At 35.1% G+C, this 107,533-nt stretch overlaps 14 protein-coding genes across 23 annotated transcripts; 6 read left to right on the top strand and 8 right to left on the bottom strand.

Moving 5' to 3' along the window:
• The first annotated feature begins 1,222 nt into the window (after nucleotides 1-1,222).
• LOC114727826 (origin of replication complex subunit 5) lies at nucleotides 1,223-4,991 on the top strand. Of its 4 annotated transcripts, XM_028914591.1 has the most exons (6): nucleotides 1,223-1,305; nucleotides 1,421-1,593; nucleotides 2,588-3,589; nucleotides 3,679-4,098; nucleotides 4,470-4,785; nucleotides 4,917-4,991. In XM_028914591.1, the coding sequence occupies exons 2-6, from the start codon at nucleotides 1,586-1,588 to the stop codon at nucleotides 4,965-4,967; spliced, it is 1,797 nt and encodes a 598-aa protein (XP_028770424.1). In that variant the 5' UTR covers nucleotides 1,223-1,305; nucleotides 1,421-1,585; the 3' UTR covers nucleotides 4,968-4,991. The 4 variants fall into 4 exon arrangements, with proteins under 4 accessions (XP_028770424.1, XP_028770426.1, XP_028770427.1 ...); XM_028914593.1 differs by lacking the exon at nucleotides 1,421-1,593 and having other exon boundaries at nucleotides 1,286-1,305; XM_028914594.1 differs by lacking the exons at nucleotides 1,223-1,305; nucleotides 1,421-1,593 and adding an exon at nucleotides 1,348-1,420.
• A 7,274-nt stretch (nucleotides 4,992-12,265) lies between these two features.
• LOC114727783 (cytochrome P450 86A8-like) lies at nucleotides 12,266-15,010 on the top strand. The gene has a single exon (XM_028914519.1). The coding sequence runs from the start codon at nucleotides 13,015-13,017 to the stop codon at nucleotides 14,614-14,616; it is 1,602 nt and encodes a 533-aa protein (XP_028770352.1). The 5' UTR covers nucleotides 12,266-13,014; the 3' UTR covers nucleotides 14,617-15,010.
• A 4,255-nt stretch (nucleotides 15,011-19,265) lies between these two features.
• LOC114727816 (signal peptide peptidase-like 4) lies at nucleotides 19,266-27,669 on the bottom strand. The gene is made up of 14 exons (XM_028914573.1): nucleotides 27,396-27,669; nucleotides 25,613-25,771; nucleotides 25,344-25,455; nucleotides 25,012-25,131; nucleotides 24,695-24,846; nucleotides 24,041-24,220; nucleotides 23,426-23,460; nucleotides 22,685-22,847; nucleotides 21,852-21,905; nucleotides 21,539-21,631; nucleotides 21,273-21,415; nucleotides 21,053-21,123; nucleotides 20,646-20,729; nucleotides 19,266-19,995 (listed from the first exon to the last, which is right to left on the bottom strand). The coding sequence occupies exons 1-14, from the start codon at nucleotides 27,531-27,533 to the stop codon at nucleotides 19,874-19,876; spliced, it is 1,626 nt and encodes a 541-aa protein (XP_028770406.1). The 5' UTR covers nucleotides 27,534-27,669; the 3' UTR covers nucleotides 19,266-19,873.
• A 3,085-nt stretch (nucleotides 27,670-30,754) lies between these two features.
• LOC114727839 (uncharacterized) lies at nucleotides 30,755-31,585 on the bottom strand. The gene has a single exon (XM_028914608.1). It carries the CDS (start codon nucleotides 31,583-31,585, stop codon nucleotides 30,755-30,757), a length of 831 nt encoding a protein of 276 aa, XP_028770441.1.
• A 232-nt stretch (nucleotides 31,586-31,817) lies between these two features.
• Nucleotides 31,818-32,540, bottom strand: LOC114727840 (ankyrin repeat-containing protein At5g02620-like). The gene has a single exon (XM_028914609.1). It carries the CDS (start codon nucleotides 32,538-32,540, stop codon nucleotides 31,818-31,820), a length of 723 nt encoding a protein of 240 aa, XP_028770442.1.
• Nucleotides 32,541-33,905: 1,365 nt separating this feature from the next.
• On the bottom strand, nucleotides 33,906-36,200 carry LOC114727774 (ankyrin repeat-containing protein At5g02620-like). Its single transcript, XM_028914511.1, has 2 exons — nucleotides 35,419-36,200; nucleotides 33,906-34,994 (listed from the first exon to the last, which is right to left on the bottom strand). Exons 1-2 carry the CDS (start codon nucleotides 36,028-36,030, stop codon nucleotides 34,128-34,130), a joined length of 1,479 nt encoding a protein of 492 aa, XP_028770344.1. The 5' UTR covers nucleotides 36,031-36,200; the 3' UTR covers nucleotides 33,906-34,127.
• A 1,452-nt stretch (nucleotides 36,201-37,652) lies between these two features.
• On the bottom strand, nucleotides 37,653-40,383 carry LOC114727841 (uncharacterized). The gene is made up of 2 exons (XM_028914610.1): nucleotides 38,977-40,383; nucleotides 37,653-38,552 (listed from the first exon to the last, which is right to left on the bottom strand). Exons 1-2 carry the CDS (start codon nucleotides 39,043-39,045, stop codon nucleotides 37,653-37,655), a joined length of 969 nt encoding a protein of 322 aa, XP_028770443.1. The 5' UTR covers nucleotides 39,046-40,383.
• Nucleotides 40,384-41,411: 1,028 nt separating this feature from the next.
• On the bottom strand, nucleotides 41,412-47,779 carry LOC114727819 (U-box domain-containing protein 33). 3 transcript variants are annotated; one of them, XM_028914579.1, is made up of 9 exons: nucleotides 47,001-47,779; nucleotides 46,438-46,559; nucleotides 46,237-46,358; nucleotides 45,930-46,034; nucleotides 45,166-45,619; nucleotides 44,852-44,989; nucleotides 44,065-44,592; nucleotides 42,649-43,413; nucleotides 41,412-41,805 (listed from the first exon to the last, which is right to left on the bottom strand). In XM_028914579.1, the coding sequence occupies exons 1-9, from the start codon at nucleotides 47,173-47,175 to the stop codon at nucleotides 41,623-41,625; spliced, it is 2,592 nt and encodes an 863-aa protein (XP_028770412.1). In that variant the 5' UTR covers nucleotides 47,176-47,779; the 3' UTR covers nucleotides 41,412-41,622. The 3 variants fall into 3 exon arrangements, with proteins under 3 accessions (XP_028770412.1, XP_028770413.1, XP_028770411.1); XM_028914580.1 differs by having other exon boundaries at nucleotides 45,208-45,625; XM_028914578.1 differs by having other exon boundaries at nucleotides 45,166-45,625; nucleotides 47,001-47,778.
• Nucleotides 47,780-54,240: 6,461 nt separating this feature from the next.
• LOC114727755 (protein PAIR1) lies at nucleotides 54,241-59,854 on the top strand. Of its 2 annotated transcripts, none has more exons than XM_028914472.1 (12): nucleotides 54,241-54,435; nucleotides 55,210-55,369; nucleotides 55,931-56,075; nucleotides 56,258-56,392; nucleotides 56,872-56,924; nucleotides 57,023-57,217; nucleotides 57,450-57,515; nucleotides 57,605-57,654; nucleotides 58,213-58,348; nucleotides 58,586-58,676; nucleotides 59,313-59,421; nucleotides 59,486-59,854. In XM_028914472.1, the coding sequence occupies exons 1-11, from the start codon at nucleotides 54,377-54,379 to the stop codon at nucleotides 59,417-59,419; spliced, it is 1,197 nt and encodes a 398-aa protein (XP_028770305.1). In that variant the 5' UTR covers nucleotides 54,241-54,376; the 3' UTR covers nucleotides 59,420-59,421; nucleotides 59,486-59,854. The 2 variants fall into 2 exon arrangements, with proteins under 2 accessions (XP_028770305.1, XP_028770304.1); XM_028914471.1 differs by having other exon boundaries at nucleotides 59,495-59,854.
• A 9,196-nt stretch (nucleotides 59,855-69,050) lies between these two features.
• Nucleotides 69,051-74,916, top strand: LOC114727817 (uncharacterized). The gene is made up of 6 exons (XM_028914574.1): nucleotides 69,051-69,862; nucleotides 70,360-70,617; nucleotides 71,098-72,717; nucleotides 72,831-72,964; nucleotides 73,178-73,349; nucleotides 73,722-74,916. The coding sequence occupies exons 2-6, from the start codon at nucleotides 70,467-70,469 to the stop codon at nucleotides 74,360-74,362; spliced, it is 2,718 nt and encodes a 905-aa protein (XP_028770407.1). The 5' UTR covers nucleotides 69,051-69,862; nucleotides 70,360-70,466; the 3' UTR covers nucleotides 74,363-74,916.
• Nucleotides 74,917-76,771: 1,855 nt separating this feature from the next.
• On the top strand, nucleotides 76,772-90,816 carry LOC114727806 (mediator of RNA polymerase II transcription subunit 12). 3 transcript variants are annotated; one of them, XM_028914557.1, is made up of 13 exons: nucleotides 76,772-77,012; nucleotides 78,482-78,676; nucleotides 80,175-80,234; nucleotides 80,453-80,558; nucleotides 81,300-81,368; nucleotides 81,521-81,574; nucleotides 81,717-81,824; nucleotides 82,405-82,554; nucleotides 82,673-83,005; nucleotides 83,179-85,517; nucleotides 86,157-88,709; nucleotides 89,170-89,500; nucleotides 89,831-90,816. In XM_028914557.1, the coding sequence occupies exons 2-13, from the start codon at nucleotides 78,549-78,551 to the stop codon at nucleotides 90,248-90,250; spliced, it is 6,651 nt and encodes a 2,216-aa protein (XP_028770390.1). In that variant the 5' UTR covers nucleotides 76,772-77,012; nucleotides 78,482-78,548; the 3' UTR covers nucleotides 90,251-90,816. The 3 variants fall into 3 exon arrangements, with proteins under 3 accessions (XP_028770390.1, XP_028770392.1, XP_028770391.1); XM_028914559.1 differs by having other exon boundaries at nucleotides 80,178-80,234; XM_028914558.1 differs by having other exon boundaries at nucleotides 78,526-78,676.
• A 2,147-nt stretch (nucleotides 90,817-92,963) lies between these two features.
• LOC114727770 (rop guanine nucleotide exchange factor 3-like) lies at nucleotides 92,964-96,613 on the bottom strand. 2 transcript variants are annotated; one of them, XM_028914503.1, is made up of 8 exons: nucleotides 96,326-96,613; nucleotides 95,505-95,857; nucleotides 95,302-95,421; nucleotides 94,993-95,144; nucleotides 94,828-94,902; nucleotides 94,443-94,739; nucleotides 93,426-93,770; nucleotides 92,964-93,248 (listed from the first exon to the last, which is right to left on the bottom strand). In XM_028914503.1, exons 2-8 carry the CDS (start codon nucleotides 95,821-95,823, stop codon nucleotides 93,126-93,128), a joined length of 1,431 nt encoding a protein of 476 aa, XP_028770336.1. In that variant the 5' UTR covers nucleotides 95,824-95,857; nucleotides 96,326-96,613; the 3' UTR covers nucleotides 92,964-93,125. The 2 variants fall into 2 exon arrangements, with proteins under 2 accessions (XP_028770336.1, XP_028770337.1); XM_028914504.1 differs by having other exon boundaries at nucleotides 95,302-95,418; nucleotides 96,326-96,612.
• A 5,522-nt stretch (nucleotides 96,614-102,135) lies between these two features.
• LOC114727842 (S-protein homolog 29-like) lies at nucleotides 102,136-102,570 on the bottom strand. The gene has a single exon (XM_028914611.1). The coding sequence runs from the start codon at nucleotides 102,568-102,570 to the stop codon at nucleotides 102,136-102,138; it is 435 nt and encodes a 144-aa protein (XP_028770444.1).
• Nucleotides 102,571-104,395: 1,825 nt separating this feature from the next.
• On the top strand, nucleotides 104,396-105,166 carry LOC114727843 (uncharacterized). The gene has a single exon (XM_028914612.1). It carries the CDS (start codon nucleotides 104,396-104,398, stop codon nucleotides 105,164-105,166), a length of 771 nt encoding a protein of 256 aa, XP_028770445.1.
• The last annotated feature ends 2,367 nt before the right edge of the window (nucleotides 105,167-107,533 follow it).

The raw sequence follows: 107,533 nt of genomic DNA on the forward strand, positions 1-107,533 counted from the left end.
TGAGGGCAAAATTGTACCATAAATTACTTTAGGCCACCGGGTGCACCTGACAAAATACTTGGAGGTGCTGGGTGCACCTTAACCCTTTAAATTATACTAATTGTGATACCCGACCTGACCCACTTGAATCTCAACTGGATATTACAAGATTTTAATTAATCATAATAAATGGTGATATGATTTTATTAATAACATACCAAGTAATAATATACTACCAATTAGGAGAAATTTTGGGTTATATTCTTAAAAGTATACATTTAAATTATATTAATTGTGACACCTGATCTGATCTGTTTGAATCTCAATTGGGTATTACAAATGCCTGTTTGACAAATACCTGAAACCATGGTTTTGAGACCCAAATTATGGTTTGGGTTAAAAATTCGCCAAACAGGAAGAAAAATCAGGAAACTATAGTTTTGGGCTTAAAATCACGGTTTCAAAAGAAGTGAATCAACTCTGCTTCTAGTTCAAATTAGATGGTGTGATTGTGCTTGTCAGAGTAGATCCTAACAGTAACACCCCTCAATTATTTTTCCTATAAACATATTTAATCTTATATTTTATAAATATACATACATATTAATTATTTATTAATTACATTATCCTATATATTATTAATTATGCTGGTAAAAACTATATTATCAACAATTTTATTCCTTCAAATTAAAATATATTACAAAATCTATCTTTAATATAATTATTATATTAACTTATAACCTTTTTTAGTAATTTGTAATATAAAAAGTGCTCATGATAATAATTATTCAAACACTCTCACTTTATCAGAATCACTTTTTCACAAAATTTATTCTTCACAAAATCAATTCTCCTAAAATTAATTCTCCAGAAGTTCTTCTTCAAATTATTGTTTGGTCTCATCCAAACACCCCTAATATTTCAAGTATAAAGTTAGTTGATTAATTAACTATGATTTTAATTTTTAAGAAAAACCAGCCCTAAACCCCCCAATATTTTTCACAAAATCAATTCTCTCAAAATTTATTTTTCAGAAACTATTCTTCAAATCATGATTTGATTTTATCTAAACACCTCCCAGTATTTCAAGTATAAAGTTAGTTGATTAATTGACTATGATTTTAATTTTTAAGAAAAACCAGCCCTAAACGCACGAATTACGTGCGTTTCATGAGGCCCTTCGGTCCCTCGCACCCGCAGTCTTAAAACTTTCAGCGTCTCCCTAGTTTTGGCGGCATAACAATAAATTTCCCGCTTCCTCCAGCTTCTCGTTCCCCGAGCTCCCGCGGCTAAAATTTCCGTTGGTATTTCCCTCCTCTATTCACCGTAAGCAGCTCTCTTTCTCTCTCTCTCAGAGTCATATTCCAAAGTTACCTCTCGGTCTTACGAAGTTTTTTTTTGGTTCTCCCATTCTCGTCGCCGTATTCGGTCCCTCATTCAGGTGAGTATCTGAGTTCGTTCTCTAGATCTGATTGATTGTTATGTTCTTCAGCTTTTTGTCTAGATCATCACCATTCGGTCTATCCTTGTTCTTCAGCTTCTCACTACGTTTTTTTTTAGCCCCGAATGCTTGCCCACACAGATTTTGAACTGCATCAGACATTCCATGATGCGGTACTTTTCAAGTCGATGTTAATTGTTCATGCATGTGACAGTATTCCAGCATCAAAGATAACCCTCTGCAATTGTGAAACTCAGTTAGGCAGGATGATTGAAATCTGATTTAGCACGCACTATCACAGAGATCGTTTTCAGTTCGTGTATCTTTAATCCTGAAGAGTTAAGGAGTATTCAGACTTTAGTTGGCAGATTTTGTATCACCTGCGCAGTGCATCTTTCATTCTCTGTTCTCTGTGCTGCTGTAATAACTCGCTGATCATGTCATTAAAACTCTGAAACAGCCAAAGCTATTGAGTTATGATTGTTTATCTTTGTTGGTTAATTAAATTGCTGTGCTAGTCGTCCAGAGTCCAGTTCTTTGGTGACACAGTGCATCATATCGGTACCACCGGGTTGATTGAAATTAACGTCATTGTGAATGAAAATCATAGTTATGCTTAGCTATGCGGGTTAAAAATATACTAGGAGAATGTGAATTTCTTCTGTTAGAATTAAATTAAGTTCTGTTAGAATTACTGTGAATATGGGTTCAAGCAGTCTTTGACTGTTAGAATTATTCCCCATAACAATCGGATGAATCCACCAAACTTCTATCGGTTAGCTCTATTTATTTGACTTGAGTTTCTGTCATACTTCCATGCGGTTGGCCATAGTTTAAGCATCTAATAAGCCAATGGGTGGTATCTAAAAATTTCAGGGATTTGGGCGAAATTATTGGAAAAATTTAGTGCAACAAACTCATTATTTATCAATCCTTGTATCATTTTCCAAACTTTTTGAGTTGGCGAAATTATCTATCAAAGTTTTACAACCAATAAATTCTAATACTTCACTCTCCAGATAAAACACCCAATCCATTAAATTTTTTGAGTTAGCGAAATTATATATCAAACTTTTTGAGTTAGCATATTCTTATTTCTCTGTTGAACTATCCATTTTGCTTGATTCTTCTAATTTCAACTAACCGATGATCCCCTCATTGGTTTAGAAGTAAAACATCATCAGTAGCTGATTACATGGATAAGGAGCAGACCCCCAAAATTACCAGAAGAACAACTAGATCTTTGGCTTCGGCAACCACTTTGGATAACCCCGTGACTGAAGTAACTAATTTTGGTCCTCCTTCAGCAGCAAATCATCCCATGGTTGAAGGAGATCCAGAAGTGGACAAGGAGGGAACCCCACAAATTCCCAGAAGGACAACCAGATCTTTTGCTTCAGCATTCAATTCAGATAATATAGCAACAAAAGTAACTAGCATTGACCCTCCTACAATAAATGACCTTTTAGTTGGAGGAGATCCTATTAGTCTGGATGATTTAATATCTGCTTTTCCTGGTAGACGTAGCCAGATTGTTGAGCTTATGCGTCTTTTGGGACCTTTGAATTCACCAACATTGCCTTTATTTGTGTATGGTGGTCCTTCTACAGGAAAAACTAGCATCATTCTTCAATTGTTTAGGCATCTCAACAGGCCTCTTGTTTATTCAAGCTGTAGTACATGCTATAACCAGCGGATCTTGTTTGAATCTATTTTGAATTCATTGTTTCTTCATAGAAAAAGTGCTGCCAATGGTTACTCAAATGCAAAACGATGTGATAGACCATCTGACTTCGTCAATTTTCTTAGGGATGCATTGGCCAATGTGATAAATAATCTGAAGTCAAATTCAGAGAAATTGACATCAAATAAGATGGCAGCAAGGGGAACTGGAAATATGATTTACTTGGTATTTGACAATTTTCATCTTGTTAGGGAGTGGGATAAAAGTTCTACTATAGTACCCTTTCTGTTTAATCTCTATGATCTGCTAAATATGCCAGAGGTGGGCTTGATATTTATTAGCAGTACTTCCCCGGATACCTATTATGCTAATATGGGTTATGTGGAACCTGTCCCCGTCTTCTTTCCTGATTATACGGAGGTTGATCTTCATCAAATATTCTTGAGAAACCAAGCAAACCAAAAGTTGTATTCTTCATTTCTGGAGTAAGACATTTTTTTTCCCTGTACAAGTTATGAATTTCTTTTTGTTATACACGATTTGATCTGTTGAAGACTTGTTTCTTCTTGTACAGTGTAGTTTTGAGGCCTTTCTGTAGAGTTACAAGACAGGTGGATGAATTGTTTACCGCCTTCAAGTCACTATTTGAAAAATACTGTGAACCTTTAAGTGATCATAGTGTTGCTCCTAGTGAAGACATGAAGAGAAGGTTATTTAGCCATCTGAAGCCTCATATTGGTTCCTATTTGAATGAAATATTTAAGATTTCATCTCTTCCTTCACTTGAAGTTGAGATCCATAAAGAGACCAAAAGGAAGGGGAATCCCAAGAAATTGGAGAGATCTGAAGAAATTGAGGAGCTGGAATTTCACATGTCTACTTGTGCTAAATATCTCCTTATTTCTGCATTTCTTGCATCCCGAAACCCTGTGACCCTTGACGACTCACTTTTTGATCCGACTGGTGGTTTAAACAATCGAAAACGTAAGAGGAAGTAAGTCTGACAATTAAATATTTAATTTGTGCACTGACAACAAATAGAATGCTCACGAAGCATCAAAGGATTTAGTAAATATCCATTTTTTTTTAATGTGAATTCAATACTCAGGTTACAGGTTTTAATGTTTATTTCATTTTTAGTTTTGGACTTAATTTTATGTTTCTGTGAAGCCTTCTCTGGTTTTTAAATTTATTTTTTCTATTTCTGATTATCTTTATAGATTCTGTGTTATATGATTTTTAACTATTATTTGATTGGATTTGTTATTTCTTTGTCATCGATGTTGGGAATTCGTTCTATTTTCCGGAGTGCATTTGGATCTTGCTTATTTTTTGTTTTCTGATACAAGCTTTTATCATGCATAGGACCTCTGCAAAAGCGCAGGAACAGAAACAAAGTGCAGAAGAGGAACTAGTGACGAAAGGACCTGGAACTTTTCCACTAGAGAGGTTATTAGCAATCTTCCAGTGTATAGTGTCGGTTGCAGAAGATCCATCTGATGAAGAGGAACAAAGGAATGGTGGATTAGGAATCGAAGGTGGTAAGGGTGGGCTAATGTCCGACGTTCTTTTACAGCTATCCAGTCTCTGCAATGCTAATTTTATTATCAAAGGAGGAAGCTGTCCTATAGAAGGCTCGACTCGGTATCGATCTGCTATATCTGAAGGCCTGGCTTTGAAGGTAGCCTTTTAATGTCATTGCGTACTCCACCAAATTCATGGCTCTTGCTTATAGAAGAAGCAACTATTTGTTAAAATTAAAGAATTAGGCCCTTTTAATCTACTCTTAATCTTGTAAATGTTGTTGTGCAGGTTGCAAGGAGCCTCAAATTCCCACTGTCAAAATATTTGTATAGAAGATAGTTTTTTTATGCATGTTCCTCCGCAAAGCTTGGTCATCTAATGTTTCTGGCTGACCATTCAAATGAAATCAGAATAGAAGAAATTATTTTACTATGGAAAAAAGTGTAGATACTGTGATCTCTACTTATAAACGTGAAGTGCATGGAGGAGGAAGCTTGAAATCTAAGTAAAGCTATTGAGTTCATCTTCCCTTGCAGTTCATTGGATGTACGGTCTATGTAATGTTGAGGGAATCAGATGTAAGACTTATTTAGGCGTCTGAGTTAGTTATGATTTGCTCGTTGTTTATTTAATTTTGATGTTGCTGCAAAGGAATTTGTAATTTTGCTGATTGCATTCAGCACAAACCTCAAAATCTTGTTGCTCTCGGCCAATTTAGGAATGTGATGTGGCACGGAATTGACTCTGTCCTCCTGTACTATGTTATGAGAAACCTGTCGTCTCAGCAGGATGTCTTCCAACGCAACAGAGTTGGTGTTGATGACTCCAAGGTTACGTTGAAATATGTCCGCAAAGGTAAGAGTTTTTTTTATTGGTACCAAAAAACAAGAAGGTAACAAGGTTAATAATTTCGCGATGTATGTATGAAACCTTTCATATTTCTTGAATGTCCCTCCAATCACATCCTTGTATTTTTTTATGCTAGATGCTTGTATTCTCTTATTGAAAATAATACTCCTCCGGTCCTTATTATAAGACTCAATTTGACTTTTTATTTGGTCCTAATTATAAGACTCAATCCATTTTATCTCTTATATTTATGCATTTTTTTCAAAAATAATCCTTCTAATAATGATAGTTTTAGCCAATATACTTAATTAGCAAGGATATTTTAGGAATAACAACACTTATTTATTATAAATAATCAACTTAACTTACTTCCTTAATCTCCTCAAATAAGTCAATTGGGTCTTATAATTAGGACCGGAGGAGTACTAAATATAGGTACTTCTCCTAACGGGAAGTTGAATTTTGATTTGTTATGTTATGGGGGGATTAGTTCATTCCATTAGATTCAATTCTTATTGGATCACATCCTTGTAATTATTTAATTGGGTGGGATGATGCGTACCAAGCATTGGGTGCTTAGAATAGTCACTCATCGTGGCTGCAGAAGGCATAGTCACTCATCGTGGCTCCAGAAGGCATGGTCCTGTTAATTCTCACGGAGGGTCCATGTGTTTTGCTGGGAAGTGAGTTGCATATAAATGTAATGCTGTAAAAAAGAGAAAAGACCATACTCCCGTTTTATGCCAGTCGCTTTCATACAGCCTCACATTCTTGCAATGATTTCTTAATCGACCCACTCGACATCTTGATCAGGACGCACCAGGTTAAAATTGAAAAAAAAAGAAAGGGTCATATTTTTAATCAGAAATGACGGTTTGGAGTCAAATTAATATAGTGAAAATAATTACCAAAAAAAAAATATATATGTGAAAATATGGCGTGGGCAAGTACCAGTAAGGTTTGTCCAGGGATACATAGACCTCCTGAAATGATTAAAGAAATGATACCATCATATTGAAACCTGGAAAAAAAAAATCATTTCGTAGGTACTTATATTTTCGTTCAATTTTTAGTTTGATACTTAAAGTTCTAAAGCTAATAATGCTAACAAGACAAAATTAAAAGATTTAATAAAAAAATATATAGCAAAATTAAAAATTGAGAAAAAAATATCGATCGTCACGTAACACTACCTCTAATTTTAATTATAAGATTTCGTTTATAGTTTATAAATAATATTTTATAATTAGGAGAGGGGTAGTAATTGAAAACTTAAATCAAATTGTGGATACACTTTAACATCCAAACCAAAATGTGGAGGAGGACCAAGTCCAAGCTAAAGATAGAGCTACACTATATAGGTACCTAAAAGCTGTAAAATGGGGAGCAAAGTTGAGTTGAGAATTTGAAAAGGGGATCACGCTGAGTTGACGAAAACGCAATGCAAGTAAATAGCAGAAAGCTCCAAATGAGACAGAATGAATATACAACAACTGCCCCAACTACGCTTCATCAAGTTTTCACCTAATAAGTTGCCCTTCTCCTTCATACACTTCATTTCTCAATACACGCCACCCCAATTATTTTTCATTTCTTATCCCCACTCCTGCTATTTTATTTCTTTCCATAATTATTGCATTTAATTTCACTGTCCTCATCGATGTGTTTTTTTTTTTTGGTGTTTTTATATAATCTAGATTTATGCCCCCCTTTACTCGGCTCTAATTAATTAATCTCTTTTTTATTCCATGATTATTCATACTACTATAGCTCACTGACACTTTTATACATTGAAGACAGTAAAAATATTAGTGGGTGACCCTATTAAAAAGAGACTTAAAATAATTGATACAGTGCTGGGTAGTATATATTCTGATAAATATTTGCTATTCTGTGTGTTTAATTATCTGTGGGGCGGGGCACACAAAGAGAATTAACCAATGATGTAAAAGAAAAGCATGAAACAATTAATAATTTAATGAAATAATTTTTTGTCTTGCTATTGTGCCTGTTTTTTGATGGAAAAACAAAAGAAATGAAAAAGGGCTTATTTGGATTTCTTCTTCTGTCGTATGTCAAAATGTGCTTGAGTATGTAGATGAGTGTGTGTATTTTAGTATTTGTGCGTGAGTGTTAAATTTAATCTATTTTTTTCTTTAAAAAAAAGGGATTATTGTCCTTTTTTTTTCAGAGTATACAGACACCGTATCCAAGTGTGTCAGTGATATATGCATTAAATATATTAGATATATTATCCAGCATTTTTTTTCAGGTTATATGTTTTTTGAAAACAAATATATTCTACATAATTACATATTTCCGCCGTGTATTGCATATTTGCATGGTATACTTTTTCTTTTTTTTTGTCATTCTTGGCTTGATATTAGGAGTGAAAATAGACTAGCCATTAGGCTTCAACTAAATAGACTTGAATTTGCAAATGAAATTTAAAAAAAAAATTGAACTTGCATACAGGTTTTTTCTATGTTTAAACTTGAGCCTTCAAAAAGGCCTAACAATGCCCTTGAACCTTTTTATATGCATATTTAAAATGTAAGTCTTTAAATAGGCTTGAAAGCTTATATATTTAAATTTATATATAAACCTTCAAGCTTATTTAAAAACTTGCCTTATGTCTTAAAAATTTAGAATTCATTCTCACCTGAAATGTAAAAAGATTAGTAGGGGGAAAAAAAGGAATACCTAGTAAGTACCAATTGATTGAGTAAATAGGAGTAAGAAAAACTGATGGGGATAATTTTAATTTTAAAATCAACCAAGCATAACAAGTATCACATATATCAAAATTGTATTTTACATCTTTTGTTTTTCCCTCTTAATTTAGGACAAACTTGTCTTACTGAGATTATATGTAATATTTCATTTGGACATCATCAAAATAAACATGCAACAATTATTATGTTTTAGCAAATGATGCAAGAAGTGAGCTAGTATTACTATCTTGAGCGATCAAAGAGAATAGAGATAGATCGAGGTGAATGACTGATGAATGAAAGGGTTGAGCTCTTGTGTGTGAATAATGTGATTTGAAGCCTACGAATGAGATCAAGTACGTAATTTTAGAAATAATTTGTGAAATTAATTTCTATTATATTATATATAATAGTTCAAATTTAAAATAAAAAAAGTCAGGGCTGTAGGTTTGTAGCCTAGTCTACTTCTGTGACCCTGCTTGATATAAAAAGAGTTTACGTACTACTAAAGGGATTGGGTCTAGCAGAAGGGGCTAATCCGTCATAATGTAGCAAATTAAGGTTCGAAGAGAGGCGTTCACATTTAGTGCCTGACAGTGCTTCGAATAGGATTGCTTCCAATAGAAAGATACGTATGCTTTAGCAAGAAAAAAAAAGAGTTTATGTACTTATTGTATTCATGGAAAGCTGAACACGTAATTTTATGTTTAAGCAAAATTTAAGGAGGTATTAGTTGAATCAAATGGCTGGATAAAATGGCTCCGGAAAGAGCAGTTATGGAATGAGAAAGAACAAAGGGTTGAGAAAGGAAGGGAGGGGAGGGGCCAGGGGGAGAGAGTAAATGGGTCGGTGCAGGTGGCGGGGGATGACGAGAAGAGACGTGTGACTACGTGAGTGAAGGAAGGAAGAGAGAGCGCAGAGCACACCGTCGTAAATGCATGAATTAATTAAAAAGCGCAGGGAGGTCACCGCTTTTTGGTTTTCCACATTCACTGCCTTCGTTGACTTCCCTTCTTTTTTTCTCATGTTATTCTCTTCATTAATATAAAAATTAGTTTGATTTTTAATTTAATTTTAAATATAATATTTTTTTTATATTTATCTATTTTTAAGATAGTCTCTATAATAGTTACATTTATAAAATGTTTCATCAAATGACATTTGATTAACAATAGTATTTTAAAAAAAATAATATTTATTTATTACAAATAACTAACTTAACTAATTTTTTTAATCTACTTAAATTAATCAACCAACTCTTATATTAAAGACCGGATGTGATACTATACATCTCTCCTCCCCTTCTACATACCGTACAAAATTTTATTCTAGAGAGGGGGCCATAGGTTTCACCTCCAAAAAAAAAACTAAATATATACTCCTTCCTCCACAAAAACTATCGATATCCCAGTAATCTGCATATGATTATGATACGATCCATAAGGACATACGCGAAGAATATATATGGATGAATGAGGATATGGCATACTTATACTTTTGTAAGGGTTTTCAAATGATGGCGCAAGGAATATACTATGAGAATGAACACACACACGCACGCAACATTATTTAAGAAAAGCATGGGGTTCTAAATACGTAGAACTTTTTAAATCACCCCGCTGGCTACTTGGAAAAACCATCTCTATATATATTTTCTTTGCTTTGTCGTGTTCTCCCATCTCTCGTAACTCGGTTGGCTGCCTACCTATGCCCTCTTGAATTTTTTTGGCCAAGCCTTTCTTAATTAATTGATCATATATACATATATAAAATTTCAAAATAGTTGACTTTAGCTTACACATATATATACCCCCTTTTTTTTTGGCTAGAAGATACAGACATATATACACTCCTCTAATCCTATTTATAGGACAGAGAGAGAAGATTTTTTTATCCTATTTATAGGGTACTAAAAGAAATTTTTTGTATGTATGTACAATCTTGTCCTTTATTTATTATTGTATTGACTTTATTTACATGAGATATGATATATATTAAATACAGATAAAGTTAAAATGTTATTGAATTTTAAATGAAAGATAAAGTTTAAGGTTTTTCTTGATATGAAACATGTTAGAAATGACTCACAAATAAGACTAGAGGAGTATTATTTTAAAAGGATATTATATATAATATCTGATTGCATATGAATTAGTCCCAATTTTTTACACCAATATCTCTCTCTTAAAATTTTTTATCCATGTGTGTTTGTAACAGTAGATCGCTTATTAGATTGATAGGAATACTAACATAATAGTATAGGAATTGATTAAATTTAAAAAATTTATATACATATATTTAAATTTAATTTTACATACGTATAAGGGTCTCATATAAAAATGAAAGATCTGCCAACAAGAATTGGTTCAATTGGTAAAGAACTAATTCATAACACATAAAGTTGTGAGTTTGAATCTCGCCGCCAATATGAGGATTTTATTGGTGAGTGATTTGTAAGTACTTCTGTAAGCATTTTTTAAACTTGAAAACATACCCTAACTTAGGTGAGCCCTTGAGACCAACTCACCTAAACCTTTTTGTAAAAAAAAAAAAAAGGAAAGATCTGTTTGTTGTATTATCAATATCCTCGCCAGCAATTTTTAATTATGTTAGGAGTTAAGAATGAATTAATGTTACTCATTCTGGTACTATATATAAGTTTTACTTTTAAAGAGGAGTCTAGTCCAGAATATAAGTTTTATTTTTTAGTTTGTTTGAGCACTTATTACTTTGTTTTTCCTATTTTGTCCTTAGCTGACTATATTTGGTATTCTATTTCATTAATATTATCTCCATATATTCTCTTTCATCATTTTTTTATTTATTGCCTTTCTCATTTATTCTTTTATAGTAAATAAGGGACTTTTAAAAAGAAATATATTTATGATACATTTATTATTTTTAACTAATTTTAGCTATTAGTTTCTTAAACGTGATTTGATTATTTGAAGTTTATTTATAGAACTGGAGGGAATATATGTTAAGAAATGTGTTCATTAAATACAATCGATGAATTGAAGAAGTACATACACGTGGAATTAAGAGACTTGCAATTAAGCTCAATGATTACAGATTTTGGGTTGCTAAACTCGTTTATATTTTCTTTTTCCTTTTCGAAGTCTAATAGAATTGAACGCCTGATCAACATGTAATATAATGCCTAAATAGACCATCCGTATTTTTACAAATATACTCTATAATCATATCATACATAGATACTATTACTATATCCGTATTGTTTCTTAAGCTAGGATTCTATTCCCGCTTGCCATGTTCTCTCCATCTTATTACTCTCCTATTCTCAAACCCATTAAACGAGCACAACAAAGGTCAACTCCTACCCACGATTCCTTGATCATCTTAGTTCTATTTCAAAATAATTAATTATCATCATAATAATAACAACTGAAGCTCAAATAGTACACATAAATACAATTTCTTTGGAGAAAACATATTTGAGTATCCTATGGATTGAAAATTAGCCAATCTCTTTCAAAGTATGCAGATCACAAAGGGTAGACTTCTTTTACCTAGATTTTCCCTGTATTAAAAAAAAAAAAGGATTGAGAATTGAATTCCAACCATTTATTTAATTTATTTCTGCCATAATTCACACACCTAATTACGTAGCCTTTGTAAAAGGTTTGACTTACAACTTCACGTCTAAGAGGTGTTTGATATCGTTAACCTTAATTGACAATTACTTTTGAATATATATGAGAAATATCATGATCAACTATCGCAAAAGTTAGCTTAATGACATGAATAAAGAATTTTGAGAAATATATAGCATGAAATTCTGATGATGAAACACAATCATTTGATATATAATTGATAATGGCTCCGAGATTTTGAACAAGAAATTAAATAGCGGTGTCTGCCATTTAAATAAAAAATTCCAGTGATGAATATATAAGGAAAAGGAAACAGTTGAGCTCACCTAAGTGGGTGCTATAAATTGAGGAGGCGTTCGATCGCTCACCAAACGCCAGATATAGGAAGGAAGCTTCATGTGGCAAGTGGAATTTGACGTCCAAAACCCAAAATTTTGGTTAACAAGGAAATTCGATTTATGATACTAAAAAAGATTATCATGTTTGGGTGATACCCCATTAACCCTACACTTTTCCTTCTCTGATCTGGGTTTCTTCAATTCTCTCTGGCTCTCCCCCTTCCCACGTTCCTCAACCAATCTCATTTATTTCCCTTCCTTCATTATTAGATCAGCAGTTTAGAGAGAGAGAGTAACCCTACCGCTCTCCTCGTCTCTCTAGGGTTTCTCTTCTTTACCCTTAAAAGTTTCAACAACCCAGGCCAGCCTTCCTTAATGCTGCATTTGACGATTTTAGTATGAGAGAGAACTTGTGGGGGCATCGCCGTGCACCAGTCTGTCCATATTAATGGCTTCACTCTGTCTTTTCACCTATAAAGCTCTATCCTCCATTACACTCTCCAGCTGTACTATTTTTCCGCTCTCCTTCTTCATTCTTTCATTTCATGCTCCTCCTTTTCCTTACATATCTTCCCATGCTTCTGCCCATCTCTCCCTCTCTACCATCATCCACCACCTTTTTCTCAGGAAGATCTCAGCCTGAGTTTGCTTCTGCATTTCTCCGAGAAAATAATAGTTTTGCCCGGGAATGACTCTCGCCCCAGAAGTTATCATTCATTGTAAAGGTACGGTTTTGTTCTCCTTCTCTTTACCCTAGCTATAGTTTGCTCTCCGGGAAAGAAAGAAAACTTCCCCACGAATAGCAGGGAATTTTCCCGGAAAGTTTTGGTGGTTTGATTGTCAGCTTGGTTTACGTCCGCGGCCAATAGAAATGGATACTTGTACGGCCCTTCTGCTTTTGACGGCTATTACGTTTTACCTTCTCTGGTTCACGTTTATCTTACGGTCGCTACGAGGTCCACGTGTGTGGCCCTTATTGGGTAGCTTGCCGGGGTTGATTGAGAACATCGAGCGCATGCATGAGTGGATCTGCGACAACCTTCGCGCGTGTAACGGCACGTATCAGACCTGCATCTGTGCAATTCCCTTCCTTGCTAGGAAGCAAGGTCTCGTGACTGTCACGTGTGACCCGAGGAATCTAGAGCACATCTTGAAGGTCCGGTTCGACAATTATCCCAAGGGCCCGACATGGCACGCCGTCTTCCACGATCTGCTCGGCGATGGCATCTTTAACTCAGACGGTGACACGTGGTTGTTCCAGCGTAAGACTGCCGCCCTGGAATTCACCACCCGGACGCTGCGCCAAGCCATGGCTCGCTGGGTCACTAGAGCCATCAAGGATCGGCTCTGTGTCATTCTCGACTCGGCTCAGAAAGATTCCAAGTCCGTTGATCTGCAAGATTTGATGCTTCGGCTCACTTTTGATAATATCTGCGGCTTGGCTTTCGGGAAAGATCCTCAAACCTGTGCGCCGGGCTTACCCGAGAATGGCTTCGCTACGGCTTTTGACCGAGCCACTGAGGCGTCGCTTCAACGGTTTATATTACCAGAGATATTGTGGAAAATCAAAAAATGGCTTCGGCTTGGGATGGAGGTGAGCTTGAGCCGAAGCATAACCCACGTGGAGGAGTATCTATCCAGTGTGATCGACAAGCGGAAGCTCGAGCTGCTTGGTCAGCAAAAAGATGGGAATCCACATGATGACTTGCTATCAAGGTTCATGAGGAGAAAGGAGTCCTACTCGGACAAATTCTTGCGCCACGTGGCGCTGAATTTTATCCTAGCTGGACGTGACACGTCATCAGTTGCTATGTGCTGGTTCTTCTGGCTGGTTATGCAAAACCCAAGGGTGGAAGAAAAACTACTGCGTGAAATATGCACGGTCCTGATGGAGACACGTGGCGAAGATGTGGAAAATTGGTTAGATGAGCCTCTGGAGTTTGAAGAAGTTGACCGTTTGGTCTACCTGAAAGCAGCCTTGTCTGAGACACTCCGTCTCTACCCTTCAGTGCCGGAGGACTCAAAGCACGTGGTGGCCGACGACGTGCTCCCAGACGGAACATTTGTTCCGGCGGGGTCGTCAGTGACGTATTCCATATACTCGGCCGGAAGAATGAGAACCACCTGGGGAGAGGATTGCCTGGAGTTTCGCCCCGAGAGGTGGTTGTCAACGGATGAGACGAAGTTCACGATGCATGATTCTTTCAGGTTTGTTGCATTCAATGCTGGTCCCAGGATATGTTTAGGGAAAGACTTGGCATACCTACAGATGAAGTCCGTCGCAGCGGCGGTGCTCCTCCGCCACCGGCTCTCATTGGTGCCGGGCCATCGGGTGGAGCAGAAAATGTCACTCACATTGTTTATGAAAAATGGGCTCAAGGTCAATGTGCACCACAGGGATTTAGGAGGAGTTCTGGAGAGTATGAAAAAGGAAAAGAAGGTTGAAGGTCATGGAAAGAGTCTCATGCTATGAGATGCGATATGACTTTGGGGGCGTGTGGTTCTAGTATATAGGAGCAAACAGAATAGATTTCGATTTCTATATTCATGATACCTTATGAATTCTTAATTTATATATTATAATTGCGGGAGGATTTCTTTTTGTCGGAGGGTCCTGCTGGGATTTATGAGTGTTCTTCAATCTATATATATTTTCCTTGTAGAAACCTTGAAAATATTCACATCATTATTTCTCTCTAGTTTATTTGATTGTTTCAAGACAGTTTGCTGCTTACTATAATATTTGTCTCGAGGGTTTGTGCAAGTGTTGACTTCAGAGGTGGTTTGTTAACACAGATGGGGAAATAATAATGTATTACCTATGATCAAAGTTCAATGGTGAAAGTTGACTGTTTCTGTTTTCTGGATGAAATATCTCTCTGATGTTATGTTTGTCGTGTCTTTTAAATGGCTTGCCTGGTAAATTGAAGAAAAATTGCAGAACTGACCTCCACAAATCATCTGTCATTCATCCATCGAAATGCTGCATTTCAGTGAATATGATTCCTAGAATGCTTTATGGTATGGGAATATTTGGTTTTTGCAAATCAAATACCCTTAAAATTCTGAACTTATTTCTTAATGAGTCTAGCGCCTGCGCGCGCGGGCGCGCCTACACACACACATAACAAAGCCAGTTTCAATTTCTGAGTCAACTCCATGAAATTAGATGTGAAAAGTGTCTGCAAGAAAAATCTGGGATTGACGAAGAAGCACGGGAATGTAAGTCAGGTCGTGAGACAGGGCATTTTCAAATGGTGCCGATTTGATCCTGGATTTCTGCAGAAACTAATGTCTTTTCGCCATTTTGTTGGAGACCTGAGTGGCGCCGAGTCAATATTTGATTGTCTGATCAAGATTTCTTTGACTGAAAAAGCAACTTTTTCCTTAGCAATTTTGGTTTAGTCCAGGACTTTCTCCCCAGTTGAGAGGAAATTGCAGACCAATGTGCCAATCAGACGCAATGCTAGGCAACCTTAAAGACATCTTCCCAATCTTCTGCAATGTCAAATGTCAGTTTTTCCGAGATGCGTGCCTTTCAATATGGCAAGCTTACATGTCTGTATATGATTAACCTGGACATCTAGGTCAATTCAAAATCTTAGTTTTTACAACCTCTGAAGGAATGTACTTTATTTTGAAAAGGACAAGATGTAGATTTGTAAAATACAGCAACCAATAATCAGGAAACCGTTTAGAGGCGTAGCTGAAGGAGTTACAGATGGTCAATGAAAGAGACTTTCATGTTTCTTGGCAACTTTACCCTTAAGTTTGTTAGTCTTGGTGATGATGATCAAATTAGTGTCAATTAAAAATAACTCAGGCGACGGGTATGTATCAGTCTTCAGCTTTACCATGGTAAACTGCTTTCGTTTATTGATATCTTATTTTCTCTTTTATCATTCGAACACTTTTAAGCCCCCCTTTTCATTTGCACTAAAAATTTGCTATCTTATGAACGTTTATATCTTTTGGAATTCATATATATGTAAGCATGAACGAAAATAAAAAAGGATTTTGATACCGGATGACGAGGTAAAATCATTGTTTATTCTATTCGTTCTGTAATTTAAGGAGATCTTATCCTCTTTCATCACTAAATCCCAGTTATATGATTAAAAAAAAAGGACATTAATAGCTCACCGCGCAGTGCGGTCCAAGTGTTGGGGGTTGAAACAGACCCGATAGGGGAATGCCTCAGATTCCTGCCAAGAAAACAATAGTTCATGGTTCCAACAAGGTGAATGTATAAACGTGTTTTATAGGAATGAAGTTTCATGATCAGTATGAGAATTATTTACTGTATACAGTCATTCAAAATACAAGAAATCATGACTTGGGAAAATATATATATTTACACAGCAGAAACCTGACTGCATGCCATGTATTATAGTACTGCTAAAGCAGATGTTCTGTTATGGTTCAGTTGTGTAAGAAAGAAAGCCGGTCCCAGAAACACAAGTGATTGTATGATCTGCCGAAGAAGGTAAGATAAGCAGCAGAATTGTAACAGAGATAAGAAATCTTTAGGTGAAGTTTCAATCAGTGAAAGATAGGTAGATCAAGCCAATCATGAAAAGGCATGTGAAGATGTCAGACACACTTATTGATGATAGATACCTTTAACATACTTCCATGTGTCATAATTAGATTTAGACGGTTTACCTATCATTTGTAGGTTAAAAAAAAAAATTGTCCAAGATCTGCCATTGTATGTCAAACGTTTTATTTGAGAGGAATATTCCTTCATCAAGGAAAACATGCGGGGAAAATTTGGCCTTGGAAGAATACTGACACAGGTGTCATTCCTATTGTTTAGTCAAGATGAGTTCCTCATAATAAAGTCTCTTGGCATTGGATTTTGTTGCCAACTCAATTGAAAGAGGAGTATGCTCTGGGGGATAGTTTGTCTTTATTGTCTCGAAATAATGATCCTTTTTCATCACTTTCCCTGATCTATTTTCTGGGAAAAAAATCAATGATGCTAGATAAGTGGAATCAGTCATTCAGCCTGTGTAGTTGAACTGGCAATTGATTCTGCATAACAAAAGGAAAGCTGGGTAAGTGCTTATATGAACTCAGATATTTGTAAGGCTATTATGTTTTGCGCATATCAGTGAAGCGTGAGTAAGCAAATGGCCCAACACAATAAAAGTTTGCAAATAAAAAGTCTTTCAATATTGCAGACATTTAGATTTTGCTTCCTGTCTTGGTCTGTTGATAGAAAAGGAAAGAAAATTCGGTCATTATTATCTCTGATCGATCTACAGTATCTGATTTTGTATTTGAGGTAGCCACTGACTATTGAGTAGTAAGAAAAGGAATATGAAGATACCTATAATGAAAGTGAAATATGGTTAATTAGGAAGGCTGCGGTGTTCTGCTTGGTATGCAAGAGACTTCAAAATATTACCAATACTTCAATAAAGTTGAATTCAGATTTGAGATTTCAGACATCCACTTGGAATCATCTATTGCCGTTCGATTTACAGACAACTTCGATTATCCAGAAGAACATATAAAGAGCTTGGCATTTAATTGACGTTGAATCAAAAGACCAAGGACTGTACCAACATGTTACAGATGCCGACACCAAGAGCATTAGGAGATGAGCGGAAATGACGTGAGGAAAAATTCATATGGACCTTGTGTGTGTGCACGAAAGGTGGCATTAATCATGTGTCTATCTTCAAGTTCGACGAGTATCTCATTTTCAACTGAGATTAATAGACAAAGCTCACCAACCATTAGAATTGAAAAGATATCCCTAACTGTCCCTGTATTTAAAGCTCTGTAATCTGTACAAAAATGGCAGACAGTTGTCATCATTTTTTCCTTACCAGAATGGCTAGGGAAGACAAAGGGACCGGTCTGCTTGGCTGAATGATGACCCATGACATTATGTCATTCACGATTCTTTCAGCTCAATTATATGCAATCAGCAATCTCTTCAAATATGAGAGTAATCTGTTAAGGATAACTTGTTGACTGCGTTATCTATCATGTTTGAATGAGGCTTATTAACATGTTTATGTGTATGTGTGGGTTAAATTGTATAAAATCCAGAAACAAAAAAACAAAAAACAAAAAAAGGTCATCTCTTTTGTGTTCTATTACATTTTAGACTTCTCCTGTTGCCCTTACACAACACAAGTGCTTCACAGCCAAAAAAAAGGTGTTACGCTCACATATTAGGACATTAATGATCCCAAGAATATTCCTTACACGACAATTGCGTAAGAGGATTGTGATTCTCAAACATGCTTCTGTACATATTTAGTTCAATAAGAGTCATAGACATTTGATTTGATATGAAAATAAATTAATTTTTTAATAAGAGATTTTACAGTTCCAACTTCCGGCATCAATTTACATCCCTGAATTTAGAACATATGTGCATCTTTTAACTTGGAGGGATAAACTAGTAAGTGGACAGGTAACTTTGTCATTGTTTTTTATCCAGAGGGATAAACCTGGTTTTGGTAATTCCCAACCAAACACCCATACTTTAATTAAATCAATTATAAAACCCTCAACTAACCACCCATATTTTGGTTAAAATCAATTGAGACTATCCACCATGTTTCTCATAAGCAGTTCCCACCCACGTGTTGTGTACATTTGGATTAGCGTTAGACAAAACATGACTTATAAAATTGATTCATAAACATTAATTAGTGTTCGGATAAATTTTAAGAAAATAAAACTGAAGAGTAGGTACCAATAGCTTATGAGATAACCATGACTTTTTTGGTCATAATTGATAAACCCGAAATCATCTTATAAATTAATTTTACAAACCAATTAAAACCAAATCTATCTATTTTCAAAATCATAATTATAAATAGATTTCATTCAAAATTTATTTTCCCTCGCTAACCCGAACACTCAATCTTGACCTGAATGAGTGTATGCAGTTCCCTGAAAAGTGCCTGAATTTTTGCAGTGTACTCCCACAGACAGCCCTAACTGCAAATTAATTTTCAAATCACAGATTACATCCCAGTTTATGCTCATACAATATGTTGCTCGGAACTAGCTGTTAAATAGTCTATGATTAAGTAATGTGGAAGCCAATGTTAAACAGACCCTATTACTCAATATTGAGATGTAAGCATTAAATTAGTTCAGTGAGCAATCAACCCTTACATTTACAGTAACCATATAACAACTATTTGGCTTATGTAAGCAACTGTTTTGAGTCCAAGGGGGTGCTTCAGTACCATAAAATTCCACAAATCGAGATAAACACATCCATATATTTACTTCGTATATCGCAAAAACACTTTTGTATCTATGGTTTTCATTCCATCCAAATACTACCTGGGGTAGGAGTGCCCTTTTTCCAAACTTCATTTATGGGTGACTGAAGTCCATTTCTGCCACTACCTGCCATGATATTGTTCTGCTTCTTGAACCAATGCTTGCAGACATACTTGTTTGTTGACGATAGCATTACTTTGGCCTCATCAGCATTAAAGCAACTTCAAAAGATGACCAGTAACAAAATATTGTCTCAACATCTAACCTTCATATTACAATTACGTCTCTCTAAACCTCGCTATTGATCCCAAGACCTTGTTATCAAATGATAGCTCAAATTCTTCGGCATTATTATCGCATTGTTAATACGATACACAGTGACAACCACGATTTTACTATAAGATACAATTATTCTCTAAAAGCTGTCAACTACAAAATAATACCTAAGATACAGTTCTACTGGGGGATTAATGGTTCATTTGTTGAGGGTCCTCTTGGACTAGGATGTGTGGGCAGGGCCTTTCTGGTTCCCCTTTTGTCCATAAAATCTTGAGTTCACCTCTCTTCTTTCCCAGCGACAAGAATGTTCCTGTGTTCATTATTATAGGATAAGATTTCAACAGGCATCGGAGCAAACTCAATTATACTCCCCTTAATTAAAGAACTTACAAATAAACCTCCCAAAGCATGAAACTTCAACAAGTCACACTTAAATTACTACAAATAATGAATGCTGCATTTAGATCGAAACTAATATATAGATATCACGCAATACCCTGTATTTTCCGCTCACCTGAACTATCTCATGATAATCATGTGGCTTCTAGTCCTAGATATTAGTTTTAACTTGACGATGCCACGTGGAAAAAAAAAATGAAGACGAAAAGAACCTTCTTTTGGTGATAATTTTGGGAAGATAATGTTACATTTTAAAAGTTCATAGACTAGAAATATAATTCCTTAATCGGGCCATAATTCAATGCAGTTATACGCAGTTTCCTTTGTTGTTGCTGTTGTTATTTTCTGAAGGGGTATTATAAAATGGATCTCAGTCTTTTAAGAATTTTTCCTGCAGAGATATAACAAAAGTTGTGATGCCAGGTTATAAAAAGTATCCACGTATTATGCTTCTATTATGGTAAGCACCTGAAAATCGCAGAGATTTTTTCTTAATTGCAGATGCATTGCTACTAAAATGGCAAAAATTACATAACAGCTTGACATACTGATAGTGCTTACCAAGTGTGAATGGGACTATATAGAGCAAAGCCGGTTGTCCATGCCCATCCATCAAGTTCAAAGCCACGTATGTGATGAGGAGACCTGATGAACCGCATTCAAATAATGATGCCAAAGAACAAGCCAAATAGCCAATGGTCACCTCTTCCATACATAAAGATTATATAAAGAAAGAAGCACCAAATTTTTATTAATTATTATGTCACAGTTTAGCATATCCTAATTTTGTTCTTTCATTGCCATGTAATGAATATATTTATAGAAGAAGGCAGCTACCTAGAAACCAACATAGTCTAATTTCGATGCATAAATTACCAAGTAGTCTTATACATAAATAATATCAAATAACTTGTAATAGGTCAAGACATTTCAAGGACATATGCTCTGATGAATCATTTATATCATACCTAATCCATAAGCACTCATTGCCCACAAGAAGTATCCAGCCCAGAGTCTCTTCCTCGCCAGCCAATCATACCTGAAAAGTTATGGATAGAATAAATAGGTTAACAAGCTAAGTAGATTTTCACATATTTTATCATAAGTAATTCTGAAAATTAAAAGATCAGGGAAGACAGATCAGAGAATGATGAGATTGTAAGATCTGAATATGGCTTCCAATTAAACCTTAATGAAAATGCTACTAGCAAGCCTGGTAAGATTATGTCCCCGAAACCAATGATGCTGTAACCACCCCAAGGATCAAACAAACGTGGTATCTTGAGAAGCATGGGGATACCATCTTCTCCACTCTTATCACCCCGAGCGACCTGTACATATTTAAAGCGTTAAATTTCCTTTTTTTTTTTTTTTTAATGCGCAATGTTTGTGAGGCCAGATTCAAGCATTGCAAAGGCTGATACAGAAGTGAAAGCATTATTTATCACACTCACCACTATCATCACACTCTCGTGGAACCACCATTTAGAAACAAAAACCCATAAGATGTCATAAAGGAAGGCACAACTGAGAAGAACAGTTCCAACCTGATAACATATAGAGCAAAATGTTTATAGTAGATGCCCTAGTCAATAATAAGCAATACCAAAATCGCATAGCCATTTTCACAGTTTCACTGTACATAAAATGCCCACACGGGCTTCCATATTTAATTCAAGAATATCACAAACACCCTGAAGGAGGAGATTAAGCTGTTGACAAATTAATACTGGGAGATGGGGAAAAACAATAGATATAAATAATGACCTTGAGATTTGGTATCCGGACAATCTGAAGAACTGTTATTATCAATGCAATACCCTGAAAGGAGATAGCAAAAAAGAGGAAATTACGTTCTTGATTCACCCTTCAATATCCTAGAAGCATAAGAAGTTGACACTCAGCAAACCAAGTTCTCGATTTTAAAAGCTACAGGTTTAAACAGGGATGTAAGCTCTGTGCAGAACTTTTCAGGGCAAAACAATACCAAAAGGAGACAAATATCATCATCTAAAATAATCAATAAAGAAAAGAACATGGAAAAGAGAAAGGAACCAAAAAACATGAAAATGTAAGCCATACAGTTTGTGCTCCAACCATGTTGCAGTAAGAAGTCAAGTGAACCAGAAAATCCTAGTCTTTGGCCTAATTTCTAATGTAAAATGAAAACCAATCCATATTACAGGATCGTAGGCAGAACCAAATATGTTGTACCAAAACTTCACATGAATCAGAACAGCTAGGCCTATGGTAACAAGCTAGGACTTGTTCACAAACAAATTTTCAGTTGGTCACTGGTCCTCTCTTCAAATCTATTCTAACACTCCGCATCATGGAGATGATACTTATGAGGGGAAAAATTAAAAAAAAAAAAAAAAAAACTCCAGGATTTCAATTTACTTTACCAAACACTACGAAACATAAAGAAACATGCATTGCAAGACAAAGAGTGGGTATAATCATATCATTGCTTAGGGTGTTAATCATAGGATATCAAATTCTGTTCTAATTTAAGAACAGTCCAAGTTGTATAACACAAATGATCTTGTCAAGAGTAATCTGTCACATGCAGCAATAGAAGTGGAAGTAATGGTTCTCACGAGAATGTCTTGGCCAATCCAAGCAAGAGAGCTGTGGCGATAAACTGCCCAAATCACAGCAAATGCTATGCAGAAGGGAGTAACAGCAAGTGTCAAATATGAGACAGCTCCCAGCAAGGGCACTTTAACAAATGTTTGCCCAGCAGGTTGAAACCATCTGAAACTATAACACTTTGATGTCAATTACACATCATAAGAAAGAAATCTAGTGGAATAAACATTTATTTGTCTACAATAAATGGATGAAGTCATCTCAAATATTCAAAAATGACCGTCAAATCATCTTTGACTGATGCCAAGGAGAAAAATGCGTATAGCTGGATCTGGTTTGTAGAATTAACTTTCTTTCCCTTTTCAAAGTTTAGACCTTTGGAGAAAGAAGTGCAAGGAAAAAACTTGACAACTAGATCAAATTATTTCCCTCCGAGTTTACCAGAATTTATACCCACAATAATGATAATAAACAGTCAATAATTTATTTGAATTTTAAGACTGGAAAAATTGAAGCTAGCCAACATAATTTTTTGTCTTCAGAAATTATTCTAGTCTTCTCTTTTAGAATCCTCAAGTATGATAACAATTAACAGCATCATAAGATGCATAGTGTCACAGCTCAACCACAGTTCACTGAACAGAAAAATGTTCAGATAATTGAACCCTCCAATTTGACACGCATGGACTTGTCTCAGAAAAATTATACAATCAAAAACTGCATAGAAAGCAAGCATTAAGGATTTGTACCATGATAACAGTGCCACCAAACAAGTTTGCAATCCCTGAAAGATCATGAAGAGTATAAAGGTTTAGATATCATAGCAACAACAAAATCAGATGCAATCATCTGATTTTAATTATAACTACAAATTTCATGCAAAAGTTATCACAGAACAATTGATGCGAGTCAATGAATAAAAGCGGGCATGCACAAACAAGACTTCATACATCAAAGCACCAATGGGAATCCCTAACCCAGTGTACTGGGAATTACAAAATCAGTCAAGCATATGACTTCAAGCTAGAAGAAATAGTGTCAGCAATTTGAGTGGAAAAGGATTATCCCCAACCAACTTCAGTATTTTTTCTTCTGACACATGTTAAGGCTCACAAATTCTCCAGCCACAAGAAAATAATGGCAGATATTATAATCACATTTATAGAATAAGCATATAATATCACTTCAATTTTGGATTAGTAATTGTCATTTAAAACTTTTAGTTGATCCATAGCCAACCAATATAGTTAGACACTAAAGGAAAAGACCTATGATTTTGCAGCCGTCTCAAAGTATATGAAAAGTTTTGTGCACTTGATCTAGGTTACTTATAATAGAGGTTAGATAAAAGCTAAACAACTCACCTCCATCCCACCAATGGAAAATAGAATCACCAGAACTTCAACAAACCAGAATGACATCAGCTTGTAAAGCATAACCAAGAAACATGAGGCAAAGACAACAAATAAAATTGCCGCTGCAGTACTGATTTCGACATAGCCAGTGGAACCAGGATTCTCCACATTCTCATCTTCTGAGGCATCCTGCATGCATAAAAATTAACCATCTATCAGTGACTAGATAAGTAAAGTTTCATATATTAAAAAGTTAAAGAACAAAACTAGCTCATGTCAAATAAGAATAAAACTTTCTGGGAGGGAGTCTCCCCAATATACATGCAAAGGAACATGGGAGCTTTGTTCTTCGGTGAGTTTATTTTTCTTCTGTCTTTACTAGAAGAACATCATATCCTCATTTTTTCATTTTGATAAACGAAGAAAATTTATTGGAGAAGATTGGAATGAATAACAAGAGCAGGGGATAAGAGCATCAGAGATACAAAAAAGGAAGGGGGGGTCCAGGCAGCAGTAGTCACCAATTTCTCTGCATAACAACCCCTAAAGAAACCCTACTAAATACCCTTAACTGCCTCCACTTTTTTGTATGCTTCTCTTCTAATATCATTTCATATTTCTTTTATAAAAGAATAAAGTAGGCATGGGAATAATCTGGGCAACCTTTAATAGCTTCTCCTGCTCAATTGCGGATTCTCTGGCAGTCCACGCAGACCAATAAGAAGCACAGAGAATGGTACCAACAGCCATGAGCCATAAAAACACTTCGGCAACATCAACCAAAGGACGCAGCGGAGAATACAACTGCACAGACACTTAGGAGCAGGAATTGAACATGCAGCAGCACAAAGGATACCAAGAAATACATAAATCAGTAACAGGAAAAGCATTTCAAAATTAAAATCTTGAGTGCTGACAAAAAGCCATAACCAATTACATAAAAATATGCATATATACATTAATATATACGTAAATCATACCTATGGAGTTGTTTTTTATATGCTCTTCCAAGTTCGCACCAGCATCTTGTGGAAGCATAACAGCAGGTATCTTGATATCAACATCAGTTTCATTCTCTTCACAAACCATCTTAAAAAGTTCTGCCCAACAAGGAAATGCCACAGTCTCTTCAATCAAATAGAATATAAAAAAGTACTACTGGTTGCAAGAATATATTTTAAATAAAATATTTAAAATTCTCTGCTAATTTGACCCCATAATCACCCCCCAAAAATGAAAATCAGTCATGGAAAAATGAAAATAAAGTGAAATAGAGGTCAAAATGTATTTAACAAGCAAAACAGTCAAACACCTGTACGGTAATTTATAATGAGGATGGCTGAAGCTCCAGCATCGTCAGCTATATTTGCCTTGTCTGTGAAGCTACACTGTCCCCGGCGCACCAAAATGACCTCACCAGTGAGCTACCAAAAGTTCGAGGCAGTCCAAATTACAAATTAAAATTTAATATTAATCATTAATAAATATCAGAAACATTCCAGAGCTTCTAACTTGGACATCAATGCCTCACAGGTAGGTGAAGTTGCACTTGGTAAGTTCAGAAGCTTAAAGTTATCATACCTTATTCTTAAGCTTGGTACAACAATCAGGAGGATCAGCAATGGCAACTCTAGTATGGTTGGCACGTTTTTCTTTTGATTCCAGTGTCGGGCCAAATCGTGCGCCAACACCAACATATTCTTTGTTTTCTACACCATCAATCCACGTAGGAACTTTGACCTAGAAAAAGAATTTGCTCAAGCCAATCAAAGATAAACTCCTTCATTCCTTTTTCCTTTTTCTGTAATAACATTGAAGCAACAGACATCATAATAGTTTTCCAAGTGTCTAGGAGGAAGGAAAAATCGAAGATTAGAATATACTTCATCTAGTCTAGTCTTAAATGTAAATCACAATCTATGTCACGATTATTAAGAAAGGCTGTTGAAGGTAGTTTAACTTCCTTAATGTGTCCCAAATTGCAATTATTTTCCAGAATTGACCCTAATAAATGGTCTACCTTCTAGCATAAATTTAGGGTCAATACAATTTTGTCTTTCAAATTTGTCCTTATTTTGGTCTTGGTCTCTCAAGTTTTAAACCATAGATTTTGGTCCTTCAAGTTTTTTTTTTATTTAAAATATTGGTTCCTATAAATCAATAAATACTTGGACCATTTTGCCCCTTGAAAGACTAAAACCTATTGTTTGAAACTTAAGGAACTAAAACCAAAATGAGGACAAACTTGAGGGATGAAAGATTATATGAACCCTAAATTTAATTATCCTTAAGCTCTTCTCTGATCTCTCTCATTTATGATCCAGACATTCTACCATATAACTTATACAGTAACTTATATTTTGGACCATGCGAACTCTCCATTAAGAGATCTATATTGGAAAGCAAAGGCAGTATGGTTTTTCAGAGTTCAATCAAGCATTTCCACACAATCCCATCAATTTTTTTTTTTTTTTTGGGGAACCAATTTCGGTTTAGTTCTAAAAGTCAGTATTCCCCCTTTTCTCCACAGCTAAGTAGAACGTGGAAGAGAGTCAGTGAACAAAAAAGTGAATGGCACTTCAAAACAAGACGAGAGATATGACAATCTCCAAGTAGTACCCAGAAAATAAGCTCACCCTGGATCAATCTCAATTGCAAAAGAAACAAGCTTGCGTGATCGTTTAAAATAATTAGAAGAAAAAAAAATGATAGCGAAATCAATGTTACCATGCAAAAGGTGTTTGCTAAAGAAGGCTGTTCCTGAATCACATAACCTAGATCTCCATAAAAACATTACACCTAGGCATAAAAAGAACAATTCTCCTAAAAATAAATCCTGCGCCGCAGAATTACTCTTTCTCACGATTTTATTAACAGCGTGAAAACTTCTCGAGAACCACATCAGTGAAGGGGAAGCTTATACTGAACAGAGTCTGATGCAACAAGCCGTTAAAAATTACAAGAGCATTTCATATCCCAAACAGAAAAAGAGCATCTTTTTTTTTTCCCGCCGACCAGAAAAAGAGCATCTTAATTGAGAATACACAGAAACAAAAAAAAAAAAAAACCATCAAGGAACACAAAAGACAGCGCTTCAGACAAATCTCCTTCCAAAATTCATTTCGACGCAACTCCCCAATTTACTTACAAAAGAGGAAAACGGGAAGGATCGGATTTTCCCATTCTTTCTTAAAAGCCTCTCTGTGATCCTTCAGTTTCCATGAAAAGAAGCAAGAAGTCCAGGATCATAAAGCACAGAGCTTGGCACTTTATGGCTACCAAATAAAACTAGAAATCGAAGTTCAGTACGAGGACAAAGACACTTTATGGCTACCAAATAAAACTAGAAATCGAAGTTCAGTACCAGAACAAAGTTGTTATCACAACCAGGCCTCCTCGGAGCAACCCGATCAGGATGGACTATATCCCCAGCTATTACCAGAGTCACAGAGAGCAGAAAGACAGATCCTACAGTGTATAGGATAGCTGATAGAGAAGCCATATCGGATTTTTTGGGAGGAAATTTAGGACAAAACTGGTTTAGAGGGTGAGTAAGAAAGATAGAAGGGGAATTTCTGTTATCGTGGGAGAGAGAAGCAGTGAGCAAGACGAGAAGGCAATTGATGCAAGCAGTGGAGGCTGGAGAGAGAAAGCAAGCCAAAAAAAAAAAAAAGGATTTCGTTTTTCCGTAAGTCACTGTAACTGATGAACGATAATTCCTTCACCGTCTTACGTGATGCCCACAAGGTGACACTGCGCCCGACCACCACACGCCATGTGAGGAATGGCCTATCGTTAATTGGTAGGTATAAAAAACCCTTATAAATACGTTTTATATCAATTTAAATAAAACTTTTTTTCGTATATTACCTTCTATTTTTAATATAAGGTATTATTTAATTTTTATTTTGATCAAAAATATAAAATTTCAATCTATTTTATTTTTTATATTTATTTATTTTTTTCAAGATAATCCTTCTAATAATAGTAGTTCTAGTCAATAAATTTAATTAGTAAAGATATTTAAAAAACAAAACCTATTTATTAAAAATAACTAACTTAATATATTTTTTAATCTATTTAAATTAATCAATTAGTTATTATATTTAAAACTGAAAATAGTATTTAATTTGTATTCTGTATTAAAAACGTAGTTAGAAACTGTCCCATGGAGCCTTAACGGAGAAAGCGGGAATGGGAAGCATAGACTGTAGAAGGGGAAATGACATTGATAGACTACGGAAGAAAGTAAATTACAGTCCAGAACCACAAATCATTAAAACGCTACTATGGCTTGATTCAGGCAAAAAAAAAAAAACGCTACTATGGCTTGAATCTTTTTTTGAAAAAATAACAATGAAGGACTCGGATTTTCAACTAAAAATGGTAAAATATGCTAAATCCTCTCTGTGTCAATTTAATTACATAAATCTCAAATTTTAATTATATAAATCTCCTTTTTATTTTCAGAACTTCTATGAAACTTCTGACATTCTTTCTATTTTAAAAATTTTATCTAACATTCACCCAACCTTTAATTCACTATCAAATCACATATTTTGGATCTTCTTTAATATAAATATTGTCCAAAAATAATTTAGATTAAAAAATTAATGCATATACTTTTAACATGTATTGATCATAGTTTAAAATTTTTAAATACGTAAATGTATTATTGATTAATTTTTTTAAAAGTTAAATACATAAGTTTGCCAGGCCAAAAAAATTCATAAGTTGGCTAAAAGCCTAAAACAATATTTCAAACATGTATGTGGAAAAAAATAATGGAATAGGGATTTGATATAAAAAAAAAGGATAAATTAGTCAGTATAATTTAAGTTTATTTTCAAATTTTATTGATTTCAATACAATATTTTTGGAAAACAAATATTTATCGAAATATTACCATAATTAATTATTTAAAGCACTTTGAACCGGAAAAGGAGAGTGCATAATTAGATTGCGAGGGTTAATTGGGCCACTAAATGCATTAAGTCCGGTGATAGCATTAATAGCAGACCAATAAATTAACATAATATTAACATTAATATCAACAAATTTATACAGAAATCAGTTATATTTTTAAAATTTATGAAATAGCTCGTTTGCCTTGCACTATGTTTGGTACGGGGTTTTTGGAGGAGAAGGGAGAGAATTGTTCCCCTCTTCTTGTTTGGCTGGTGCAATTTTTTAGAAAGGGGAAGCAACTCCTCTCCTCTCATTTGGTTAAGATATTTTTTAAAGAGGAGAGGAGCTCTTCTCTCCTCCTCTTCCCTTCTAACCTCCCCTCCAAAAGTGATATTTTTTAAAAGGGAGATGAGAGATAATATTTTAATTCTTCATATATCTTTTCAATTTGTTAAACCCTTATCAATCGAAAACATTTTTATATAAGAGAGTTCTTTTGAGCATCTAGCAAGAGGTTATTGAGATAAATGTCTCCAAAATTAGTGAGCATCTATAAGCCTTTTTTTTTTTTCCTCTTCTTCTAATTCTAAGAGGCCGTTAGTATTTTCTTTCACTTTCAAGGTCTTTTCTCTGATTGAAATCTATCATTCATGACTTTTTATCTTGATATTTTATAAGTGTGTGACTGTGTCTTTTAAATCAAAATTGATAAATTGCATTATATATATATAGTTATATCTTAACAAAATAAAAGAGTGAGAAAATTTATTTAAATTTTATGAGGTTAAAATAGTCAATTTTCTATTAGAACAAAATAAGGTATTATTAAAATTACTTCCCCCCTCCTCTCCCATTAATCCAAACAGGAGATCATTAAAATCCCTCTCCTCCCTTCCCTTTTTCTCCCCTTTCCTTTGTAGCTATCCTCCCTTTTTCTCTCCTTCCCTTCTCTTGATTAAAATTCATCCCTTCCCATTCCTTCCATCAAGCCAAAGACAGCGTTAGACTTTCAGGCCACTTTAATTATTTACATAGAAATTCAAGTATGTAAGGCTGATAAATTTATTATACCAAAGTAAATTCCCCAAAAGGTTCCTATAAAATAGGATGGGAGTGGGGAGTGGTTGAAGAATTAAATATGGTGAATTATATGTTGGCAAAAAAAAAAGTAGTGATATAGGACCCAGACAAGCAAGTGAAAACCATTGATTATAGAAATATACAGAGCATAATGCCTATGTCTAAACACCAACTATCAGAGACCATCTAAACCTAGGTCTCGTTAATATTTCAATATTAATTTTATACAAATACATAACTACTATGAAAAACCTTTAACTTTTTTTTTTTCATTTGGAAAAAATATCACGACAAATTAAACGAGAAAATGATTAAAACGGGAAGATAGATAGTTACCAAACCAAAAAAAATTCTTGGAGAACGCTTACATTGAAATACCATAAATTGCAAAAACTGTTCTCAAATATAGAGGCAATCTATTCTTAATCCAGAAGCATGTAAGTAAAGCCATGCCCTACGGATCTGGCAAAAACGCAAGATATTTATATATTTTAAACTATTAAGTGTTTAGAAGACTTGAGTTGCCCCAGCTGAGACGTAAGAGCTATTATCGCCTTATCTGTCACAGATCTTTCTTCTTCATCTTTCCTCGCTGTATTACTATTGGTATATTCAGTGTAGCAGCATCAAGATGAATATGAAGTTCTGTTATAACCAACAAGAGAGACAGTGAAAATATGAAAAAGGGAAAAAAGAGCAAATCAATCTCATGCACACACAGTTTTAATTTCATCTTTATATACAGCAACAACCATTTCCATATGATCTGTTCCTCCCACAGTACGTTAGCATCCAAATACGCTTAATTATCTTGCTGCATTTCTTGAAAAGCCATATAAGAAAGGTCACTAAGATGTATCCAGCAACAAGTGCAAACAGTGCCTCCCAAATCCGATTCACTATGTTGAGCATTTTACCAGTTGAATCCCAGAGTTTGTCTGGGGTTATCATGAAGAAGGCACTAAAGTAGGCCTGTCCCAGTTGTGAGAGACTGATACACATCCCCATAGATAACATCCAAATCACAATCTTGTTCTTCAAAGGAAGTCCACTTATGAGCAGCAGGTTCACCCCCAGAGACGGAACCAAAGCTACCGTATTGTGAATTATGAAGTAGCGAAATTTATCTGAATCTCTAAAAGCAAGTACGGCTTTTCCAGGGGATGCATAGTCATCCTCCATTTTCAAGCAATCTAAGGGTGAAGAAGTAGTGTTGTTTGAATTAGATAAGCCTTGCTGAATGAAGCTGCCTGGAGGGCTGATGACAGATTGAAAGGTTATGGTTGATATGACAGTTGCCACCAGACTCAGATTCCCTCTCATCTTTTCTAACCATTCTCCATTATGCTTGAACCATTTTCCCATATGCTTCACCATCTTTCTCCAACACTTTTTCTTCCCAGGTTTCACTGCTTCATTAATAGCATCACTAGTTGGTGCTTGTGTAATTATATCTGTTTCTTTCTTGCAACTTTTGAGGCCATTGTTCATCAGTATGACTTGTATTTTAAGACTCTTCAAATCCTCTGGAACCCCCTCACCAATGTCACTACCTGTAAAACCCATCTTATTCTTCAAGATTGATGCTTCCCGTATTTTAGGAATTGACACCAGCTACCTTATAGTCTGGCAAATAAACAAGACGTGTGATGTTGCAAGAAACATATTGAAATAAAGATCACTCATAAAATAATCAGGAAATTTAGATAAGCTACACCGTTTTACAGCTACGGAAGGAAGGATTAAGGTCAGTGGAGAGGTGAACTTTGTTTGAGTTTGGTTCGATCCGAAAATCTAGTCAGCTGGTGGTGCAGAAGTAATTACATGACCAAAAAGAAGGGGGGGAAGGTAAAACTACCTCGACTTGCTTCAACATGATGGCCAGGTGTAGAACGGTGTTGTTGCCATCCCGTTCTCTCCAATTGAGCATCTCATCACAAATCTCAATGCTTGAATCCAACAAAGCTTTGAGGATCTCCAAGTGGTTATATGTGACGCATAAGTGCAAAACAGTTCTGCCGTTGTGAAGGATCTTCAAAGACTCTGGCTTTGCCCTGATGAACTCTGCCACAACCTCTAGTCTGCCTCTGATTACAGCTACGTGCAAGGGAATTCTACCTTCTTGATCAGGAACCAAGCAAGTCTGCTCATAAACCGCCAAAAGCTCCTTCACAATGTGGATGTGGCCTTCTGCAGAAGCTATGTGGAGGGCCGTGCTTCGGAAGGAGTCTAACTCAAGGGCAAGTTTAGGCTTGTGCGCAAGAAGGACTCTTGTGAATTCAAGATAGCCAAGTGAGGCCGATATGTGCAAAGGTGTGTCAATGAAAGTAGTTCTGGAGTTGATTACGTGAAGAACCAGAGGGTGTTGCCGGATCAGTGGCCTCAAAGTTGAAACACACCCGCTGTGCGGTGCTTCATAAAGAACTCTGATCATTTTCTCTTCTTCATGATGATTAGAATTCTCCATTTCCTTGAGCGACTTCAAAGTCGGAGCACACCCTTTGTACGATGCTTCATACATGACTCTGATCGTTTTCTCTTCTCTTACTGGTGATGAGAATTCTCCATCTCCATGAGCTCTGTTTCATGGGAAATGTTCATCACTTCTAATTTGATTTTGCATACGCTTTATATTTTTTTTGGACTGATATATACTTTATATTATACTACCTCCGGTCCTAAATATAAGAGTTAGTTAACTAATCTAAGGAGGTTAAAGAAATAAGTTAAGTTAGTTATTTGTAATAAATAATGTTGTCTTCCTTAAAATATCCCTACTAATCAAGTGTATTGGCTAGAACTACTATTATTAGAAGGACTACCTTGAGAAAAAATGCATAAATATGAGAGACAAAATGGATTGGGGTCTTATATTTAAAACCAAAATAAAAGTCAAATAAGGTTTTATATTAAAAAGAGAAGGTAATATATATTACTATCTCATGTCCTAAATAAATAAAAGAGTTAGGCGATGTTTTAAATGTTGTGTATAATCATCTGTCATTTTCATATTATGCACCAGTGGGTTATGAATTAGACAGCCATGTTACATTTTTGTCCTCCAATCTATTATTGCAATCTCCATGAAATTAATCAATCCTTAAAACGTTGCCCGTGTTTCTCATAAGAGAGTAAAAAATCTTCTCAAGCTTTAGTAATAGAAATTTTGGTATTAATTACTATACTGATACTAATGATTGATTCATTTTCAAAATATAATTAAATATGGATCATAAATAAAATTATCCTGTTTTTCAATTTATATAATAACTAGTATGCTGATCTTCTCAAAATTGATCTTTTTTAAAAAAAAATTGAGACTTTCGTTTTTTTGTGCCCAAAGTGTGAAATCTGCTTGGTAAGAGAAACGGAGAAAAGGCCGTGGAAGCCAAAGCATCCAAAGTATCCTGCAAATGCATAATCACAATACGAAAATCAACCATAATAGCGCAATCCACTTTCAACGCTGCTATACTGATAGTCAAAGGCCAGTGCTTGAATCATCAAGAACTCGTCAAATTTGTTTTATCACCATCTCTACATATGATATTATTTCATGTTTTTATCATAATAAAGTCTATTTTCCACCTTTCCTAACATAAGATCCTTGATCTAAAACATTTCTTTAAAATATTTTTTGCTTTAATTTGACAATCCCAACAAATTAAACAGCACCCTATCTAACAGGACAAACTTATCTATTATAAGAGTTTAATCTTTTGATGCAGTAATAGAAGTATTAGTTCCTTTTATTAGCATTTCCCTCTCCCTATATATACTTTCAAGTTCAAAAATAAATTAAAAAAGTTATTATCAAGATGTTGATGAGAACATAAATACTTTCCAATAGTGATATAAAATTTCTTTACTTCATACTCATCCAAAGTATTAAATTTCTTAAATTCAAATAAAAAATATAAATAGTTTTCTATTCTGAAAATTCTCGAAATATGATCTTAAAAGAAAGAAAAAAATTAGAGTGATCTATCTGATATGCGTAAAAATATTCAATACGAAAAAAGTTAGTTAAATATGTAATAGCATCGCTTAAATGTGCACGGGACACTGGCATTGCTAGCATACACTACAAAGAGGCTCGTTGAGAGGCTTAAGGCAGGCGCCTCACAGGCCTATGCCCACACATCGACATGGCAATACGCTTAATAAACCTGATGAAGTACTTGACAAGCCAAATAAGAAAGGCCAATAGGATATATCCACCAGCCAGTGCAAACAGTGCCACCAAAATCCAACTCGCTCTCTCGAAAGTTTTATCAGTCGACCACTGGACTTCGTCTGAGGTTATCATGGAGAAGGCAGCAAAGTAGGCCTGCGCCAATGCGAAGAGAGTGATACACATCCCCATAGATAGCATCCACATCACCACCTTGTTCTTAAGAGGAAGTCCACTTATGAGCAACAGGATTACTCCCAGAGACGCAACGAAAGCTACCGTATTGGGGATTATGAAGAAGAGGAAGTCATTTCGAGGTCCAAAAGCAAGTACGGCTTGCCCAGGACTTCCATTCCCCGCCCCCGGGGAACTTGAGGGTGAAGCAGCTTTGTTTGAATTAGATATATCTTGTTGAATGAAGCCGCCTGGAGGGTTGATGACACATTGAAAGGTTATGGTTGAGATGACAGTCGCCACCAGACTCAGATTCCCTCTCATCTCTTCTATCCATTCTCTATTATGCTCAAACCAACTTCCAATGCACTTGATCATCTTTGTCCAACACTTCTTCACAGGTTTCACTGCTTCCTCAACAGCATCACTAGTTGTTGATGCTTGTGTAATTATACATGTTTCTGTCTTGTCACTTTGAAAGCCGTTGTTCATCAGTATGACTTGTATTTCAAGACTCCTCAAGTCCCGTGGAACCCCATCAACAATGTCACTGGCTGTAAAACCCATCTTATTCTTCAACGTTGATACCTCTTGTATTTTAGGAATTGACACCAGGTACCTTACAGTCTGACCACCAATAGAAAAGACAATATGTGTAATATTGTAAGCAACATATTATAATCCGGAAATTTAGATTTGTCAAGCATGGAGTTAATTTGATAATTTTGCCTATATATTAATTATATTGATCTTTGACGTTAAGTTTTATTCCTCAGCGGCAATTAATTTTCTTAACTCAATCCTTTCCTCGTTCGCTGATCTACTGCAATATTCCTATGTACTGATCTTAATTAAATGTTATCGCTAATTATATTAACTATGAATACATAGTTGGAGTTAAGGGGGTAAACTCGTAGATATATGTATCTGGTAGGGAGCGGGAAGTGATATTTTAAGCATCTCAAGTGATGTAAATTAAAATTTACTTTGTGTGTTTTTTTGGATCTGAAACACTAACCAGTCACATGATCATTAAAGAAAGCAAAAGTACCTCAACTTGCTTCAGCATGACGGCCAAGTGGAGAACGGTGTTGCCATCCAAATCCCTCCGATTCAATAGCTCAGCAGAAATCTCAAAACGCGAATCCACCAAAGCTTTGAGGATCTCCAAGTGGTTATACGTCACGCACAAGTGCAAAACAGTTTTGCCTTTCTGAAGGATCTTCAAAGACTCCGGCTTTGCCTCAATAAGCTCTGTCACCACTTCTAGTCTGCCTCTTATTACAGCTACGTGCAACGGAATTCTGCCTTCTTGATCAGGAACCAAGCAGGCCTGCTCGCCAGCTGCCAAAAGCTCCTTCACAATGTGGATGTGGCCTTCTGCCGAAGCTATGTGGAGGGCCGTGCTTCGGAACGAGTCTAACTCAAGGGAAAGTTTAGGCTTGTGCTCAAGAAGGACTCTTGTGAATTCAAGATGGCCAAGTGAGGCCGATATGTGCAAAGGTGTGTCAATGAAAGTAGTTCTGGAGTTGATTCTGTGAAGAACCAGAGGGTGTTGCTGGATCAGTGTCCTCAAAGTTGAAACACACCCATTGTGCGATGCTTCATAAAGAACTCTGATCATTTTCTCTTCTTCATGATGATGAGAATTCTCCATTTCCATGAGCCACTTCAAAGTCGGAGCCCACCCTTTTTACGATGCTTCATACATGGCTCTGATCATTTTCTCTTCCCTTAGTGGTGATGAGAATTCTCCATCTCCATGAGCTCTGTTTCTTGGGACAAATGGATGGCGCATTTCCACGATAGATTCGGAATTTTCATCACTTACAATTTGATTTTTTTTGTCATAACTTATAATTTGATTTTGTATATGCTTTATATTATACTACTTCTAGTATTAAATATAAAAATTAGTTGACTAATTTGATGAGATTAAAGAAATAAATTAAATTAGTTATTTGTAATAAATAATGATATCTTTCCTAAAATATCCCTACTAATCAAGACTAGAACTACTATTATTAGAAGAATTACTTTGAGAAAAAATATATAAGTATAAGAGACAAAGTGGATTTAGATCTTATATTTAGAACCAAAATAAAAGTCAAATAAAGTTTTATATTAAGGATTAGAAGTACTATATATTACTATCTCATGTCTTAAATATAAAAGCTTGACGACATTTTAAATGTTGTGTATAATCATTTGTCATTTTCATATTATGCACCAGTGGGCTATGAATTGGACAGCCATGTTACATTTTTGTCCTCCAATCTATTATTACAGTCTCCACCGCATGAAATTAATGAACTCTTAAAACGTTGCCCGTGTTTCTCATAAGAGAGTAGAAAATCTTCTCAAGCTTTAGTAATAGAAATTTTGGTATTAATTACTATGCTAATACTAATGATTGATTCATTTTTAAAATATAATTAAATATGGATCATAAATAAATTATCATGATTTTGAATTTATATAATAACTAGTATGCTCATCTTCTCAAAATCTATCATTTTTTTAAAAAAAAAAATGGAGACTTTTGTCGCCCAAAATGTGAAATCTATTTAGTAAAAGAACCGGAGAGAAGGCCATAGAAGCCAAAGCATCCAAAATATCCTGCAAATGCATAATCACAATACGAAAAGCAACCATAATAGTGCCATCCACTTTCAAAAGTTCTACACGAATAGCCAAAGGCCAGTGCTTGAATCATCAAGACCTCATCAAATTTGTTTTATGACCACTCTACATATGATATTATTTCATGTTTTTATCATAATAAAGTCTATTTTCCACCATTCCTAACATAAGATCCTTGATCTAAAACATTTCTTTAAAATATATTTTGCTTTAATTTGACAATCCCAACAAATTAAACAACATCCTATCTAACAGGACAAACTTATCCATTATGAGAGTTTAATATTTTGATGTATTAATTTCCTTTATCAGCATTTCCCTCTCTCTATATATACTTTCAATTGCAAAAATAAATAAAAACATTATTATCAAGATGTTGATGAGAACATAAATTCTTTCCAATAGTAATATAAAATTTCTTTACTTCATACTCATCCAAAGTATTAAATTTCTTAAATTCAAATAAAAAAATATAAATAGCTTTTCTATTCTAAAAAATCTTCATATATGATCTTGAAAGAAAATTTTTTTTTGATCTGTCTGATATGCATGAAAATATTCAATACGAAAAAAGTTAGTTACATGACACATGTGATAGCATCGCTCGTATTTGCACTGAGACAGCGGCATTGCCAGCATACACTACAAAGAGGCTGGTTGAGAGGCCCAAGGCAGGCGCCTCACATGCCTATGCACATGGATCGCCATGGCAATGCGCTTAATAAACTTGAAGAAGTACTTGACAAGCCAAATAAGAAAGGCCAATAGGATATATCCACCAACCAGTGCAAACAGTGCCATCCAAGTCCAATCCACTACGTTGAGCATTTTATCAGTTGAATTCCAGAGTTCCTCTGAGGTTATCATGAGGAAGGCAATAAAGTAGGCCCGCACCAATGCTGAGAGTGTGATACACATTCCCATAGACAGCATCCACATCACAACCTTGTTCTTAAGAGGAAGGCCACTTATGAGCAACAGGGTTACTCCCAGAGACGCAACGAAAGCTACTGTACTGTGAATTATGAAGTAGCGAAAGCTAGCTGGATCTGCAGAAGCAAGTACGGCTTCCCCAGGACATGCATAATCATCCTTCATCTCCAAGCAATCGAAGGGTGAAGTGGTGTTGTTTGGATTAGATATATTTTGTTGAATGAAGCCGCCTGGAGGGTTGATGACAGATTGAAAGGTCATGGTTGAGATGACAATTGCCGCCAGACTCAGATTCCCTCTCATATCTTCTAACCATTCTCCATTATGCTCAAACCAACTTTCTATATGCTTGGTCATCTTTCTCCAACACTTCTTCTTCCCAGGTTTCACTGCTTCCTCAACAGCATCACCAGTTGTTGATGCTTGTGTAATTATATCTGTTTCTGTCTTGTCACTTTTAAAGCCATTGTTCATCAGTATGACTTGTATTTCAAGACTCCTCATGTCCTTTGGAACCCCGGCAACAATGTCACTGGCTGTAAAACCCATCTTATTCCTCAACGTTGATGCCTCTTGTATTTTAGGAATTGACACCAGGTACCTTACAGTCTGACCACCAATATACAAGACAATATGTTTAATATTGCAAGAAACATATTATAATCCGGAAATTTAGATCTGTTAAGCATGGAGTTAATTTCATAATGTTGCCAAAATATTAATTATATTGATCTTTGGCCTTAATTTTTATTCCTCAGCGGCAATTAATTTTCTTAACCCAATCCTTCCCTCGTTCACTGATCTATTGCAGTATCCCTATGTACTGATCTTAATTAAATGTTATGGCCAATTATATTAACTACGGATACATAGTTGGAGTTAAGGGGGTAAACTCGTAGATGTATGCATTTGGTAGGGAGCAGGAAGTGATATTTTAAGCATCTCAAGTGATGTAAATTAAAATTTACTTAGTGTGTTTTGTTGGATCTGAAACACTAACTAGTCACATGATCACTAAAGAAAGCCAAAATACCTCAACTTGCTTCAACATGATGGCCAAGTGGAGAACGGTGTTGCCATCCAAGTCCCTCCAATTAAGCATCTCATCACAAATTTCAAAGCTTGAATCCACCAAAGCTTTGAGGATCCCCAAGTGGTTATATGTCACGCACAACGGCACAAGTACAAAACAGTTCTGCCTTTGTGAAGGATCTTCAAAGACTCTGGCTTTGCCCTGATAAGCTCTGCCACAACCTCTAACCTGCCTCTTATTATAGCTACGTGCAATGGAATTCTACCTTCTTGATCAGACACCAAGCAAGCCTGCTCGTAAGCTGCCAAAAGCTCCTTCACAATGTGGATGTGGCCTTCTGCAGAAGCTATGTGGAGGGCCGTGCTTCGGAAGGAGTCTAACTCAAGGGCCAGTTTAGGCTTGTGAGCAAGAAGGGCTCTTGTGAATTCAAGATGGCCAAGTGAGGCTGATATGTGCAAAGGTGTGTCAATGAAAGTAGTTCTGGGGTTGATTCTGTGAAGAACCAGAGGGTGTTGCTGGATCAGTGTCCTCAAAGTTGAAACACACCCGTTATGGGATGCTTCACAAAGAACTCTGATCATTTTCTCTTCTTCATGGTGATGAGAATTCTCCATTTCCATGAGCTCTGTTTCTCGTGCCAATTGATGGCGCATTTGCTTCCTAACTACACACCATGTCATTAAGAAGTCATGAGATGTCACTGTGTTAAAAGAAACACAAAACCCGAATGAAGAGTGGCCGACGACTGTTTCAATCAAATCATGAGACAATGCCCAAGACAACGTATAAAGTTTGGCTATGGGGACAGATGCTCTAGAAATGTCTGGTTATTATAACTTTATATCTTGAGACTACGTATTTTGAAGAGATCCCTGATTGCATTAGAGCTCTGTGGACTCATCATGCTTGGGATATTACTTGCATGAGAAGGTAAAAATGTTAGAGCGAGCCGCCTCATTGTTCACGGCAAATTACGTTCAACATGTCAAAGGATCGTATAGGCTTCATTTGCCAGGATATATGAGATAGATTGGGTTGGAACTTGACTGTAAAGTCTAAATGAATGCGCTTCAAAGGGCCAGGGACTAGCAAGCCACCGTACTTCCTATGTCATTTTCAGATTAAAGAAGCCTATTTTTTCCCCTGCCGAGACAAATCCTTTGGAAAAGAAGGATAAAGAAGTATATCTTACTTTAACAAAAGTGTAAAGGATGCCACAAGCAATATCATGCAGTGCAAAGGAGCTTTCGACGCGGACATAACGTCTGGTGTTGGATTGAACGGAGGAGGATCAAGATCTACTTAACTGAAGAAAATTGATTGGATTCAAATACTTGACCAATTATGACCGAAACTCTTTGATTAAGCCGCGAATTGACTCCATTTTAGACAGGATGTGATTAATATAGCAGATGCAAAGAGAATAGATTTCATATGTACGTACAATAATTATCTTATATTAGCTCCGGTCAGAGCTAATTAACTAATTTGAGTAAATTAAGAATATAAGTTAAGTTATTTATTTGTAATAAATAGATGTTATCTTTTTTAAAATTTCTTTACTAATCAAGTGTATTGGCTAGAACTATTATCATTAGAAGGATTATTTTGAAGAAAAAACGTATAAATAGAAGAGATAAAGTAGATCAAGATTTTACATTTAGAATCAAAATAAAAGTCAAATAAGATTTTATACTAAGAACCAGAGGTGGTATTACATAAACACATAAGTTGAGAATTTTATTTTGATCTAAGATGACGCAACAACCATTTCATATCCGTTCCTCCGACACATTGGCATGCAACATGCTTAATAGTGTTGATGCAATTCTTGAGCACTTCAAGTGGAATCCCAAAGTTTTTTTAGGGCTTACAATGTGGAAGGCCCTATAGTAGGGTCGAGCCGATGCTGTGATCTTAGATTAAAGCAACAAACTTTCTACACTTATTTATCCGGATGATTAAGAATGCCTCAAGAATGATGAAAAAATTTTCCCAATGGAATTCGTTCTTTCTGACATTTTTGTTGGGTGAAAAAATACGTCGAAGAGATGTTTTCCCCGGATTTTCGAGTTTTCTTATTAATGTTTATCCATGTTAAGCTTGCAGTTTCGGTGTTGGTCACAGCATTCCGGAACTAAAAGGATGGAAAGATCATGATTGGGAAATCGAGGAAAAGGAGAAAGAGGAGAGCTAAGAAACAGTTGAAAAGGTCGTTACATGGGGCATTATCAGTTGGTAAAACCACACTGGTTTAAGGATACCAGGATAGCATGTACTGTGCCAATTTTAAAAATTACGTGACGGTCTTTATATTTACGGAGCATGACGGTGTTTTCCTTTCTTTTCATCCTTTAAATCATCTTCTTTCCCTTTTTTCATTCAGGTTGTAATACAATTAAGAATTAAGCTGTCGCTAAGAAGACACAATCCTATATGCTATATGGTATACACCTTTGGCATGTGTTTGGTTACAGGAAGAAGCGGTTCAATGAAATCATGGCTTCATTACTATCATTATATCATTTGAAGGAAATATGAGGTGCTGATCTGACAAAAACTAACCTAAACTTCACGGGGGATAAATCTGTATAAGCAGCATGCAAATTTACAGAAGAAAGGAGAATTTATGAGTATAAACAACAATCAGCGGTTTTGAAGCCAATCGTGGATTGCAGAGCGAAGGGCAAGGTTAGGGACAAGATTGCAGTGTGCAAGTTTATCATTTGTCATTGGAGAGGCCTCATGACCACTGTCCAGCCATCCTCGTATTGCCTCTGCTTCGTAAGTAAATCCATCCGCAGCAACATGCGGATCTTGCATGACTTCCTGCCACGTTGCAATACAGATAGCACAATGCTTATTACAAACTGAGACATAGTAACTTAGCTATAGGACTAAAATTGGATGCTGGATTTTTCACAGATGACTGATTTCCTATCGAAGCTGTATTTTTCATACATCCGTGGACTGGATATCATACTGCGTGCAGAGATAAGATAGCTGGAGAGTGTATTGATGAAAAATGAAGGGCAAAAAGGGCCAAAAAACAGTCAGGCCGAATGCACAAAGTATACCAATTAATGTAGGGTAACCATTATGACTCACCCAGCAGCGTTTTGACCTACTCTGCTATTAAAAATAAGAATTCAGATGCATTTAATTTGCCAAAAGATGCGTCTATTGGTTATGAGATCCGTAACGATAAGGGGAAATGAATGGCTAGTTAATAGTTTCCCTTCATCTTGTTTTGATATCCCCTCTCTAAATCTACCAAATTGAAAATCCTTTATTATCCCTCCCTTCAATTGACTCCAGAAACGAGGAAAGGTTTCAATGGGACCTTCCTCCTTCTTGTTTTTTATGGTATGAACCTCCTCCGCTTTTTTTCACTTCTCCATTATCTCAGATACAATTAAAGAGAAATGGAATCTAATGGAATCTATTTTTTTGAAATTCCTTGATTTCAATCTAAATATATACATGTTATACTCTAAGCTATGTTGTTTAGATTGAGGAGCATGTTGCGACGAGAAGAAAAACGTTCAGTGAAAACCATTAGCTAAATCAAATGTCTAAATTATAATTTCACTTCTCTTCTCCTTTTTCCCTAATTGAGACATACCAAGATCTGAGTGACAGAAAAATGAAGATGGATGAAAGAGAGTATACCTGGAAGATTGGACAAATGAAATACGAAGGGGTTTGGTAAAGCCCTCCAGAACCAACTCTGAAGACATTTGTGCCTCCAGAAGAAGCGCTCATTGGTTCCAGAATCCTCCAGACATCTGAATAGAGGTCTGGCCGGCTCTTTCGGTTCATCTCACAGCATCTCAATGCCAAGTGACACAACTGTTCAGCCTGCACAAATGGCCAGTCGCCAGCCAAAGGATCCAAGAGGGATTTCAACTTTCCAGCATCCAATGCACTTTTCACTTCCTGCCTTATTCCCAAGGCTGGTCTCCCGGTCAACAATCTTAATAATATGATTCCAAGTGAATATATATCTGACTTTGGAGTAAGTTCCCCTGAAGCAAGGAATTCAGGATCCATGTAGACAAAAGTGCCCTTTGGGTCAGTTCTCCAGCACTCTGTAGTATTGTTACTTGAACTCCCGTGACGAGATAATAGACGACTGATTCCAAAGTCACTAAGCTTGCTAACAAGGTTTGCATCAAGGAGAATATTGGAGGGTTTTAAGTCACCATGCACAATGCTGTGAGGTTTACTAGAATGAAGAAAGATGAGAGCAGAGCACTGCTCTGCAGCAATGTGAATTCGAGTTTGCCATGATAATGGGGGTGTGTTATCCTTGCAGCTGAGCCTATCCTCCAGGCTTCCATTGGGTAAATACTCATAGACAAGAGCCCAGGACTCCGGACAGGCTCCAATGAATGTAATAACATTGGGATGCCTTAACTTACTCAGTATGTCAACCTGATACAAACCAAGAGAGGTCAGACAGCTCTATTTCATTACATCTCGGGATAGTCTTTGCCTAAGTTCATGGAGTTTAAGAAATGGGGCCAATTATAAATTACGACAAGACACAATATAACGACAACAACAATAACAAACTTTGTCCCACTAGGTGGGATCAGTTACATGGATTGCACGTTATTGTGCAATAAATGAGAAATTAAAAAAGCAGGTGAGAAATGAAAACTTGTCTCTAAGAAGAAATTGACATCAAATAATGTACTGCCCATTCTTGTCACAGTTTTATTCATATTTTTATCATCTACATCGTCAAATCTTCATACCATTTTATTCCTCAATTTCACACTAGAAAAGTCAAGGACAGTTCACTTCGCCATTGCATCTACATCAACTCGCAAATTGCAATCAGTTCAATGGTATTTTAGATTGTTAATGAAACAGGCCAAATTATCAAAGGAAAAAAAATGATGACATGCTCAAGAGGCCTGGGGTCAACTAACGCCACCCCTAGATTTGAGTGCACAGTTCCCTCTCCAACTCCCCTTTCTTTCCCCACCCCTTATGCCTCCTTTATAACCAAAAAAAAAAAACAAAGGGAAAGAGAAACAGTGGTCTTGAAAATGCAACACACAAATTAAACCATTGTACCTCCTTTTGAAACTCTGAAGGCCCTTGCAAACTGTTAAGGTTCAACATTTTGATAGCCACCTCAGTGTGACGCAGCACACCTTTATATATACTGCCATATCCACCTTCTCCAATCCTTCGGGATGGATTAAAATTATTCGTTGCTTCTTCAATCTCTGGAAAAGAGAATTCTAAGAAAAACTGAGGCACATGTATACCAGGGGCCTCAGCTGGTTTTTCCCTCAATTCTTCAGCCTCCCTCAATGCATTATCACGCTGCATCTCCAATTCATCACGTTCTTTCTTGTAACTTTGCAGCAGACCCACAGCAGAGATAATCTTCTGCTCCAACTCCTTTGCCATTAGTTCTGAAGATGAAATTTGACTCTCTAGTGATGATTTCTGATCTAAGGCAAGCCGAAGTTCTTCATGTACTTTATCTCTTTGGATCTTCATCGGTCCAAGTTCTTCCCTTGTTTTTGCCAGTGCTTCCTCTACCTCTTTCCTCAGTTTCAACTCCTCTTTATATGAGATTTCAGAGGCTTTGGCCTGTTAAACGGGGCCATTTAGGAGATTAGAGGGTTTAGAAAGTTTCAATAACGTAAAACAAATAAAACTCAAAAAATGATGACCGAATGTTCAAATCATCTTTAGCATAAATTAGGTTGGATCACATATTTCCCACCTTTATTTTCAGGGAAAAATATATAAACTAAAGCATGGGGTACAAAGAATGCACAGTTAATTATTCTCAAGATCATTTGCACATTTCAGAAGTAATAAGCAGCACCCAACAATAGAAAATTACCCTGCGTATAGCATCAAGGGCATCTTTTTCAGCTTTCCCACGTCTAATAGTTTCTTGGCATGCATCCTGCCTAGCATCATCAGCCTCACCCGTGGCCTGTTCAAGTTTATCATACAGAGTATAGTCCATTCCTCCATCCTACAATTGTTCAGTAGATCAGTAAAACAAGGCATAAGTATGCAGACTCTATCAACGCAAAGAAAAAAAAATTCGACATTAATTACAAAAAATCGACTCACAATAGCATCCACATGCTCCATAGTAGACACAAAAGTTATATAAAAGATTTAAAAAATAATCATAATTATGAGTACCAGCACACTAGGAGGAGATGAATGAGAAAGATCCCCCTTAACTGAAGAATGTCCATTCAAGTTTAATACATTCTCAAACCGTGCAGTGATCAAATCTGAGGTTGACCCTGCTTCAACTGCACCACTATCAGAGAATGTTGAGAAAACTGAAGAACTTCTTCCAAACAGTCCTTCCGACTCATCAGAACTCACTTCTGTACCCAGCCTGATATGTGGAGTTGACAATCCTTCAGTGTCATCTGGAGAAGAAACAGTTGCCATGCTCCCTTCATCTCTAGCATTGCCAGACCTCACTCTTCGGAATAGATCTTGAGCTGGATTTGTGAGTCTTGCCCATTGATTCCGCCCAAGTTCAATAGATTGAGATCTCAAGAAGTGTACCCGTCCAGCATTAGGTTGTGACTTTCGCAGACAGACAGGAGATGCAGCCTCTCCTTTACTTTTGTCCAAACTACTGTACCTACATAAATATGGCAATTTATATAGGTGCTCAAATTAATAAAAACATTTTGGGCTGCTTTTTGCCCCTCGATTCACCAAAAATGGTTAACAATTAAATTTAAGTGCGATAAAATATCTATTCACAGAGAGGGAGATTATACAAAAAACTTAAGTAGATCACCAGGAAGCAAGCTTTTTAGTAATTACAATTGAGCTTTGTCATTATTGGCAACTAAAGCTTCCTTTTTCACTTCATATAAATCTTTATGTGATGCTATACACCACGTATATCAGACGGCATCAGTATTTAGAATGCAACAGACCTTGTGTATATATGATGCCCTTTGCAGATAAATTGTATATGACAAGAAGCTGAAGCTTGTTCTCGTACATAGATGGCTTTCTTAGATCCCAAGTCCATCATTTTCCTGCAAATCCAGGTAATTGCAGAAAAGTTCACTGAAATGATGCAACCAAGAAGATAAAGCAGAGCAACTTGCATGGTGCATAGTGTGCATTCTCAGATTAGCGATCTATTCTACTGTTGCATTTGAAATACTATCATCTCATCTTCAACACTTGTGTTTTTGTCATTGAATTTTCTAGCAAAAATTAAGAATATATTTCTACCTAAAATAGGACTTATCAGATGCTGCTCCCATAACAAGCTTCCGAATGTCATACTCCGACACAAGTTCCACGATTCCTTTCTCAATGCAATCCCGTTCAATATGCAGTTTCTCTGCTCGCACCTACATCAAAAGTTATTTGTCTTAAATAACTTCAAGATAAACCCTGCCTCTACTTGGACGTATGATTGATGGTCATTACCCCCATCCGCTGACAAATTAGAAGATACTCATTCAGAATTTTATGCATGTTTTGCCTCTCTGTTTCCCTATATGCTTCAACTTCCTGGTCTTTCAGTGCACTTGCTGGAAACTTTGTACCCACTAAAGCATTAAAAGGAAAAAATCAACAAATAAATAGTGAAGAACAACATACATAGTGTGATTGTATAAATGAGAATGATAACACAACAAAATAAGCAATCTCAAGAGTTACTATATTTTACAGCAAAAGCTGGTGATTGAAAATAATTGTTCAACTGATAACCTAAATCCCATAGTATCAAATTAACATAAGCAGCCAAACAAAGTTCATTAAGCAGTCCAGTAAATCCTTAAGTACAGAACTTAAATGTAACCAAAAAAGAAATGGAATTGTTCTTCTAGGTAGTCTGAAATTGGACTAGTTGGGGTTTATGCATTTCAAATTCAAATAACCAAAAGCACATGGAAGTTTCAATAACAGTGGCGATCAAAGAAGCTTATTCCAAGCATTGACTTTGAAGCTATAATGATTTAGCTATTGCAATTACGTCGCAAACTTACTCAGGGGGATCATTGTTGCAGGCTCATGGACGTGGAGGATGCAAATCTTCTTTCCCCCGGAATTTTGTATCGCCCATATCAGATTTAATTTGCACCCTTTTACATCTTTAGACACAGCAACATAGATTTTCTCTTCAACCGCCTCTGGGTTAGGCTCCCCTACAAATTCCCCCATTCCACCACAGCGATTCTAAGATATCAAGGATTATCCAATCACTAAAAACCCGATACTCTTCCCGAAAGATACGTAACCTTGAAGCAATATTCCACTCAAATCAGGAGCCACTACAATCGGAAACTCACACTACCCACATCAACTTTTTCTCGGCCTACATTTAATATAAAATTGATAATTCTCTCTATAAACGAAATCATCAAAACAGCTCAAACACAACAAAGAATTTAAAAGTCTCTCGCTGCAAAAACCAAAATTTTCCTCTCAAAGGCACAGCAAGAAAACGAAATAAGAAATCCAGCTTTCTCTATGCACCATTAACAAATATCTTCTTAGAAAGAGGGGGATTCGCCAGGACGATGAGCCGGAGAGTAGTAGTGCAAGCGGCGTGACAGGGCGTTTCCGACGAGCGTCTCCTATGCAGGTATGAGTGTACGACTAGAGAACAAGAGTGTCTTTGGGCTCTGAGCTCCAATCGTCAGAACGAAGGATCAAAAAAGGCTCGTAACTATTAATAGATTATTTGACAAGACAAAAACATATATCAGAACTCGCACTAACAGTCCTATGGTGGGGTCTCCATTTGCTCTATTTTCGCTACATCCACATTCTCTCCACCCTGTCTCAGTCCGAGAGGCTAAGCCTGCTTCAAGGGGAAGCATGTGGGAAACTTGCGTGGGACCCACTGGTTTATTAGTTGCAGAAATGACAGGAAACGCAGGTGGGTAGGACTTCCATCTCGATGGTCAATGATCAGCGTATTGTTTAAATTTAATTTAGATTATATACTGTTCTTGATCATTAATTATTTGGTCTGAGAAATGATCCCCCAAAAAATTAATGTGGTGAAATAATATTAAGAAATTCTGCATTGTATGAATCATTACCAATCTATTTACCGGTCTACTGCCGCGCCACCAAACAAGCGCAAATCTCACCGGCAGCAACAACCGCCACCGCCATTAATATAACAAATACTCCTATATAATTTGACTGAACAATTGTACAATTATATTTTAATTAAGAAAATTAGTAATAATATAAATATTAAAAAGGATAAGATATAAATAACTGCCCCTTAACTTTGAGCTAATTGCATCAAACTTCATGATATTTCAAAGTTGATTAACTCTCTTAAAATTGTTTTACTAAAATCACCCTGTTGTTATCCTTACCGTTATCTCTCCAATAAAATTGCCGCATCATATTAATAAACAACACGTGGCATCTTCGGAATTAAGAAAAGGACAAAAATGTAATTCTGTCACCGGTCTTAACGCAACTTTGTACGCGATTATATGATGATTCGGCAAGCGGCCCGAGAATTGTCGTTGACCCCATTCTCTTTGCATCCTACTGAAGCTGAAGCACAGCATAAAATAGAAGATTTATTTTATTTTATTTATCGGTTTTCATGGTCTTCTAGAACGTGAAAGATCCAAATAAACCCTTAATAGTCAATTCTGCTTATGCTGGTCTCTGATTGCCTTGGGACGAGGGTAGGAAAGCGAGATGAAGACTAATGCGCATTCATGTTAGCTATTTTAAATAAAAATTTTACATGCTTATATGAGACAAATTTTATCTCATCAGATGTAAAAGAGTTTTTTTAAAAATAACTATTATGGTTTGCCAAATAAGCAAAATTTATACACAGAAAACTATATGATTATATGAATGTCAGATATTCCATATATAAGATGCCATGTGGTCTTAATTAATCTATCATGGCCTTTTTCACCGGTGAGATAACTTCATAACAGAGATATTAACAGCACCATAATTTTGGTCAAAGAATTAAAAAATTAAGGGAGTTGATGATCGTCTTTGAAATGTTGGGGGGTAATTAATATGCAATTAGTTTAAAGTTAAAGAGAGTTGTGCATATTTTCATTATATTAAAAATTAAAAATCATCTGTCATCAATATAGCAAATAAAAAGAGAAAATTAGTAAAAAAAAATTTTGTTTGAAAATTTAATTTGCTGAAAAGACTTGAATTTAAGCGAATGTAACTATAATCTGTGCATGCAACATATCATTAATGATATGCGACAATCATCAATACGGAAGTCATTTGTACATAACAGAAAATATGTTACATACAGTGGAAAATATGTTGCACTCATATATTATATTTGTACACGTTCAAATTCATATTCTTTTAACTAATTAAATTTTCAAACAGAAATTTTTTTATCAATTTTCTTAAATAAAAATGTGGGGATCAACGGGATGTAATATATATTTTTCACTTTGACCTTCTCTCTCCTTACAACTTTCAAATATCCATTTTTTTATAATTATAGTAAGATGATGTTTTTAATTTTAAATAATTCATTTTGAGGTCTGAACTGAACCAAACGACCACATATGTAAACTTTAACGTGACAAAACTAACATTGCATTGTTAATTCATTACAATTCATGAGGTTCAATTCTATCATTGTGAGAGAATTTATAATGCCTTTATTACGCATCGAAAAGAAAATCCGTTTGATGTGCCAATATTATCATGTAAATTTCAGATATTTTCGTGTTATTATGATTAGCAGAAATGAATTCATGCCTTTCTATATTGATCTATAAATACAATAGTCGCAGCCCATCCTATAGCCAGTCATTAATTAAATTAAAAGAATGATATGTATATAAAGAAATTTTGACAGCCATAAAGCTCTTCAAAAGTCGAATGTCAAAGTATATTATGAAACAGAAACCCCCGCACACACGCATATTTATGTTGCCCATAAAGCAGTGACTAAAGACAAATGTATATGTGTTTTAAAAAGCATTGTATTGATTGATGTCTATTATAATGTTTTACACTGTTATTTTTGGTCTTAAATATAAAAACTAGTTGAAGGTATTAAATATAAGACTTAAATCTATTTTGTCTTTCATATTCATAACATGTTCTTAAAAATATCCCATTGATTGTAAAATATTTCTATTTAAGTGTAATTCTAATGTACATAATGAATAAGAATAATTTAAAAAATCAATGCATATTTGTTACAAATAACTAATTTAACTATTTTTTTAATTTTTTCAAATTAGTTATCTAGTTCTTATATTAAGGATTGGAGGTAATACTATTTCTTAATGGAAGAATTTGATCTTAATTATATTAATCCAAAGAAATTTTCATGCAACTATTATTTATTCTTTTATGTAATTATCTAAGTAGATGGTAATATCAAATCATCATTATCAAACATAATAGAGTGACCCTCTAAGAAAACTTTCATTTTTCTCATACACATAATTTTAAACCTCAACCCCACATGAATGGAATTGAGTTCATTTTATTCCATCTAATTGCTACTGAACAAGCAACTACCGTTTGCTTTTTCCATGAAGTGAAAATGACAGAAAAATCAATGCACAAATACCGTTTTTGGTGACAATTACATAATAACTAGTCTACAAAAATTAATAAATTTAGGTAAAGTTAGGTTTTCTAATATCAAAATTATATGCTTAATAAAAATTATTAGTTAGAAGAATTTACCCAATTAATTATGAAGTTTTATGATTAACAAGGAATATTATGTAGAAATAATTAATGTTTTAAATAAAAGATGTTATATTATAAAATATACTGGAGGTCTTTATAATAAAGACCAGATAGAGTAATAATTTAGCACATAGACCAATAGATGTGGGAAATATTTTCACTTCGACACATTCTAATTAAATAGGCATGTTATATATAAGAACATCATAAATCAAATATATAAATTAAAACGTTAAAATATATTTATAATTATTTCATTTATAGATTTGTTCCAGAATAATACTACGGTGCTCCCATGCCGCATACTATATATATCATGTGCTTAAACTTGAAAGTCATTAGTCAACCATGAGTCGGTGTCGGGCAAGCTGTTGGGTTGGGACTTGCCGACTTGGGGGCTGGGAGTGGGACTTTGCAGTTTGGACTTCCCGGACAGATGAGGCGTTCATTTTGACGCCACGTGGATTCAGCCAGGGCAGATACCAATGACGTGGCCACATCTGACTCGCTGTCCCTACGGTTACACCTACCGATCATGTATGGCTGAATGATTGCATATAAATATTTACTATTATAACTATTATCTACCAGAATAAATGTGAGTCATTTAGCGTCCAGCTATACTCTTGCATTATTCTCTTTAATATCTACTACTACTAAACAACCGTCTTATAACATATTTAAATGACATCATTTTCAAGGTTTTTTTTTATGCTACATATAATATTATTTCCGGTCTTAATATAAGAGATAATGATTAGTTTGATAGATTAAAAAATTTGTTAAGTTAGTTATTTGTAATAATTAGGTATTGTCTTTTATAAAATACCCTTACTGGTTTTGTATATTAGCTATAACTGTCACTTGATGGAATCTTTAATATATGCACCTATTACAAGGACTACCTTAAAAAAATAAATAAATATGAGAAATAAAATAAACTGAAATCTTATATTTATATGACTAAATTAAAAATTAAACCAACTGTTATGTTAAGGATTGGAGGTAGTATCAATGAATGAGGTGTTTAATTTTGCTGGGCAAAGAGGCAACAAAAAATATCAACTGCATCCAAATAATTTAAGCTATTTTTTATTTGCTGGAAATGTGATGATTCTCTATGCTCCGTCCCTAATCCCTTGAAAGTTGAAATAAAACATGGTTTTTCCTTTTCATGTTTCCAACCGCGTTAGGAGTAATGCTTCAATGAAATCACTTTCATATTTCCAACACGCCATCTAATACTAGTAGGCATTTTAATGTCTAATGATGTGGCTTCTATTTATTATTAATTCATATTTGTAAGATCCAAAACATCCTTTTCTGTTGTGAAAGATAACGAAGTCCTTTGGTTTTTACCAAAGCAACAATATATATGTCTGAATTTGTCACCCATTCTAAGCATGACTCGCTATCATAATTCAATTAATTAATGACGTGGCTTTATTTTTATTTATAGAAATTATATCTAACAAAATTATCAACAAAAGATATTTTTATAACCTTAAGACTGAAAATTATTTCTTGGATGAAAAATAACGTTACTTTGACAGGGACTTAAGGATTAGAACAGTACATTTCCTACTACCCCCGGTTTTATTTATAAAATTTCATTGACAGACTATAAACGAGATCTTATAATTAAAACAAAAAGTAGTATCTCTTATTATGACAAACAATGCAGGAGAATGTTGTGGGGTCATGCATTATGTTAATTATTATCAATGGCCTAAACCATCAAGCTAGCAAACTAGTAACCGATCGCAACTTCTCGTAGCATTATTTGTTCTCATTTCATTAGGGATTTTTGAGAGACGAGTGGGAACTGGGCATGCTAGTGGGAGGAAGTGTGATCGCTACTCGCTGGTGTTACTGAGAATAAAATTACTAATTGTGTGGTTTCTTTTTGTTTTGGGCTTCCGCCCCATTGCGTACCACAAAATAAAAACATTGTCTGAACTGAACTCCAAAAACCGTAAAAAAACAAAAGAAAAAATTACAAATAAAAACCTCCTAATATGTAAAATTATGATTTGGGATCCTAAATTTAAAAAATAACAAATAAGGACCCAGTTCTACTTTTGTAAATATGAAATCATAGTGAAATGTCTGAAATGCCACTCAGCCAAATGACAAGTTGACTATAAGAAATGACAAATTTACTTTAGTGAATGATAATTTCAATAGATCAAATCACAATTTGATTGAGGGGTATGTCAAATGACAAGTTGATTATGGAAAATAACAAGTTCACTTTAGCGAATGGCAATTTCAACAAACCAAATCACAATTTGGTTGAAGGGCATTTTAAACGTTTCACCCACGTTTCATATTTGTAAAAGTGGGACCCAGTCCTTATTTGTTATTTTCCAAATTCAAAATCTCAAATCGCCATTTTACATACTAAGAGTCTTTATTTGCAATTTTTTTCAAAATAAAAAGCCAGCCTAAACGAAACCCAAAATTCAGTTTGAAGCTTCTTTATGGGGTTAAATTGGATTTTAGATTTGTTCAATTCTTTTTAGGTGTCTTTTCATTACTTCACTTTGGCTATTAGTTTGCCTATCCTATTTTTTCAGTGATCAATAAAATTGACTTGTCTTGAGAAAAACAATTGTAATCATTAAAAAGAATACCTGCAAATTATTTGTAAATCATGAAAATTTTAATTTTGAAATCTTTTTAGAATTTAGAAGGTTGAAATTATATATAGTTATAAATCATTAAAGTTTTATTAGAAATGGTTGGTAATCCAATTCAAATAGACTAGAAATTAATCAATTGATTTTTTTTTTTTTATGAGCAGTGAGTTTTAATGTAAAAATTTACTTGTGCACTGCACGCACCTGTTATACTCCTCCGGTCTTTAATATAAAACCTATTTAACTAATCTGATTAGATTAAAAAAATTAGATAAGCTAGTTGGCTATAAGAAATATGACATGTTTTTTCTAAAATACCATAATCATCTTCCTTAATATCTTCCTTCCCTCTTCTACTTGATTATGGTTGAGGAAGTATCTATAAGAGTAATTTAGAAAAAATTGATAAATATGAAAAATAAGTCTTATATTTAGGATCAAGATTAACTCAACAATTATATCCTATATTAAGGACCCAAGGAGTACTACTATTTTCTAGTTAGAATAACTTCACTAAAAATTCTAAAACCGCACTTTAAAAAAAAATTAAGAAAGATAGCCAATTGAATTGGAGTTTAATTATGATTGAATTTAAAAAATATGTATTTAGAAATGGGATTGAAGTATTTCTTAATTTTTGAAGCTTTGATAGATTTCTTTTTATCAATGATTCATTTGTTCGCCAGCTTTTATTAATAACTCAGAAATTTATGTATGGCATCAGGAGACAGAATTTTAAGTTGAGCAGTTTGGCCCGAATATATGACCCGTGATTCAACCCCTTGGCTCAAACCCGAAAGGATTGTTAAATTCCCGCTCCCGCCTCCCCACTGATTATGTACTCACTCACTCAGTTCAACTGCTTCACTTTCCTTAGCCTCTCTCCCTCCTGGCCCAAAGCAAAACCTCTTTCTCTCGCAAGAAGTATTCGGCATTGATTATTTGAATTCACGACAGATTCTCATGACTTATTAAACTCTCGTCTTCGAATCGGCAAATCATTCTCTGGTTTCCACATTCACCGACTCATTTAAATATACATGAAGATCAACAAGGTCTCCGATCTCAGCTCCATCTCCGTCCTTCCTCCTCACACAAGGTTCGAATTCTTATCTCCTTCCGTATGAATCACAAGAAAATGAAGGAAAGTTGACAGGAATTCTATACTTGTCGCACAAAATGCTAAAGGAAAGAACAATAACAATAATAATAATAAAAGGATTGCGAGCCATCCATCTTGGTTCATCTCGGCTCCATATTCATTATTCTTACTCATAGTTTTTTTTTTTTTTTGGTTCCGCCTGATTTTACTATTTTGGTTTAAGATTAAGTTCAGTTGGTTGGTTTGGACGTGATCAAACGCATTCCAATCTAGAGAGAATGCTTTGGTAGCGTTGGATTCAGAACTAAACTACCTTAAAGAAATGTGCTATGCTAAATGACGGCTTCGCTCATGTTTGGCCGTTTATTCCGGTTTTCTTTCTGATAATAAGAAGTTAAAAAAGACCAAAAAAGAAAAAAATGGAGAGAACTTGTAGATTTGAAGTTTCGATGTGTATGTGTATTTACATTCGTGGATCTTTCTTTTTAACTGAAAGTATGCCTCGTTTGATTGTTATTTGTAATAATTCTGTGGAAGTTTTGTTTAGGATCCTGTGAAAGCACAGGATGGAGGAACAAGTCACTTATAATGCAAACTCTTATGAACTGTACCTGTGACATCATCTACTTTAGAAACCATCGCTCTTCAGTAATAACTTTCTGACAATTTGAAACTCTGTCCGAATATGATAAGATGTCAAGTTCCTGCGTAGAACGATGGTATTTATAGTTTTGGCAACTTACGCTGTTTGGTTGGAAATATAACCTAAAGGAAATCAAACACCGGGCCAAGTGGATTGCAAGGACCACAGCTTCGCTCACAACCATCTGGTCACTCTCAACAATCATTTTCTCATGGACTTTCATCACAAAATGCATTGTTATCCCAGTTCTCTCAAAATTCCCTCGATGAGGCTGTGACAAATGATCAGGTTATATTTTGTTTCCTGAATCCTGCCATTTCTATTAATTTGATCTGTAATGTAATCTTTAATTATATTTACTTGAGTTGAAAATTTCCTATCGAGCATGAATTTCACATAAACTTACACTTTGTGAGTTACATTTGTGACGTTGGAAAACCTTACTGTTAAACCGGAAGAAAGGAGCACACATTGTGAGAGGAAAATTAATCATGCCGTTGCCGCACTCTGTAATGCTCAATTTTTTCTTATGGGATCCGGTTAACCCTGGGATTTGTCTGTCTTCTCATGCTAGGATTCCATGATGCACAGCCCTGAGTAAGAATTATCAATTATGTCCACAAATTTGGGAAGAAAAACCTTTCTACGCTGTTTCTATTCTCTAACTATTGAAAAGCGTCATAGGATTTACCGGTTACAATTTTCCCTAATCCAAGTTTAACATATCTCAAATGAAATGAACATAACATCTTGTTTAAGCTTTATATTCATTTAATAAGTATATAATCATAAATATATGCAACCCAACATTTTGCTTTCATGTTCATTGTGCTCTTTTTATTCTTTCAGAGACTTGGTTCTCAAGAACGTGAGAACTCCGTGAAAAGGCTTTCTTGCTTCCCCGCACTTACATATGGACGGGAAGAAAGTCAGCCACCTAACTCCAGATCGTCAGCCAATCTCATGCGCAAATGGAATTCTGTAGAACTTAAAAGTATGGGTTAATCCATAAAGTTACAAGTCTATTGCTCGAATCTTAAGTATCCATATTTGACATATTTGGAAGTGATGTGCCTTCATTTAAGCTTCGTAAGAGCAGGCAGACCAATTAGTTCAGTGTCTTGTACATGTGTATAAGCCTTTACAAAAGATTCTTACTGTCATCTGCTCTGGCAGGTCAGTTAAGTGAAGGACTTGAACACCGAATTGGAATAATGGAAACTTCATTGAGCAGGTTCGCGATGATCTTGGATTCCATTCAAAATGATGTAATGCAAGTAAACAAAGGGACAAAGGAAGTTACTTTGGAGAGTAAGTGGTTAACTCTTTAGATACAGAGAATATTTTGAAAAGGATTTATGAATGTGATACTTTGTGTTTGCAATTGGAACCAGTTAATTTAGGGTAAATTAATTTGAAGGTTAGATTATATCTTCGGTAGCTTCAAATTTTTGTCGGTATAATGAATTTTTCCAACATTCCGGATAAAATCTTGCATGTCCTTTGTCTTTTTTCTTTCTCCATTTTTTCAATCGTCTTCCGGCCAGTCCTTAGGTCACAGTTCAACCAAATGCAGGTCTCTGATTTCTAGCCTAGAAAATATTATGTCTATCTTGATTTACAATTCAGCATGTATTTAATGTCGTGTTGCTAAAACTGGACTTCTGTTGGTCCTGTTGTATATATGATCCAGTTTCAAAACTATCATAACCGAAGCATATTTTCTGGCTTCATTAGTCAACGACATCTATAACCTAGTATACGTTGTTCATTTTTCATTTTTAATTCAGTGGAACATATGAGGCAGAAGTTGATTGCTCAAGATAGCACACTTCAGTTAATGGTAATAACCTAAATTTCAACTTGAGATCTAGAATAGTATGAATGTTTAAGCATCAGCCTTTGTAAACACCTAACTTAGAGATCTCGGTTTTCAATCAGACCAAAGGACAAGAAGAAATTAAAACAAGCATTGATGGGAGTTTGAAATCTTTATCTGATCAAGTGAGCAAGGTCACGAGCCAAGACAAGTTACAAGAAACATTTTTGGTTGTCTCAACATTGCCACAGTTAATTGAAGCATCTCTACAGAATCTACAAAAGGAATTACAGAACAACTTTTCCAAGGAAATGCAGGCACGTAAGATGTGGCAATGAATGATATCTGAAACATGTTAAGATAAAAGTTTTTGACTTTGTTTAGGGTAAATTACAGATCTTTATCCAATACGAAGAGTGCTCAAAGTATTCTTGTCTATATTTTTCATCCCCCCCCCCCCCGGCCCTGGCCCTTCTTTGTCTCTCCTTTCTTTTATATAGAGATTTCAGTGCTCATTCTCCTTGATGCTTTGTCAACGAGTACTTTCAGGTTGTTTCTTGCAGCTTAAAAAGCCTTAATAGAAAAGATTTGGCTCCAGCTACTATATCGAACAAGGTTATTTATTTCTATTACATGTTGAACCTGCAGTCATTTTTTATGGTGAGAAGACTAGTAGTAATAACTGATACATTGTTGGATTGCAGAGTATCGGCAACCCAGTTACCATACCAAAAAAGCTTCAGGTTCCTGTTAGGTTTGTTTGCCACATAACTATCACTACTAGTGTTTCTGCTCAATCAGAAAAGATATATTCATTTACCTGCATTATAAGTTGATCAATCTCATTGGCAAGCATCTAATGAAACAATTTGAAGCTTTTCTCACAGAGACATTTTCATATGGTTTTCACTTCTTAAAACGAGGGAAAACATGCTGCAGGATGATTTTTATGTTTTATGATGTTTGATCTGAAAGAAATTGGGCAGGGACAGATGGTGATCACGTGGTGTTTACATCTCGATCACATAGACATAATTCAACATGCTAATCCTGTCACAGCAAAAAAAAAAAAAAATGATGATATTTATCAACTGAATTTTTGGATCCGAATAATGATTGTCGGTTATAAGCCATCTAACTCCACAAATTGGCAGCAATCCATATCCCTGTCTATCGAAGTGTAATGATACATTTTATTGCATCCTTCTTCGATCTGCCCCAGTGCGTTCATGCTTCTATATGCTGCTAGAGTAGTTATTCTGGAACTCACATGGGGAGAATGGAAGCTCATGGGTATTTTTCTTGACTTCAGTGGTGTTAAAATTAATGTACAAGCTACTAGAGCTCCAGAGGTAGGAAATGAAGGCTGGAAATCGGTCAAAAAAGTTGCTTTTTCGGATAGATTGTCTGACAAAGAGCACAAGCAAAAAGGGCCTTGCTTAGAAAAGGTATTTCTAAAATTAGTTTCTTTTGTCATATATTATTCTAAGCTTCTAACTCAAACAGATTTTTGTGTCCTGGCTTCCTGTCAATCATCAGTATGACATGAGGACAGTTATAATAAATGCACTTGACGTTGAAATTTGTCTCTTTTTATTTTCTCGCTAAAGAATCTCTGCTTGTTACCTTGCAAAGGCATCTCTGCCTTTCTAATTTTCCAGCTACTGTTTGAAATTTTATGGCAGCATGATCGGGGAGAAAGAGACTGTAAAATTATCATTGAATCGGATGAGGAGACTGATGGAAGTTTTTCGTGCCTGTCCGAAAAATGCACAGGTAGTTGGCAAAGCTGGAGTGATTGTCCGCTTTTGTCTATATTTACTGGCTAGATTTTTTTCCCTTGAAGCGTATCTTATAGAGGTTAACATCACCTTGTCCGCCTATGTCATCTAAACAATCTCTCTTCAAGTTCCGGTATAGTTTGAAATCGGATGACCATAAATGTATAATCAACTCCATTTTCAGTGCTAGGTTCGGGAGTCCACTTCTAGATTCATGCTAGTTTCTAGAAAACAACAGCCAACAGATTAGTGGCTGTTTAAGCTAGGTGATAGCTGCAATTCAAAATCAGATAAATAAATACGACAAAAAATCTTTAGAATCTGACTTACATTTCTGGTTACTTCATATTATAGGACACCTTGTAATTATGACTTGTCTTTATATTATTTTTTATTTTAATTGTTTATGAAGTCTCCATAAATAACCAAGCTTCATTTGAATGGGAATTAACTGCTGGAAATATGTTTCCTTGGGAAGATCTCAATTGTGGTTACTTCATATTATAGCACACCTTGTAATTATGACTTGTCTTTATATTATTTTTTATTTTAAGTGTTTATGAAGTCTCCATAAATAACCAAGCTTCATTTGAATGGGAATTAACTGCTGGAAATATGTTTCCTTGGGAAGACCTATATGGGAAATGGACAAAGGAAGCGAAGGAAGAAAGTGAACGGATTTTGCGGGAAGCAAGAAGGCGCAAGAGAAAGCACTGTAATACCATAATTATCAACTAAAGGTACATTTTTAGCCGTGATTTCAATTTATCATCTCTCTCGTTTACAAGAAAAATAATACTACAGCAACGGCAGGCCCAGTCTCTGAACAAGGAGGGGGAAACGATGAACCAGCCCAAGCAAGGAAGCCCAGAACCAAGACCAAACCCAGAAAGTTTAGTGATTACATGCTAATGTTACCAAAAAAAAGCATAACAGGCTACATTTCTGATTACATACTAATGTTACCAAAAAAGATAGCAGACTACCTTTCTAAACAACCCTTAATTTGACGGGCACAAGCAAGTAAAACATGAGAGTCGCTGTACCTGTTAAAACTGACACTTGTTATTATACTTTGTAGCTCTGTTGGAGGAAGTTATACAAGTCAGAAGGTAAGTGTAGTAATATTGCAGTCTAACACTTCGTAAGGAGCTTCTGGGGTCCATTATAAGAGCGTTTTTTATTCAATAATACTGGCTTACTTTTCCTCTCATCCCTTGCTGTCTGTCATCCAACCGTAAATATCCTAGTTTCGTTATGCCTAATGCAGGCCCAATCCTACTGAATAAGGCTCCGCTCTAGTTTACAGGCATTGCCTATAAATTTAAGTTCGTTGGGTACACTGACTTGACTAAACAGCTTATTCTGTAGCATGTAGTACGAACTGAAGAAAACAACTTACTTGGAGTAACAGACATAAATTTAATTTTCCCATGACGCTTCGTTGAAAGATGGACTGCCAAAAAAATGTCCATACCCGCACACAACACTTAACATGCTCTATGATGTGTATGGTGGAGAGTTTCCGCTCAATAGTCATTAACAATAAAAGTGTCCGAACTCTATAACTCTACATCATGTCCTCCAAACCTGATGGCTAGTGGTAGATCAATTAATTAACTCGTCCCCTTCTTAGATCTTCAATCATAATTTCTTTTTCTTTTTCTCATTAAATGAAAGTCTTGGTTTAGACATGTGAAGCATGTAGGCAGAGTTAGATGAGGAGCGTCACCTAAGGCTGCTTTTTATTCAGAGTTCGTTGTGAGGGGTGATTGCCTAACTTTTACAAGTAATAAAGCAATATGGTGAATAAAGTGGGGTTGAGCTCTCTTTTCTTCTGTGGTTAAGGTAGGGCACCCTCCTGGACAGACAATCCCATTCTCATCAAAACAAAACATGGGGAGGGCTCACAATGGAGAGCGACAGCTCCACTCCAATACTACTTTGTTGAAAACTAATTGCATGTAAGCAAGTGGAATGCTCTCATGACAACGGCTATTGCTCTTGTTTTCTCATTTGTATCAATTTAGTGGGTTTTCACCTTTCTGTATTGAATGGAGAGCGACAGCTCCGCTCCAATGCAAGTTTCTCTCATTGTTGGCTTATATCTTGTAAAGTTTGCCTAAAATCTGAGATTAAAGTTTGTAAAGATTTCATTGCTTTCTGGTATAAGCAGAAATTTCGCGTCTATAAAATCAAATGAACTGTTTGCTCAAAAAAAAAAAAAGTGAACTGAGGTAACACTTTGTTAATGTACTGAATTATTGGTTTAATATTTTAAAATTTTTGTCAAAGTATAATATATTTATTCCAAGTATGAATGCCAACACTGGATGTGCGGTCAAGATTTAAGAAGGCAAATAAATTATGTGAACTTTCTTTAAGATAATTTTTTACGGAATACATATATTATATATTAAATGAAAAGAATTAATTAAGTATAAAATATTTTGATGAAAAATTATTTTAGAATTAAAGGAAAGATAATTTTAATTTCTTGTTTCAGGCAAGATATTTGTAATTTCTCCAAGGGTGTAGATTTTTGTAATTTATATCACATTTTATATCTTCAGAGACATCTGCTTAAAAAATGAAGATCAAATCACATTTAGTCACTCAGCCAAAAATTACATTCACTCACTATAATCTTTATTTATGATGCCAGTTTCTCTTCGGTTAGTTAAGTTTGCAGTTAATTTATTTGCCTGAGTGTAAAAAATTAGTCTCAAAATATTGTAATTGAAACACATTGCCATGATAAACAAACTGTATTTTTCTTGGAAACCTATAGATGGACTTACTTTTTTTCAGATAGAAGAAGACATGTAATTTTCATCGTTGTTAAGAATCTTTTGATTTGGCAAAGTATTTTTGATTCTTTGATCATTAAATTGTAATTGAAAATGAGAAAATCAGAGAGAGGAGGAACAAGCACACACACACAAGTCAATGACAAGAAACACAGAGGATGAAGAAATGAACTTGGTGGGTTCCCAACGCTAAATAAAAAGGAACATGATATATAATGAAGACAAGGTGTGTCGGCGTTGAAATCCTAGCATCGCCATATATATGGCCTATCCCTCTACCCAATATATATATATATATATATATATGATTCTTTCCGTGTTTTCTTAATCGTTAATGGTATCCTAAGAATAATAAATAATATAGTAATTTAAGGGGTGAAAAACTAATTAGAAAGACAGGCTTATGTGTACTAGCTGCCAAGCCACAAAGCAAAAAAAAAAATGCTTATAATGTTTTTTTTATTTCGATGGTAAATATTATCATAATTTTCAAGGGTAGGTCACGAGGCCAAAAGATGTAGTTGGATAAAACTCAGAGATTCTTCACATTTTTCTACTCTTACAATGATCCAAGACCTACTAAATTGTTGTTTAGTGTCCAATTCCTTTGTTTTATCCACTTTTGTCGACATCTCTTCGTTGTCTTTCTATGCTAGGACTGCTACAAATTGACAATCGTCTCTTTCTCTCTCTTGCGTACTGCTTATGATTCCAGTTATAAAATATCATTTATAATTTATAGATAAGATCGTTATAATTAGAATAAAAAATAATATATTATAGAATATGGTGAAAATGTGAAGTTAATTCAATCACAGGTTTCTTATTATTACAAAATGCTTAGAAATTAACAAAACTTCATCGCGATGTTTCAGAAACTTGAAGAATTGTAGCTCCTTATCCTTTTCATAATAATTTCATAAACATCACCCAACCCTCTATCATAGCTAGAATCCAAACCTCAACGACCTAGACATGTGGTTGATTTTCAACCTGCATCAATTAGCTGTCAAAACCAAACACAAAGGGTCAAATCAAACCAAGTCATAAGTCATAACTGTAATTTTGTATTCATTATATTTTCCACGTTCATATTGATGGAGTTTCATGATCATATATTGGGAAAATATACAGAGAACAGGAATGTAAAGAAGATGTCATGTTTTGACAGGGCAACTACCAGCTTAATAAGATGGAGGGAGCATGGACCAACGTCACCAAGAGGTTCCCCAAAGTACATTAATTGATTTGACAAATTAAGGGAAGACCTTTCTTTTCATCACCAGTTGTACGTTCCAATATTGTCTGCTCCTTCCATTTTCTAATACCACGCAGACATTATTTGTTTTATGCACCTTCAAACCCACATGTATTGAAATGCATGCGTTTCTTGAGAAGAAAATTAGGAAAGAAATCAGGGAAAATTGGGGGGGCAATCTGTTGTTAAAAACATTATTAGTGAAAATGACCTAAATCAGAATGCAAGCACTCAAAGGGTACAAAGAATATTGGTAATTTGTATGTGTATGAAAATTTATCAATCTTTCTCTTATCAATAAAATTTTTAACGGAGGATTTTCCTTCAATTGTCCTAAAAATCAAAAGGCTAATTGAAAAAAGATATACAGAAGGCCATGATGAAGGATGGAAGGGGGTCATTTTCAAAGGCGGTTAAATAATTGAAAATAAACCAGCAGTGACAGCACAAGAGAGATACAAATTAAATGGAGTGTTGCTTGAGATGGAAGAGTGATGAGATGTTGTGAGTGAAAAGGAATAAAGAGATCAGAGATGAGTGGCATTTGGCTTCAAAAGTGAGTGATTCTAATTATTAGGGTTTAGGGACTCACTCCCTTACGCATCTTGGCTTTCACTTGAAGCCTTCCAAAAGCATATTACACTTTCTTCTTCCTTTGTTTCCCATATGCCATATCCTTTGTGATCACTTTGACCACAAGTTAAACATATACTTTCCTTCCTTCCATCCTCCAAATGCGATTTAGTTAAAGTATTGTTTGTTTTGATGTTACTTAATCATATGAAAAGGGATTTTCATCAATGTTGATAATTATTTATAGTGGCATTTTATAAAAAACAATACATGTTTATTATAAATAACTAATTTTTTTAAATATTTATAAATTAATTATCTAACTTTTATATTTGCAAGAAGAGGAAACATTATTTAAGCACTCATAATTTATCTTCATCATATTTAATAATTTAAAAACTGAAATTCTTTGCAATGATTCTAAAAATAGTTATCGAATTAATTATTAATAACAAGTAAAATTCTAGAGATGTGTTTATATTTAATTTTTTTATCTGGCGCTTATAAATAATCTTCATTACTTAATTAATAAGAACCTATACTTTCCTTCCTTCCCTTCTCAAATTATAGACGAGTTAGTTAAAGTATTGTTTGTTTTCATGTTACTTAATCATATGAAAAGGGATTTTCATCAATGTTGATAATTATTAATACTGGCATTTTAGAGAAAACAACATATGTTTATTATAAATAACTAATTTTTTAAAATATTTATAAATTAATTATCTAACAAGATGAAACACTATTTGAGCACTTATTTTCATCATATTTAATAATTTAAAAACTGAAATCCTTTTCAATGATTCTAAAAATAGTTATCGAATTAATTATTAATAACAAGTAAAATTCTAGAGATATATTTTTTTATTTATTTTTATTTGGGTCTTATAAATAATCTTCATTAATTAATTAATAAGAACCATGGGGAGCATTAGATTCCATATGTGTGGTCCCGAATACTTAATTTGGATATATATATATATGTTGCCAGGGGAGAAAGAGACTTTGTCGATGGGTTCAAGAGATTCCCATAACATTGATATCGATACAAGTCAACAACAACATATACAAGTTCGTCCAAAGCAAACAACAAAATATGCAAAGACACAGAATTTATTGCCTCTTGTTCTTATTGATCATTACTTTATTTTCCTTGCATATGCCTCACGGCTTTGTGATAAGTGACATGTATAAAACTATGGGCAGCAGAATATGTACAAATATATATACATATATTTTGTCACTGGCCAGAGAGAAACAACAAAATATATATCTCTTGGTCAGGAAATTGAAGGCTCAATCTTCTTAAGAAAATTACAATGAGATCTCAATAAAGGAAAAAAAATTACTCCCTCCGTTCCTTATTATAAGAGACATTTGATGCTTATGGCATGTTCCTATATATAAGAGACACTTAAAAGTTGTTTCTACTTTTTTGTGCTGATTTCCTATTTTACCCATATTTATTGTCTCAAACTCACACTCTCTCTCCTTCCTACTTCTCTTTCTTTTAATAATTTACTCCCTCCGTTCCTTATTATAAGAGACAAATAACCGAAATACGTTGATCAAAAAACAGTTAAATTAGTTAAGAACAATTAATGTGTAAAAAGTATAATTTTTTTCCAAAAATACCCTCATTAATAAGGAGAGAGAGTATGAGAGAGAAAAATTAAATTATTCAAAGAAAGAGAAGTGGGAGGGAGAGAGAGTGTGAGTTGGAGATAATAAATATGGGTAAAATAGTAAATCAACACAAAAAGTAGAGACAACTTGTAAGTGTCTCTTATATATAGGAACATGCCATAAGCATCAAATGTCTCTTATATAAGGAACGGAGGGAGTACCATTTTTCTCTTTCATGTTCTCTCTCCTTATTAATGAGGGTATCTTTGAAAAAAAATTATACTTTTTACACATTGATTGTTCTTAACTAATTTTAACTGTTTTTTTTATCAATGTAATTTGGTTATTCGTCTCTTATAATAAGGAACGGAGGGAGTACAAAACAAGTCTCAAAGGTTATCATTTTCTATTCTAAAACTTGTCTGTTTAGACTGTTATTGGGATCTTTTAGTAACTATTTCTCTTTCTTGAAACTTGATTTAATTTGCCCAATCTTATTTTTTCTGCTCCCAATAGCTCCCAATCACATATACTAACGCGCGTGCGTATGTGTGTGTGGCCATGAAAATTAAATACTACTTATATAAGAGTCTTATATTTAGGATCGGAGGAGTATTGCATATAATAAAAGTTCCTCCATCTATTTCCTTCGAACTTCCCATCACCTGCTGCCTAATAATTGAAATGTTCTTTGCATTGCACCGTGAAGATTTGAATTGGGATTCATATAGAGTACTATATACTAAGTACTTATTTAATATGATTGATTAAAATGTCGAATAGTATAAATATGATTTTTTTTTAAACTTATCTAGGCTGGAGGGAGGGCAAAGAGATGGACAATAAACCTGCATATACTACACTCTTATCTTATTTATAAATTATTTTCAGCATGTTATTATAAGTAAGAAAAAAAATCTTAACTCTTATGAATTTTGTCTTCAACTTTAATAACTTTTCAATTTTATCTTTATTTAATATATATTTCAATAAAATAACAGTCTGTGCAGTAATTAGTGAAGAATAAAATTACACTTTCATATACAGACAAAATTTGCTGATATGATTTATAAATAAAATAAAAATATTTTCTCAAGATCACACGACTATGTTCACCGGGGCTAGTATTTGATAGGCTTAATTCTAATTTCTAACTGCTTTTCACATGCATGCTCCTATAGATTTAATGACATGGGTTTCCTCATCTATGACCCTTTAAGTAGACCTATCTTTTTTTTTGTTTTTTGTCTTGACCTATAAAATCATTTGCATTTAAACACTCACAAGTGTATTTGAGAATTTCCCTTCGCCAATAAATGCTGCTTCTTTCGCCCCTTAACTTGATAATAAATACTGCTACCATCATGTGAATAAATTCAGACCTACTTTTGTTTGACAATAGTTACAACCACTAAGGATGTCTTTAATTAACCATATTCTTCTAAACCCAAAAAACATTAGGTGCACCAAATCCTGGTAGCAGCTAAAGTAGGTACCATTATTTTATTAAACAAAACTCATACATTATTACTTTACTTGTGTTCCTAATTCAAACATCTTTATATTATCTCATGATTGAGCAATATTTTTCATAATAAGCAAATTTCAAAATTCAAAACCATATACGCCATCATTATTATCATAGCGAGGAATGTTTTAGGGCAAACAAGTGTTTGTTTTTAATTATTAACATCTCATAATTGACATAGGCCCATGGGCATATAATATAATTTCTTTTTAATTTTATCAGTTAACTAAATAATATTTTTTCCTTTTCGTTGATATATCAAGTAAATCTCTCTCTCTCTCTAAGAAAACGTGATAATTGGCATTGGATCTTGTGGATTTACCTTTAACTTCCTACCATTCACCATATGTGACCAAAAGGTGAGACATATATGCATCATTTATCGCATATTTTGATAAAGCAGAAAAAAGTTATGAGACAACATTATAGAATAAGCAAAAATACTAACTTTTTCTCTCCTTCAATTTATCAGATTGTGGAAAATATTAACTTGCTTTTACAGACAGAGGTGGATAATTAATTGAAAACTGACTGGATTAATTTAATTTCAACTTTATTTTTCAAATTATCTTATGTCTGAAAAGAATAAGATAGATATAATAATAAGCCGATATTTAAATTATGGACTTTAAAATTTTTTACAATGAAAAAAACAGGTTTAACTCCCCTAAATTAAATATAGATAGTTTAGATTATTCATATAAACAATTTAATTCAAATGATTATTGAATAATGTTTGGATTCTCTCAAATAGTTAAGCAGCAAAATGTCACTCATATAACTGTCCCAACTGATTAAAATTTAAAAAGACATGAATTATTCAAAAATAAAAATGGCACATAACATAACTTTTACATATTGGAAGAAAAGAAAAGGTAAATGACTTGTTGTTGAAGTTGTCTCCTGCAGATAGGTAAATCAATAATGGTGCCAAGAGTGGGAGGCAATTCTGGTCCTCCCAATAAAGGGTGCTCCACTTTACACTCCAAAGATATTTTTATCATATGTGACTCCTTTATATTCATTGAATATATATATTTATATATTTATATATATGCAATGGCTAAAAATGAATGGGATGAATTCATCTGGTAAATTAATTAATTTTATAGAAAAATATTGTTTATTTTAAAATTAAACAAGGTTTGGAAATTCTTTCAATTTTCTCAATTTAGCAATTTCCCCCTCAACTTTTGACATAGAGTGAGAAGTGATTTTGTATGACTTTTTTCTAGTCAACATGGCCATCAAGTGGGACTAAATTTCCTCTGTACAACTTTAGTGCATGCCCTACATGAACTTAAATATATTTATAGGAGCGTATGTGAATTTATTTGAACAAATCTAGATTAATTATGTGACCCCTATTAGTTGCAATATAATCAGACTAATAAATCACACGCCAATGTACCAGAAATGATGGTTCAATTTGGTTTTCCTTACAATAATTGTTCACGGGGCTTAATCTCTGTTTTTTTTTTTGGGTTAATTTCACAAATATAAATTATCCAAACCTATGCTGTTGAATGTGTTTTTGACTTGTGACCCCCAGGAAAAAAAAAAGTATCTGGGACACATTTTATCTCCTCTAGACTGATATAAAAAATTTAAATTATGAAACATCTAACCAAAAAACTAACTAAACAATAAATGTGGTAGAAAATTAGAAATCGAGAGCGTACACGGTTGGCAAATTTTAGGGAAGGCAGCTTTCCAACTTTTTGAGAATTTATACTTTCTTTTTTAAACTAAACAACAATGTCTTTCCGATATTATATATTTATTATTGGGAAATTTTTTGAATTAAATAATTTTTTGTATAAAAGTCCGTTTGGAATGACAGAAATGAAAGGAAGAATACGGAAGAAATTTTTTTTTTAAATTTTATTGTTCTTTTATCTTATATCTTCTCCTTGTTAAAATTTTAAAACTCCACTTCTCTAATTTTTTAAATTAAACTCATGAAAGTTTTTCTTTTTCTATCATCTCTTTTGTTTTTCTCATATCAAACATAGGGTAAAAAAGGTCTGTTAAAAAGGATGAAGAAATAAGTGAAACTTATTGGATGAAATTCGCACACTTTTTTCCAAAAAAAAATTATTGTGATCAAATATTTTATGTCTAAATCAATGAAATCTCTTAGAAAATCTAAGTTTAATTATTTCTTCAATCTAAACTAAGCAATCAATGAAATCTCTTAGAAAATTTAAAATTGAACATTTCTTCAACCCAAGCTAATTTATTTTGAGCATGATTATATATTAACCTTACCTACACTACAAAGTACAAACATAATAACGTGTCAAGACTCATGCAGGTGTAAAAATAAAAAAGTCACGAATCATGGCTGATATTGAAATTGAAACTTTCAATAAATAAAATTACGAGTTAGTTGATCCGCCTGAACTAAACATCTAAATATTCGATCAGATTGAATCAATATTTTAAGATTTTCATCAAATCGATCAGACAATTTAATTAATTTATACACTGAGTTCGATTAAAATTTAATTTAATCGGAATTGTCTAGCCACAGTGAGCCCTACCTGGCCTACAGTAGTCGGCATTGCAAAACTCTCCCTCGCTTCCTCCCTTTCTTCGCCCACTATCTCTCCTTTTCTTTCTCTATTCCTTCAACTTTTCTGAGTCTTCAATGGCTGCCCGTATCTGAAATTCCGTGTTAGAAAACAATTTGGGTCGGTGCAAGGCAACCATTTTCCCTCTCCTTTCGGTTGTGAAAAGGATACCCTTTGGCAAAAAGTCTTGTTTTACTGGTAAAATTAGCTGCCAGTTTATTACCAATCCAAAAAAGCGATAGTCATCTGGGCACTTCACATGGCAGTTTCCTGACGGCTCTGTTCGGTGATAAATTGGGGGGTATTGTATATCTTGGAGAAATGGCATTGGGAAATAATTAGTGATGCATTCTGGGTTTACTTTTTGAACATAATCACAAAGTTGCATCTGATACATTGGTAGTCAACGGAATTTGGATGCTCTATGCCTCTTCAGTGATTGAAGTGATTCAGTTGAACAGAATTTGGATTTGACATGTTAGGCCAAGCTTTTTTAGAGTATCAAGTTTTTGCTGTAATTCAGACTCTCGATTTTTATATCAAAAGAGAGGGTGAAAAATTTCTTAGCTGTGAATCTGTAACTCATTGTCGATCACAAAAGCTGAAGCCTCCAAGACGATATAGTGGTTTTGGTAGATCTTTTCTTTGAAGTTTATCTGGAATTTTCAGCTTTCTCAGAGAATTGAAGAACTTAAGCTAATGTGAAAAGCATGTGCATGAAAGAGAAGGTTTTGATACCTTCTCCTCCGAAGGAAGCTACAACACCGTTTGCTTGCTTGAGGAACTAAAATTGGAATTCCTTGGTGCTTTGTAAGTGGACCAACTCTTAAAATATGCGTCTTCTTATTTTACTACTACTTCACCATACTTGAGCCAAAATAAGGAAGAAAAAGAGTCTCTGATTAAGTGGTCATTATCAATTCAGAAATTTTATTTTCCGATGATTCTTCTGTTCTTCTGATTAAGAGGTAACCACCTAGTCTGGTTCATTCTTCTACCATTTTCCCTGAAAAACCCAAATTTCCGAGGAGCTAATGAATGATTGAGAAGATCAGCTGACTGACTTAGTTCAAATCTTGTCCGGATATGGCCGATTCCTCTGCATGAGTTGATCACCGAATTTGTTACCGTCAATTTTTTTTTTTTTAACACTATGCTTGCATTTTTTTCTTCACTTGGTCCCCATTGTTAGGTTGCTGTTCATGAACTGCAGTTTTGGACTTTGGGGCATTAGCAGGAGTATTAATTCTGTTTTTGATGATCTCCAACTGCATTTATTTACTTCATTATTTTCTTCACGAAACCAGGTTTTCCAATACCATAGTGGTGATCTGTTTTGGAAGATCGTTTGCGAAATAAGCGCAAAGGGAAGAGGAAAAGAGGGAACAAGGTAGGTCAACAGTACCTAATAATCATGGCAAAGAAGTCCCAAAGACGTCCTATGAGGTATGAGAAAGATCAGTCAGGCTGCATGTGGGGCTTTATTAGTATGTTTGATTTTCGCCATGGTCGTGCTGCTCAGAAGTTAATTGCAGATAAAAGGCGTGGCAGCAAGCACGCTTTTGGTAAGAACTCCGCCCTTTTTCTTCCTTGGGTATGAACTATGTTTAACCCCATCCTGGATGTTTTGATCGCCTACGTTTAGATAGGGTTTAAATGTAGTTGTTGTGTTGTACTGATTTTTCTTTAGCAAGTTCATCTTGCCCTTTAACAAAAAAAAAAAAAAAACTATTTAAGATTTTTTTTTCCAAGTTTTATTTTAACATGTTTTTTTTTCCCGTGTGCTGAACTGGTGAAGAAACTGTGAAGTATTATTTGCTAGGAACTTTGTGCCGTATTGCACATCTTTCCTAGAGCCACATTCAATTTCAGAAGTGATTGCACCATGACTGATGTCTGCATGTTTAACAAATTTTCTGAAACAATTCTGAGCTGAAGATTTTTATTTAAATAGGTTCTGCTTTTAAGAATGCGCGCAGTTTGGTGTCCAGCGGAACTGAACTCAATGAATAATTTGAATTTCAATAATTTTTTTTTTCCTGCAGGTTCTGGACATTCAAAAAATAAGTTAGAGATGTTGACCAATTTGGACAAACATTGTGAAGCTGGTAAGCCTAGTGTAAGCAAACTCATGGAGGAAGACATGTTCATTGACAAGGATGCGGTTAACGCAGAAGCAAAATCAAAAGAGTCAAGATTATGCCATGAAGACACCTTGAAGATAGATCCTGGAAGAAAAAAGAAATCTCGCAAGAAGAGCTATGATCTGGGCTCCCATGATTTAAATTCGGACAAAACCTTGAAATCAGAACTCTCACATGGTCAGCATTCAAGAAAGCTGTCTAAAAGTGATCTCGATTTAGAGAAGGTATTGGAGGATTTTAGTCATCTGAAAAGTGCCTTTTCTGTAGCGCATGACCTTGGTGGTGGTGAAGTAAATGAACAATCAAACCAGAAGCGTGTTATTGCGGAAAATGAGGCAAGACGTGCAATCCTTGAATTTGTCAATCAGATGACATTTGATGGAAGAGATCTTGCGGAAGCTAGAAAATTCCTTTGCTCCCATGAATTTATGGATGCACTTCAAATTTTAAGTTCAGATAAGGAATTATTTTTGAGGCTTCTACAAGATCCAAATTCACTTCTGTTAAAATATGTTCAAGAGTTGATCAATACTCAGGTTTCAGATGATAAAGAACACAGTACAATTACCTACTCCAACTTGTCTGAAAATGAGCCAGGTAGTTTGGAACAGAGTAGACAGACTGTCAACCACAAGCACCGCAGCTTCTTCAGGAAGATGGTAAAGTCTCGAGCTAAAGATCAAACAGGTGGACACGAGAATACCGAGTCTTCGAATAGGATTGTTATTCTGAAACCTGGACCAATGGGCTTTCACAATTCCCAAGCCGTGACCGAACTTTCATCATCCTTTGATTCTTATGAAGGTTCTTCTGTGAGAGTTGGTTCACATTTTTCTCTTACAGAGATAAAAAAGAAATTAAAACATGCGATGGGAAAGGAGAGAGATGGAAACCCTGAAAAGATTCCCAAAAAAATTGCTGCTCAATCTCAAAATAAGGGGAAAGGAAACAAAACCATTGGCAAAGATAATTCTGGAATGAAATCTCCTAATAAAGATCATTTTTTCATTGAAAAAATTGCAAGACCGTCCTTTGTTGAGAAGAAAGGAGACAAGAATGGCACGTTGAGAGACTCGGAAGCAGTAATGGAGCATGAAAATGGTAGTTATCCAAAACAAAGGGTTTCTAATATATACACTGAGGCTAAGAAACATCTCTGTGAAATGGTAGGCAATGAAGATGGGAACATGGACTTTTCTGGCAGGAAGGTTTCCAAAACCCTTGGTAGAATTCTATCTCTTCCTGAGTACAGTTTGTCTCCCCTTGGTAGTCCTGGACGTGACTGGGAGCATCAATTTGTGACTGCACGAACAAGACTGTTGTCTCCCAGGCTATCCTCATTCACGGGTCATTTGGAGAAGGAAACAAGCAGTCCAAAGAAGCAGCCAAGTATCTGTAGTGATTCCTCTGATATTAAAGTACAAGACATTAAATTAGAGCTGACTTCTACAGATGACCTTGTTCACGATGGTAAAGCAGATCCAACCTCTCTTCCTAATAGAGATGAGATAGTTCCAGAAGGTACCTTGTTCAAACTATATGGTTTCAGTGATAGATGTTACAATACACCTTGGTAGTTTGTAACATATGTTTTTATTCTTTGATGTTTAGCCTTTAATAATGTTTTTGTGCAGGTAAAGCAGAATCTCCTAAAGAAATAAATGTTTTGGATTCTTCCTCTGAACCAATGGATTCAGAAAACGTCCAAATTTGTGAGATCTCTTCTGAACTGTTTGATGATGCAGGACAGTCTCAATGTCTGAATCAGGTCAGTCTCTTGATGTTTCATATGATATCTAATCAGCATTATGTTGTTCACTCTGTCATCTTTACTAAAAATGCTTGTGATTCGTTGGACTTTTATCTGGATCATTGATTTTGGGGGTATGGTCAAAATAAGTAATAAAGGACTCCAAACATCTCTTGGAAATGATACCCTCTCAAATGTAACATTATATTAAAATATCATTCTCTTTCACAGGATGTATCAGTAGAGAACCAACCGCCATCTCCTATTCACTCTTCTACTCCTAAAAATTCTGAAGATCTAGAGAGCAGTGCGGAAATAGTTGGGCGGCCCAGTCCTGTATCTGTTCTTGATATGCCATTCCCGGAGGATGACATCAGCCCGGAAAGCACCAGGTTTCAACTTGGTAGGTAATCAAGCATCGGAGCCACGATGGACCTTTAGAAAAATGTTCTCTATGCTGCTTTTCCATAAACTAGATTTTGGAATCAAAGTAATTCCAATACTTGAACTCTCGAGTAGAAATTGAAAGCCACATGCTGGTTGCTAGGGTTCTCTATGTCCCATGTTATTTTGACAAAATCTAGAGTAGCGTGAAGAGATTTTTTTTTTTGCCCTCATATTCCTGTCCTTGTCTTTTCCCTGCATCTTGAAAAGTTTGGAAACTGATTTGGAAAATCTTACCATTCATCTTAAAACATTCATGTCAGCATATACCATTTTATTAATCACATTGATTTTAATTTAAGTTGACATGATATTCGTACATGATTTTCAGGTAAAAGGCAATTACAGCCGCTACAAATTCAATTTGAAGAGCATGACTGTTTAAAAATGGATCAAATTGATAGACAAAAACAGTGTGTTGAAGAAAACAAGTTGATATATGACTTTATTAAAGCAATTCTCAATGCCTCTGGCTTCAGTAGAGATCAGTTGTGGATGAGGTGTGTTTCCTCAGACCAGATATTAGATCAATCATTGTCTGATCAGGTAGAGGTTCTCTCAAACCAGCCATGCCATGACCAGAAACTCCTATTCGATTGTGTCAATGAAGTTCTCATGGAGGTTTGCCAGTATTACTTTGGGGTCTCACCTTGTGTATCATTTGTAAAACCTAGCAGCATAAGACTGGCCCCAGATATTATTCTTAAAGTCTGGGAAGGAGTGTGCTGGCATTTGCTTCCTCTATCCCCACCACATACTTTGGACCAAATTGTTAGAAAAGACATGGCAAGAAGTGGAGCATGGATGGATCTTCAGTTTGATGCCGAGCAAGTTGGTTTTGAAATGGGTGAAGCCATTCTTGCAGAACTGATGGAAGACGCAATACTGAACTGTGTAACTGAAAATCTTGAAAGTAAATGTTTTGAGATTCAATGCGAAGCAAATGACAATGAGAGCAGCATCAACATGTAAAAACCAACTGACTTGCATTTGTTTATACGAGCCTGTTAAATCTGACTGAGGTGAGAGGGAAGTTACCAGGCATATGAGGAAATGGTAGCATAATAGGTGAGGATACTGGGCACTAGTAATCTTTGGCGCATCTGACAGTGTTGATCTTTGCTATATTTGACTACCCTAATATCTGAAGAATAACCTGGACGAGGACTATAAAATAAGGTACCTTGCGTCGCAAGTAAAGAGAAACCCAGCGGCAAATGCTTCCACTAAAGCTACGAGGCTTGTTTCCGACAAGTTGTTTACAATCACAAAGTAACCCTTTTTTCCTCCTTTTTCCGGTGTGTGCTTCAGTTACCCTGTGACGGACTAAGGTTTCCAGTTTTAGATATTGTAGAGTTTGATTTGTTGAGCTGGTGGTGTGTTGTAATTTTTTTTCCAATGGTATCTTTGTATATGCCCTTTTGCTATCCTATTTTAGTTTAACAGCTCAAGTTTGGAAATAATAAATTCTGAGTGCAGCTTGATGCAGTTTCCAAGGGAAATAATAAAGTCTGAGTTCATTCCAAGAATATTTGGAACATTATGTTAACTGCAGGATTTGGTGGCTTACGTAATTGCCTTTAGCAAAGTCATGTATCGGAAAAACTTCAACTTTAGTCATCGCTAGAACACTTGTCGTACCATCCGTGGTTGAAATCTTATAAAATCTAACATGTTTCTCATTAATTCAGTATATTTATGTGGCTATTTACAATTTGAGAGGCAGTAGATAGCTTGTCCCACAATTTGGCACAGTAATATCCAAGCTGGAGCTTTCCAACCTGAAAACGTACGAGTTATTACCACACCATACAATAAGCTCTTAACCACACGGCTAATAAAAGAAATTTGAGTTTAATAGCCGCTTTAACATCCAAATATTTTTCTGCCAAAAAAGAGAGGCAAGGCTCACCCCCTCTTTCTTTACCCCTCTCTCTCTCTCACATGTACACGCGACCTCTCCCGTCACAGAAGGGTATCTAATTTCACTTTATACGTCATTTTTTATATTCTTCCACCACACGTAATCACTTCTCTTCTTTCATCCTCCTCACACCATTCACCATAAATTCCAAGCATTCTTCACAACTGCTTACTCTTAGGAGTCCCGTGTGTGTGTGAGAGAGAGAGAGGGGGAGGGAGATAGAGAGGCTTATGTTGCTTTTAAAAGAGAGAAAAGAATGAGAACAAACAGTTTTGCGAGTCTTGCTTTCTCAGCTGAATCAATTAGGAGAGTGAAGAAATATTGATTAGCTCGGTGGGAATTCAGCCGAGTTAATCGTGTAAGTTAGGGAGTTGTTCATTGTGTGGTACAATTAAGATCCTTAGGATGAATTGTATGAATTTAATTATCTCTTCCGATGTGTTTATAAATAAATTATTACCTTTCTATAAAGAGCTATGAAAGTCAAGAGCGAAGCATATAGGAACATATATACACCACATGCATAGATGGGCTGCAGCTGGGAAATCTTAAACCGAGTTCCAAACTTCACTCGTACGAGAACATGCCTTTTACTCCTACAAGCAAGTATTTGACTTATTATATTAATATTTATGCCCTCTTTTTAGTTAAATTAAATATATTTTGTACAAGTGTACTATGTCACATTACATATGATTCAACCATCTTTGATGAGCATAGTTTTTAATGAAACTCAAATTTATAACCACAAATTTGTTGATTCAAATATCATGTTCGTTGGCAAACCCCAAAAAAAAAAAACTGTTATAGTTGGTTTTATTTGTTTCATGTATAATTAGTGATAAAATATCTAAACTTATATTTCATTCTTCGGATATAAAAGATTCTATGTAATCAATCATTACTGATACATCTTTCATTGAAACTAATATACCTGCAATTCATATTTTCAATGGTTTAATAAACAAAATATTAAAATAGTTTCACACATATTTGGTACCTAGTTGTAGTTTTTATTTGCAAATACCAAGTAGTAGAACTTGAAAGTCTTTGACTATGCTTAATATGTCGAATAGAATTATGAAAGCGATGGCGTATTAGCAGTTTGTTTTCTTTTTTCTCTCAATAAGCCAGAACTGGGAGGGAGTGCCCGTTATGCAGTTCATAATCATTGGTTCACACCAATTTGTCTTTTTCGTATTTTTAGTTTCCGCTCTGGAGTCCATGAGTTTTGTTTTTGTCTCGATAGAAAGATACGGATACTCCCTGTCATCAACGCATGAATCCAACAACATTCTTCTTTTCCTTCTTCTTGTTCTGCTCTTCCTAACATCTCCATTTCCATTCATCAAAAAAAAAAGGGAAAAATTGATAGCCCTCGTTGACATTTTTACCCCCACTGAAATCCAATTATCCCCTGAGCTTGTTTACAACAGTATCAATATCATCAGGGCAAAAGAGGAATAAGATGAAGCAGTGAAATTTAATATTTTTATAACTACAAGATCCCTCCTTCTTCGGCCTTTATTCCATCACAGGAAGCAACAGAGGCCTCGGCGTTATCACCTGCAAACATCAAGAGTCAAAGCACTCATAGCTTGAGACCTTTCTTCTTTCTTCTTCGCATCTCTCTTACATTCTCTCTATACCACGGTGCTTCGCGGACTTTTCTCTCAAAATTCAAACTTTTCTTCTCAAGTATGCACCAATTTTCGATTTGATGTTCAATTTTTATACCCATTATTCTGTTTTTCGATGGTCCTTGCTTGTTTGCGTAATTGCCATTGAAAAAAAATCTAGCTTTCTTCACGTCAGGGGTCCCAATTTTCAGCTTCACAATCAGCTCGCGTGGCACTTTTTCAAGTTGAAAAATCAGAATTAATCGAAAAACCCTAGCTTCGGATCGTGCTTTGAACTTCATGTCTTGGCAACTGTTTAGTGTTAGATATGATTTATAGGGTTGCGCAAAATTATGTTCAGAATCTTTTATAATATAATTTTAGAATATAATTGGGTTTTAACGTTTAGTTCAGAGTTTTGGATGATTCAATTTATCTCACATATGTTGCAGCTTCTTTAAGAAGTTAGTTTAAACGGTAGCGTGCCATGAACAAGTTGGCGAGTTAAGTTTGGAGAGCAAAAAGTGCAACATGAGGGTATTTCCTTTTATGGTTTTAAGCGTATGCTTATGGATCAAAAGTAATTTCGTTATTCTATGCAATGAAGCTTTCTATTGTTTCTTAAAAATAATAAATATAGCTTAGAATTATAAATTGTCGCAGTTGTAAAAGATTAAAAAAAATGTATCAGTTTTTATTACTGGGCGAGGAGTTTGTATTTTAGTGCAAATTTTTATCAAACTTACAAAGAATTATATAATGCCCCTTGCCTCCTCTCCCCTTTTATTTTTGTTGGAACTCCTGTGTAGAAAAACAATATTAATAACTAAAGGTTTCAACTTTCTATAATTATACTTTATCTGAAAAATCCAATGTTTCATTATTTATTTATTCACAGCACTTTTGTTGCCTTGATTAAACTAGTAGGCTATTTATTTGCTTTTCAGGATATTTCTAAAATTTTCCAATTGCTTGCCTGAATGTTCGCATTTTTCCAAGATTCATGAACTTTAAATTGTGAATTTGTTCATATTTTTATTTGCTATAGCACCCAGGGTAGATTTTTCTACTGTGGGAACTTAATTCAGTTTCAAATGCAGTGTAGAGGTTTGGATTTTGATTTCTTTCATAATCCAGAAAAATGTTTTATGCAAACTAAATCTATATATTATTTTAAAATTTGTTTGCATTGGGCCTCGTGTAGTGCCTGAGTTACGCCTTTTGGATAATTGATGCCTAGCTTTCATAATGGCTCATGTCATACAAGTCTAACAGTGATACTCTGTCACCTTGGTTGCCTTGAGTGAAGTCACATGTTTGGTATATATAGTGTTTGTTCCACAAAAACTTCTGTGTGTGTGTGTCCTTCAGCAGTTTTAAGTCCATTGTTGCGTAAATTTGATGCCTGAGGATATTGGCTGGCTCTAATCCAGTTGTCAGTTATTAATCTCCTTTACTTTGCTACTGTCTTTTCTTTGATGAGGACTTGTTTAGCTTGCTTAGTTGACTTTACTTGGAAATAACTTGGCGGACGTTTCAATGATGCAGTTTAGCTATTACAGCTACTTGTATTGCTTTGATGTTGTGGGCAGTATGCTGATAATTGTTGGGGGCAATGCAAAGGTATCATACTGGCAGCTCCACTGGTGCAGTTAGCAGCAGTGCCCTAAGCAGACAATCTGTTAGGGACACTGGAAGAGCTGATTCATCTTCCTTGCTTTCTAACTATTCTGTAAGTTCAAGGTAAGGGAACTTCCTACTGGTCAATATGTGCTTAACGATCTCCTTAGCCTATAACGAACTAAAATTAATTTTTTTATATGGTTTAGTTTTCTTTTCTATTGATCTATTTATTTTCAGTGTTCTTTGGTGGTCGGAAGGGAAAGTAAAAATAGGTTTCCTATGTATTAGCCACTAACGAGTGCCCATCATCTGGAAGCTGTTGTCATTGTAAATTGTATTAGTTGTGAGAGATTAGTGAATGCAGAGTTGTAAAGCTCCTATTTCTTTTTTTTTTTTTTTTGGTGAACAAACGAATAAACCCAAAATTACATTCTGATTACACGTGTAAAGCTCCTATTTCTTCTATTACGTATCATTGACACTTGAAAAGAAGAGCCTTTTCCATGTCTACGACATGTCCAATACTTGTCTTAGACATGATGCACTCTAGATTATATATGAATAGTGAGATTTAGTAATCAGATTGAGCTTTACCCATGCTTGCTACATCTGTACTATATGGCTCAAGTTTGGAACCTATTTTTCATCGTGAACCTGCTAAATAATGCCTTCTATTCTTTGTGAGATTATTGTCCTTAAGAGTTTAGAACGATGGAAGAAGGTAAATACTGATCCTTCTGGCGTAACTGAAAAAAATGGTCAAGTACCTTTAATGATGTGAAGTTTTAAAATTTAATGTCTCCCATTATACTGCATTTCATATTCAGATTGGGATCAATTCATCATGAAGCCTTGAACACTTGGCTTCCAATAGAGTATAATACGTTACCATGAAGTAACTTTGTCATAGTTTCTCATCACGGGGGACGCCAATCCCATGGCTTAGTTCATAACTGAAAGATCTCTTCCTTTCGTCTGTTACTGGATTACACCAACATGAAGTATCTTTTGAACTTCCATATTTGGTGAAATATATAATTTCGTATCTCAAAAATCAAAATTAGAGAGAAGTGTCAGTAGTTCTGCTAAGTCATGTTATATCTTTTTCCATCCTTTTCTGTGTTTTGGAACATGACTTGCCTTTTTCTTTTTTTAAACCACTGTTTTATTTCTGCGCTTCATGAAGAACTTTGAATTCATGCTTTTACACCATAAGCTTATGGTTTCTAGGTAGTGTAAACCATTGAAGGGTAGGTCTGTTATGCTGGTGGAGCTGGGGTCTTTTGAGTAATTGGATTGGTGGCATGGATCTTTCGTCTTTGTCTGTTTAGTCCAGAACTGCCTACCTAACATGGTCTCACAAGGACTTTAGATGTAAAACTAGATTGGAGCAATTGGAGGTTACAAATTTCTATATTTTAATCCAACCAAATTTGGCCCCAAAAAAAAATAAAAATCCAACCAAATTGTGTATAAGAGCTGGATTTCAAAACGAACATACCCTGTCTTTGAAGCATCACTTTTAACTTTTTGTAATTTGCTAATTTAATTTATGCTAAATCAGTAATTTTTTTCTTTCCTGCCCATCCCTCTTGATAAAATGGTTTTGTATTTACAGACGACAACCTCAGCTAAACCCATACAAGTTGAAGTGTGATAAAGAGCCTCTAAACACCAGGTATGTCCAATTAATACTGGCACGTGCTTTCAAATAAGAGTTGTTTTTAGTCCTGAATAATGATAATCTTAGGCCCCTTTTGGAGTTAAATTTGCATGCGTGTTGTTTTAGTCACTCGAAGGCAATAAGTCGCAAGGTTTAAAACTTGGTAGTTATTAAATTGGTATCATCTTTTTTAGCTGCATTTTAAAATATTAAATGACTATTTTAAATCTCAGACTTGGGTCACCAGACTTTTTTCCCCAAGCACCAAATTGCCCCGAGGAGACTCTGACAAGAGGCTATGTGCAATCTGGATATAGGGAAACGGTTGAGGGCCTTGAGGTAGATCTCTTTGTTTTGTATTGGTTATAGAAACAAGATCAGATAATGCGAAGTGCTGATTTAACTTTGTATCGTTTTTTTTTCCCTGTACATATCAATTTATTGATTTTGTCACCAAGGGTTGAGATTTGAGGGAGATTCTCTTAAGCTGTGCCATTCATTGGAACATTTTGTTGGCTGAATTTATTTGATGCGTGCTAAAACCATGTCATGACTTTTTAATTTTATTTTCTTAAGTAACTAGCATCAATCCCATGTACTTGCACAGAGATTGTATAGAGTACACGGAGATTGCACAAAAATTGTATTGGTGATACAAACATTGTAGAGGTTGCAAAAAATTTTCTTTTAAACAGCACGAAGTCCAAAAAACTAAGCTGTGAAGTGAAACAAATCAAGAGTGACATCAATAAATAATTGAAAATATTGTTTATAATTTTACTTTTATGCAATATATTGTTTTTTTTTTTTTTGTAGCTTTTATAATTTTACTTTTATGCACTATACTGGTTTTTTGTAGCTTTTTTTCCTTGAATTTTCTTTTAACCAATATCTTTCTTTTTCCTCAAGAGCCTAGTTAGATTCTGACGTAGCACTTAATCTCATCATGATGATGATCGTCTCCTCCTTTGACAAATTGTTGAATATCAGTTGTTAGTTTCTTTTAGATCAGATAATTGTGCTCTTCTCTGGTATCTACAGTTTACAGTTTTCTGATTTTACACTTTATGTGTCTGCCAGGAAGCTAGAGAAGTTTCATTGAATCAGGTTTCAAATTTCAACAAGGCAGTTATTATAAATTGTAAAGAGGTGGCTTCCTTATCCTTTTAGAATTTGTTGGTCCATTCTATTTGTTGTTGTTTCTTATAAGCATGGCATGCGATCACTGCACATCCTCTGCGTTTTATGTGCACTCTCCAAAGCTGTTAGAATGTTGTTGAACACCGTTGTCTTCTTTCCAGGCTGTTAAGAAACGTCTAAGGGCCATTAATGAATCTCGTGTTCAGAAGCGGAAGGTGATATTTTCTTTTTGAGTCTGTTATTTTTTGTGAAATGCTTGTTTCCTTTTGCTTCGTTGAATCGACTGGGCTCTGGCTTTAACCCATCTGAGATTGTCGTGAAGGTTTTGATCTGCATTACAGTTCTTGCTATTGACAGGCTGGTCAGGTCTATGGGGTGGCTCTTTCAGGAACCCAACTCAACAGGCCTGGCATCTTCCCTGAACAAAGGCCAGCTGGTGAAGACTTCCGTGAAAAATGGATTGAGGTATTCTCAGTGGCCGTCCTGTTCCTATGGCTTTCATCTTTGTCTAACTTTCCTTTATAGCAATTGTGCCCCATTGGTGTTTATTTGCTTGAAGTTCGGTGAGAAAAGTTTTGAAAGAAATGGATTGAAGTATGCTATTGAAAGTCCTGCTGACGTGGCTTCATTTGTTGTTTCACTTCCCTTTGTAACAGTTATACCTCATTGGTATTGCATTGTTATAAGTTCTTGATGATGTATATGAGCCGAGGGCAAGAGTTAGTTGTATTTCTGGATAGATGGTTCTAGACTCTAGTCTTGATCCAAGTTGGGGGATTATAAAACTATTGGGTCCAGAATAAGTTATGAGGATTAGTTCTGTACAGGCTATGCAGTGCATGTATTCCACAGTTAACCATTCATGAATTCAGACATTCCATACAACAAATTTATCAGCTTATTGTTGTCTTGGTTGATTTGCCTGTTCGATCCTTGAGGAAATTCTTTAATGATACTCTGTCCTTTTTCTAAACAAATTGTTGTCTTGTGATAGTGCTTTTGGAGCTACTGGCACTACTTATACTCACAAAAAGTTTTGTTGCAGGGCTTGTCTCAGCAGCACAAGCGTCTACGCTCTTTGTCTGATCATGTTCCTCATGGATTTAGAAAGAAACTGCTTTTAGAAGTTCTTATCAAGAATAATGTGCCATTGTTAAGGGCAACTTGGTTTATCAAAGTTACTTATCTGAATCAGGTAGAGATGCATGACCATCACCATTTAAAAAATATATATATAAATAAATGTCATAAGTTACCTTATCATTTTTTATACAAAATCATATAGGAAGGTGGATTATGGTTGAATTTTGTAGGTTCGGTCTGGTTCTGCTAGTATTTCTTCAGGGATTGCTGCTCGTTCTGAGAATTGGACCAAAGATGTTGTTGATTACTTGCAATCTCTTCTGGATGAATTTATCTCCAAAGATGCTTCTGATCCTGCCCATTCTAGTCGTGATTGTTCACCACAAATGCACCATGCAGGATCATTGCAGCACAGAAGTGACCGTGGCTCATCAGTCTCTGATAATGGGGAGCCATCTGTGTATTTTAAATGGTGGTATGCCGTGCGGCTTTTGCAATGGCATCATGCTGAAGGGCTGCTTCTTCCCTCTCTTGTTATTGATTGGGTTCTGAATCAACTACAGGTAATGATGTTACCTCTTAGTTATTCTGAACACTTTCTTTTCCACACTACTGATTTTTTGTGATTACAAAAAGAAAAGTGAGCTTCCTTTTTTTTTTTTTAAAATTTAATTTTTAATCTTTTTCTTAATTTCATGTCTCCAATTCTTAATGTTTCCATTCTTGTTACTTTCAGGAAAAAGCATCCACAGAGATTTTGCAGCTGCTATTGCCTATCATATATGGCTTTTTAGAAACTGTTGTTCTGTCTCAAACATATGTACGTAATCTTGCTGGAATGGCTCTTCGAATCATCTGTGATCCTGCTCCAGGAGGATCAGATCTTGTAGATAATTCTCGGAGGGCATATACAACTTGTACTCTGATTGAGATGCTCCAGTTTTTGATATTTGCTGCACCAGATACATTTGTTGCTTTGGATTGCTTTCCTTTACCATCTTCGGTTGTTTCACATCCAGTAAATGATGGAAGTTTTACGCTGAAAGCATCTGAAGTTGAAGGGAAGATAAAAAGTAGTTCAGAAGATGTTACCTGTCTATTTAAGAGTAAAGGATTTGATTCACGATATCAATCATTGGCATTTGATCACATAATTTCATGCATTCAAAAGCATGCACATGATCTTGCAAAGGCTACAAGCTCAGTCTATCCAGGTCATTGTCTGGCTAAAGCTGTACAATCTTTGGACAAATCTCTTGGGGTGGGTGATGTATGTGGAACTTATAAACTCCTTTTTGATGATCGATGTGATGGAACTGTGCATGAAGGTTGGGCTGCAAAAATTAGCCCTTGCTTGAGATTATCGTTGAAGTGGGTGGGCACCATAAATTCTTCATTTATGCATTCAGTGTTTGTCCTTTGTGAGTGGGCAACATGTGATTTCAGGGATTTTCGAACTGCTCCTCCATGTAATATAAAACTCACAGGCAGGAAAGATCTTTCTCAAGTGCATATAGCAGTTAGACTTCTAAAGATGAAGTTGAAGGATATGTATGTTTCACGAAGACAAAAGAATAGAAGCATTAACAGAATTATGAAACTGGCAAAATCTCCAAATCTGCGGACTCCTCGAAAGTTAATGTGTAATATATTAAAAGTAAAACTGAACTCAAAACATAGTGACTCAAGTTCTAATTCTTCACTTATATTTGAAAGCCCAGGGCCTTTGCATGATATTATAGTTTGTTGGATTGATCAGCATTCAGTACATAAAGGGGAAGGTCTCAAACGCCTAAATCTATTCATAGTGGAACTCATACGAGCAGGGATTTTTAACCCCTTCGCATATGTGCGGCAGCTAATTGTTAGTGGGATCATGGATATGAATGTAAATTTGGTTAACCTGGAGAGATGTAAAAGACACTACCGAATTTTGAAGCAGCTTCCTGGTGACTTCTTGCATAATGCTTTGGAAGAATCAGGGATTGTTGAAGGAATGCTGCTAGAGGAAGCCTTGCAAATTTACTTGAATGAACGTCGGCTTATACTCCGTGGTTCGTTTAGTGAACAATGTGATGCTGCTGCTGCTATTCCATCTTCATTTAAGCAAAAGCACAATCCATCTTCCGCAAAGGATGCAGCTTCTACATTCAGAGATGTTGAAGAATTGAAAGCAGCCATCACAGCACTATTACAACTGCCTAGCACTTTATCAGATTTGGGTGATGCAGGGTTGGATGAATCTCAGGGAAGTGTTCGAAGTATTTTGTCTCCTTACAGCAAGATTGATCCTGTGGAAGGTACACTTGGTTGTGAAGAATGTAGAAGGGCAAAGAGACAAAAAATAAGTGAGGAACGAAACTCATCTGTTCAGGGTCATTCAATAGTTTTATCTGATGAAAAAGATGCTTGGTGGATTAAGAAGGGGATGAAATCTTTGGAGTCTCTCAAAGTTGATGAACCAGTGAAGTCAACCAAGCAACCTACCAAGAGCCGGCATAAGAGTGTTCATAAAACCAATAGTCTTGCTCAGCTGGCAGCTGCCAGAATTGAGGGTAGCCAGGGGGCATCAACAAGCCATGTATGTGATAATAAGGTAAGTTGCCCTCACCATAAAACTGCAATGGATGGGGATATGCCAATGTCGGTGGATGGAATCCAAGCAATTCCCTACGAGGATATTGTCTCAATTGGAAGAGATCTTAAACGGCTTCGCTTTGTTGAGAAACGGGCAATAGCAATTTGGCTGGTGAATGAAGTCAGGCTGCTAGTTCAGGCAATTGAAAAGAATACTGGTCAAATTGGCCAGTTTGGCCGGCCTTTTGCTGTTGCTGATGATAGAAGCACAATACGATGGAAACTTGGGGAGGATGAACTTTCTACAATACTTTATCTGATGGATATCTCTGATGATTTAGTGTCAGCAGTCAAGTTCCTTCTATGGTTGCTGCCGAAGGTTCCCAGTAGCCCCAGCTTTACAATTCATAATGGGAGGAATGTTCCAGTGATGCCAAGGAATGTAGATGGCCAAGTTTGTGATGTGGGAGAGGCTTTTTTGTTATCATCACTGAGAAGGTTTGCACTCAATTCAATTTAATTAAATGGTTTTGTTCGTGAATGGTGCCAAATCTTTTTTACTTTTTCCTTCTGTTGTCAGTTCATGTAGGTTTTGTTTCTTTCTCAATAACTTGTTTCCTGATTTTGTTTTTTAAATTATTGTCAGCTTTCTTTGCCTAATGCTATATACTATTTATTCTTTGATCATTTTTTCCTTGTAAAAGAAGCTTGCAAGCTGTTCTCTCATTGTGTTTCTTTTCCTTCTCGACTTTGCCACCTAAACTATAGACTGGTGTTGTGCCGTAAAATTCTACATAACATTTCACAGCTACTGAGACTTGTACAAACACAAGCCTTTTTCTATCCATTCAAAACACGAATGATTATTTTAATGTATAAAAGGAAGATCTGATATTTGAAAGAATTAGTAGGCTGTTTCTTTTTGGATTGCTGAACCTCTGGTGAGGTGTCTACGACTTCATATGAGCTTCCATGCTTATTTCACTTCATGGAATTAAGCTTTATCTTTTCATTGAGACTTCGTGAGTATTCTTTGTCTCTTTATATATATTGTCGTTTATTGACTGTTCTTTATTTGATATCTGGGATTTGAAGTAATTTTTTGAATCTTATCCTCTAACATTGCATTTGGTGCAGGTATGAGAACATTCTTGCTGCTGCCGATCTTGTTCCCAAAGCTCTGTCAGCTGCGATGCATCGTACCACAGCCATTATGGCATCCAATGGAAGGATTTCAGGTTCAGCGGTGCTAGCCTTTTCTTGTTATCTATTGAAGAAATATAGCAATGTGGCTAGTGTCATTGACTGGGAGAAGACTTTTAAGGCTACAAGCGATAGAAGACTTTCTTCTGAGCTTGATTTTGGAAGGTCAATGGATGGAGAGTCAGGGTTTCCCCTGGGAGTTCCTAAGGGAGTTGAGGATCTTGATGACTTTTTCCGTCAAAAGATAACTGGGGGCCGTTCATCCAGAATAGGATTGGGCATGAGAGACATAGTGCAACGTAATGTAGAGGAGGCATTGAATTATCTTGTTGGAAAGGAAAGAAAGCCCGTTGATGGGGCACCAAAAGGTCCTGCTATGGAAAAATGGGATAATGGATATAAAATTGCTCAACAAATAGTTACTGGTTTAATTGACTGCATACGGCAGACTGGTGGTGCTGCTCAAGAAGGGGATCCCTCTTTGGTCTCTTCTGCTGTTTCTGTCATTGTTGGTAGTGTAGGGCGAACTATAGCAAGAATACCTGATTTTTCAGTTGGAAATAGTCATTCAAGCACACTGGCTACAGGTTCACTGAACTATGCTAGATGCATTCTGCGAATGCATATAACATGTCTGTGCCTACTTAAGGAAGCTCTAGGAGAACGCCAAAGCCGTGTATTTGAGGTTGCTCTTGCAACAGAAGCTTCTACTGTTCTTGCTGGAGTTTTTGCTCCTAGCAAAGCATCCCGTGCTCAGTTTCAAATGTCTCCAGAAGGCCATGATGCTGGTATCAGTATTTCAAATGATAGTGTAAACAACTCAAGTAAAGTTGTATTCGGGAGAGCAACAAAAATTGTGGCTGCTGTCTCTGCACTTGTTGTTGGTGCTGTTATATATGGTGTTTCCAGCCTGCAAAGAATGGTAACAGTCCTCCTGTTGAAGGAGGGTTTGGATGTAGCACAATTTGTAAGAAGCACAAGATCTAATTCAAATGGAAATGCACGATCAGTTGGTGGTTACAAGGCAGATAGTTCAATTGAAGTTTATGTCCATTGGTTTAGATTGTTTGTTGGGAACTGCAGAACCATCAATGATGGATTAGTGGTGGAACTTTTAGGTGAACCATCTATTATAGCACTTTCAAGGATGCAGCACATGCTTCCTCTTAGATTAGTCTTTCCACCTGCCTATTCCATGTTTGCTCTTGTTCTGTGGTGGCCATTCATTATGAATTCTCATTCTGTAGCCCGTGAAGACATGAATCAACTTCATCAGTCTCTATATGTTGCCATAAATGATGTAATAAAACATTTACCTTTTCGAGATGTATGCTTGAGAGATAGTCAAAGTCTCTATGATTTTATGGCTGCAGATGCAAGTGATGCTGAATTTGCAAAGTTGCTAGAGTTGAATGGTTCGGATATGCATTTCACTTCCAAGGCATTTGTTCCTCTCCGTGCAAGGCTTTTTCTGAATGCGATGATTGATTGTAAAATGCCACAATCTATGCTTCCTCAGGATGATGGAAGCGAGATTTCTGGATATGGTGAATCCAAGCTTCGGGACAAGATAGTGCATGTTTTAGATAACCTGCAACCTGCTAAATTTCACTGGCAATGGGTTGAACTTAGGCTGCTTTTAAATGAACAAGCTCTTGTTGAGAAACTGGAAGCAACTGATATGTCCTTAGCTGATGCTATACGTTTGTCCTTCCCTAATCCAGAGAAGTCTGCTTCTGCTTCTGAGAACAAGAACAATTTTATTGCAATAATTCTCACTAGGTTACTGGTAAGGCCTGATGCTGCATCCCTTTTTTCAGAGTTGATTCATCTTTTTGGGACGTCGCTAGAGGATTCGATGTTGCTGCAGGCCAAATGGTTCCTGGCTGGCCATGGTGTTCTTTTTGGTCGGAAGACCATTAAGCAATGGTTAAATAATATTGCGGAGAGTAAAGGCCTTTCTGTTAAGGCCCAATATTGGGAGCCCTGGGGTTGGTGTAATCCTTGTACTGAACTGGGGGCCAACAGGGAGAAGTTTGATACTGCATCTTTTGAAGAAGGAGAAGTTGTTGAAGGGGGGATGGAGCTGAAAAGGTGCTTGAAAAGTTTTCCTCAAGTGATTGACCAACTGCATGTGACTGAGAGGGCTCTTGTTGAGTTAATTATTCCTTGTATAGATCAAAGCTCTGATGAAACTCGCAATTCATTTGCAAGTGATTTGATTAAACAATTGAATAGTATTGAGCAACAAATTTCTGCAATTACTCGTGGGCTAAGCAAGCAATCTGGAAATACTCCTCCTAAAATTGAAGGTCAGACTAATAAAGTTAATAGCCGCAAAGCTACAAGAGGGGGCAGCCCTGGATTAGCTAGGAGACAAACAGCCGCAACAGATTCTTCTCCACCTTCTCCTGCAGCTTTACAAGCTTCTTTGTCATTACGTTTGCACTTCATCATGAGATTTCTTCCTATTCTTTGCACAGATGGGTAATATATTATCAAAATTTTAATCTTTATTTGCTTTCTTAAAAAAAAATTTAAAAAAAAAATGATGTATTAATCATGATTGTCTTGAACCATGTGTCAATTGTTACTTATTTTTGAAGTTGTGCTTGTACATTTACTTCATTTTTTGCCCTTTAATTTGCATACCCTTTGAATTTCCTTGAAATGCATCCACAATGGAGATAAATGCATCATAGGTTGTTTTTCTTGGCAGGATAAGGCTTTTGTTGTTGTTGTTGTTTTTTTATAACTAATGTATACCTGGTGTATTAAGAAATGTGGTGTTGTGACTGCTGCCACTAGTGATGATAGGTTGTGCTTTGTTGTATCAAAGGGATTTCCTTTGTTTTTTAAGCAAGCCACATCAGAATTTCTAGTTTTTTTGGAACAACTTTTGCATACTATGATACAGTTTATCTGAATTGCATGTTGAATTTTGCAGGAAGCCATCTCTGCGGAATATGAGACATGCACTTGCCTCTGTAATTCTTCGTCTCCTTGGTAGCCGGGTTGTGTATGAGGATGCAGTTATATCTGTCAATGCCCTGCGTGGTTCTCAGTTGAAGAGGGAGGTGGAATCACCTTCCAAAGCTTCTGCTGGTCCTGTAGAGATTTCTGTTGAGGGCCTCTTTGATCGCATGTTGTTTGTTTTGCATGGATTATTGAGTAGCTGTCTTCCAAGCTGGCTTAGGTCGCCAGTTTTTTCAAAGTCGACCAGTGACACTACCTGGGATATTTCTGGATTTGATCAAGAGTTGCTGGAGACTCTGCAGGTCTAATCACTCAGCCTATGAATCTGTGGCTTTTCATCTTTATTTACTATATAACCTTTGAGTTGGCAATACTAAAACTACACTTTTGATATCGCCTTGGGATGGAGTTAACAAGATGACATTATATAATTTTCTTGCCAATTTGGATATTTTATATTCACAAAAGTGAACGTTTATGGTGCATTTGGAAAAATATAGAGGGGAAGAATTGGTAAGTATAAAAATGGGATATAAAATTCATATATAGACAGTCTTCTGTCATTCTTTCTATAAATATTGGAAGTACAATTTGGTCTTCTTGCGTATATAATAATCTGTTGTGTGATACAGAATGACTTGGACCATATGCAACTGCCAGGTGCTGTAAGGTGGCGTATCCAGGCTGCAATGCCAGCACTTGTTCCCTCTATGCGCTGTTCCTTGTCCTGCCAGCCGCCATCCGTTCCAGTTTCTGCACTTTTTCCCCTCCAACACCGCACAGCAAAGCCTGTGTCTAACTCCACTAGTTCAAACACAAGAAACCCAGTTTCATTAAGAACTGCTGCTACCACGTCTGGGAAGTCAAAACAACAGGACAATGATTTGGAAGTTGACCCTTGGACGCTTCTAGAAGATGGAGCTGCGAGTAGTACGGCTACTGCAGGAAGTGGTGACCATGTTAATCTTCAAGCCGCAAGCTGGCTTAGAGGGGCTATTAGGGTGAGACGGACAGACCTTACGTACATTGGTGCTGGGGATGATGAGACTTGATTCTAACATACTCTTGCTTCCAAATAAGTGCTGGTGTATTATTTGATCCGTGCATGAGCACTGGCATGAAGATGCTGGTCCATGCATGCCCTTCTCCATTGTTATTTTATGTTGAGCCGTAGATGAAGTGGTGGTGGTGTCGGCATGGCTTGCCCCATCTCCATTGGCTCCAGCCTGGTTGACTACCAACTAACCCATAGACCACCCTGATCCGGACTGCGCATTGCCCGGCATGGTCGGAGGTTTGTATATATAGGCATGAGATGCATATTTTTTCCCCTATCTAACTTTTATAGAGCATAGGAGGGGTGTTTCAGCTCCATTTGCTCCTAGGAGCCTGCTTAAGCCATTTCTAGCTGCTTCAGGCTTATTTTCATCTGTGGTCCTGTTTGGATCATGGAATACAAATGTGAATGAAAATAAAGGTTTTGACTTCAAAAGGAAGAATTGTTTTATGTATAACCAAAACTATGCATGGATAAAAAAAGTAAAGACGAACGTGTTTTTGTTTACATCAAAATGTGGGAATGTAATATTAACATGCTTCATTTTTTCACAAAAACAAACTGTTTTGTTAATTTTTAAAGAAGGCCGTAGATCACTGAACTATGCGCTTGCCTTTACTGCCTACCCTTGCCTTTCTGCCTTGACCTCCAGCACCTGCGCTTCTGTCCATGAGATGGCTGAATTATAATTTAATATTGCTTAAACCATTAATTCTAAATTTTAAGAAGTCAAACGTAATTCTGGAAAAAAAAACTATTCATGTAGTTCGAAACTTCGAAGAATGATAATGTTATAGTGTCGTTAATTTCAATTTATATATTTTGTTTTCTTGAAAGAATTTAAATTACAAAGTAGAATAAGATTATAATAAAAATTGAAATAACTAAATAATTTTAAATTTACTATTTTGTAAGTGGTACAAACGACAGTTGGCTATTTAGTAACTGTTGTTTCCCAAAAATTGTCAAAGGATTACAAGTTAGAGTTGGTGAATTATAGAGCTCCAAATCAAACTTCTCATACTATTTTAGAATTTTAAAATATTATGAAATAACAATATTTTCTTTATTTCTGGTGATTACTTTCATATAGTTATCGATTATTTTAGTTTTACTATTGACTACTTTTGTTTTCAAAGTTGTAAATGTAATGACTACTTTTGTATAACTATTAGCCGCACAAAAGTAGTAAATAAATAAAAAGTAGTTACTAGATCTCCAACAACATTTAGTGTATTTTTTGAATTTTTAAACAAAAATAGTCAATAACAAAATTAGAGTAGTCAATAGTTAAATAAGAATAATTACTAAATTTATAAAAATAAAAATAGTCAATCGCAGTACTAAATAAACATGAATAGTCATCAAAATTCAAAAAATAAATATAGTCAATAACTAAAAAAAATAATCAATACATAAAACAAATAGTAGTCGTCGAAACTCCAGTGACTGGTAATTGGAATTTCAATGACATGTTGCTAAAGTTCTAAGAGTCAAAAACCAGCTAAAGGTGATGAGGTGGTAATATTTAAAAAGAAAAAAAGAAAAAAAATAGTGAAGGATATTTGTGTAATTTTACAAGATTTGGAAATTTCAAATAATATAAGGGGTCTGAATTGAAATTTTAAAATTCACCTATGCTGATTTATCATTTATTAATTTTTAGGGTTTTTTATTATCCTTTTCCCTCTTTTTTACTCCCATTGCTGTCCCTGGCGTCATTCATTAACTTTTAGAAGTGAGAGAAGTATATTCTTTTTATTGGCCTGAAGATAAAAGCATGCTCTTAATCCTTATAGTATTCGACCATCACACTCATAGAAATTAACCCACATGACATATAATTTGTTTTCATTTTAGATGTTAGCTTTCTACTTCGATTTTTTTGGAATATGATAATAGACAAAGATAAATTGATACTATCTCTAGTTCAAAATGTAAGCTAAACTTTATTAGAGGGGCTTGGTTTTTTTTATAAAATAACATTCAATTTTGTCTAAGTAGTTAGTACGTTTTTTCCAATTTTACCTCATATATTCTCTTTCTTCTTTAATTCATTTATTGTATTTTTTACTTATTTTTTTCATTAATAAAAGTGTATTTTGAAAAAAAAATATCTTGCATATTTATTGTTTTAAACTGATTTTAACTAATTTTTTGATAAACGTAAATGGATAAACTTTTAACTTATATTTTGAATCGGAGAGAGTATTAAATTGTGATATGGTAGTTTGATTTTATCCTTATTACAGCAAGAAAAAATGTTCTGCAATATTACCTCTGGTCATAATTATAAAATCTCATTTATAGTCTATAAACAAAGTTTTATAATTAGATTCAAAAGTAATATTAATAATATAAAACGAAATTAACTACAGTGCAGCTTTTGGTTAAATAAGTACGGCCTCTTAAAAGCCAAATGCTAGTAGATATTTCGATTCGTTTTAATCAATAATCAGCACTAAGTTGAAGATAAGGCACACCACGGACACTTTTAGGCGATCGTGGTTAAATTGGAAGTGTCTATGTTTACATTAAAGTCACACTGGTATTACAATCTAAGTTTCTTCCTTTCTCCACACGCACACAATAAATCAAAATGCTTTTATTCAGTACTAACAAGAGAGTGAAGAATCTTCAAATCATAAAATCACTTGTACCGCTTAATCTTTTGTGATTTGTTTTTCTATTTTAAAAGGAAGCTGCTATAAAGATGCTTAAATCATCATATCGAATATGAAAGCAGTCATATGTATTACAATTAACAACTAAGCCGTATATATTTTGCATGGGAAAGCATCTCATACAAATATCAATTTACGAATCTATGATGCAATGCTGAAAACAGCTTATAACCCCATTTGGGATCTCTATACATCTTGATTCCTCACTGATTTATCAGCATAAAGAACATCCTCAATCCAAGCAACAATGTTGAATGCTAGGCCTTCCAATACTCTAGCGTAGCTCTCTAGTATTGCTTTCCCTACGTCCTGCACAAGAAAGTTTCATTGTTCTCCAGTCAATTAGTTTGCAAATTGCAGTTCTTCAGTTCTTCTTGTTTGTCGTTGTCATTTTCTGGGGGGTTCTTGTCCATATCAGAAGCATTGATATGACTATAAATATATTTTTTCAGTGTTGAATATAAATTTATAGGTCCTAAAACTTACCCGGTTGTATTGAATCTTGCATGTGTCCAAGGAAGTCTGTGAAAGCTCAGGATATCTTTGCTTCAAGCAATAAAGTAGAGTCTCGGCTCTCTCAGCTAATATATAGTTTTTGTCACTCCGTTCTGTCTCAGACATGAGGTCCTTTACCTTGCTCCATGATGACTTTGAATGGCTCAGACAAGCTTTACGTCTCCATGTGTACATTGATGCTTCGACTCGATCTGCTAGCTGAAGTGCTTCATGTTCAGAACTTATTTTGAGACAGTCAAGAAGGTGATCAGCTGAGAATTTGTCTGCAGTATGCAGATAGCGATAAATTGAATCTCCAATACTAGCTCTTCCACTCTGGATAGATTTATTTTGAAACAGCAGCGAAGTCAGATAAATATAGCCATTTTCAGACATATATGTGAATGCTATTTGATACATTCTATGAAACTGTAATTTCACTAAACAGTTTGAGCACTTGAGTTCAACTGTCGCTTAATATGGTGGGTATGGAACCTTTTGGTTAAAGTTGTTCTTGATACCGAATATTCTTACCCTTCTCTTAACTTTTTTTGTTCTTTTTTTTTTTGGGGTTACGTTAAAAGAATTTGAACTCTTGACTTCAACCAACACCCAACCTCAACCCCGCCCTTAAGTTAGTCTTAGGTGGCTTTCTCCTACTCCAACTTTATTCTAGGGCTTTTATATCAATCTTGGGAGACAAGCACAGACAAAAAGATGGTGTCGTTAGGTTTAGATGTTACAGCAGCCTCAGTATAAATTTACACCAAACTGTTCTGCTATTCTCTTGAAGTCTCAGTTCTCATTGTAGGCTTACATAAAATCTTATTGCAATTCAAAGTGTAAATCCAAACCAAATTATGATACAATATTGCATTTTTCAGAGTCTAGCCTTATCAGTTCTCAGTAGAATCAAGGCTAATAATATTACACAAACTCATTCTGCTAGGATTTAAAATTAAAATTTCCAGAAACATAGGCTGTCTTTAATCAACAATGAGGACTAACCTTGGGAAGACTGGCCATATATGATTCTGGGATATCCATCTCTGCGAGGATGCTACTATTTATAGCCATGGCTGCTTTGTGAATCTGATTAGCACAATCCCGTTTTGCTTTCAAGTGCTTCCTCGAATTGTCAGAGAGGCCACTGTGGGGAACACAAGGAACCGGTAACCACCACTTCTCATCATTTCTTTGAACAATCTTTCGAAATGAGCCTACACGTGAATGCATAGAATTTCCCGATATGCTCCCTTGCTCCGCATACCAAAATTCAGTATCCTGGAAACTATCCAGTATTTCCTGTAAAATGATCAATACCCACAAGTCATGAGGTTTTTCAGAGGAAATAGAATTGTCAAGTACAAGACGCAACAGATGGTTGACTAACTATAAGCATCATGTCAAGCTTCTGCAGTGCCGGAAGGTTGATGTAAATATCCGACCTTGGTCTACTTGTCATCATCTGGGTGACATCACAGGATCCAATCAGATATAAACAGATATTCCAAACAAAGACCATCAAACTATAGTCATGGTTTTAGCAAAATTTCACCTCTATTATGGTGCCATCTAAATACTGTGCAGTTGGGGCAAATTCGACTATGTAATCACAGACTGATAGAAGACATTTCATTTCCCTACTCCACATAGCCTTCTTCTCAGGCTTCAGAGGCTCCAACTTCAAATTTTGTCCAAAAACAGTAGCTGCAGACATTAGAATTCAGAATCAACTACCATATCAATGGAGTTGATTGTCTTTTGAGAACCAAATCAAGGGAGTACACAAAGTTTGCTCTCAAATCCAAAATATAATGCATGAAATTTCAACAGGATCATGCAATAATTACTATGAAAGAATTACCATAAAGGTTGGTAATGGCATTTGAGATTGTGACAGCAGTGCAGACACCTTTCCCACCGCCAGACATATCCTCCCCAAGAAGAAGCTTAGCGAATTTTTCCTTCATCATTTCAAGTTCTGCTAATTTTCCATAAACATTAAGATTATTACTAGCCTTAAAGACAAAAATTTACAAATAACCGCACAACCTCTACAAAACCAACCTGATTCTAAGGGATCCAGGTCTTCAAGTTTATTATCCAATGAATGCCTGCCCGGTTTTATCCCTAGCCTTGTAAGAACTGCTTGATTGGTAACGGGTTTCGCAGTGAGACACCAGGAAGGTGAGGGCTCACCAGCAGAGCTATTGTCATCAACAGGCTCTGAGAAATTAGAGGCCTGAGAGTTAGACCGGCAGTAGGCGAAAGAATCACTACTAAATGTGGAATACCCAGTGGCTGATTGATCATTCTGATCCACAGAGGAAGCTGAAGGCTGATAACCAACATCACAATTTTCGTCAAAATTTGACGAATTGTCCATCTGAGCTCAAGATTCTGTGGTCAAATTCCTCAACCTGCACGCAATCATGATAATTGTGTCTCACATTAGGTTTTGGACTTTTAGGGTTCCCAATTCAAGAACTTCATGATCACCTACAGACACACAAATTTAATGGGACGCTAACATATATGCACAATTTATAATGAAGCTAAACTGCATAAATCCAAAACGAAATAAAAGGGGAAATGAGATCAAAAGAAAAAGCTGAAAGCTTCAACATTTTCCTGTCTTCTGAAAGCACAAAAGCAGAAAAGCTAACCAAAGAATGTTCTTGCTGGTGAGACCAAAAGTACCAGAATGAGAAGTCACGGCTAAAGCTCTCAACATATATAAATAAGAGAAAGTACTACTCTTTCATTGCTTTCCGACAGCAAAACAAACTGAAATTTTGAAAACTCGAAAAGAACAACAACGGTTAGAAAAGATAAAAAATAAAAGCAACGGTCGCCAACAGATTTTTCTCTGTAGCTTTCAAAGTTACCTTTTTTTTGAATAGAAATAGAAGCGAGAAGCTAAAACGGAAGAAGCATTTGAAACAGTAACCCCTCTGGCCAGAAGCGCTGTGGGGCTTAATAGCCTTCTCTGATGAGGCTTCACATGCCAAAAAAGGAAACTGCTCTTGGAAGAATATCAAAAAGAGGGAAATTATTGTGCTGAAGAAGAAGGAAGCAAAGAGAATTTCCCCAGCAATGGCGAGATTCCTCCACGGGTGAGGAAAGAGGTGGGAGATGAGAACAAGACGTGCAAGCGGTGTTTTTATTACAGTTGGACTGGGTAATGAACCTCAGGTTCCAGTCCTCTGTCTCGTCTGTTTATTATATGGATGGTCGTTAATGATGCATGTTATTGGGTTATTTAGTAGTAGTATTTTTTTATTAATTAAAAAAAATTAGGACCAGTCTCTCCCATATATTTAAAAAAAAAAAAACGTTTGTGACGTAAGTGATAAAGTTTGTGCCTTGCTATGTGCCCTACTGCGCTGCTGCTTCCACTCGGATTCACATCAGATTTTAATAATAAATTTACACTTTCAAAAACAATTAAATTTAAATAATCAAATTTAATGCCCCGATTTATAACCACGGTGATCTCTTCTCATTTTAATGATTAATCGGGACTCTTGTAAAATTTATATTCTGTAAGAATATGATATTTTTTATTCTTAGAAGTTTTAGATACCTGTAAAATATTCTGTTCAAGATAAAATTCTTTTTAAATTTTATTAAACCTTAAGAATATTTAACATTGACTTTTTTCAAAGAATATTTTGTTTGGTGAACATTGTACTTCTTCGCCTAAATTGGCGCTGTCTGTCAATTGAAGTTTGGTTGGCCCGTTTTTTTTTTTTTTTGGGGTCAAAAGCACGTAAGTTTAATTTTAAAGAAGTAACTATTCTAAATGTCTCTGGATTGAACAATAATTACAAGCGGACTGGATTTTATAAAGTCAGAATATTTTGATAATATCAAACTTCATATGAAAATGTTTGTTCTTTTTGGCCAACTATATGTGTAAAACGTTTAGTACAGTTTGTGTTAATTATCAAAATAAATTATTTAAAGAAATTTTAATCAGTAGCTAGTACTGTTAAATTGAGCAGAAAAACACAACTGATTTTTTTTTCCATACAAGTATCAAACATTATGCGCGCGCGCGCGTGTGAAGATCTGACTTTTGTGTTGCTTACTTTGGTTCACGGGCGAAGAAGCTGGTGGATTTTGGTATCGAATATCAGTGACTTGTATGCAAATATATAAAATATTTGATGGCCAAAAGGAAAGAAGGGTCTTCTAATACTACTTCGCTGCCTAATATAATATAAGAGTTAATTTAATTATAAGTATGAGATGTTAATTTATTTCTTCTTTTATATTTATTTATTTTTTTAATATAGTTCTTATAAAATTTTACATGTTAAATGTTTTTATTAAGTAGTAATTTTATCTAATATACATAATTATTAAAGATATTTTAAAAAACTAACTTATATTTATTACAAATAACTATCCTAACCAATTTTTTTTTAATATACTTAAATTAATGAACTAGTTTTAGGTTAAAACAAAATTATTGGATGAGGTGAGGTCAAGGGCTGATTTGGCAGCATGTGAAGCAGATGAACACGAACATACCCACGAGTTTCGACGTTCTCTACAGATCGCCAAAATAGTAGCGAGTCATTTCTTCAACGATTAATATTTTAAACCAAATAGTACAGAAAAAGTAAATTTGAATATTCTGTATTACAAGCTCTGTTTTTTGTTGGTGTATGATAAAACAGATCTTTAAATCTAAGATTTACTTCTGTTGATAATTTTCCCAATTTATCTTTGTTGCCTGCTATACATCATTCTTAATTATAAAATTTATAGAGTGGATGAGATTTATATTAATAAAAAAAAGAAAATTATAATCAAGTCACAGAAGAAGAATAATTACCAAAAGTCCTAATAACAATCTTAACATCTGGGACTTGTTTTTTAATTGTTTTCTTTGCTTGAAATCTCATTATAATTCTCTCTATAAAAAAAAAGATAAATTTATAAATACAGAGCAGCACTAGTTTGGTTGATACTTGATATAGTACTATGTATTAATAATAATAATTTTTTTAAATTTGTAACATGAGATGGACTATCAATATTATTAGCTGGCTACATTCAGTGAATTTCCTGAATGAGAGATAAATACGGAGGAAAGGTGAGGCAATGAAATCTGAATAAAGGAACATTAATTTTGTCATTTTTATTTTGATGGTTTGAAATTTAATACATGTGGTTGGCTGGTCTTGTCGGATGTTAGCCAGGAAAGCATCCATGTGAACAAATATTAAATTAAATTTGATAATAATATTAACAATATTCTTCCCTGTGGGTTCATGAGGCGCACATATTATTACTAATATCATATTAACATCAGATTAACTACTATTTAGTGTATGTATTTTTTTTTTTTTGCAACTTGTCATACCAAAAAGAATGGAAGTCCCTAATTTAACCATTAATTTCAATTAACTTGATTATTTATTTCAAGAGAGATTTTGCATTTTAGAGACATAAAAAATCAGGAACATATGCAGAAAAACGTGCCCACCATTTCTCTCAAATGTATAGTTTGATGGTTCCAAAGAATATATGGTCGGTAGTTGAAGATTGAAAGTCAAAATAATTTTCAAATAGTATACTACATTTCAGTCCCAGGCAAAAAAAAAGAAGAAGAAGACGAAGTACACTTTCCACCAATCCGAGGCCTTTTTTTTTTTGGCATTTTCATTAAAACAAATATCTTAGGTCTCTAGAAGCTTATAATTATATTTCTCTCCCTCGGTGAAAGGACGAAATTTAGTATAATTTTTTGAAAAATATATTTGTCAATACTTAGTATCAATACTTTAAAAGTATATCAATTGGATTGAGACAGGATATTCTTTTTCTGCATTTACAATGGGACAAGGAAAAAAGGAGATAAAAAAAGAAGAAAAAGCGAGATCGCATAAATATAGTTAATGTTTTGTCACAACACGGCAATCCTAATTTCTCTTATAATCTTTGTCTTTGGTAATCTTGTTATATTGTTGTATAAAAAGAGGATTTTGTACCATGATATTCTCCACAACTTCAAAATGGATCTAAAGATTGAACCACCTCTTTCTTTCTCTATATCATTTGATTCTCCAGCTGCTTCAATAATCTCATGCTTTTCTTTCTGCAGGAAACTCTAATTATATAAGTTTGCCATTTCACACGCACACTTAATTTCAATAGCAAAAGTATAAAAAGTGGATTTCAATCAAGAAGAAGAAAGCCTTACATTTACGAAAAGTTTGAATCCGATTTTTATCTGTCCTCTGTAGGAGCCATCTTCAAGCACCACATTGTATGGAGCTGGTTTTATTTCTATATATCCTTTTTCTGTCCCTTCTGAGATTATTCTTCCTATGTAAATTCTGCTTTTAAAAAAGTGAAAATTATGCACTATGATTTAACTTTACGGAAAGTAAAATGTGTGGAAATCACAGAAGGTGGATTTAATTAAGTGGATCCTGTGTATTGTCAAAGATTATTTAATTTTTTTCTACTATTATCTTTCATGTGGGAATTCGCTGAAAGCTGATGAAGGAGAACAAAAAAGAGAAATATATTACCTGGATTCACCCACAAATCCTCCATTTGTAAATATTTCTGTGTCCATGATTGTGCACTTGAGGTGGCTTAACTTCTTACTATCGTCAAATGATGAGAATTCAAATGTGAATTTCTCATTCCACCAAGTCTTCTCATCTTTTCCTGCATATTATTTTTCACAACCCATTTATTATTTATTTTATATTAACAAAAGTAATAAAATTTAGTAGTTATCCAAAGTAAAAAGCATGGATGGTTTAAAGATTGCCATTGATGATAAAGATGGTTACTCAAAGAGAACTACAATAAATGTTATTTGCAAAAATTAAAGATATTTTAAAACATAGACATCAGTTGTAATTAGTTAAGATGTATCTGATCATATGGCTAGTTTTCACTGGGTTGTACATTGTAATGGAAATTATTGTTTATAATTGCTGCACAGGGGAGTAAAAGCTAGTTCATGTATAAAATATACAATGAAGTATGAGCAGTCGCATTCTTCATAAGGTATAACGTTGCAATTAACTTCAAACTCCGTTGAATAAACTAATATAGTTTTATCTAAAGATTTCCCATTAAATTAAAAAACATGCGGCTGAACGTACAAGAAGAAAAAAGTAACTAGACCTGATGATATTTTGCTTCTTTGAGATTGAGTTCCCCATTCAAGAATCACATAATAGGATGGCTTTCCTGACAGCAAGTTCAAAAACATTTTGTTTTGTTCAGTCCTAGACTGTAATCAGACATACGAGAGAATCCCCATAAAAAAAAAAAAATTTTGACATCTCAAATAAAAAATGTTTTGCTATTTGCAAGTTCATTGTTTCAAAATCTATTGAAGTCTTGAAACAAAACCTGATTTGAAATCTAGTAATATCAAATTTTTTTTTTGTGGAATTCTCCCAGATATTGAAACTTGAAAGAAAAATAGAGAAAGAAATTAATATATATCAACTTTTTTTTTTTACACAGAAATATCGTGTGTACCAATAAAGTTGGTACGCTTGATGTCTTTAGCATAGACCAGAAGGACTTCAAGAATTCCTGCCTTCATGTTTTGTGTTCTTGATTTTGGATCCAAAGATTTGGTAATTCTTGTGATGTGCTGTTTAGGAATAATATAAGAATATAAGAATAGCCAAAACTCGAATACTTATTGTGAGCGGTGAAATTAAAGCGATAAGTTACTCAACTAAATAAAGTAGTTGAGGTTTCAATTGGAGTTACGACTTGCAAAGAATTTAAATGAGAAGAAAAAAAGTATTTTTGTTTTGTTAGTTTAGATTTAAGTTTTGCTTTCTCTTATCACATATATGGTCTTAGAATGAATGAGAAGAGAGGAGAATTAATTCGATATAAATTGAAAAAAATATTAAAAATTCTTTCAAATTATTACAATTTTTTTAGAATCAACTGGATGTTGGTTTTTGATAGATACAACAGAAACGCATTGTCTTACTCCTTCAGAATATTTTCTCATATTTCATTCTCCAAACTTTGATAACGGCTTTACGGTAAGCATTTTAACAGAAGTAATTGTACGACTTAATCAAGAACTGACCCGGTGAATTATTTATATACTCACTCTAACTGAAACATGTAAATACACCAAATAACGCTCTGTTTTGAATTTAATGCATTCATTAGTATTCGTTTGTTGAAGGGATACTGAATTATATAATCATTTTTTTTAATAAAAAAGCATACTCGGATAGCGTACGTAGTAACAAGAATTTCTTAACACTCTCCTACATATACATATGTGCATGATGGATATGAACACCCTGAATTTATTTAGGAGAAACTTGTTTGTTTTTTTTTTTTGGCCAGGCGCAGGGATCTTTTTATTAATCTTGTTAACATTAACTGTAGGTACATCTCTAAACAAAATTCAAATATTAATTCGTTCTATTATAAGGGACTAATCTATTTTCTGATAGACACAACCCCATTAGTAAATATTGTTTGTTTGTTTTTCTATGAAGTTAATTTACCCTTTGGAAAATTTGTAGGGAAGTGACCGATAAATCAGAAGCAAATAGAATTCTTGTTTTACAATGGCCTAAATGTAAGAATAATCAATCAAGTCGAATAAATGCAAAAAAAGATTAAAACAACACAGATTAAGAAGCAGTAATTAATGTGATAAATACTATATCAATCAGGATCGATTGTATTCAAAGCAATGGCCAAGATAATCAGTAGTATTAAGCATGCAAGGTCGATCTTCCCAAATTCCCCACAAGCATGTATCACATAGCTTATCGTCTCTCCATCCAATGTATATGTCGAACCATTTAAGAGCAGCACCAGGCCATTGGAAGCTACAATAGTACTGAGTCCTCCCAAAGAAATTCACACGGAACGACCACTCGAAGTGCTCGCCATAACCAATCCGATGAGGTTGCAGGTCGTCGTCTTCTGATCTGCAATGAAGGATCAGATCCTGGTGGTGCTCTAAATAGTTGAACACTTTGACGCGCGTCTTCGCCAACATTAAGAATCCATCGACTCCGTTTGATTTTGATGATGCCGACCACAACAGCACCGCCGACAGTATTAACAGGCCTATGTTCTGCTGAAATCTCCGAGGCATCCTTGTTCTGGGACCCGCCGGAGAAGATCAGGAGAGTTATTATCTTCCGAAATGGGTTTGATTACGGTTTTAATTCATGCAACGAGTAATTTATATCTATTGTCAGTTGGGAGCCACCTAAATTACCTTCAAGTTTGGTTTTGTAGATGAGACGACGGGCTGTTGTAACTTAAAATCGTTATAAATAGAAATTTAGCTAGGTTGCTTAGTTATTACCTGTTCGGTATTTAATTAACAGGGTACCAGTTGGCAACTAATTAAAGCATTATTATGTGTTTTGATTTTTCAATTTTTTATTGAAGAATTTGAAGTTATGCTTGACCTAATTAATGGCAAAATAATAAAAGTATGTTAATCACTTTTTGAATGTAGAGGCAGAAATTTAATACCTGAACGCACAACCAAGAATCCAAACGTGCTCCTAACTAACCAATATGTTATTTTTTTGGGTTAAATTGAAGGGGCGGGACTTGTATTTTATTTTTTAGATAAGTTTGAAAGACGACTTTATGGATTATTAAAAAAATTGTATCTCTAACTGGGTCCAATAATATTTAAATTTAATCTAATGACATCATATAATAGATATATAAATATTATAACAAAAATTTTATGTCAATTATTTACTTTGAATAATGTATGTGAAGCAAAACCAAAAAAAGGTGATAGCTGAAGAGCACAAGTCTTAAATTGAAAGATCTTAGGTTGTAAGAAAAGCTGCATATCAAGAACTCAAGATGAAATGGTTTAATATTCCATGAACCGCATTTGCGAATCTGATGCGCGGTTGGCATAAGCATATAGCGTGGAACCTTGAGTTTTGTATCTAACTTTAATATTTAGAGACATATATCTATATATATATATATATATATATGCAATATACACATACGTATACCATTATACACTTCGATTTCCAGTAAATTGAACTACTATTATCAATCCTCATAACTCGAATTCATTAGAATGATGATGCATATGGGACGAGATATTCTAGCTCAGTTTGAAACAAAACGAGCTGAATATAATGGTCAGTGTCAATCAAATAACGGAACAATTAAATTCAACTGTATATATCTCCGAGAAAATCAAACCTGGTAAGATCCCTTGCTAGCTAGGAGAGAGTACAATATGAATGTAGAAGCAACTTGGCCGCTTGAGATAACTGAATAGGCCAAAACTGCATAGATAGTTTGTGCGTATTAGTGTTACATTGTTTCGTGCATATTGGCCACTTGCTGCGGAGTGAGAGTTATAGGAGCCTTTGTTTTGGATTGCATGTATTCTCTTCTTGAATGCATGCAGAATTGTCTCACGTTTTGAAATTTCTACGAGTTTTGTTTTTTCTGACAGATTCAATATTTCACTGCCCTTAATCATTAGTCGTCGCGGAAGATATATATTCGCCGACAACGTTGACGGGGTTTATTTCTTAGGAGTATGCAACTACGTTTTCTCTATTTTTTCCCTTCATTCATTCATTCACTCTTTGTTATTTTGCCACCCCTTGTTTGGTAGGATGCTTATGAGCATCAGTATATAATGGGGTTGAACATATTTCCCTCTTGCCGAAAGGGATCATCACAGTCTGAGTTTTGCATTTAAATACATTATCTCATCACGTTCGATCGTCTTCCCTTTTCAATTATTCGCATTGGTTTAACATACCCTACGTGCTCTATGAGCCATATAATCTTCTGTAATTTTGTTGTCTATTATGAACCAACGTATTCCAGTCACTTGGATTGGTATAATACTGATTACAGTGGATGGCATGTGCTCTGTAATGATCAGCTGCTGCGTGTGAAAATGGCCTCTAATCAGAATGATGCCAAGAATCCATATTCGGATTACAATAGGAGTTGTGAAAGCTGCAGGAGGGCCGGTACGTGCAGCATCCCCATGCATGGAAGCTCACAAACGAGACCATTACTTCAACAAGTTCAATCATCGTCTGGGACGCAACGAACAGGCTTTGCATCGCTACAGAGCCTTCCTTATCAACAAAGAACAAGACATACGCAGATTTTGTCATTTACAGAATGAGGATGATGAATTTCGTAAGTTCGACAATAACGAGGATAATTCCTTCGTAGACATGGTATTCTATGACCCTGTCTCTATCATGGAGCTCTTCCTCGGGCATCAGTACCGGGATGATGATGCGTCGAATCCAACGTGGCGTCTTTTGGGCATCCAGCGAGACATGCTTCTGCTCGAAAACCAGCTTCCACTTTTTGTGTTGCAGGAATTACATCGTAGTGTTGTGCATCCTGTTCTCCGTGAGCATTCAAGTTTCTTTGACCTTGCCCGTGACCACTTCCATGATAATTTTCTAGATGCCGGATCTTCAGCTAGAAAAATAATGAACGCGGAAGAAATGCGACAACAGAAACACTTGACCGATTTTATTCGGTATTTTTATGTTCCAGATCGATGGTCTGTACCAAAACCAGGTAAATGTCAGTGTTCAGGTGTGTTCTATAGTGCAAAAAAGCTGAACAAGGCCTTGGTTTGCTTTGAAGCGGTCGATAGCGGTAAATGCTTACTTGACATAGAGTTCAAGAAGGGATTTCTATGCTCTCGACAGTTTTAAGTTCCCACAGCTGAAAATAGACGAGACAACAGAAAGTGTGCTCAAAAGCCGACCGAGATGATCAAAAGCCGAGCAAACTACTAGTGATAACATCAAAGTGTGCTCCTGCCAACTCACCAAGGAAGTTAATGGGCACCATGATAGCTTTTGGACTAGGTTTTTGTCGGTGTATTTGGGGGATATTCGGATAGTTGGTATGTCTGCGGTGGGACTTGCTGTCTTCGTCTTCAGCACCATCAACACTGTCCGTACATTCATGAAGGGATTTTGGGATGAGATGGTTCGTCTTTTATTCTCGTAACACAGTTGCAGTAGTTTTATATGCTTTGGCAGTTCCCCATTTAATAATTTACCCAAAAGAAAAGAAAAGAATACCTGTGAAATTTTTAACTTTAATTTGGCGCACCCGCAGCGTGAAAAGACGGATAGGAATGGTATGCCGAGATGGAGTATTTGAGCGAGGAATTACCGATCATTGAAGACGATGGTTTCCAAATATTGATAAATGTTCCTCCTTTCTAAATCTATTTTTTGGAGACTTAATTTTCAACAAAAAAAAGTAGATATATTTAATTTCGAACTATTGCATGATTAAGTATTAAGATCCATGTTCAAATACGAAAATTTAAATAAAATATCTACAAACCCAAAACGAACACGTCAAAGACATAAATTATTATTTAATTATGAATAATGAAATATATTTAAAATTATTAAAATTTATGTAAATCCAAAAAAAAGGAAATGATTAAATAATAGGGCTACAATTGTGCAACCCAATAAAGTTGATCTGGAGGCCCAATCTACATTACAAAGTCCAGGCCCTTCACACAAGACTCATCCAGACCAGATTCATGTTCAGCTGCTAAGTGGCTGAAACGGCCCACCAAAACCTTAATGGGCCAAAATGTTGAACGGGACTTGACCCATGCAGTATTGCAATATTAATTGATTGTTATAATTTTTTTGGGGACTGAATTGATAATTATTATAATTTAAAAAGAGACAAGAAGAAAAGATTTAAGTTTAACTGAAATAGATATATCATGTCCAAACCAAACACAGAGATCATACCTTTAACATGTTTAGCCTCTAATCACTGTTGCATTTTGTTTTGTTTTGGCCACTTAATTAATAACGGATCATGCAGTATTATAATAACTCTTTGAGATGTGTGGCTTGTTGCTCTCGCCTTGATGAGACCATATGTAAGGCTCAATTCACATATACTATCTCAGATCCTAATTATAAAATCTCGTTTGTGCCTTATAGTCTAGAGACCAGATCTTATAATTAGGACTGGAGGTAGTACATTTTTACGAAAATTAAAGTTAATATCTTTAATTTAGCCACTAAAAATGCTTATAAAAAAGACCAAAGATTTGAAATAAAAATAAACAAAGCAAGAAAATATAATTCATCAATGAATTGATCATGATAAATAGGAAGACAATATATATATGTCATAATAATAATGATTTCCTCGTTTATTCGTAGGAGACGGAAAACACACACACATATATGATATGAATCACAAATCAATGCCATGGGCGGCAAGGGTCATCACCAAAACGAGACCTTTTGGTGGCAGTTAGCATGCAGGCTTCATCTTGCTTGATACTCCAACTGCACTTAGTTTTGCAAGGCTCGTAATCAAAATAAGCATCGTAGATGGAGGAATAGTGGCTCACACCTGCCCACCCAAAGGTACAATAAATGGTACCTTTGTTTCTATCGAAGTTGAATGCTGTGGTTTCACCGTCGCCCACAAGACGCTTTGCCGGCTCCGACTGCTTAAGATCCACAGTATATATGCAGCTCAGTGATAGGTTGAGACCATTACCTAAATTGTTGATCACCTCTACTTGTGATTCTCCTTCAAAACGGATGCTCGGATCTGATGCAACCAGAAGCACGCACAGACACAGTGACAATACCAAGAGCTTCGTTTCAGACATCAATAGTGTCTTATAACTCATCCTGCTCTGTACCCTTTCTTTCAATTCTCCCCAGCAGCGCTTTTAATTCGTTCTATTTATTTATACCATGCATCGTACAAGATCCATCTTCTGAGGTCACAGTGAAATCATGGAAAATATAATATTATACGATTGCCTTCGCAAATGGATTTTTTTCATTAATCGTTGATATTACTTTAATTTCATCTCTTCTAGATGGATTCTATTTTATTTTTCAAATAATGAGTTGCTGGATTTCAAATTCATGTTCTTTCTTTCCTTCTTTCGTTCCTTTTTGTTTAATGATAATCATTTCCCTACCTTTTTTCTTTCTCTCTTTTTATTTTTAATTCTTTATAGTTGTCCGTTATGTCAAGATCTGATTCGTGTTATTAATAATTCTTACACG

This window comes from Neltuma alba, unplaced genomic scaffold (genome assembly GCF_004799145.2).
Source record: "Neltuma alba isolate B1F8T4 unplaced genomic scaffold, ASM479914v2 tig00012508_pilon, whole genome shotgun sequence".
Taxonomy (NCBI): domain Eukaryota; kingdom Viridiplantae; phylum Streptophyta; class Magnoliopsida; order Fabales; family Fabaceae; genus Neltuma; species Neltuma alba.

Bases quoted from the DNA above. Each gene is read 5' to 3' on its own strand.
- LOC114727842 (XM_028914611.1), bottom strand. From the start codon at position 102,570: ATGCCTCGGAGATTTCAGCAGAACATAGGCCTGTTAATACTGTCGGCG.
- LOC114727816 (XM_028914573.1), bottom strand. From the start codon at position 27,533: ATGGCTTCTCTATCAGCTATCCTATACACTGTAGGATCTGTCTTTCTG. The intron at 24,221-24,694 runs GTTGCCCAGATT...TTATGCATGCAG, and splicing joins AGCAGGAGAAGCTATTAAAG to GATGCCTCAGAAGATGAGAA. The intron at 21,906-22,684 runs GTGAGAACCATT...ATCTCCTTTCAG, and splicing joins GGATTGGCCAAGACATTCTC to GGTATTGCATTGATAATAAC.
- LOC114727770 (XM_028914503.1), bottom strand. From the start codon at position 95,823: ATGGACAATTCGTCAAATTTTGACGAAAATTGTGATGTTGGTTATCAG. The intron at 94,903-94,992 runs GTGAAATTTTGC...GATGTCACCCAG, and splicing joins TAGATGGCACCATAATAGAG to ATGATGACAAGTAGACCAAG. The intron at 93,771-94,442 runs GTTAGTCCTCAT...AAATCTATCCAG, and splicing joins ATATGGCCAGTCTTCCCAAG to AGTGGAAGAGCTAGTATTGG.
- LOC114727755 (XM_028914472.1), top strand. From the start codon at position 54,377: ATGAAGATCAACAAGGTCTCCGATCTCAGCTCCATCTCCGTCCTTCCT. The intron at 58,349-58,585 runs GTATTTCTAAAA...ATTTTATGGCAG, and splicing joins AAGGGCCTTGCTTAGAAAAG to CATGATCGGGGAGAAAGAGA. The intron at 58,677-59,312 runs GTAGTTGGCAAA...TTCCTTGGGAAG, and splicing joins CCTGTCCGAAAAATGCACAG to ACCTATATGGGAAATGGACA.
- LOC114727817 (XM_028914574.1), top strand. From the start codon at position 70,467: ATGGCAAAGAAGTCCCAAAGACGTCCTATGAGGTATGAGAAAGATCAG. The intron at 70,618-71,097 runs GTAAGAACTCCG...TTTTTCCTGCAG, and splicing joins TGGCAGCAAGCACGCTTTTG to GTTCTGGACATTCAAAAAAT. The intron at 72,718-72,830 runs GTACCTTGTTCA...GTTTTTGTGCAG, and splicing joins AGATGAGATAGTTCCAGAAG to GTAAAGCAGAATCTCCTAAA.
- LOC114727826 (XM_028914591.1), top strand. The intron at 4,099-4,469 runs GTAAGTCTGACA...TATCATGCATAG, and splicing joins AATCGAAAACGTAAGAGGAA to GACCTCTGCAAAAGCGCAGG. The intron at 4,786-4,916 runs GTAGCCTTTTAA...GTTGTTGTGCAG, and splicing joins CTGAAGGCCTGGCTTTGAAG to GTTGCAAGGAGCCTCAAATT.
- LOC114727843 (XM_028914612.1), top strand. From the start codon at position 104,396: ATGATGCCAAGAATCCATATTCGGATTACAATAGGAGTTGTGAAAGCT.
- LOC114727806 (XM_028914557.1), top strand. From the start codon at position 78,549: ATGCAAAGGTATCATACTGGCAGCTCCACTGGTGCAGTTAGCAGCAGT. The intron at 81,575-81,716 runs GTGATATTTTCT...TGCTATTGACAG, and splicing joins CTCGTGTTCAGAAGCGGAAG to GCTGGTCAGGTCTATGGGGT. The intron at 85,518-86,156 runs GTTTGCACTCAA...CATTTGGTGCAG, and splicing joins TTGTTATCATCACTGAGAAG to GTATGAGAACATTCTTGCTG.
- LOC114727819 (XM_028914578.1), bottom strand. From the start codon at position 47,175: ATGGGGGAATTTGTAGGGGAGCCTAACCCAGAGGCGGTTGAAGAGAAA. The intron at 46,359-46,437 runs GTAATGACCATC...CTTTTGATGTAG, and splicing joins TAATTTGTCAGCGGATGGGG to GTGCGAGCAGAGAAACTGCA. The intron at 46,035-46,236 runs GTAGAAATATAT...CTGGATTTGCAG, and splicing joins TCTGATAAGTCCTATTTTAG to GAAAATGATGGACTTGGGAT.
- LOC114727783 (XM_028914519.1), top strand. From the start codon at position 13,015: ATGGATACTTGTACGGCCCTTCTGCTTTTGACGGCTATTACGTTTTAC.
- LOC114727840 (XM_028914609.1), bottom strand. From the start codon at position 32,540: ATGTATGAAGCATCGTACAAAGGGTGTGCTCCGACTTTGAAGTCGCTC.
- LOC114727774 (XM_028914511.1), bottom strand. From the start codon at position 36,030: ATGGAAATGGAGAATTCTCATCATCATGAAGAAGAGAAAATGATCAGA. The intron at 34,995-35,418 runs GTACTTTTGCTT...ATTGGTGGTCAG, and splicing joins TCATGCTGAAGCAAGTTGAG to ACTGTAAGGTACCTGGTGTC.
- LOC114727841 (XM_028914610.1), bottom strand. From the start codon at position 39,045: ATGCTTAATTGGAGGGACTTGGATGGCAACACCGTTCTCCACTTGGCC. The intron at 38,553-38,976 runs GTATTTTGGCTT...ATTGGTGGTCAG, and splicing joins TCATGTTGAAGCAAGTTGAG to ACTGTAAGGTACCTGGTGTC.
- LOC114727839 (XM_028914608.1), bottom strand. From the start codon at position 31,585: ATGGGTTTTACAGGTAGTGACATTGGTGAGGGGGTTCCAGAGGATTTG.